General features: G+C 44.5%; 2 protein-coding genes, 1 long non-coding RNA gene and 1 pseudogene across 3 annotated transcripts; 1 reads left to right on the top strand and 3 right to left on the bottom strand.

Moving 5' to 3' along the window:
- Positions 1-16,422: 16,422 nt before the first annotated feature.
- LOC141918744 (ral guanine nucleotide dissociation stimulator-like 1) lies at positions 16,423-63,740 on the top strand. Its single transcript, XM_074813610.1, has 17 exons — positions 16,423-16,511; positions 16,578-16,605; positions 17,689-17,799; positions 33,040-33,245; positions 41,127-41,204; positions 44,914-45,098; positions 48,373-48,497; positions 49,208-49,423; positions 53,288-53,391; positions 54,540-54,624; positions 57,024-57,113; positions 60,179-60,211; positions 61,704-61,825; positions 62,723-62,808; positions 63,131-63,242; positions 63,420-63,560; positions 63,635-63,740. The coding sequence occupies exons 1-17, from the start codon at positions 16,423-16,425 to the stop codon at positions 63,738-63,740; spliced, it is 1,917 nt and encodes a 638-aa protein (XP_074669711.1).
- A 1,148-nt stretch (positions 63,741-64,888) lies between these two features.
- On the bottom strand, positions 64,889-65,889 carry LOC141918743 (putative C->U-editing enzyme APOBEC-4; annotated as a pseudogene).
- Positions 65,890-75,366: 9,477 nt separating this feature from the next.
- On the bottom strand, positions 75,367-79,530 carry LOC141918742 (T-cell activation Rho GTPase-activating protein-like). The gene is made up of 10 exons (XM_074813609.1): positions 79,498-79,530; positions 78,633-78,817; positions 78,273-78,434; positions 78,079-78,188; positions 77,728-77,923; positions 77,386-77,504; positions 76,947-76,986; positions 76,416-76,507; positions 76,200-76,329; positions 75,367-75,477 (listed from the first exon to the last, which is right to left on the bottom strand). The coding sequence occupies exons 1-10, from the start codon at positions 79,511-79,513 to the stop codon at positions 75,367-75,369; spliced, it is 1,161 nt and encodes a 386-aa protein (XP_074669710.1). The 5' UTR covers positions 79,514-79,530.
- A 109-nt stretch (positions 79,531-79,639) lies between these two features.
- LOC141918686 (uncharacterized) lies at positions 79,640-80,795 on the bottom strand. The gene is made up of 3 exons (XR_012621770.1): positions 80,726-80,795; positions 80,353-80,523; positions 79,640-79,790 (listed from the first exon to the last, which is right to left on the bottom strand). It is a non-coding gene; the product is annotated as an uncharacterized LOC141918686 (long non-coding RNA).
- Between the last annotated feature and the right edge of the window lie 24,644 nt (positions 80,796-105,439).

Genomic DNA, 105,439 nt, shown 5'->3' with positions numbered 1-105,439 from the left:
ACCACTGGGGCAGAAATCTCAGCTCCTGAGCCTCTCATACAAATTCAGCTAAATTTACTGGAGGGTACGCGTGCAGTATCACACGCTCTCTTAGCTTAGTTACCTAAGGAAGACAAGCTTGTAAGTCCATTTGACTTGAATTTGAAATTGAAATTTGAATTTGAAAATGATTTCTAGAGTAATTATATACAGATGCTCCCATCTGGTTTTCTGTGTTCCTTGTAGAAGATTTAGAGAAGCAATGCTCCTACATATTTGGGCTGTAGTTGGTGTGCATTTTCAAAACACTTAACAAGCCACACTTACCTTTGTTTTGCATGTAAAGATTTGTGCTATTATTTATTGGTAGCTGGTGCTCAGCAAGCTGCTCTCTGTATTATATTGTGCCTCGTGACACCTGCCTGGATGCCTCTCAAGTTATTCTAACAGCTTGAGTAGTCTTTTAGAGCTTTCAGAGTTTTTTGAGTAGTCTTTTGAATAGTCTTTAGATTTTCAACACACATGCACACTAGTAACTGTGGTGGAGATTAAGTGGCATTTATTTAGTGAACCTGTTCATCTCTGTTTGCTCTGTTCTCTTTTCTTGTGCCACCCATAACGTATCCTTAGCATGTGTAATTTTTTTCTCAAGATTATTAAGCGCTTGTGTGAAATGTACTTTGGCTTTCCTCAGCCTGAAGAGCCTCACAGCAACTCCCCGAACCGAGGGTACGAATGTCATGAAATCTTTCCTTCTGCATTTTTGTAGCTTATCTGGGAATCTTCAGCAGTTAATTCTGTGCTGAAGTTCCCATCTCTCTGGTTTTAAGTGTATTCTCCTCCTTTATGTTTGCTCTTTGGCTTTTAACCAATGCTGGAATGAAATGTAGCAATTTCAGTATCGTTTTCTTGGGGGAGGTTTGGTTTGGTGTGTTGTTTGTTTTAACGCAGGTTATTTGTACCCCTGGTTTGTTTTATAGAACTTGGTGTAGAATCTCCTGGTTGCTATTTTTTGTTTTGCATCTCTGGATGGGAAGTTGTTGCTGTCTAATCTGAGAGCGCTGCTGCCCTGGGACTGTGGGCCAGGATATTTTGTTTGCTGTTTTGTCTACCAGAAAAAATTCTTCAAAAATCTTAAAGAATATGTGAATAACAATAGTTTTGATGTTACAGAGTGTGTGTCAGTCTCACAGTTGCTGTGTCAAGTCGCTGGGACGTGGCAGGCTGTGGGTGAGGATCTGTTGCCCCTCGGGCCGTGCACCACCAGAGAGGACAGTGTTCCCCTGTCAGAACCAGTCCCACCCTCTTGATTTCAGGTCACCGCTCTCCTAAACCAAAGCCCCTCAGAGGCAGGGGCAGAAAGCTGACAAAGCCTCTCCCAGGGAGTAAACACCAGTTTGCCTCGGGAACTGCTTCTCTGCACGGTGCTGGGATGAGATCTGTTAACAGCCCCATTCTGCATATGTGTGTCTGTGTGTGTTCTCACAGCTCCCGTGGAAGTAGCTGGGCTCCTCTGAACGCCAAGGCACGGCCGGAGGAGGCAGGAGTCTGAGTGATGAAGCAGTGCTTCGAATGCTGTTTTCTGGGAGAGAAACAATCGGGCATCTACCAAGGAGCTCGTTGCCCTGATTCCTACTGCCATGGAACGTGCCAGCTGCTGAAACCAGCAGCAGAAAGGTCAGAGCTCTCTGCACCCTCTTGTTGAAAGTTCTGCACGATGACAGTGTCACAAATCCGCAGGCCATGTGTGCAGGGAAAAGCAGCTAGCAGGTCAGATGCGAGTGCTGCAGCACTGCTGCTGTCAGCAGCTGTTGAGCACGAGCAGCATGAGAAACGGGGGAGCTCAGGGGGTTATTCAGCCCGTTCCTTGGCAGGTCACTCCCTTCCACAGCAGGCTTCTTCACTGCCTCCAGAGACGCCCGAAACTGAGCCCTGCGCAGACACACGCGAACACACAGGCACAGACACCTCCCGCAGGACAAACATCTCCCCACCTTGGAGAGGTTCCTGCTGTGTCACCCTCTGTGGGGTGCAGAGACAAGTGCTGGAGGGGGCAAGGTTACAGCTCACCCCGACCCTTGGATTGCCCAGTCGGGTCCCCATCGGACCTGCGGCAAACCAGCTTCCCCTCCTGCCCGCTCTGCCCTCGGCATCTTCTGCGTGGCGGGTGGGCGGCTGCAGCAGGATTTTCTGCAGGAGGAGGCACCACGGGCATGGCCCTGGGGCTCCGGGGGCCCATGGCCATGCCCCCCAGCAGGCGAGTGTCACCCACAGTGTGGCAGGTGGGACAGGGAGAGGCACCAGGAGAAGGGGGAGAAAGCAGTACCCAGAGATGGGGTCAGACAAACAGCGATTTATTGACTTTTCCTTGAAAAAAGACTTGCTACAGCCCTGCTAGTGCTGCCGGTGGGGCGGCCTCTTGCAGGGCTGTGGAGAGGCCTGGGGCCCGGGGGCCCTCCTCTTCGGGGGGCGCTGGGACCCCCCAGTTGAGCGGTCCCTTCCATGGCCAGGAGCAGAGGGGGCTGTGGCTGCAGCCCTGGGCAGAAGGACCTGCCACCGCCACCTGCCCCGGCTCCTCCTAGGCTGCTCCTGCTCTGCCAAGGTGGGAGCAGATGGGGGGCGGCCGGGACCCCCGCGGAGGGTGGCCTCCGAGGTGCCGGCTTCCTCCTCTCCCCGTCGGAGCCTGGAGAGCTGCTGGAGGAGGACGGGTGGGAGGGGGGAGTCCCCCACCGGGAGCTGGTGGGGCTGGGGCTGGTGGAGCTGGAGCCAGCCCTAGAGCTGTCATCCTCTTCCCACACAGAATGGTTGTGCAGCTGCCCCCGGGCGTCCTGGCTGCACTGATCCACAATGATATTGATAACGCCGTGGACCAGAGGTGCTGCACATTCCCCAAAGTCAGGCTGCAGCACCTGGACCATGGCCTCCGCAACCAGGCTGCTGATGCACAGGGTGTGCAGGATTCTGGCCTCTGCATGATGTGCCTGCCACCAGCAGGCCCCACATATTGCCTGCAGCTCCTGACACAGCCAGGGCAGCAGCACAGCTTGAAGAAGATACCCCTATCTCTGGAAGAGTTGTACCCAGACCTCAGGCAGGATGCCACCCACTGGCTCTGCCTCTGGCCCTGCAGTCCCCTTCTCATCTGGGGACAGTGTCCCCTGTGGAGAAGGTGCAGGGGACGCCACAGGGCAATGGGGGCTGTTTTGGGCTGGGCGGCTGGGAGCTGTGCCTGCCTGGCTGCTGATGTCTGGCAACTCTTCTGGGTCTCTGATGACACAGCTTAGATAGCGATTTTCTCTAAACAGATGAAAGCAGACCTTCTCTACTGGTCGACTGCAGAGTGGGCACTCTGGCTTCCTGTGTACCCAGCGCAGGATGCAGCCCAGGCAGAACCGGTGACCACAGGGCATCGCGTAAGCGTTGTTACGTGGCACATCACGGCAGATGGGGCAGATCTGCTCTGTCTCTGTGGCCATGTTCACGTGCCGCAGCAGGTTGGGGAGAGCTGAGGATGAGGAGCTGGTCCGCCTTGCTGGTGTCACACACTGCAAAATGGAGAAAGGCGCTGGTCACTTGCTGTCCCGGCAAGGGGAGGGGAAGGGAGGAAGGAGGACACCCTCCGGATCCCCGAGCCCCTTCGCCCACCCCGGCGGGACGCTTCCCCGCACAGCTCACCTCCACTGCCGCAAGCACCCAGCGGTGCCCAGCTGCCTGACGCAGGCAGGGCCGGGGAAACCCAGGGGATGGCTTCAGGACGGGCACCAAGAGCTGCCGACAGCAGCCCCCAAAGCACCACCCAGCACCGGGAGCAGCCTCGCTCGACCCTCCAGACCTCGCAGGCACGCTCGGCAGGAGTCCAGGCACGAGCCAAACTGGACCGGTTTCTGCCGGCGCCCAAATATAAGCAGTGAGGGACATGAGGTCATGGTCCATCGCTCGCTGACATCACAGTCCACCGCGCGGTGATGTCACAATGGGACATCTGCCCCCATGTCACTCGTGCCTCTGCCATTGGTCGGCTGCATGCGCAGCCCCCGGCAGGGGCGGGGCTACCCGTTGCCAGGGCGTCCGGTTGCTGCGGTTACCGCGGCAGTCCTGGACGGGCGCCGCAGGAGGTGGAGTGGCCATCGCCTTCGGGCTGCAGGCGAGCACGGTCCTGCGGAGCCCTGGCAGTGATCTGGTCCTGCGGACACGGCCACAGGGCACGATGCCGTGCGGACTCAGCCTAGGGCGTGTTTTCAGAAGGCTCTGGCCAAAGCGAGAGCCCGCCGCCCCCTCCAACAGGCCTGTGGAGGGGACACGGAGCGCGGGTGGCACAAGGTAGTGGCACTGGGGAACAGGGTTTGGTGCTGAGCTTGGAAGTCCAAGCTCAAACACCGCTTAGGTACCGCAAGAGTTAAAAAATAGCATTGGCTTTATAAATTCGAGCAAAAAAAAAAATCGCCGCGATGCTACAGCACAGGTGGCTGCTTGTGGCCATGCTCGCTAATACCTGATCAGAAAGTGTAGAGTGATTCGGTCTAATTTGAGAAAGCTTTCCTAAAAAAGCGCCTAGGCGTTGTAAAAGTAAGGGATCTGGTGGGTTTCAGCACAGTTCTGCCTCTGTGATGTTGGTTGAGGCTCAGCAGAACGTTTGGGTTTGCAAGTGGGATCACCTGTGCTGAAGTCAAGGGTGATTAAGGTCACAGGGGGAAGCAACCTCCTTTTTTTCTACTCAGATATACGTGTTTAAGTAATAGATGCCACAAAAAGAGTAAAAAAGGAGCAGCAGCACTGCCTTCACAACATTAGGCAGTGTGTTTGTTGGCAAGGGCTGTTGCCTAGGGAGGAACCCCAGTTTCCCTCGGCAACAGCATGAGCTTGACTTCAGCTGCTCCCTTCTCTAAGACCTTCAGTATAATAACAAATGTACTGGATCACGCAGTGAAAACACTGCTCTAAATGGTAGAAACTTCTTTATTCTTTTTCAAGTTACACTTGGACTGTGTAGGTCTGTTATCTATATTATCCTATTAGATACTTATTATTAATTGCAAAATTACACAGCTTTGTGAGCTTCCTCTTAATGGGAGGAACCTGAGGGGGGGAAGGGGGGGGGAAGCACACACACACAAATAAGTGTATATAAAACCCCCCTATTATGAAGGAAACAGCTGGTGGGAAAACTTTATTAATAGATCAGCCTCACCTGCAGAACCACCTTCCTGATAGAGGAGGAATTTAGGATATGTCATGTGTTCCACCAAAGTAGCCTCAGCTGGGAAGCTACAAATGCAGCTGTGGCTGTAGCGTGTGGACTGATCACATTTTTCTGGTAGCAATTGGTTTAAGGGCAACAAACAAATTAGACCCAGGAGGTAATCAGAACATACTGAGGTTTTGGTTTTACTGCTCTAGGATTATGTTTGAAAGGAACAGGAATAAAAGAAAAGTATACTATCTTCATAATCAGCTATTCGAGACCCCCAGTTATTCTGTGGGTTAACTTTTGTAGGAGGTAATTTTATTGATTTTTTTTTTTTTTCCCCATCTCTGATCTCAGTTTGATAGCCTGAAAGCAGTTCAATTTGTATCATCTTTAGAGTAGGTGTCTGCCGCTTGGAAAAATGTCAGGATTATGAGTTTCACTGAATTATTCCTTTGGCATTTTTCAATGCCTTACGATATTTTTAGGTCTGGGGTATAGATGTTCCCTCTGAAAGGGCAGAAACATGCCTGGGAAAAGCACCAAGTGGCTTTGAGACATTACCCCTCTCACAGGGCAAACAGGAGGGCTGGGTCTCACAGCAGTGTTGGGTGAGCTGGGAGAGATGGGCTGCTGATTTCCTAGTCCAGTCACCACAGTCTCAAAGGACATGTTTTTTTGGCAGTGTACCTCAAGGACGTGCAATTACTTTCTTGAAACACTAGCCAAGGGGAGGAGCTGTGTGCTTTTTCCTTTCTAAGTAGCACCCAAGTGTTCTCCTGGTTATACCCCACTCTGCTTTCAAGATTCGTGGTTGGCAGAAGCTGTGCAGAAGAGGAGTCTCTGATCTTTGCTGCCTACCTCACTGTGTCTGGCTGATACATTAGCAAACTGGATAAAAACTCGCAGGGTGGAGGACCCTGGCCTTAGCAGACATGAACTCAGGTCCCAACTTGCCATTTGGGCTTAGACCTCCCTCTGACACTGCGCTGCACAACGTACATGGCATGGTAGCCTGAAAAAGAAAATTTTAAATGAACATTCCTTCAACTGTTAGCTCCTGATTGCTGTTCGGGTAGTGCTATGAAGGTCTTACGGGGAGAGGAGTGCCGACTGAACCTAGTGGCTAGAGCAAAGAACCACAAGTCAGTATTTCTAGGATTTATTCCTGGCTCTTGCACAGAGACAGTCCCTCCCAGTATTTTAGCTGCCAGTGGTTCAGTTCCTGTCTGTAATATTCATCCTCATAACATTCCACCGTTGCCTCTTAGAGACTTCCAGAAACATGTTTAGTAGTACCCATTTTCTTAATCTAGAGGTGTCCTGGTCGAGGAAGTCTTATCACTGCACTTACATATGCAGTGTAGGGAGGGAGAAGTAGATGTGATGTCTAGGTTACTGGTTTAGGCCACTGCAATAGCGGTACTCACTCTAGTGCCACAGAAAGCAGAAATTTAAGTGAGCTAGGAGGGGGGCTTGGGTGTATGTAACCATGCCATTGGTTAGATGCACCGCACCTAATCAACATGACTGAGCATCTTCCTTACCTGTGTAATGATTTTAGTCAATTGTTGTGATTCACAAGAAAGAGAGAAACATAATGCACATTAATAGTAAATGTATTGTTATCTGCATTTCAAAACTGCCTTTCTGTTGTTTTCAAACAAGTATGAAATTTGTTCTTCAGGAATCTGTTCTGGAGATTTTGGAGAAGACACAATAGAGTTGCACCTGAGCCACAAATTACCGAAACTGAGACACAGGTGGAGCCTGCAGAAGGAGCAGAGAGCAGGCAGGAGGCAAGTCACTGGTGTACAGACTGTTATATCTGACTATGGGATATTTTAGAGATGATGTAAAAACAATCAAACAGAAAAACAACTCAAAAAAACCAAACCCCGGCCTCCCCAAAGCTGGGTTTTATTGCACTGCACTTGAAAGATACCCTGTCTAATTTAGGGATTTCTGTGTTCAAGGCTGTGGTAGTTAGTAAAGCCCTGAAATTGTACTTGTTCAAGTGGTGTGTATAATGAAAAAACATTACATGGTTACAGAGGGACTAGTATATATATATATTTCTCAAGTTAATTGTTACATATTTGTTTGCAGTTCTCTTGTTCTTTGCTCCTCCCTGCAAATCTGAACAGAGCTCAAGAGCAAGCTCTGGAGTAGGAGTCTGATTTAATGGTGCCTACTTGGCTCTGTACAGAGCTGTAAGAGGGTAATAAAATCCTTGTAGGATTTGGTGAAATCAGATAGAACGAATGGAGCATTAAACAAAACAAGTAACCCACAAATAAGCCGAATTCTTGCCTCTCTTCAGGTATTTGCCTTTTAACTGAATGAAGAGAAGAAAAAAGGTGACAACTATGTCTTACTGTTACTTGAGCACTGGGGAAAAGTTAGGGTCCCAAGCCAACTGGAAAATGAGATTCTTTCCCATGTCTTTGCTCTCAGCTGAACTGAAGCCTATGTTCTGTTTTCTGTTACACTAGTGGGAATCCTTTGTTGCCTTAGACTAACAGCATTGCGATGTGAGACCAGAGGCTTGCAGAGAGAGCCCATCTTCCATGAGCGCTTGAAAGAATTTGTCTTAGATCTGACTGAGAAATCTGACCATGGTGTTCAACAGTCTTCAGCATCCAAAAGACCTCTCTTACATGACTGGCTTCTTAAAATGGGGTCTAGGAATTTCTGAGTATTTTGAAATGTGTCCTGCAATAAAGGGGGACACAGTTTTCAAGTTTAATGTGGGTCATTTAGAATAAAAAATTGAATAGGATCAACTATGATAGTAATACATGGTTTTATGATTAATTTATCCCTGTTATTTTAATCATCTCTTAGAGGTTAAGAGTGTTGAGTTTGTGCACAACATTCAGAAATGCCAAACTTTGTTTTGGGGTTCACAGTTCCCAAGATCGCTTTGTGCAGATTTTCCTCATGTTTTAAGTCTAAGCCATGGAGTTCCTTTTGGACATTTTAATTGTGACCTCTAACGTACATAATGCCACTGAAAACATGTGATTACTAGGATTTGTTGTAGGAACAGCATTTAAACTGAAACTTTAAAGCCAGAGTCCTCTGGGGAGTGCTTGGATTAAAGGATACCGGAGTGATACAGTCTTCTAGGGAAGGAAATATTTCTTTTTTAAGAGGAAAAATGGAAAAGACTCTAGAGTGAAAGTGAAGGAGACGAAAATCCTCATAGTCAACAGAGATTTCTGCTGTTTAAGCACACAGCAACAGGGCCATAAAAGGCATATGTGCAGTATATCTGTAACCAAAGCAAACTGAAACAGAGCAGAAGGGAAAAAGAAAGTTATGTTTGTAAATGGGAAGTTCTGAGAGCTCATTTAATCAAATAGTTACATTTCTTGTTCTGGAGACTGAAGCTTGCTAGAAAAGAACATGACCTATGGCAAGTAATTTGGGAATGAGGGGGAGGATTGAGTACCAACTAGCCAACAATATAAATAACAAATTTGTAAATGTGTTGAAAGTAAGAAGCTTCTTATGGACAGTGAGGCTGTTCATGGAGATGAGAGAGCAATTAGGGAAAATGAGAATTTTGCTAAATCAACCCAATAGCTGTTTGTGCAAAAAAGAAGATCTGAAATACAGAGAAGGCAATCTTTTGAGTGACACTTGTATATGAGAGGCATTTGATTCACAAATCAGGAAAGGGGTTTTCTTTTCCTTAATTCAGCTGATGCAAACAAAATGACCTCTTTGTATCACAGTGTCCATAGGAATTTTTTTTCTTGTGTTTGTTGGACTTATTTTGTGATGCTGTCTAGGAGCTGTGGCAGAAAACTCTGTGGTTACAACAGTGATGATACTAAATGGAAGTGGGTGTGTATGTGTGTGTAAAAGATGGGAAAATCAGTCCTTTCCTTGAAAAAGGAAGAAATTGGTGATCTCCATCTCCCTGTCTTCTCCTTTACAACAACACTTGCTTATTCCTCTGTGAAGCAGTAATAAGATAAAGAAGCATGGTCCCATTGTTTACAAAGAGAAAGATCTCAACAACACAGGCAACTTTCGCTTTTTTAATACCCCGCTATCCCCCAGGATAGCCTTGTTTCAAGCACTGTGCCGTGTCTGAACGCTTCAGTCAATTCCTCTTCGGGCCTGAACCCTTGACCTGTTATACCTAGTTTGTACCATCTTATTTACAAAGAAATTACTGAGAGACATTACCATGTGACATTGCATTTAGGTTTTCTTTGTGGGGTTTTTTTGAGATATTATTGAATTATCATGAAAGGGTAGTAAACTCATGCAACCCATAGGCAGTTCAGGTATAACTCCATGCCTAAACTATCAGCTGAGCAAGATGTGGGCTGTGCTGCTGCAGAGTCTGCCGCAGAATCCAAATCTCTATCTGGCTGAAGTCACCAGGTTGTCCTGGAACTCTGCTGTGTGCCAAAGACCAGCTCTGTTAAACCTTGGCCGGGGAGGACTGATGAGGAGCCACCGTCCGCTTCAACCTTAAATGCTTCCGGAGATCTCCCTCTCCACCGCTTTTCATGTATCTTGTGACATGAAGATTTTGGTATGAAGCTTAGAGGTTTAGGCATTTTGGTCTGCTCTTTTATGGTGCTGTTCTTACAGGTATATAACGCTTGCTGGGTATGTTAGCCTTCGCTTTTCAGTCTTCCATAACTTTTTGTTGGAGAAGGGAGTAATAATTTTTAATAGTTCTGCGTAGGCACTGGGGTTGATTGTGGTCTCGTGACAATGTAAATTGGGAGAAATGGAATTGACGTCAGAAGAACTACCCACAGTCAAATTTGTTATTGAGCAATGCTTTCTTATACGATTAAAGTATTTATTCTTTGCAGGAAGTTTTTAAATTGTTCAAATGAGGCCCTTGGACTCTGCTCAAAGGTGAATTTTTTGGAAAGTTTGAGTGAAAACATTTCATCTATGTGTGAGTATGAGGAGAGTGGAAAACTATTTTTCCCTCCATAAAGACTTTTTGCTGCCTTCTTTTGAACAGCTCTGCAGCGTGACTGGCTGAGCTCTGTGTGCTAGAATTTGGCATTGAAATAGCCATAACTATGAAGTGTCTTAGTTGTGGCTTTGATTTGACTGAGTTACCAGCCTTAGAAAACCATGTACTCAGCATGCACTTCAGGGTTTTGTTTCTTCCTTCAAAGCTTGTGAAGGGGGCAGTCAAGAGGATTTGCTGCGAACACCCGAGTAGCTATAGAGCACAAAACTAGAGAAAGATACTGCTTTGAAGCGGCAGGGACACGTGTGGCTGGAAGAAGAACAGAAGACCTGGTAAAGCGCTTATGGCCTAAGAAAAGTTTCCGGGTGTTTTGCGATATATGCGACTGAGACTCCAGTTCCTAGGACCTGCTGTCTCTGCTCCTCCAGGTCGTTTCCAAAGAAGCAAGAGAGGTTTCTGCAGGCTGAGCAGGGGGCAGGTATAAGACCAGACTCTGAGGTACGCTGGCACTACTTACACTCCTCTTGAGTGAAAAGGCTCAGGGGACAGGGAGTAAAACACGCTGTTGTTTCTCCATAGGATGTTGCAGCTGGTGCAGTTTACCAGTGATGTGACCATGGTTTTGCAAGCAGCATTGCTTTGGAGTCTTAACAAATGGAAGGCTAAGGACTTGCTGTTCCTGAAGGAGATATGCCACCTAGATCTGAGATTATACAAAAGCATGCCGTATCCCCGTGGACTGCACAGTTTGGGAAACAGTGCATGCCTATCTAATTGCAATCACATGTGAAATGAGAGGTCAAGGGAAGGCTGGATGTGCTTCCTTAACTACATAATTTTTTGAATTAGCATTGTTAATTATGCAGCCTTATGAATCATTAATTTAGTTTTATGTATGGGAGCTCTGTTGCATTTCCTCTGGCATTTTACAGTGAAGCTGGTTAATGCTTCCACTTACTTGAAGGCATCTATTTAGTTCTGGTGTCAGCGAAGACAGATTATGATGAACTTGTGTATCTGGTTCTTTACTGAGCTGCTACGGCATTGTCACATCTTTCAACGCTGTTCAGAGTGAGCGGGGAGCATGGCTTTTCCCTTTTTGCACAGGAATAAGGATTGCAAAGGTTGCAGACAGTGGAAGATCAGACATGCAGTGTGTAATGTAACCTTTCTTGTGCTTTGGTTAGTTAGTGGTTTGAAATTCAAATTTAATTTTTGATCCCAACAATTTTTCTTACTGGCTGACATGCAGTGACAGGGCACTCATTCATTTAAAGAATATAAATATCCAAGTTAATTTATTTCCAAATGAGGAACATGGAGGACCTGGCTCCCCTCGGTTACCCTCTACATCAGCACGCAGCATGTAAAAGTATTGCCCCTGTGCTGATGGAAATGACTGCATGAGGTGTGTGCCTGTGAGGCGCTTTGTGCTGTAAAGGACCTTCAGTGTAGGTGAGATTGCAGCACGCTGAATGTTAAGCAGGTCTAAAGCACTCTCTGACAAACTAACTGTGTAACTGAGTGGAAAGCAGGAACTCAGGTGTGCACAATGTAAAGGAGTACTACCAGGTGATTTTCATACAGTAACTGTGGCAAAGAGCTCTCTGCAGCCAAGCTACAGGCCAGAGTCCACAGTCAGTAAAACACAATATAAAACTGATACGTGTTTGCCTTTCTATAGTCCGCATTCTGCAGCTTTTGTGGCTTATCTGTGTGTGATTTTTTTTTAATAGTTTCAATCTCAAGAACTGTAGTCTGCAGCACCTGTTAGTTATCAAATTGATGGCATATGCCATAAAGCAAGAACTAAATGTGGTTATAAAGAAACCAGACAAATAATAATTAATGAGACAGCATTTATTTCCTTTTGTAAGCATGCACTTCTAATGCCTCATCCATTGCAGGGGTGTCTCTTTGGACAGGCTTTATTCTATATGATAGATTCTCATATTTTCTACAGGATGAACAGACAGACTGTCTCGTGGAATCCTCTCTTCCAGTTAACAGTTGCACATGTATAGGTAGTGCCCTACAGAAACGCCAAAACAGAAAAAAAAAGAAAAATATGTAATATTGTAAAACCGTTTAAGGCAAAGGCAGGGTTACCACGAAATGTCTGGCATTTCCAACATGCAAACAGTTCTAGCCCCTGGCACAATCAAGCACCAGACAGTGGAAACTGCTTGAGCTGGCACTGCCATTGAAAGGAACGTCTTGAAACCATGGCCTAACTTATGGTTTTTGTAATGCAAGGAGTGTTCTCCCTTTTTTGGAAAAAAAATAAGGAGGCAGTTGTGTGTTTCTCTTATCTCCCACTGAGCATCCTTTCCCAGTAAGGCTCATTTGCATGCAGCTCTCTGGTACCTGGCTTCTTTCCTTTTAGGCTGCTCGATGCCTTTCTCTGGTAGCGAAGCTGTCTGGGACGATTCTTACATCACCTGGTTACTTTGTCCTTTTCCTTTGCTGTCCCAAATATTTGCCTTATTTGGGTATCTCTGGCTTCTGTTTCCTCTTCTCCTTCTGCTAGGCCCCTAGCAGAGGCAGTAAGACTGGCAGTTCTTCATTTCCAGCTGGTTTGTAGGTCTTTTGCTTTGTCTTCTCATGAAAGTGTCTGCATGCCAGCTGTAGCAACAGCTGAAAACAAGGAAAAATCATCACTCTGTGACTAACTTATTTCTCCGTGGACAGTCAGCAAGTTCTCGTTGGGCTTAAGTGGTCAATGATATGCAGTTTGAGAACTTTCCAGACCTCAAAGTATTTTCTTAGATAACATTTCACTGTGGGAAGTGTAAGGTTGCATTCACAAGTGGATTTGTATTTCTTTCTTGTTGCAAGGTGGAGGGAATACATGCTCAGATGTATTAGAGGAACAATTCTGATTCAGTAGAAAGGGCAGGCACAGAGCTTGATTATGGCAGGAATGTAGCTATTGCATGTGAACACGATTTGGAAAGAACCAAATATTTAACACAACGTTAACCAGGAGTGTGGTTCATTGGTGTAGATCGATGTCATGATTAAAGTCTGTTAAAAGAGCAAAGCAGCAGTTCTACTAAACCGAGTTGCAGACTGTTCTAATTCTTTTTCATGCTGTTTTGGGTCCTTGAAATCTTTACAGAACATCTTTCAGATGAAGACAAAGCAGGCTCTGATTAATGTTTTCCTGTGCATTCTGATCCTGTCTCTTGGTCTCAAATAAGGGGTTGAACACTACATAATGGTCTTAGAATGCAACTAAATGGAAGTTAAATGTTACATATGCTCTTCCTCCTTTTCAGTATTAAATAATCAGTATTTGGCTATAAGTCAGATTTTTAGGAGCCTGGACTGAGCATAATCCTTTCTCTCTGAAAGATCAAATAAACACATACATGTGATGTATACATACACAGACCTGCATGTTTTGGTAAAAGTTAATGACAGGAGTTGGAGTCAAAATGGGTCCTTCTGTTAAATTTGGAGTCAGGACAGTATGTTTCATTCACTTTGAAAGATTCTACCAGTCTGAGAGAAATTTCTTGTATTCCATGTAACAACATTGTTGTAGCTATGAGATCTGATGATATCAATATGGACAAGGTCTGTTGAAAGAGGTAGTATATTTAAATTGACCTCTTTGTTTAGCTGGAAAGCAAGCAAATACTTGTGGCATAAGAAAGGCACACTCTGTTGGAAAACACTATCCCATCCCCTGTCAGCTGCTTTAATGAACAAACCACCCCAACCTACAACTCTCCCTTTCCCAAGTGAGACAGTTATCAATAGAATCCAGACTTCCAAGGAACTAGAAAACTGCAAATATTAGAATCGGCACAGGATTTGGATAAACAGTTTTTCACTGAAAATGTGTTGCAAACGTGATTGCTGGGCTCTTGGCAATGCAATGTTTGATGTAATTCTTGTGGGGAGAAGACTCAGTCCCATGGAGGTTTGAACCTGCAACTCATTTTGATTTCAGGGTCTAGGCTCCAGTTCATCAAAGAATCTTAATAATTTAGTTTCTTTGATGTGAATGTTTTAAGCTCATGCTAAAGTAAAGCTACTGCTTACGTGCTTTTCTGAACTAGCATACTAGTTAGGGGCTAAAGAAAGATGAAATTAATTTTCAGGCTAGGTTGCCCTGTGTATTGTCCTGGCCATCTTGCAGTTTTCCTCTTGCAGCTAAACTAGTTAATGGAAACAGTTTCTAGAAGCTTAATCATGTAAACTAATTTAAGGGATAAGTAAACAAAATAACTAGATTAGGATTTCAATCAAGTGAATACTGAAGGTTTCTACAAAACACAGACTATTTAATATTGGGTTGGGTTTTTTTTGCCTCATCCTTAAAGAGCAGTAACTCTCAGCACAGACAATGAGTTTTTTCCTTCAGGCTAATCCTGATACTTCCCTCCCGGACCAGCTGACTGACGACAGTACGGAACCAAATATCCCATTGTAAATGTATCATCTTCAAGGCTCCCTCAGAAATCTCTTGAGCTGGGAAATAGCTGCCTCTGAAGTAAATCTGCCTTCACAAGTGCATTTAGCACCCATGACAGCAGAGGGGGGATGATGCTGGCAAAACCCAGATAACAACAATTTGCCATCTCAGGTGCATGTTGGCAGAGCTGAGATCTAGGGGTAAAGATTAGCATGTGTGTGATTTAGACTGTTGAAAGCTCCACTTCAGATCTGGAAGAGCGTAGGTAGCTCTTTGTTCTTGTAAAATACGTGTATCTGCTGCCATATAGACCTCATCACCTTGGCCAAAGTTTCTGCCTCCCCTTACCGCCCTGCGTGCCACTGTGCGTGTTGCAGGTTCTTGTTCAGCAGCCCAGGTGTGACCACACGCCCGGGGTGCAGTTTATACAGTATCTTGTTTGTGCAGTCCTTGCAGTCTGTTAGGGTGAAAGACAACGTGTAAATTCAAAATACTGTTACAGAAGTACGATGCAGTTTAATATACTACAGAATCGTACTCCTGATTACTGTCCCTCCTGTAACCTTTCACTGTGATTTTGATTTTTTTTTCTTTTAGAAAGCTGTATTTGTGTGTAATGTTACAAAGGCTAGGCACCACATCTCACTAAAAATTATCTGGAAAATAGCCTAACTCTCAGCAGGACTAATGGCAAATGTAATTAATAAAAAGGGTAGCTTTTCGTTGCTTGCTAAACTGGATGAGTTCATCTGGCACTCCTTCCTGACAGAGCTTCTCTCTGTCACTTGTCAGTGACCAAGAGGCTTCAGAAACATCATCCACGAGAGGGCTTGTGCCCTGCCTGGAATGAAAAGTCCTGAGCCTGTCTCTCCATAAGGCGTTCCCTAAGGATCCAGTCTGAAATGTGTGATTCAGCAGAAGCTAAATGTGCTCCTCCCCACTGTACTAATTCACTGCCATTTTCTTCTGTTTGAAGAAATAGTTAGAAATAATTGTCATTTTTTTGGTGACTGCCATCCAAAGTAATGGTAGCGGCACAAGTGCACTTACTGCGGCAGCAGAACGTCATATCACGATAAAGCTTTTATTTCAGTACAAAAGAATTATTTGGCTTTGGTGTTACATTCCTTGTAGCTGGATATCCACTTTCGTATGTTTGTCCTTTCAATAGCAATTTGTTCTGAAACTGCTTGCACACCTGCTGGGCCAGCTACATGAATTCAATGCAGATTCCGTTTTTTGCACCTAAAAATTACGATGTGGAAAACTGGTTTGCAAAATCTAAAGCATTCAAAATGCTCTGTGGGGGTTTACAAGAGAAGCCAAGGGACTTTGGAAAATCTAGACTTTGATATGTATTCTACAATACGTTTTGGTCAGATGAATAAAGCTTGTATCTGCCTCAGCATATTCTGGATCACTTCAGTGTTACACAAATAAAGTAAATGCACAGCCTGGCAAATAATCAGATCAGTTCAACCGTGACAACACAATGCAATCTTGGTTTCATAGCTTAAAATAACGTTCCTTGCTTTCATATGCTTCCTCATGTTAACAGCTGCAAGTGATAATAGTCTCTCTGAACCAGCACTGCTCCTGAGATAATTGGTAGTAACACTTGTGTATAAATACGTTAATATACTGGCTGTCAGTGCGGAGGTTCAGGAGGTCTGAACTTTCTGGTTCAAGTCTTACTGCTTTCATTGACTTGCACAGTAATTTGTGCATTCGACTCCTCTGCTTTCCTTTGTAAGTCCAAAACACCAGGTAACTAGAGACAGCTCAACAGGCAACTTAAGTCAGTGTTTTTAAGGTGGTTTGAGATCCTCGTGTTAGCATGCTGATGTCTGCAGCTAGTGCTTGTATAAGAGGATGGTCACGGTTCAGACAGGCTTGTGTGTGAGCAAGGGGCTCCCACAGATGAAAATTAAGGACATTGTGGGTTTAGTCTATGTAAAGAGGTAGGTGGGAAATGTGATAATCTATGGGTTACAGAATCAGTATGAGAAACTTTTCTTCTTCAATAGGAAGAGTCATTCTCTTGAGGTGAGACAGGTGAGAAGTCAAGGTTTGTTTCCCAGTGCCAGCTGTACAGGTCCAACGGGTAGGAATACTTTCCCCATGCCTCCTGTTTCCCATCACCCTAAACCTTATCTCCCCAGAGCAGGAGCTCCGCCCCGTGCCCCTCCACATCTCGACCTGCACAGCCCCCGTCTCCGCTCCTCATGGCTCCCCTGGTTTTCTTGGGTTTCTTATCTGCTGCCGCACGTCTGCACATCCCCTGTCCCTGCTCTTGCATCTCCCTGGCAGGGGGAGGAGGTTTTCTGCTGACGGTCCCAGGGGTGCAGAGAGCCGCGGGGGGCCCCGGCTGCCCCCCAGCCAGCATGGCGGGGGCTGCCTGCCCTGGCACGGCCTGCCTGGGGTGGGCAGGAGGAGGAGGAGGAGGAGAAAGGCCCTTGCTCTGCTCCTGTCTGAGCCCCCTGAACTGCCCGGTGGGCGAGGGCAGAGCAGAACCACGACAACCCCAGCGGGGGGGCCGGGCAGGGGCGGCTGAACCCACCGTCCCTTCTCAGCCGGCGGTAAACAGGAAGCCCCTCAGCGGGGCCGAGGCCGAGGTCGAGGCGGGGCCTGGCGCGGCCGCCCGCCCTCCCACCTCCCGTCCCTCGGAGCCGAGGGGCCGCATGGCGTTTAAAGGCTGCCTGCCTAAGTAATTCTACAGTTTTTTAAAAAGTGCAATTCCTTCCATAAATGAAAGGCCAAAGAGATTAATTGCTTTAGGAAAGGGAGGAGGGGGAGGGAGAGGGAAGAGAACACTGCTAATCAAAACCAAACTATTTCCTTAGAAGAGACTTTATACAACTATTTAAAATATGTGCTAGTCTAGAAAAAATAGTTAAATGGAAAGTCAGGGTATCTTGATACCACAGGAAAGGACAGTTTGCCAAGAATATCTCCAGTGTTCCCTCAATCTAGAAGTGTCCTGTATCGCTTGGATTGTTGTATTTACTTTGTGCAGCCCATCTTCTGCCCTCAGCTCTGTGTGAAGCAGCACAGCACCTGGTATAGATTGTGGTTACAGAGGAGTGAAAATGTTCTTTTCTCTCTCTTTTTTGTTTTCCTTTCCCCTTTTCCTGGCAGAGCACAATTCAGGACGGAGGTGAAGAGGTAGAAGAGGGAGCTGTTTACCATGTGACCCTGAAAAGAGTACAGATTCAACAGGCTGCCAACAAAGGAGAGAGACGGCTAGGCGTAAGTAAAGCTGGCGCGGTGGCATTTTGGAAGGCTGCTCATGGACTTTGGAGCCTGCTCCAGGGAGCTGAATTCCACACAAATCGTTATGATATTAACTTTTAGCACTGACTGCTCTCACTCTTCAAAAAAACCCAAACACTGAAGTTGTCTGCCTGGGTCATCTGAAATAACTCTCTCCTTGTGTTGACTCTTCCTCTTTTCTTGACATGTAAAAAAGATTTGACCAGTTGTGGTGAGGGGTCAGATGATACTTAGTGCAGGAATAAGGATCTTAGCTTATGGCCTGAGCAGTTGAACATTTAACAGTTGTTTCAGACTGGGCTGTGGCTTGTTTCTGCTGTTAGGAACCTATCTCAGGTCTCCCAAATAGGTAGTGATAGTATTTTGACTAATGAAGATCTGTCAAAAGTTAGCAGAAACTTCCTGAAAAGTTAAGTGAATATAGGTTTGGGTCTTATTTTTGTAGTGCTTTCTCAGCCAGATGAGAAATTAATTGTCTGCATTTCTGCAAGAATTACAGCTCTCTACTGTTTTTCAGACGTATATTTCAAAGCACGAAGGCTTTAGTGGTAAGTAAAATGAGCTTAAATGCACACGCACTCAATTTGGCATGCTGCTGAGTGCTTCACCTTTGTCAGGCCAAGTCCCCAGCTGATATAAAATGTCCTCACTTCATTGGAATCAGTGCAGCTGTGGCAGTTTGAGCCAGATCTTCAGGAGGTGGCTATAACTTTCATATTATTTTGTTATGTTTATATGTTTTCTTCAGGATCAAAGGCAATGATGGAAGAACTTGGTTTGATGTAGTATCCAGATTGGTATTTTAAAGGCTTTTAAAACTGCCCTGAGATTTATATCAAATCATGTTCTTGTGAAGTTCCATGACATAAAGCAGTGCAGCAGCGCTGAAACCACAGTCAAGAAAGATAAGCAAATTCTGTCCTGCATGCAGATAGTGCTTAGAATCTCCCCTTCCCATGTTTCCAAGAAGTACACAGAGTTCCAGTCAGAACAGATAATTTCAGATGTGCTTCCTTCGAGTGGTAGATTTCCCATCTCTGCCTCCTGTTTTTCCCAGGAAAAATATTCAAAAGTATTTTTGAGCTCCTGTGAATTTCCCAGCTGGTGGTTTTGTGTAAGAGGTAGAGATGATTTTGAAGATGTCTGTGTCCCATAAACATTCTTTAGAAAAGTAGAATTTTTTTCCTGTGTCGGCTATGTTGTTCCGAGTCTGTAGAAGGAATTTGCCAGGTCTTGGTGATATTCTCAAAGGAAGAGTGCATCTATGTTCCTGAGATCATCACCACAGCTGATGGTGCCAATCTTAATAGGAGGGCAAGGGACTTACAAGGTCACGAATGTGACTTTTAGCTTTCTGTGGTTAGCATTAGTTTTTTCAGGTCAGAAGTGAACCCTGTTTGTGGGGAAGGACGCAGCGTGTCAGAAGTCTGCACCTGTTCTGGCCATAAATTGGTGACTTCAGCTTCCAGGCTGGTGTCTTTCATGAGCAAAAAATCTCATGCATATTACTTAAACATATTTTTAAACATATGGGCTGTTTGTTTCCTTAAGCTCTTCAGAACATAAAGTAGTTCAAGCTTTTTTTGTGATCTTGTTTTATTAATGGCTTTACTGTGGTCCTAAAGTTAATAAATAGCCTCTAACCCAGAGCATTATTTATGAATAGCCATTCCTGCCCCCAGCAGTTTTGCCTTGAAAAGCCTAATTGTCTCTTTTATAATTATCATCAGGTGACTTTTTTGGTTTTTAATCTGGAGTTTATGGGGTTTTAGGATGTTATTTTTTTTTTTCTATGCTTTGAAATCCACAGCACTGAATTCGTAAAGTATTGGGTTTATCTATGTTGGCCTTATTTTTTTGATGGTGCTCTAAGTCACGCTTAGGTTGAAGATGCAAATTCAGCTGAAGAGTGTGGGAACAACCAATTTGTACATCAGCAAGTATTGAGCCTTTCTTGTAACAAATGTAGTACCTCTGTTCCTGATTATATGCGTGCCTGGATTTACTTTTTAAAAAGTTACTTTCTCAATGTCAGTTGGTGTTCTGTAGAGGTCTACTTAACAGCTTGACCTTCACAGAGGCACTGAGCTTTTCGTCCTTTCTTGGTTCAGGTCAAGTTCCTTGTGACTTGGGAAGCCCAGGTCTTTTAAAACCTTGATGTTGCATGTGGCTTTTAAATACTGTGTGGTGTCAGAGCAGGAGCTTGATCCAGCGGTTCCAGAGTGCTTAGTTCTTAGTGATGCTGCGTTCGTAAAGTGATTTGGAGGCTTTTCAGTTGAAAAGCGTTAGATGGTAAATTACTTGATGTGTCTGAGAGAAATGCAGATCTAACTGAAAACTTACAGAACCTGTGTTGAAAGGAATATAACACGTCTTACTTACTCTGAGTGTGTTGGGATTTATTACCAATTCCTTTAATTACTGAGAAGCTTGAAATCTTGCTCAAATATGTTTGTGTACAGGTACCCGTAAGTGAATGAACCTCTATCTTTTATGTCTCGAAGTCTAATAAACATTTCTTAAAATTCTCTATCCTAGGAACCCATCCAGGGTTCTTGAATGGTTGGCCCTGTTAGGAGAGAATGGTCTGTTGAAAAGCCAATCATAAGATTACAGCTTAAGCACTGTAAACACTTGCTTATTTACATACAGAAGTGTCTTCCTTGTGTTTCAAACTGCTACAGTTAATAAAAGAAAAAGACAAACAGGCTGTGACATATGCAGTCATCAGCAGTCCTATAACTTTCAAAAGTGTGAAGCTTTTGTATAAACACCAAATTTCTTAGCTTTAAATTTAATCTTAGACATCAAAGGATGCCAATAATAGCTACTGGTTTTGTCACTAAATACTTAGTCACAAAATATTTAGCGAAGCTTAAGACTTTAGGCACTACAGTATTATGAAATATTAAAAGCTCTAGTGGTAGCTCAGTGTTGTGACAGATGCTGCACAAAAGCAGTATCCTGACTAAAAAGAACTTACAGCCTAAATATCAAGGCTTGTCTGTACACATGTGTTGTCTCAGCTGATGATTTACACCCAAGGCATTGGCTTTAAAAATAAGGCAGCTAGAACAGAGTATGGTACTCTACATGTGGTCTCATCAGACCTTTTATGCAGTGGAAGAATAATGTCCTTTGACTTGCTTCAGTACCCTTTATTTATACTTTGCAGAATTGTTTGCTTTTTGTTGCTGCTTCCAAGCGTTGTGCTGAAAGATTGAATGTTCTGCCTACTCTAACCCTTCAGCTCTTTTCCCTGATCTGTGTGCCACAGTGTGACCTTTGAGGGTAGTACTTTCAACAGACTTTTTTGCTGGCCTCTTACATTTCTCTACATTTAGTTGCATAAGCCATCTGTTGCCCATCAGAGTGCTTTAACAGCTTTGGCAATCAAAATTAAACTTTGGCAGCCTCCACGTTAGGTGTGAAGCTTTCTGCCATTTTGCATGGTAGCACTCAATAACCTTCTGTTCTGTCAGGTTACTGGGTTACAGTCTGGTGGAGATTGTACTTGTTCCTCTTTGCCACCAATTTGTGTCCAAATACCAATTCATGTCCAAATTTTTTGCAGTCATCTCTGTAGCTCAGCCCTGCATCAGTGCAGAAGTTATTGCATACTGCAAAAACCACTGAAATTTGTGGTGGTGGTCCTGCTGCTGCTGCTGCTCCACTTGTCTCCCATGGCTCAGAAATAACGTGAAGTCTTCACTGAGAATAAACTGTTTGCTGCGTATGGTATTGAGCACGTGAATTATTATGTATAATGGCCCTGTCATAGCAATTTGAGCATAATCGTGATACTGGATTTAGAGAGGTACTGCAAGTCAGGAGTGCTGTGCCCAGTATTCATTTGTTAATGACTCGCCCTGGGGCTTGAACTGACCAACTTAACTTCTGAGGGTTTAATTTTCTCACCTGTAATATTGTCAGAATTTGTTTTCAGATCTAGTGATCTGAGGAGTGTAGAGGCAAACTCTTGTGCTTTAATATGAATGTATAACATTCAAAGCTATGAGAGCGAAAATTATCCTACCCTGCTGGACATGCAAGAAAAGTTCCGTAGCAGAGCACGATCCTCCTGATATGCCCTATGATTCTGTTGTCCAGTCTTTACTGTTGACATTTTGGAGAGCAATATACTCTGCTGCTTACAGATGCAGGGGCCTGGCACTTCTAATCCCTTCTGTGAAGAGAAAGGGTGTTGGGTGAGACACTGGAGTTTACCTCCTTCTTCTTAAAACCTTCCAGCAGGACCCCAGGAGTGTGCCACGCAGCACGTGGAGGAGTGGGTTGCTGTATCGGAGTGGGTTGCAGTGGCTTCGAGTGCTGCGTGGGTCTCCAGCACACGGCCTGTGGGCTACAGCCAGTGATGCTGCCACTGGGCCACAATGGCACTACTAAGGTGTAGGCATTTTAAATGCTTTTGCAGAGTGATCCTGTTATTATATTCTTTTCTTTCCTCTATTTTCCTCTTAAGTTCTTCCTACCTTTGTGTTGTGAAAGCAGTTTGAAGGGTTGTTTTCTTTTCCTCTCCTACCCCCTCAGCTGCTTTGAACAGTTGCCTTTCTCCTTATGAAGGCTCAACCTTTCTCCCAGTCAATAGCTGTTTCTTCCTTTCTAGGGAGTCCATGGACTCTTTGTGCAAGTAAAACAACATGTTTTTATTATAAAGTGTCATTTTCTGTTGAAAGGTCTCAGAATTATTGAACAATATGGAATGAATGAATGCTTTGAGATGTGTTCAAATTATCACAGCTATTGGGCTTCAGACTGAAGACTTGTGATATATCTCATGCGGTAGCTTAGACTTCCTGATCTCAGTGGCTCCTTCTGACTCTTAAAAATCAATAAACTTCTGAGTGTCTATATATCCTAAAGCAGAGATAGACCATCGCATATTACAGAGCTATCTAGGATTTTATTTCCTCCTATATACGGTTTATGCCCCGCATAAAATCTTGCATGCGTTGAATCGTATTGAGTTTCTGTTCTGAGTTGAGTCAAGTGCAGAATGTCCTTCAGTTGTTTATAGTATTCATGTGGATAGAACTTATTAGATGAGGTTGGTAACGTTTCAAGGCTTTGTTGGTGTTGGGATGCAAATGACAAGTCAGTACACCCTTCAGGATTAAGTGTTGTCTTCAGTGCAAAAGAGATTAGTTAACTAAATGCTCCTGAGGTGCATTTGGAAGCTAGTTTAAATATTACATGCAAATACAACAAGTAAACGATGATGAAGATATGCCTACGCATCCTTTTGTCTGTTTGCTTGGTTTGTAGTAATCTCTGGCTCTACCTGCGGTGCATTTTGTATTTTTAGAGTAGAAACCCTTTAGGGCAGGGATGGTGCCTTAATGTTTTGACATGGCAGCCATTGTGCTGCTGTTGGAAATGTTTCATAAGTAACAATAATGTATTTCCTTTGGAAGTCAGATCTTACGCTTTTGCATTCCTCCCATTGAGTGCTTCAGACTGATTCTGGCTGTGCTTTCGGTCTGCTGGCTCCCTGTAGCATACAGAATGTGAATGAACTCTTGCACACTTATTAAATCATGAGACTTGCATTCTTTGTGCGAAAACAGTCATTTTGTTCAGAAAACATCAGGTGGTTATAAAGTTAGAACAGGACAGAGAAGAACAGAGCTATGCTGTTAACTCCCGATGGGTAATTAAACAACATGCACACACGCACACACAAAACCAAACCCCCAAAACCTCCCGAACCAAAACCAGACAGTAAACATGAACGACTTCTGTTTTATCTTACAGCCTGACATTTTTTTGCTCTTTCTTTCCCCCTTACTTTTAAGCTATACTTATTTTGCATTGTGACTCAATACTTCCACATAATTGTGTGTGTTTCGATTTGTGTCCATTGTCTGAGGATTTAAGTTCAGCTGCCACATAGCATTCTTAAACTGAAATATACAAATGTCTGCAGCGTGTTCAGTGCCAGCTCGTGCAACCCGTGCTGCTTTCTGCTGTGTCAAAAGAGGTGGGTTAGTGGCCAGGTGCTGTAGTTACAAGAATGCAGTAAGTTGTGTAGGTATGCAGTATGTTTATGCCATCTGCTTATACAGTTTGTCATACAAAATGCAGAATTTGACATAGAGAAGATACCTATAGAATCGGCACAAGGATGTTGCCATCACAGGTACAGTACATACAGACACACATGTAGTCATACATAGACACTCTTTATATGTGTGTGTGTATGTGTACAAGAGAAGAATCCGAAGAGATTCCGTATCGGGTCCCCTGTGATGTCTAGATAATATAGTAAAAATTAGTTTGGCCTGAACTAATGATTGCACTAATTCTTTTGGTCTCTTTCTGCTCTTAAATAGATGTTCAAGCTGGTAACTCTTAATATTAGGTAACATTAGCTTATTATTACTGTTTTTTCTAATCTGACCCCACCCTGGAGAGGTCTCTTAGTTTCAAAACACAGGGCAGTAAAAAGCATAGCCATTGAAATGAAGTTTATAATGCAGTTAGGTATGTATTCGTGCTGTGGCCGTAAAAATGGTTACTTACTGCTAACCTATTCTTTTAATAAAAGATTAAAGAAGCTTGGCAATAGAGATTGCTCACAGTAATTATTATGAAACATGTAACAGCATTTCCTGGATATTTTTTCTTTCACAAAAATACTTTATGTTTCAAGTTCAGTTTATTTTAAAATCTGAATTAGTCTTCTGCTAATTATTTTCTCCTCTGTCAGAATGTATTTAATCTCCCCGCACCTACCGTTTCGTTCTCCAGCTATTCACGCTATTAAAATCTCTCACTCTTGCCTTGTTGTTTACACTGAGTGCGGTAGCAGTTTACACTGGTTTCCTGAGTCAGTATAATTTTAATTTCTGTGTGCTGTTTGAGCAAGCTTTGCAGTGTGAAAGGAGAGCCAACAATACAATCAGGATGAATCAAACCAGTTTGGGTTATATAATGTGCATTCATGCTACTGTTATGCAACAGAACTATTACTTGTGGCATTCTAAAATACATTTTGAGTTCAACAGTGTTGCCTGCTGTCTCATACAGAATGTTCTTTGTTTCTAATGACTGAGCAGAAAGTGATGATGAGCTCCACAATTAAATTAAATTACATTCCTGGAAAGGGAAAAGTAGTGTGACTTTTCCCAGGTACTGGTGAAAAATGGTCCTTATGGTTCTGAATGGTCAAAATACAATTTGTTCATGTTGATCTATAATTTTCATAAAATGGTATGACTCTTGCATGTTAAATCTGTCTGACTGTGTTAGTGGTAATATCAATCATCCCTTCTCTTTGCTATACCTGGCACTTATTAGAAAATGACAGCATCTTTTAGTTTAGCATTTTTCATGAAAGAAGCATGGCAGATGACTTTACTGATGAGTGTTTCACAAACAAAATTTGTATAATAGCTTTCCTCTGATATTTCTTAGGATAGACATAGAGTAGTTGTCATCTTTAACATCCAGACATCTTATAAATATGAGCATAATTGAGAATTTTCAAGTTCTGTGTGGTGGTGATGTCACTGGGCTGATATAATAGCAGTATGAAGTGGCATCAAAATTCAGTTGTACTGGAAATACTCCTGTGATGTCTAGTCTTGTGTCAGAATAATCAAAGGTCATACAACGATAAAATAAGGAATTAGGGAGATGGGAGGGGATGCAACATTAAAATTGCAGTTATGCAGTAACTGTAGCATAAGCATTAAGGTGTATGAGATGAGTCTTGGGAAAGGGTTACATAGAAACACATGAAGGACAAGGTTTTCTATTTCAAGGTAGACTATAAGTTATTTATGAGCTTGGACGATGACTTTAGCAGCTGTATTTTTTTATATCTGGGAGGATATTGATGTGGGTGACATGGGGAGAAAGGTCCAATTTTGTAGGCCTTCAAAATCTAGATTAGTTTACAATAGGAGAAAGTATTCTGTGTAGAGGCCACAGTGTTCTTACATGTCACTGAATCAGGTAACCTGACTTTTTCTAGCTTATACAGTCTGCCTTGTTGTATAAAGTTCTTTACTATTTGCGTACAAAAGGAGTCCTGGAAGGACAAAAAGGGACTAATATGTGCTTTTATGTCAGTAATTTAGCTTAAGATGCCTAGCTTATTAGGGTGAGGACGGTTATTACCTGTACGTATTCGTGTTTGTTAGAAATGCTCTTAAAGTTGGGAAGTTGACATGGCCTTAGCCATTTATGCAACATTTTCAGAGTCTAGTTAGCTCTTCTGTAGGAGATTTACACACTGATAAGGGAATTCCATTGTCTGTATTCAACCTGGCTACTTACAATGCATATCAGCGTGTCATGTTATTTAACAAAAATATCACAATGATTTTTGACAGTATTCTTTATTCAAAGTATTTGTTCATACCTGGGTTTGTCCTACTCCTTGCTTGCTGTGCCCTTAGTTGTTGGCTCGTGACAGTATTCTGCAATCACCCGGTAACAATGCAAAAGCTAAAGCCATGTGAAGGTCTCTTCTGGTGAACACTCTGGTGTCTCAACCCTCTATTAAGATCTAGACTGACTGGTATTGCATGACACCAGCAGGTGACTCTTCCAAAGGTGGTAAAATGTGTGAGGTGGAACTGGGGAGAAGTTTTCATTTTGGTAAGAGATGGTTTGTTTTCAAGTTCCCAGTAGACCTTACAAAGAACTGAGCTGGGATCTGGCCTTTTGAGCCGAATATATGAATTTGTCATGTTTTCAGTTGCCATTTTTAGCTTCCCTCATCTGCTTGTTGCAACAAAACTGGGTTGGTTTGGTGGTCTTTTACATCTTTAGTGTAGAAATTAGACTGCTTAGTTTTATAGAGTACTTGTCCATCTACGGACTCTGAAGTACTCTACAGAGGAGGTTGGTGTTAACTTGCCCTTCCATAGCTGGGAAAACTGACGCACACATAGGTCTTGCATAAGGCTCTACCCAGGGCTAATGTTACCATGGTGTGAATTTTCAGAGTTCTGAGACTCTCTTGAGCCACCTTTGAGGGCCTCCCAGGAGGGGCTCTTCTTCCTGCAAAACTGTCAACTGAAGAGCCAAACTCCCAACCATCTGTAGTTAACAGATGTTCTGCTTTGTGCAGGTAAAATTTTTGAAATTAGTTAAAATCTCTAAGCAGAGCAAATAGTTGCACTTCTTGCAAAGGTTGACCGGTAGTTCTGGCTAAACTTAGTGGTGGCCAAATGCATATTTGGCTGCATAATCTGATTTGTCTAATGTTTTATAGATATGGATGATGTTAACTTCCAGAGTGGTGAAGAGTAGAAACATCCTGCTTGATTATGCTGTGTTTTCAGATAATCATAATTAAGGCTTGCATTCTGTATGTAAATACAGTATTTCCTCTTCTGTGAGCTTGAACCTCTAAGTATTCCTCCTATGGAAGGTGCAGTATACCAGTCGTTGTAATCTATAGTCAGGATTACGGAAAGCTGTTTCAGAGTCAAGTGAAGTTTTTGAGTTGTCTGCCACCTTTTTGTACTATTTTTCCCGGCTCAACTCCTCTTCCTTTCTCCTTTTGGTTCCTAATAAGTAACTCAGCCTGGAAACTATAAGCAGGCTTTGGCACCCAAATTTCCAGGCCAGACTGGAAGCAGTGAGAATATGGGGAGGTAGGAAGAGAAGTTAAGATAAGGGTTGTTAGCAGAAACAGTAATTATCATATATCATAAATTTGCATAACTTCAGAAGGCGTGAGAACGCATAGCTCAGCACCATGGTATGCATGTTGTTTCTTATTTTCCCCAGAGTGGCTTTAAGTAGCTGCAAGGTGCCTGAGTGAAAGGGTTCTGAGCAACAGCATTTGTGTAAGAAGCTTTTTTTCTTTTTTTTTTTTTTTAACCTCTAAATCTGACCCACATCTTTTGTTACTGTTTGCCAGCTCTTCAGACAGATACCAGCCAGGCTGTGAGCTCTAAGGATACAAGAAAACGAGAATGCTTTTTGTATAATGATCATGGAATTAATTGGTCCTGGAAACTCTGGGCTGCTGCCAAGAAAGGTTATTTATGTGTTAAGAAAGCAAAGGAAAAGGGTGGAGCTTTGGAAATCCAGGAATACCCCTAGCTGTTGGATCGTAGGAAAGAGCTCATAAAGTTATTTTGGCTTCTGAGATTGGTGCAGTCAACATGCAGAATTGTGATTTTCAGCAGCATCCAACATGAGGAAATGGGAGTTAGCGAGGTGGAGGAGCTCTGCAGAGAGCTCCATTGTCTTTTTATTTCCAAGTGCACTGTACGATACAAACAGACGCTCTTGCAAAGGCAAGCATCTGCGCTGCCTGAAGTCTGCAGGCTGCAAGAGATCCTACCTCTGATCACCCAAATCCTGCATTTCAAGCCACGGTTTCCTAGACTGGAAATTCTGCTTCCAATCCAGAGTCTTATCTCATGCAAGCTGTTTTCCAGGCTGACAGTTCTGCAGAGTGGAGGGCAAGGACAGAGAGGAGAGTGGTGGGATGCAGGGCTCTTAAATACTGCCAGCATTGCAGAACCCATTGCAAGTGGAAGCATGGATGTGTACACCCAAATGACACTTGAAATAGTTGTGACTAATTTGATAATCTCAGTCCTGTCACTGCTTTTTCTAATGTGCACTGTTAATGTGGTATTGTTAGTGCAAAATTACCACTTTTTCATTTTTTTTTGTGGTTTGTTTTTTTTTTTTCTTGCTCATGTGCTGTGGACAGGGGGAGTCAGCACAATGTGTGCAAGCTTGAGTCAGTTCAGCATGATTGTCAGCTGCTGTGGATTTTAGCTGTCAATATACACAGGAGGCAATCTTGCTTTCTTTTAAGGGGAGCAGGCTCAATTATAAAGTTCATTAAGATCTTTGTTGGAAGGAAACTGTCAAATAAGTTAATATCTTTGCAGTTATTTAAAAAGAGAGTAGGAGGCTTACGTAGCATCTTGAAGACATTAAGTTTGGTGGTTTTGCCAAAGAATCCAGTTGTTCTTCAAACTTCTCTGTTTCAGCTGTCTTGCTACTTTAAGTGATGTATGACTGCATGTTTAATGAAGGATACCTTAGCTTTTTCTTCTCTCAGGCTGGTGTTACGGATGCTTGTATTTCTGCAGTTTTTGAAGCTTAATCTTTTCATGATTTGATGATTATTCCCCCCCCCCCCCCCCCCAGTCAAAGATGAGTGTAGATATTAAAGGCTTGTGCTGGAGAGCCTGTGTGTAAGAATGCAATATCCACAAAATAAAGGCAAAAGCATCTTACTCCTGTGTTCACAAGGTTAAAGCTGATTCAGGCAAACAGTGAAATGAAACACTCTTGATTAGAGTGCCCTATTTTTAGTTAACTTATAAGTTACTGCACTTCAGACATCTCAGGCAGTTTTATTCCAGCATAAAGTGTCTGTCCAGTAAGTTAATAAAAAAAAAGGTAGAGTGGAAAACTCCCCATCTGGAAAAGCTATAGGTTTCAAGAAAAGTCAAAAGCATTTAAAAATCCATCAGAATCGGTTAAAATGGAGTCTGAGACACTAGCTAGGTGCTCTTGAAAATAATTTTGCAGAATTTCTAAATAAAGCAAGTCTTTAGTGAAGTGGTGATGTTTTAAATGACTAAGCCTGAAGAATATTTGATATCTCATTTACTTATTGTTCATCCCAGTTGTTTTCTTCTGGTATTTTTTTCCAGCCTGCCTAATGAAAAACAATTATACTGATTTCATTCCACAGTTCTCGCTTTCAGAATCTCAACAGATAATATTTGCGCTGGAAAAAAACTGCAGACCAGTGGTTTTTTGGGTAAAAGCGATTGCTTCCAGTGCTATTTCTGAAATAATGACTACAATTCTGTATGTCGTTATTTATGTAACAGCCTATTTTCGTACTGTTCAGAATTTGAATTATTTTTTTACGTTGAGTGTCTACTCCCTCTTGCTAGGGTGTATCATTAATTTAGGAGATGGTGGAGTTTATAATTGATTGATAATCCCATTGAAGGTTAACAGGTAGCATTTGTACCTTTGGCCCATGAGTCTGTGGGATCTAGATCTGTATTTTAGCTGTCAAACTGAGTGAAATACCTGGCAACTTTGGGGCATGTGGAGGTTTTGCTTTATTTTCCTGTCACTGGTAGGCAAAATGGCAAGAGATCAGCGTATCTTGGCCCGTTCTTGCAGAGAAGGACTGATAGGAAATGGAGACTGTGGTATCGAAGGTTGCACATGGTGTCTCAGCAGATTCATAAAGGAGTGTTGCTTTGACACAGCCAGTAACAAGCTGTGCTGGTAACGAGGTGCTTGTAACTGAGGTCCTGCTTACTCAAGCGCTGTATTGGTGGCTGTAGCAGAGAGAAGAGGTCTGTTGGATATTCTGCCGATACTCGTATCTTTTCCTCATCCTGCAGTTGTGCACGTGGCTGTCTTGCACTTTCACAATGCCTTGGTGAGTCAGTGAGATTGTGTGTGGGTTCAGGAGCCAGCCTGCGTGGGGCAAGGTCAGGACCTTAATTGTAACCAGCTTGGAACCGAATTACAGCTCCTTCATCACCAGGGCATCTGCAGCCGGTTTTGCAGTCGGTTTGTGTTTGAAGGAACTTTTTAGCCTGAATGTTTTTAGTCTGCATGGATTGTTTCAACAAGAAGTGTATATGCGGGTAATGTTTTGTGCTGTATAGCAGTAAGACGATCACCTTAAAAGAGAGTGGGCCCCTCTGAAGGTACAGCATTGCAGAGGATTAGTAAGGATGTTAGAATTACACTAGATCAGTACCTGCACAACCTCAAAAAATAAGGACTTGCAAGAATATACCTCAGTTCAGTCTTTCTACATTTGCTTTTGAAAGATGCTGTCTACCTGGTAGGAAGCTATGTGCTCATCAGTTACATTTGCAGATTGTCAAGGCCATAATCCATTGCCTGAAAAAATCAAAGTAAGACTGTTGAAAAACCATAAAATAAGTCAGACTATAAAATGCCGTATTTCTTTACTTTTAGCCTTGTAGAGGACCAAGAAAATCTTACTGAAGCCCCCAGATGTTAGGGTCTAGCATCTTTGTTAGACAGCTGGACACATTGCTGGAGGAGATGAACAGAAGGAGCCGGAGAGCCCTTTTTGTCTTTTTGATGCACAAAACAGTGCAAAAGTTCTGGTGGCTGTAATTGGTACCACGTAACAGTGATCACCACGTGCTGCTGTCAGAACTTGTGAACAGCTTTAGGAACATCTTTTAATAGCAGTAGATACAGTATTCCTCTGATCAGACAAAGCAAAAGCAAACATGAAAACTCTTTGCCTTTGGGTAGCCTGGTTATGTCAGTGAAGAGACTGAGCAGTTTCCTGTTAGCATGCTCACTCAGCCCACAATGTCTTATTCTGAAAGTCTGTTATTGAGCGGGTCTGCCAAGTCCTTTCTCCTTTTAAACTTACAGGCAGCATTGCTAAAATAATACAAACACAGACAATCCCTAAAAGTCTCTTAAAATGTTTTCTAGCAGTTTAATGTTTTGCTGACAAACTCAGTTTTAGATTTTCAGTGTTTGGTGGGGTTTTTTTGTTTTGCTTTGGTTTTTGGTGTGGGGTTTTTTTTGTTTGTTTTTGTTTTTGTGTTGGGTTTTTTTTTTTAACATTCTCCCAAAATTATAATCTTGGGGAAGTTGCAGTGTTGCAATTAGCAGAAAAATTTGTGCATGTATCAGACTTGGAAGCAGATTCTGCCCTTGTTTGGTACACATTCACATTAGTGAATGAGATGTTTTTACACACACTGAGTAGAATATGGCCATAAATCAATACATCATGGGTTGGACAATCTGCTGGATAGAAAATTAATAGTTAAATACAGTGGTGCAGACGTTCTTCCCTGTTTGAAAGTGGTTGTATTGTGTAACTAGTTATTTTCAAAAGTATATTTTAATTGTAAGATGAAAAGTCAGCAAGAAAATTAAGTATTTTTTCTTCTCCTGAGCAAGTTTTGCTTAGGGAAAATTTGAATGGAGGAGATATATAGCACTAGTAACAGTATTCTTATAGTGTTTCTGTAATGGTGATGTCATATATAATTCTATATATACCTTTAAGTCAGGTATATAACAAATTATACACCTTTAAAACAGCCGTAAGATCCATGGAACAAAATTTTGCAAGTTCTTCTGGTGTAATTTCACTCATTCCCTGTGGGGCTGCTTTGGGGTAACGGTGGGCTTTGGTGCAGTAGTACTGTGCATTGCCTTCTCTGTTTATAAAAGGCATTAATGGGTTCATGACACAAGCCCAAGTTACCAGTCTGTTTGAACAGATGTAAACCCACGGTGCTTCCAGAAATTGTCTTACAGCGTGCACCCAAGCTTGTGTTCCCTGCGTCAGCCTGCGTGTTTCTGCAGCCGTGGGGTGCGCTTGTGTGGGTTAAACCTTCTGTTTGGTTGCTCTTGTTGATGGTTTTTATTTATAATCCCATTTTAAAGTTTTTATCACACATGCTTAACAAGTAAGTATTTAAAGTAGTCCCAAAAATAATTTTCCGAACCGTCCTCTAAATAATGGCAGAATTTAAGGGAATGTTTCTAGTTATTTCAGACTTAAACCAGTCTGTAAGCATTAAAACCAAATGCTGTTTAAAAAACACACACACCCCCAACACCAAACCCTAAATCTGTTGACAAATATTGTGCCAAACGAAAACCGTAAGAGAAAATTGAAATGTTAGAATGGCAAGTTTGCAAGATGACGTTGACATCCTCCTTGCAAAAGTATCATGGAATGTTTCACATCCAATGTGTTCATGACCTTGGGTTCTGTGTGGCAACCCAAAGTTGGTATTTTCGGAAAGGGAATCGCAAGTGCTGATGCTAAAGTTGTGGTCAGTTTTCATGTTTATTCAGAAGTTAATGGGGCACTGAGTTATCACTATTGTTCCTTCCAGTAATATTATTATTTGTGGGATAATGGATTTTCTTTTAGATACTAATATATGATGGGATCATAAGATAACTTAATAGCAGTCGGACTATAAAATATTTTGTGGAGCGTGTCAGAGAAGTATCTGAAAGATAAACTTACTGAAAACCTCCGTTATTTGGTACAGCATTTGGTGTTCAGATAGCCAAAATTGACAAAATCATTTAGTAAGTAAAGGTGGAGTATTCATGTGAAAAGATGGAATTTAATCTGTGTTTCATTGTGAAAGCTGTGTCAGGGATCTGGCTTCTGTCTGATTTTTGTGATTTGTTTTTGTTTCAACTTTGTAGGCTGAAGGGGACGAGTTACCTCCTGAACATACTGTCAGCCAGTATGAAACACAGAAGATAAGGTCAATAAAAGCTGGCACTGTGGAAAAACTTGTGGAGACCCTTGTCACAGCTTTTGGGGACAACGATTTCACATATATCAGTATCTTTCTATCAACGTACCGTGCCTTTACTTCTGCTAAGGAAGTACTGGAGCTTCTTGAGAGGTAAGAGCCAGTATGTAATGGAAACTGAGCCATCATTTACGTGATAGGGGGATGTGGTCAGCAATTTCTTCCATTACTTTTAGTGGACATGGACTTAATAACCCAATGGACAGATGTCAAGAGTACTGCAAAATTCAGAATTTCAGCATAAACATAAAATATGTAAATACATGCTGCCCACATCCCAGCTGTCATTAAAGCATAGTCATCAGGCAGTAAAAGTGTGCCAGTCTGACTGCTAGGGAGCCAAACACAAGCAAATGAATATAGCTTCCCTCCACCCACCCCCCACAAAAAAAAAGAATGCACGGGCTGCAAAGTCATACCTAGAATAGATTACTATGTTTTTCGGGATACTGATATTTTCGGACCTTACTCTCCTGTTTGGGGGCTGCTGATTTGAGACAGGGATTGTACAAAGATAAGAAAGAATTCACTATCCCCTTCTAGTACTTCACATGAGCATGCAGTCATAAGTTTTTGCAGACAGCACAAGAACTGGATAATGTTACAAGAATAGCTTATGGTAAGACTGTTAAATCACATCTGCTATGTCTGTATAAATGCTTAGAACCCACAACATTAGTTTTCTCACCCTAAACTCTAATTGAGACATGACTGGGTCAGAGATGATCTTATTTTGGGAGGACTGTATTTATTGCGTTTTCAAAATCAAGTGATGTACAGAAACAGTTATTCTGGCATATAGTAATTAGAACAGAGGAGTAGCATAAGAACTCCTAGCTTTTAATTTTGGCTCTCCCACCAGGTAGATAAGGAACAAGGCATGGATAAGCTATCTGTGCTTTTCTTTTGTATCTGGAAAGGAGTATAATACTGCTTGCTTTGTAGGGATGTTGTTATGTGGCTCAATTAATAATGATGTTGAAATGCCTAACTGCCAGTCCTGCTGTGATTGTAGTAATAGCTGTGGTTGCTCAAGTGCAGTAACTTCACAGCCAGGTAAGAAGTCAGACGAGGAAAGAGCAGCCACCCTGGGGAGCAGACTGTACAGTTAGATTTACTACTGTGAGGTCACCACTTCCTTCCCCTCTCACAAATCTGAGGAGTGTAGTGCTTAAGAATCCATAGATGTTTCTCTTGGCTTTTCGAATATCATGGATAATCTAGAATTTTATGGCTTGGGACAAAACACAGATGAAATTTAAGCTCTAAAAGTTAGCATGATTTACATGCAGCTGCGGAGTGTGGACTTGTGAAGAAAAGCAGATGTTATAAGGAAAAATAAAAGAAATGAATAGTAATAAGAGAAATGGATAGTAATTTAATTTAACCAGCTTAGTTTTCATTGGTGTAGCATAAGTAGCAAAGAGAGTGCATTTTTGCAACTTTCTTGGTAGTGATACTTGTTAATAGTAACAGTACAGAGACTAAAGTAGGTGTCAGTGCATAATCTGTGTTTTATGAGTACTTGTATTTTGTTTTCCAGTGAAGTAAAAAAGTAATGAAAAGGGCGCTCTTAAAAAAGCAATAAGATTTTGGCATTGGTTGTCAATTTTAGTTTCATGTGAAGAGCTTGAACCCTGTTTCTTATTCCTGGTGATAGAGCAGGATCGTAGAGTAAGGGAACAATCATGAATGGCAGTGCTGAGCTCTTGTTTGGCTCTTGTTTGGTCCAAGGGAGAACAGTGACGTGGTCAGATCAAAAAAGGCCCTTTCATCTTTTTCCAGGTGAGCAGCCCCTTGACATAGAGTAGGAGAAAACAGCATCTCCATCTCCCAGTTGTAGGATGCGCTTTTTTGTAGGAAAGTACACATTGACAAACTTGCTTCAAAATTTCTGTGTGTGGAAGCTGGGTTGCCCCCAGTGTATTCAGTTTATGTTGGATTTGCTTTGGATACACCCCTCACTGTGAGTGCTGCAGAACTGTCTGATGTATGCAAACACAAATTCAGATTAGACAAAGAGAGTCCGGGACTCTGGAAAAGTGTCCTTGGAAATCTGGATGTATTGTAGTCTAAGTGTGGGGGGATACCTGTTGGTCAGTTGATGTGGTCTGCAGAGTATCCTGTCCAAGCAGTGCAAGCATTAACTAAATTTGGGACATGAAACATTTATTCCATCCAAAAAAGGTGAGATGCTTTTCCCTGAGTGACAGAGGCAAATAAAGAGGCAGATGCTGTACTTAAGAGAAACTGAAGTGTTAGGGCGGGGAAAAAAAAGAACTTTATATAGGTGTGAATAATTCAGAATAATGCGTGCTTTTGTTAAATCAGTTCACATTGCGGTGAGGTGTTGTGAAATCTTCTGGGCAAAACCTTTTTCCTTGCTTGGACCTTACTCTGTTAAAATAAGCTGTGATCTGCCCTGTGAACATGTGAGGCCCTGCAGCCATCGGTAGCTCCAAAGAGCCTTTTCTGGGCTGCACACTCTAATCTTCATTTCCTGCATGGCTGTGGAGGAGTTGGTAGTTTTCTCTCTCGTGGTGTGGCAGGATGGACCAAAGGGACACGGGTGTTGCTTACACTGCCTTTACTCCTCTTCACGTGACGTCGGGAAGCAGGAGGAAGTCCTGCCAAAGCCAAACACCCATGGCTGTGGTCATGTCACAGCAGGAATCGCACGTTTCACGGCGCTAGTCCTTGCTTTGTTTTTGACTCCCACAGCCCGGGCTGGTATTGTCGTCACAGCAATGCCCAAACCAGCGGGGCAGAGAGGAACAGGCCTAAAGGTGGTTTCTGCCCTATCATCTAGTGCAGTGAGTGGACTTACAGAAAGTGTCGAACGAGGCATGTGTAAAGGTTTAAATTGTTAATGTACAATTCAGAATATTTTAAGACCGATGTAGTTCCCTGTGGTTCAGTCGGAAGATACTCAGCGGATTTTGAGTGCTATGCTACTTATTGGAACGGACTTTAAATTGGGACCTTTGATAACTTGTGTCTTCAGTAAAATCAGAGATATGCTATTTGCTCTCTGAGTAACTTTTAACACTTCTTGGAGATTGTGAATAAATCTGTTCTTCCCCCCCTCCCCCGACTTCAAATTAAGCTTTTGCTTTTTTTTAAAATTGAGACTGGAGCCCTATTCATTCTTGTGGTGGTTTAGCCCCTGCCAGGGTCTGAGACCACGCGGCCGCTGCCCCTCCCCCACAAAGGGAGTGAAATACAAAGCCCCGGGGCTGAGATAAGGAGACGTTTAATACAGCAGTGCAACAGCAACACAACAAACAACAACAATAACAATAACAGTAACAGTGATAACAGTGAACAGAGCAAGGTATCTACCAATACAGCAGTGAGAGGACCGGTTGTACAAAACCACACGCTCCGCGCTCTCGCGCCAGGATGTGACGTCCGCATGGTATCTGAATAACCCGGCTAGAGCTTCCCCCCTGCTGCTGGGGAAATATAACCCTATCCTGGCTAAACCAGGACAATTCTTTTGGCTGGATTCAGCCTATAAAGGTTTTCTTTTAACACAGAGTAAATGTCAAACTAAACAAAATCTTGGGCATAAGCTGGTATGTTGAAAAGTGAGGGGGATGACTTGTATTCTCAAAGCTATGTAAGAGTGATTGGACATCCGTATCCCTTTAGTATTCATGGAGGTTTGGCGTCTAAACGCAGCAGACAGCTTTGAAAACCTGCCAAGTCTTTAACACTGTATGTTCTGATATTTTCTCTTTGTTTGGTAGAAGTGGGTAATGAGATTTAAAAGAAAAAATCTTGTTGGCATTTTGATGTGAAAACACTTGATGGAAGTTCTTGGAGAGAGGAAGAAGAGACCAGCTCCTTCTGCCCCTGGGTGTGAGATACAGCATGGTGCCTCCTTGGAGATCCTTCGGTATCCCCAGTGTCGCTGGGTGCACGCTGGAATTAACCGCTCACAAGCGTGATGGAAGCCAAAGATGTTTATCTGTCCCTATGAGAGCAGAAGCAGGCCGATTTCCTCTCTTACATATTTTATTTTGCCCTGGTAATCACATTCCTTGCAATGGCACTTAAAAGTGGGGCCGTGCTGTGCTCAGAACAGTTACATGTAAAGTAGCAACCGGTCCCTATCTCGAGGAGTACAGAGAAGGGAATTGATACTGTTGGATGGGAGAGCTAGAGCTGGATAATGACTAAATAGCAAAGTTAGTTTTACATTTTCAGTTCATGCCTTTTGCTGGAGAATGGCTTGATAGGGGGTAAATGGACAGGAAAATGAAGGTAGAGAGGGGACATTGAAGGAATGGGTCCTTTGGCAGCAGAGCCACGTGTCCTGGGACAGCAGCTTTATATGGCATCTGGCTCACTGTTGTTGCTGTAGCATCTATTCTTTCCTCAGTTGTTTTCCTCTATACCAGGTGGTTTGTCTACATAACCACAGAAGCAATTTCATTTCCATGATTCTGTGTGTGTATAATTCAGAACACCTTATGGTTCTTGCTGAGTATCTGTGCTGCCAAGTTGCTTGTTTCAATGCTTACAAGCCTTATTTAGGGCTTTGTTTGGGGCTTTTGCAGAGAACCACCTTTCCTTATTATTTCCGAGTTATTCAGAGTATTTTCCTCCCTCTTCTTCCCTTCCGTTCTTAACAGAGATGCAGGGGTGCATTTTCTACTCTATTTTTCAGTATTTAAATATTCAGTACTACCCATTGCGTTCTGGTCTCTTTTGCTTAGTCAGACCCTTTGAGTGGAGTTTATAACTTCCCAAACGCCAAGCAAGGCTGAAAAGTTCTGTGGGCTACAGGATCCTTTTGTTTCTCATGTCTCTTTTTGTATGCAAAGCATTCATACAAGGCTGGGTAGTGAATGGCTCTTTGTCCAGGAGCTGGTGAGAACAGAGCAGTGGAAGTCTGCAGCAATGCTGTTCTTTACATCAGATGTATCATTAACTCCTCCTAACCTGTATTTAATGACCTGTTGTTCATGCAGAGGTTTACATCCGGCAATATAACGAAGTGTTATATACTTACCCAATTTTGTACAGAAAATTTGCCTGCTCTTTATTACTGTTATGCATTTATGTTATAAGGATCAGCGTGTATCTCTCTAGTGGGATTTAAATGCAAATGCCTAATGTTCTTCAAATACATATTTTATATTTCATACAATACTAGGACAATGACACTGAGTCATCTCAACAAATTTTGCTCTAAGAATTAATGGCAAGTTTTGAAAAATGAATATAAAACTGTAATTGTTATTCAAAAACTGAAGCTTTCTTTGCAGATTTCTCCCAGCAGGGGAAAAAAATGTCTTTTGTCTATTGGCTAAGAAGTACTTGAGTCATCTTACCTAGCAGATGGCAGTGGAGAGTGAAATCACTAGCAACAGGACAGGGGCAGCCATCATAGCATGTAATGTACGTCCTGTCAGCAGCATGTCCCGATTCTGTCCTGGGCAATCTCCACTGAGGAGGCGTCAGCATAGTTCTCTAAATATCCCTCTTTTGCTCTTTTTGTATCTTCTAGGTAAAATGATATGTTACCCAGTGTTATCATATTTAGAAGTGCCAGACAATCTACAGGTCTGCAAGAGCAAATGTTGAAACCAATAGAATTAAATCTAGTAAAATTAGGCTGAACTTTACACTTCAGCTTAGCAAAGGGTTGGAAGCATTGTTCTTAAGGCTCTTCTCATGTATTCCATCCTTGCAGTAAAGCAGTGGGAAGTATCTCCAATAGTTAATTGCATTCACTTTGAATTGCAAACGCTAGTAATGAGCGTTTAGGGTATGACTGAGAGCTGAGAGAGGCCAGGTAGGATCAAGTGGTGAATTTGGGCATAGCTGAGAGTTGGAAAGAAGGTATCTACTCAGATTTACAGCTTCGGTAGTGCTGATCCCAATAAAAAAGAAGTACAGACAGGGTGTGAAATTCCTTGGGAGAATATAGGAGAAAGCACAGAGGCCATTGATGCACCAAAAAAATTTCAGAAGATTGACAGCCATTCTTGTACCAAGCAGTGGTGGTTCCTCTGTGAATGCTCCTGTTGTGATTCACTGTGACCACCGAGGGATCGAGGTGTTGTTCAGCATGTTTGGAAGTGGATTCTTACCCCACTGTCAGTTTAGCTAAGCATATTTTTCTTTAGATGTTTGGATTAACTCTGTGAAACGGCAACGGCAAAATGGGTTATCCTGTATGTACCTCTAAGGACCCTTTCTGTTAAGTCCTTAAAATCTACTCTCGTACTTCTGCTGTCTTATAGGACTAGAAGGACTGTTTCAGAATAACTGAGAATGTGGGCCCTTTAAAACATAAGTTTGCAAGTTCTTATGCATGAGCTATGACTTTTTTTTTTTTTTTCTGAACAGATAAAATGCTGAGATTTCTTAAGTCTTCACCACTGATGTGGGAACTTGGGTTGAACGAGAGACAATGTATTGGTCAGACTAAGCTACTGGGGTCAAGCAGTCATATTTGTCACAGATATGTGGTAACAACTGAAGCAAATAATTTTTTGTTATGTCTACCTGCAGTTTAGTTGGAGATGCAAGATCTGGTTTTAAATGAGCTGTTTCAGAGTGGTCTTAGCGCAGTATTCTCAAGGCTAAGTAAGCCCAAGCTGACCTCATCATGACTGTGGCTGTGCTGCTCCTATCAGAGGGATTACTTGTTTGCCTTCATTAGTTTGGGTTTACTTTGCAGTGCAGTGGAATGTATGCAAACCGTTGATCTCGCTCTGCCTCAGCTTCCCCACCCACAGTGGAATTGTCCGGCATTAAGCCCTTGTCATAAGATTGTTGAAATTTAAGTTCTTTTTTTTAAAGTATTGTGGAGTTCTGAGATTTTGAGCCATCGTAGGGTAGAATATCAGTATGAGGGTGATAGATGGCGGTGCAAAAACCTTTTATTTATAATCTAGCAGATCTGGTGCGAGCAAGCTTGAATTCAGTTACACTAGTTGACTTTCTGTACAGATCTGGGATTCTTGCATATGAAGCCTTGGACTGATACTTCAGCGGAGCATAAAACTACCACCTCTTATTTTTGTCCTTTGAAACATCTTGGATGAATTTGTTACAGTTCTGACATGAACCTCCTGGACACAAACTGACAGCCTGCTCCATGTTCTCTGTCTGATGTTACCAGGATGTTGTAGCACAAACACTTAAAGATGCACTTATTCTCCTAACTATTCAGATTAAATTCAGGTGCCTGACACAATTAGTTGAGCACAGAATGTGTAAAATCAGCTTGCCTTATTCTGGACTGTGAGTAATTGTCCGCCTTCATTAAAGCTGGCTGGAAGGAACCATGAAATTCTTTATGGAGCTGTATATCTGAGGCAGTGGGCACTCCCATTGAAAGTGAAGTGCATAATCCTGCCTTCAAGGCACATGCGCTGCCTGTGTAGGTAAGAGATTTTGCTTTGCACTTTTGGAGTTGTGCCCATGGTTTCCTCTTTCCCAGTGGTAATTTTCACAGTGCCGTGGGCCATTGCCACTCGTGACAACTGTGTCAGTAGTTTTGGCACAAGTGGGCACTTGCCACCTAGAAAACTTTGTGTGAAATCACTCTTGGAGTTAGAAGAAGTGACAAATACTAGAGAAACAGAAGCTGTGTTGGAGAAAGTGGTTGTGTTACAGCCTCATTGCACACTGGAATATTGCTCCGGGAAAGGATGGAGTGCAAACAGGCAGAAAGGGTCTTGGAGCTGTGAGCAAAGAACTGTTGATTCCTCCTGTGTGCAGGCTGCTTCATATAAATTAACAAATTAGGTTGGAAGATACCGTCTGTCTCTTTAGGATTTTTTTCCTCCTAAGTGAAATAATCTTCAAGCCCCTTAATTTCACCCAAGTGTTAGATTCTGTATTTGTAGTTTGAGCTTTTTAGTTGTTTATGAGAACTGTATATGACTTATGCTATTTAGGATTTGCTTTTATTCAGCAGGGGTTCCTCTAAACACCCATCTCATTTTTCAGGCACGGAAACCTGGAGACCCCAAGCTGTGAAGAAGATGGAAGCCAGAATTGCTCCGAATCCAAAACAGTACTCAGGACGTAAGTGTGGTTTTGCACTGTTATTTTGCACAACAAGCCCCAGTCAGGATTCGGTACTGGGGGAGGATGTGGGCAGCATAGATGTTGTTTCCTTTGAAATTTCACAGGTCTGCTTGCTTAAACAGGCTTGTGTAAAGGCCAGCTCTCAACTGTCTGGTAACATATCCAATCATATAACCCAGAGATCTTTCTGTCAGGGAAATTGTCTCAGAATTAAACATGAGATGAACACATCTAGGCCAACAGTTTGCTGATTAAACACGGGAGGAGTGTTTGTTTCCCCTGCTTTATCTATAGTGGTAAATGATTATTGCTTATGACTGATTTCATTCTGCATAGCAACAGTGTCTGCAGACCAAAGCTGAGGTTGTTTCAGGCAATGTGTGTATGCATGTATCTTTGCCATTAGTGCCCCTATGATTTACAGTGTTGCTTTTAAGAGTGAGATTTAAATTCTGAAGTCATCCCATTTGCAAGAAAATAGCAAAGCTGTTTTGAAGTGCAGTTAAAGGGGGAAAAAGTGGTTAGGTTATCCTCCTAGCATCATGTGAAAGTGCATTTTATCTTTAGACATCGGGTGTAAAATGTGCCTTAGGTCATCAGGATTTGTTCTTTGACATCCACATTCCTTGCGCCTTGGGCTGTGGAGCTGAGCTGGCGCTGTTAGCTTCGCGGTGGTGGTCGTGGAGCACTGGCTGTTGTGTGACACCTGTCCTGACTGAGAAAAATAGTCCTGAAGCTCCAGATAAAAAGTTTGGCCACCACTGACCTAAACTATGAAGGCTGTGCTTGTTGCTTGTATGGTGGAAGCTTGTCTGAGCAGAGTTGTGAAAATTCGGTCCAAAATGGGTTTCAGATGTGAAGAGAGTCTTCCAAGCTACACAATCTGTGTTTCATGTTTGCAATGAAACCTGAAATCCAGAACATGTTTGCATGTTAATTTTTGGTTGTAAATACTTTTTGTACAACTGTAATTCCAGACTTTCTCCTGAGAGCAAGCCTAACCAAACAGTATTACTGACGGATTTTCAAATACTCTAATTAGAAATTCTAAGTTGCCACAATATCAGGGAAAGAAACAGAAGAAGCAAGAGACTAGAGTGGATAGGACTTCTAAAGTGATATCTATATGGGATTGAAAGTTAATTGAGTTTTGAGGAAAAACCAATACAGCTAAGATGAGACAAGGAGAGTGGAAGAAACTATCTTTACTCTTTCTTAACTATTGGTTTATTTTGAATGCCACTGAGCAGCTGAGTTAACCACATATTACTGTGGTTTCCCTACTTGCAGAACAAACGTGCCAGTATTTGTTTGCCACTCTGATATGGAATTTTGTGGGTTGGCTTTTGGGTTCCTCGTTGTCTACGTGTGAAATCTATGTTCATATTTGAACTCCTCTCATGATCTCATAAATTGAGGAAGGAGAGGTCCTCCTGGTATGCTTGTCCATGTGCAGCTCTTAACACGATAGACTTGAGCCACTCTATCTGTCTTTTTGAGGATTTGAACTGCCTGATTGTCAGGAGCACAGAGCACAGATGTTCTTTGAGCTGACACATCAGTGTGTCTGACTGGATACTCGTGGTTAGAGGTTTTTACTGAGAGCGTGGCCCTTCTCTTCATGGAATATCATTGGGAGTATGGGATACTGTTCTTGCACGAGGGTCTTGTGAAATGGGGTTGTTGGAACAGGTATCGGGGAAGGTTTCTGTAGGTGTGAAAAATACGGTCATTGGAGGGCTGAGCTCTCACAGCTAACTACACATCACGGCCCTAAGCATTTGTAGAAGTGAATAGGACCTGCTGCAAACCGGGGCTGTTGTCACTTGGTCATCTCAGCTGTTTTTCTGGTGGCAGTGGAGCTCATGAGATCTGCTTCTCTATAAACCTGTTTCTTCTCTCCTAAACATCTTCCCCGCTTTCCACGACAGCAATACCTGTAAGTCACCTCTCGTGCCTGCAGCAGCATTTACGGCTACTGGCTGGAAGAGCTTTGAAATACAGGGATGGTTTCAGTGTCACAGGGGAAATCGTCAGGACTTCCTTTTCTCAGGAAGTTTAGAGGTTTATTGTGCCTTTTATTCTGGAACAAGGGGCTTTTTCCCTTCCACTTTATGTCCTACTCTGTCACAGTAGGTGATTAAGAGACTGTGGCCGTGGCCAGTGTGTCATGTTATGTGACTGCACACAAAAGTCCTTTTCCCTAATCTCTCTGTCAGCTCAGGTGAACAAAATTCTCTTTAAAAAGTTTTTTGACATGCTCTTTTCCCAGCCTGTAATATGTGCTGTGGCCAGTGCTCATAGTGCACCAAAATATACATGCTGATTTACCGGCACATTGCTATGAAGAACCAAAGATCTCACAGAAAATGCAGCAGGGAAAAAAAAAAAAAAGTTGATTGTTACTTTTTTTTATCCAGGCTTGAAGTTTCTTAAAACTTGAAGAAATTTGGTTATTTTTGCAGACTTTGTCCAGTTTTTTTCACACTCAGTTGAAATTTGTCAACAACATTGTGAGTTATTTCTGGAAAACCATGTTACGCATTTCATCCTGAGATTAGCAAGGCCAATCTGTCTTCTGGGTTCAGCTATCTTGGCGCTTCAAGCTTGATACTGGGCACTGGCAGCACAGTGCTGCCCATGCTGCACGTGTCACGATTAGGGTTTTATCTTCACAGATGAGGCAATCTCACTGTGTGTGTTCACAGGGGTTAGGTTCAGGCTTAGACTGCTTTTTCACAGAACCCAAGGTTTCATTTAGTCTTTCTACTAAGACAGCAGATCATGAGTAGTACGGTGTGGAGGACGACACAGCTTCAGTTTGGTCCCTAGACCTGGCACCAGCAATTGATGGGAGGAAGGGCAGCAAAGGAAGCGTTTGATTTAGCGCTTCCACGGGGAAGCTGCTGCCCTGAATGTGTCCAGAGGAGGGCAACCAAGGTGGTGGCAGGGCTGGAGGCATGTCCTGTGAGGAGCGGCTGAAGACTTTGGGCTTGTCTGGTTTGGAGAAAAGGAGGCTGAGGGGCGACCTCATGGCTCTCTGCAGCTTCCTGAGGAGGGGACGTGGAGAGGGAGGTGCTGAGCTCTTCTCCCTGTGATCCAGGGACAGGACGCGTGGGAATGGTTCAAGGCTGTGCCAGGGGAGGTTCAGGCTGGGCATTAGGAAGCATTTCTTTACTGAGAGGGTGGTCAGACCCTGGAACAGGCTTCCCAGAGAGGTGGTCGATGCCCCAAGGCTGTCAGTGTTTGAGAGGAATTTGGACAATGCCCTTAACAACATGCTGTAACTTTTGGTCAGCCCTGAAGTGGTCAGGCAGTCGGACTAGATGATCGTTGTAGGTCCCTTCCAACTGAAATAATCTGTTCTATTCTATCATTATTTGATGTCCTGAATTTAATAGAAGAGTCTCAGTATAGCATAAGTGGACTTGATTCTTTATTAGTTTTCATTTGGGGACTATAATGGGATCCACTTGGAGGAGGGCAAATCAGGAGCAGCTTCACTGAAGTCCCTGGCAAAATCTGAGTGACATCTTAATAAGATTCCATGCATAAAAATTAAATTCCTTGCTCAAAAAAGTCTTCATACTGCCTTCACGTGGGGTATGAATGTCTGTGTTTTTATTATTGTATTAGATACCGATACATGCGATTGCATCAATACATGCTGTTTACAACCCATGTGTTCTTGTGTATTTGCTCTTAGTGCAGTAACATCAATCTTGCAAGCCTGGCTTGATCAGTGCCCAGAGGATTTCAGAGAGCCACCTGACTACCTGTGCTTGATCAAGTTGCTGGATTACCTGAAAAGGAATATACCTGACTCTGACCTGGAGAAGAGGGCGCAGAACCTCTTGGAGGAGTTCCAGAGCCAAGAAGTTGAAAATGACAGTAAGTTACCTTTCCCTTCTGCCTTCCTGTTCTCCCGGACTGTATGGTGACACAGGGATTTGTGTGGAGTACATTAACTTGTATGCTAATTGATTGTATCGTGAGGCTCACCAGTGACTTTTTTCTGGTTTCTTTTTTTAAAAAAAATATCTCTGTGAGGCTGCAGGTTCTGTGCGGGATGAAATAGTCCTATAGTGTAGGTGCCTATGCCTGTTTATTGTGGGGTGGATTGGGAAATCCAGCACTTCTCTAATAATTAGCCAAAACTTTGAGATTGCTGCAACAATTAAGTCGTTAATTATCAGCGCACTTCCCATGTCGTGGAATTAAAACACACAGCTGGTCTGTAGCTGGTCTTTTCATTTCACCCCCCCCACACATACACCAAGAAAAGCCCAAACCAACAAAAAGAAAAATACAGAGCTGCGACAAAATACAGCTTGAGTCACAAACCTTGTTATCGTGAAGCTTTTCTTCCTAGTTACCATCATGACAAAGGAAGTGTCTGTGGCTGTTTTTTCCTATTTGAGTGGTCGGCTGCTGGTATGCAAGGACAGAGGAAAAACTTACGTTACTGGGGGTCACAGACTGCTGAAACAATAGTGAACTATAGTAACACAAATACGCTGCATGCAGCGTCAAGCTTGACACGTACCCTTATCCTGGTCAGAAAGCTTCCTGTGGCATAAGCTGAAAAATCATAGGAGCTCACGTAGTGTGTGAATGAGAACTAGACCAACTTCCAGCTTTGGTAGAGGGGCAAGAGGGAATAATTCATGTAATAAAGGATAAAGGGAATGACAGCGAAAAAAACCATTTCATCCCATAAAAATCATGTCTGACGGATGTTCCAGAAATACCATGTCAATGCATAATGCTGTGAAATGCCAAATTAACTCGGTCATTAACACATACATGAAAAGAAGTACTGCAGAGAGCCCAGGCATTTTCCTTATTGAACATGGGTAAGTGAACAGGATTGCTGATATGTGCCTATTTGTGTCGTTTCCTGGGTTTGATTCCCCCAGGTCAAACAAGGAAAGCTCATGAGAGCTATACTTGAGTTCATCTGTTGTTCAAAGTGAACAGAAGTTCGCAGCAGCCCTGCTTCTGCATTTGTTTCCTCACGTAACAGTTGAAAAGGTTCTTTTCTGAGTTATAGATGGGTCAGTTTGAATGATAACAGTTTCCAAATTGTGGCAGAAGAGAGGCTGTTAATTATAGAATAAAATAAAGAGGAGGAGAATGCAAGTAACCTGTGGGGTTAGAAGAGTTTTAGAATTGTCACTTACTGTATCAGAGCTCCATCTTTGCTCATTTCAGAGATTTCTTTCAAAACTCTTAATGTGTTGTCTGCCATCAAGACTTGCTGATAATTATTGTTCCAAAGCACTCATATTGTGCTATGAATTTACAAATTTGGGTCCTAATCCTACAGTTTGATTTGTGTAATCAGACCTCCATTCAGTGCTGCTGTCAGCCATGCCAGTAGATTAGACTGCAGTACCAGATACGTAGGTAAAAGCTGTTTCTGGCCTCAATTCTTGCTGCTTGAGCAATACAAATCAAGGTGAGTCAGAGATTGCAAATCCAAAAGGGGCACGTGGTTGCTCTCAGTGAAGTCAAGAGGGCAGCTGGGCTTTGATGGGAACCTAAATGGATCAGCAATTTGAAGATGATGAGATACTTGAGTACAAGAGAATTCCAGCTTCTCGGAGAGTAGGGAAAAGACTGGTTACACATTTATGAAGGTGAGGGAGAAAAGAGGAACAAGAGGCATGAAAAAAGAAAAGGAAAATCTTGTGTAGCCTCCAGGACCTGATTTTAAAGGCACTGTGAGATTTTGAGTAAGGTTGCAACTTGGTGATGAGGATTTTCAGCTGAATTTCAAGGCTGAAGGGAAAATGAGGAGTTACATAGCCAAAAAGAGAGAGAAAAAAGCGTAACTCTTGTAACAGTTTGGTAGAAATCCATTTAATTATGCGCATTGTTACAAAACAGGCACAGAAAAATAATGCTGGAACAGAGGTCTCCATTTATTCCATTTAGCTCTGTCAATACATTGTGCAATTGGCATGTACAGATGAAAATCTGGATACAGCCTCTGGTTATAATTTGTTGCATCAGGACTGTAGCAATTTACATTATGATTAGGTTTTGCTAATTAACAAAGAAAGGAAACCCAAAGTATTTCAAAAAACAATGATAAAATATCACAGTCTGCTTTTGTCGCTTTAATGTCTGTTCTGCTTTAACTGGCTATGAAGTATTGCATAACATACTCTGAAATGCACTGGTGGTTTTTGTTAATGAAATCTCACTAGTAGTAAACTCAGTTCTTTCATTGTTAGTCTTCAACAAGTCCAGGTTTTTTTCTGCCTTCTTACGGAGTTACTGTCGCCTTACAGTAAAAGGGATTAGGAAGAGGATTTATTTTCAGAGATTTTCTGTTTGACTTTCTCCTCTACCATGGGAAACAAGGGCATATTTCTTTGTGGTTTAATGTGGCTCTGTTCTCAACCTGTGGGAGCCAAAAGGTGACATGGGAAATTCTGTGAAATCCTTTCCCTTCTGCACGGGATCTGGTCCCTTGATGAGGACAACTCTCCTCTCTCACCTCTTCATTGCTGCCCAGTGCAAATTTAGAAGAAGCATTCAGCTGAATGCTGTAGGTGCTCACTGTTCTCCCTTTTCTGGGAAAAAATCCCAGAGAGGGAAGGTGAGGGATGCTGGAATAAACTCTCTTCAACAGAGTTCATGTAACCACAAATGGTGCCAAGAAATCTGATATCTCCTTTTAGTTCCACACATGGGGGATGAAATCTGGCTATAAGAGCACTCCTAATGCGGTATTTTGGGGATATAACTGCAGTCTTGTCCCTTTTCAGTTCGATTTATTTTTGTTTTTTCAGATTATAAAATGCATAAATACTAAGAAGTAGATTAACAAAATTCTGCAATGTTAATAAGGAATTTTTGTTGGGGCATTCTTTCAGAAGAATGGTTAGTGAATGGGTTAAGCCACTTCTCTGCTAAGAGACCCTGAACAGCTCAGTTCTCTCTATTTCTTTTTCTTCCACCTTTTCTTTGCCAATTTAATCTTCTGGTCATCATCTTTCTCACTAAAATATGCAGCACAGTGGGGCCATTAGGTCAGGCAGGACTCTTCGGGCGTTGTGCTATAATATATACAGTGGTGGTTTAAAATAAACATCTGCTTTGATTCACTCTTTGCTGTATAAATTTACTAAGTGGTGTTTTTCATCCTGGACAGATGGGTTCTATATCACTTCCCTCTGTAACCTGTGTGATGAAGAGGAAATGGAGATCAGCAGTCTAGAAGAATTCTCTTTTTTCCAAGCAGACCGTGTGGCAGAACAGTTGACATACATTGATGCAGTATGTAGAGTATATATACTACTTGAAATGCTAGGGTAAATGGTGCTGGGCTTCTAAAAATTTTTTTTAAAGATATGTCAATGTAAGTATAGTGTTCCAGAAAGGGTCTGTGTTGGGACACAGAACACAGCTCTGCCTGGTTATCTAAACTTGCTTCATTCATTGGGCTTTTTCCTTCAGTCATTCCAAAGAATTTTTTTTTTTTTTTTTTTAATTAAAAGAAGTTTGAATGTATACTGTGTAGCCTTTTTTGCAGAGTTCAATATTTGACACCTGAGAAATAACACATTTTTAGGATATTGCTACCTGGCCTAAAGATGTATAGGTACTATTAAATGCAGTGCTCTGATTTGATTTGTCTGTATCAATCTCCTTCAAAATATCATTATATAAAAAATTTTCCCCTTGGTTATGCAACTGATATAATGGTGTCTCTTATTTTCCCAGGACTGTTTAGCTGACAGTTCTTTTAGGGCATCAAGCCTTTTATAAAGTGTATATTTCTGCCAAATATATATTAAAGTATATACACTTTATATATAAAAAATATAAAGTGTATATACTGCCAAAGTGTATATTTCAAACAGAAAACAAATATTTACCTTTTAATACCATATTAGATTTAGATCCATGTAAACATGCATTTCTTCTTGTGAATAGTAGTGATTTAGGTGAACCCTGCTGACCTAGACACCTCTATTTCCCTCTAGAAACTCTTCAAGAAAGTTGTGCCCTACCACTGCTTGGGATGCATCTGGTCTCAAAGGGATAAGAAAGAAAATAAGCACCTGGCGCTGACCATCAGGGCTACCATCTCTCAGTTCAATGCAGTTACCAATTGTGTTGTCAGCACTATCCTGAAGGACAAGAAACTCAAAACACGACAAAGAGCCAAGATCATCGAGAAGTGGATTCATACTGCACATGTAAAACATTTATTCTAGACTGTTTAATGTTTCTTGTATGGGTGCCTTGGAGTGAGGGAGTTGGAAGGGGAGGAAGGGGTTGTATGCATTGGTCCCAGGCCAGTGAACATCTTAGCTCTAATTCTATTTTTGACTGACTTTCTTTGTAAGAGCAGATGAAGTATTGCCCTTCCTCTCCTTAGTTGCTTCCCCACCATGGAAATGGGGTTGCTGCTTGTCTCTTCACAGGTTTGGGAGTGCTAATTAATGGGTGAGGCAGATACTGTGTCTTGCAGCTGGGGAGTGCCATATACTTGATAATGCAACATTTATGGTAAGATAGGGATCAATTCAACCAGTTCACTTCCCTAGAACTAAACACTGCTCATATCAGGGAAAGAAGAGAAGTGATGGTTGATATCATCCAAAGGTTAGACTTGTTTGCAGAAGAAAGTTTAACAAAAAAGGAGTAGGACTGGCAGTGGTGCAAGCAGCAGGCACAGTCAGAATAAGCTTTGCACTTGCCTGCCTTTGGCCATTCACGTTCAGTCAATGAGCATCATGCTCCCTCTCCTGCGTCGATGAACGCCATGGGACTTGAAATCAGATGTGGTGGAAGACAGCACAACTGTTTGTGTTTTATACATTTATGTATGTGTGTGGACATATGAAAGTAAAGTAAAGACGAGGTTTTAAGTAAGTGCAGACAAAGCTAACTTACTTCTAGGAAGCAGTAGCCTCTTTAACATGGAAAAAATGAAATTATTGTTTGTACTCTTTTGTTTTGAAAAATTCTTGAGGCTGAAAGGTCGTTTGCCTACTGAGTTATTCATGGTTCACATCATGTATGCAAACCAGCTGAGTTGGGAGGGGGTGAGAGGTGCAAGCAGTGACCAGAAAAAACAAGTAGTTACACTATGGTACCAGACTCCTCATCATCTTACCTTTCTGCTTTATCATTGTCGCACGTGTTTCTCTAACACATTTTTACTCTTGGCTTCAATTCCTTTGTCTTGTAGCAGATTGTGTGCTTCTTAATCTTTGTGCGAAAGGGTTTTTCATGACTTCTTTACATAACTCTAGTTTGCTAATTTCTTAGATTTTATCTTTAATATTTTACTGTAACCTTTTTAACTCCCCTCAGAGCACTGGGCAGCTGGCAGCAAACTAGATCTCTCTTTTGAAGAGAACGTTTAAAGCACTTTCATATGGCTGTGTGTTGACTTTTAAGAATCACATGGATTCTTTCCGAGCTATACAAAGTAAGCAGTCATAAAAAGCTCAAGCCAAGCAGAGGCTTTCCAGCCTTGACAATGCACTTCTATGCTTCCAGCGGCAGCATTGCTAGTCCTGGCACCTAAGCTTTGGCAGCTGCATGGTTCAGGAAACTGGTATGGGGAAGAAGTCTTTCACCTCTCTTTTGGCACTTACATTGACTCGTTTTTGTTATCATCTGATGGCTGCTTTATAGCCCCTGTGAATGGATTAGGAAGTTGGATTCCTATTTTCTGTGTGCAGACCTTTAAGTTGCAGAGGGTACGAGCTGAAGGGGCCTTTATGGGGCAGCCTGGGCTGCAGCCTGGGCGAGCAAGTATGAAGCAGCTTCCTGCTCGTCCCAGGGAGCAGGGAGGCCCAGGAAGACAGGACAGGGACTGCTCTCATCATACTTGTTGTGTGGATGGAGAACTTTGTTCTCCACCTCTGTTGATTCAGTGCTTCTCCCTTTACTTAGTTCATACACACAATTAAATACTCCAGTCTTAGCTAAGCACATGAAAAATGCATGTGCACGCTCTACAAAATAATTGCACATGTAGAACAGCTAGTTGCATATATACTTAGCTGCCCACTTCTGAAGAAAGTTGCTTGCTTTGTGCATGCAAATGAATGTTTTGAGTAGTTAGATGCCTCAATTAGAAAATAATCCACTCATTAAAGTGCAGTTATTCACTGACTGCTCACTCTGTAACTAAGCAGCATGGAGTTCCACGTTTGTTATTTGTTCGTGACTTTTGGATCCAGTTTCTTGGTTTACAAGATAAACTGAATACTTTTCCTAACTGCCAGCCCTCTCTGCTCCGCCTAGATCTGGGGTTCCTGAGCAGGAGCAGCCAATTTTACTCACACAATATTTTCTTTAAAAATAGAAAGTAAAATTGAAATCGTTAATACCCTGTTATGCTTAATCTTTTAAAATCAAAGTTGCTTCTGCAACGGATTCTTTCTGGCTTTCCTCTTGTGAAGGACACAGCATGAAACAATGTTATTCAGAGCAGTCTTAAAAATTCTTCTTATATATAAATGAAAGCTTGCTAAAGTTTAGTCTGCAATCAGTTAAATCATTGAGAACACAAAATCCAATATTGAATTCCTAATGTGCTTTAAATTATGCAACGTGCAATTAAGTCAAGATGGTTCCAAACTGGATCTTCCAGTACAAACTCCTGTTGTATTTGAAAAAACTAAATGCTGAGAATTTGTGCCTCTCTAATCCATGTTCTCCCCAGTCTGAATTTCAAGTTGAATTTAAAGAAAGAAGGGTCGTGTTCTTAAATGTGTCAATCTCTGAAGAAGAGCTGTTACGTGGTTCCTTTGGCTCCAAAGTGTGCAAGAATAGCTTTCAGGTCTTGCATGTCCTGCCGTGTGATCTTGAACTTGGTCTTTATCTAGCCTAACTGTTAACCTGCTTCAAGTGCTGTGTGCTTAGTCAGTCTTCTTAAGCCACACTTTGTTAAATGTAGCCTCCTAAATTGCCCAAAGATTTTTTTTTTTTTAGGTAAAGAAATGGGAGTAAATGTACTTGCCTTAGTTGTTCAGTCAATTTTAACGCAACTCACGGAGTTGCTGATATACTAAGGTCTGACTTTTGTTTATGTTAACGTTGCTTTACGTCGGTTCAGTCCTACAAAGGAAATAAATTATGTCTATTTTCACTGTAAGGATCCTTTACATAATCAGCATTAATAGTGTAATAATCAGTCCCATAAAAATTTGCAAGGTGGAATTGTAGTTTGAATATATTCTCATCTACATGCAACAGTCAAATTGGCACGTGTTTTGTCTGTTAATGTTTTGTTTGCGTGTACAGACACCTGTTAGTGAGAGCTTGTATTTGCAAGAGTGTAAGTCTGTGGTGCCCGGGCTCTAGTTCATGAGCCACCAACAGATTTACAGGAGTTCCCTTGAAGAGTCACAGGCCAGACTTTCCCTCTCCTCCTTGCTTCCATTTGCTTTACCAGGACTCTGTGCTATTTTTTTGAGAATTAAGTTTTTCAGTATCCTTTTCCACCAAACCTTTTGCCCCAGAGAAGCTGTGTAAGAAATGTCTATGAACCAGTCCCTCTGTTAGGATTTGATCCTGACTCTGGAAAAGCTGGGAAGGTTTTTCTCTTTACCAGTGTGCACGTACTTGAATAACAGGTTATTCCTTTGCATGTCTTTATTTTTAATTGACACTTAGATGATTGAGGGTTTACATTTTAAATACCACACATAAAGAGGCAAAGCCTGTTTTTTCCCCTAAAGGGTAAAAGGGATTGGTAACTATAAAGAACTTTTTAAGAAGTGTAATATTTGTGCTTCTTAGCCTGGCTTCATGGACTCAGTTCCACTTTTATTTTTACTGGGACAACTGGAAGCTGTAACACTGCAACATCACCACAAATACATGAAAATGAGGAAAACAAGATATAAATGCCAAAGCCCATAAAGTGTTTGTTGGCTGGTGGGGGGGGGAGTGATATTTTTGATGCTCAATATTTGTACAGCTGCCTGCTTAGCAGTGAGAATGTGTAGCAAGCATGACACCAGTCAAACAGAAGAGCACTAACATATTCGTAATGCTGACATTTAATGCTCCTGTATTTCTAACCGCTCCTTTCACAGGAATGTAGGATCCTGAAGAATTTTTCCTCCTTGAGGGCCATCATTTCAGCACTGCAGTCCAACTCCATCTATCGGCTAAAGAAGACCTGGGTGTGTGTTTCAAAGTAAGCATCCCCCTCTGCTCCTGTGGCTAGCCCCAAACACAGACAAAAAGCTCAGTGCTCTTTCTTTTCATCTTGTTCTTCTCAGTCTTCCTATTCTGCTCCTTCATGGACAAGTGTTATCTTAGAAGATAACTCTCATTCCTGTGAGGCTCAGACCTCTGACTGCTGTGAGCTCCTCTTTCATATTGACAGGACAACCTGCCCTCAGGGGTACTGGGTCTCTTCTGTCCTTTATAGCATATTGGATCTTCCAGAACCTACTTTGAAGAACTATGGGACTAGCTACTCACCCAGCACAAGCACACGGTTCTTGGAAGGTCAGCAAAAGGGCACCATGATACTTGACAGTTGTCTACTCTACCGTGAAGTTGGAGGAGGTCCAGGCTGCTACAAACCCTCACTAATCCTCTCTTGGTCCTGACATTTCCTTAAAATATATCCCCAAACTACAAAATCCAAGCCTGTATTGAAGATGGTATTTCTTACAGGGGAATACCTTTTTGTGCAACTGGTATATTTACCGCATGCCAAACAGACACCAGAAATCTGTGGAGGAAAGATGGTGTTCTGCTCATTCAGTTTGTGAAGAATAGATTTTTTCCATTGTCTTTGATAAACGAAGAAAAACGTCACTCTGCCACACAGTATACTTCTGCATTTCCACTAGGAGAAGTGGGTCTTTGCTTCTGCTGCCCCGTGTTCCTGTTCCTGATCAAGATGTTGCCATCTTGTGTTTGTAGTGTTGGGTAATAGAAAGGGGCTCGTACACTTAAAGGCTTCTAGCTTTCCAGAGTGCATGGCACAGGGCAAAAACGTACTACTTAGGATACCTCTCACAGCTATTTTTCTGGGTTTTTGTATCCATTTACCCACTTTCTTACAACAATCTGATACCCCTCAGTGTGACTGAAAACCCTGCCCAGGATCTGCGTACCTGTGGCATTCCTTGTGATGCTGGTGTTACCGGGGAGCACCAGAAGATCCCAGGAAAGTTCCTAGTTGATGTGCAGCATCTCACTGGATGCGTTTTGGTGGTGGTATCTTTTATATGCCCAACTATTAATGATTCATGAGGAAAAAAAACAGTAATCTGATCTGAATTAGAGTGCTTACTGATAACCTAAATGATTTAATCTTTTCCTGTACAGGGACATGATGCTGATGTTCGAAGAGCTGTCTGATATCTTCTCAAACCATGACAATTATTTGACAAGCAGGGAGCTGCTAATGAAGGTGAGAATTAGCTTGAGTTGCAAGGCTTGTGTTCTCAATCAAAGCTGAGGTTAGCCCTTTTTCTAATGAGCTGTCAAAGCTCGTCTCTCCCTGAGCTACTGTATGCAGTGCTTCAGGGATGAGAGGTCTGTAAAACCTGTGCTTTCCTGCTGGGATGAGAGGTGATTCTGTTGCTCCTGAAAGCACCTACGCTTGTGTTAGCCTGCTGAGCTTGGATACCCACATACAGCAGGGTGCAGCAGCACAGTTTCTGTGTGGACTTGTTCACAGGACAGCAGGTCAGGAGCCTTGGAGCCCCCACTGCTGTAGTTAGACATCTCTTGTGCAGGGTGATGTCTAGCTCAAGAATAGCTGTGATCGTACCTGTGGTAGTGGGATTTTACTGAGATGAGTTACAAGTTAGCCCTTTGGCTTTGCGCTGGTCTGTACAGAGAGATGAACTGCTAGCTCGTGCACCCTCTGAGCAGACCTGGAAAGGCTCTGGTTTGCACTGGTGAGTGCCGAGCAGCTCCGAATGAGATTCTCAAGCGGGCTGCACCGCTGTAGTGATTTTGACTTCACTGGAACAATGCCACTCGGCTTCAGCTGAGGAATTAAACCAAGATGTTTATCCGACTATCCCGTACCTTTCTTGGAACTAGAAAACAGGGCTGGGAATTTCGAAGGAACAGGCTTCCTGCTCTGTGTGTGGCCAGATGGACAACAAAGCAGTCTCTGTCTGAAACAGTTTGACTTGTGCACTCTCCTGGGCGAACCCCAACAAGCTCAGGATCTTGACAGGGGTGAGGAAGAATAGCAGGGAAAGGTTATATTCTGTAGAAACTATGGAATGTTTGTGGCAGTTTTTTCTGTCTGCATAAAAATGTTTCTATAAACTGCCTGACCAGTTTATTTTTTGGCAGTTCTATCCAGTCAGTCCGGCATTTGTACCTTACCCCCTTGCCTTGGTATTTGACACAGTGTTTTGCTCAGGAATGATGGGTGAACACATTCAAACCTGTCAATCTGTTTTGTTTATCATCCATTTATCAACATCTGTAGCTAAATTTTAAAGCAGGTGAGACAATAATAAGTATAGAGGGAAAATGTGTGTTCACAACAGCTTATTAAACTAAAAATTAAAAAGACAAAACAACAACTCAATCTGAGCCCAGACCTTCTGGCTCCCAGCAAATGACCCTCTCCAGCTGCCGTAAGTAGATTTGCAAAATATTCTGAAAGCAGAGGAGAAAGATTCCACATAATAGCTAGAACCTCTCTCCTACTTCTCCTTTTGGACTGTTTTGTAACAACTGGAGGATTAATGTCCTCTGAATCCCTAAAGTCTTTGTTTTCTTTCACTATAAATAGTGTCTCTAGGGAAGCCGTGTTTGACCTTGCCTATCCATCCTACAAATTTAAGTGTAAAGCAGACAAAATGCCATATGAAACAGGTTGGTTGGCACGGAGAGGGAGCACTGTGTTCTCTCCTCCCCGAACAATGGCTCTGCTGCAGGCTGCAGTTTTAGCTCCTGTGCCTGCCCGCCAGCTGCTGTTAGAGGATCTCCAGTTTATCTTTCAGTATCTTGAAGACATTGAGACAACACTCGTTTTTCATTTGCTCCCGTTTTCCAGCCGAGGAAGGAAATACAATTTGAGTTTGATCTGTTCCTTAACTGTGACTGAGAGAAGTAAATGTTGTGATGAAAGGATCTTTACAAGTGCAGGCTGTTGTCTTGTGCCTCTTAAAAAGACTGATAATGATTCATGCCCCATCTGTCCAACCACTGGAGAAAATAACAGTAACTCCCAGCATCCCGTATGGATCCAGGGAAATAAAGGCTACAGATCTATTGTGAAATAGCTCATCCATTCACAGGAAAGCTTGAATTGTGGAGACGAAAACCTATTCCTTTAATTTCCTGCGTGTTTTTGGATTAGTCAGTAAGGCACAGAGGGTAGTTGCTGGATCTCTGTTGCGGCATAAGAAAAACAACAAAGCATTACATAAGATAGAGATGTTTACTTGTAGCAGCCCTGATTAGGAAGTTAAACAGAAATCCTGAGGTCAAGAGTGTCAGGATAGAGTTCAGAGAAGCATCTGGCCACCTGAAGGTACATCTAAGCTTCTCTGATTTAAACTCTCAGGAGATTTTCAACAGCGCTTAGCTTTGACCAGAGTAGAGGCACTTTGCTGAAAAAACTGCCTTATAGTAATTTTGTGGGATTTTGTCCACAATTCCCAATCAGTGTACAAGTCCCAGAAGTTTAGCACGTGTATGTACACGTGCATGTACCTATACAGCAAATATTTTTGCTTGCCCCATTAAATGTATTTGCAATTATTTTACACAAACATAGTTGCCAGCTTATCACTTAGATCCTTTGTTAATTGCCTTTAATTCTCTTTTAACTCACAGGAAGGAACATCCAAATTTGCCAATCTGGACAGCAGTGTGAAAGAAAATCAGAAAAGGACACAGAGGCAGCTGCAACTTCAAAAAGATATGGTGCGTTTGGGGTCCTTTTCCTCCCCGTTTTGAACTGATAACATGATTAACCCTAACTGGTGAATTATATAAGGAGCAAAAACTGGAAAGGTATTTAACAAAGAGAGTGTGCAGTAGGTAAAGCTCTTGAGTGTGCCTCTGTCAAGAAAAACAATCACGTCAATGCTATTGATTAGCTGATGCAAAGCAAGTGAAGCGAAAGGTTTAGACTGAACAGGCAGTCGGAATGTTTGTTCCTGTAAATATATGTCCAAAGCTGTATTTCACTTATGCTGTGCATCATAGTAAGCAGGTAATACCCTGCGTGTGTGTATATAAAGTGCATATATATGTAGATGATCCCCCCCCCCCACATACATCTGTATATAAAGACAGCTCCAAAGCTGGATTCGTGCTGCACCCCGCTCAAGCTGTATGGCCGACACTGAGCTGCCACGCTGTAACAGCGATGGTTTTTAGTGCAACCCAGCTGGCTTTCTACTCCAGTAACACCCGCCTGTGTACTGAAAGGCCGGAGGAAACAGGTATGCAAAGCATCAGCATAGCCAGTGTGTTCAGAGATCTGATGCTGGGAACGCTCGGAGATTTCAGGATTGGGTGGTTGTACACAGGGGCCACGTTATGTTCCCTGGCACCAATCTTCCCCTGTCCCCTGCAAGGGGGTAACTGTGTGGACAGGTTTGCTGCTCCCGCTTGCGTTTGCTTCCCATCCCAATCAGCTGTTGGGGGTGGACACTGAGACAAGGGTTTGGCCTCAGTTTCAGGTCTTCCAGAAATGTACTAAATCTGTCATATAGAAGAGTGATAAATGATTGATGAATATAAACCTGTGTTCTTTGTTTTCAACTGTCTTGTTTCTGTCCTGCAAGAAAGAATTCCATTAACTACTCCTGCTACCCTTTAGAGAGAAATACAGGGAAACTTTTTCATGTAGTAAAATGCATAATATAAATACTGGAATTCTTGTGATAAAGAAAATTGGCTCTGGCAGAGCAGAAATCTCATTTACTTTTAAGCAAGCTCATGAAGCTTCTGACATACCAGCTTGAAAATTGCACAGACTTTTACAGAGATTGCTTTGTAAAATGTGTCCAGTTTCCAGTCTGCTGGTGCAAATGCCTTTTGTCTCAAAGTTGGCAAAGATTTAAAAGGACAGGGGGAGAGAAATCTGGGATAGGGAGGCAAAAGTGCTGAATATGGTTTTTTGTCTATTTGTTTGACTGGAAAAAGTACAGATCCTTTTGGATGGTAGAAACAAGCGTTTCCTTCACAAGTGTAGAAACAGCCTGAATTCTACAACTTCTAGCAGCCTAGAAAGATTAAAATTTGAATAACTAGTATTAAAATGAAAGGAATGGCTGAGGAAGATGGTCACTTCTTAGAGGAGAACAAGTGTGACTTGATTTGACTTGACTGTCACATGGCATAACACCGTTAAGTAAAAATCCACTGGAATGAGGCAGAGAGAGAAACTGCTTACACAGGCTAGCCGGGACCATTCCCCGGCTGCTCCTCTTGTAGCAGAGATCGTCCCTGCTGCTCAATGCGTCTTCCACAAGCGGGGTTTCCTGGTGACCCACTGTTAGAAACCAGGGTGTGGTGGCAGTATTGTAATATAAAACCACTTGGCAATATCTGTGAGAGCATCCCACTCTCATTAGAATTTGATTTGAATTCTAGATTAGATACTGAGAGGATGCAATGAAAGAAAACATAAGACCACTGTTTGGTTAAGCAGACTGCTTTTATTTCATTTTCCTATACAGGTGTATTCTAGCATTCTAATTATTACCATTTCTCAGTCATTTAATCCAACGTTGCTCTGATCATTTGCAGGGAGTAATGCAAGGCACGGTACCTTATCTTGGTACCTTTCTCACTGATCTCATCATGATTGACACAGCACTTCAGGACTATATCGAGGTAATTTGAGGCAATTTTTTGAATCCTAAATATCCTCCCTGCCTTCCCAGCACCGAGTGTGTCTGTTCCTGTATCTTCTACCGGGTTCTTCTGCAGTTCTTAAAAATGGAGGAATCTGTTTTCAAAAAAAAGGAAGCAATATGCAGTTTTATCAGCAACAAGAATCTTGTGTGAATTCGAGTGCTGTTATCTGAAGGGACAAGCTTAGCATTGTGTTTTGTCTTGTTTTCTTAGGTTAGAAAATGTGAAGAGAGTAGTCTTTCCATTATTCTGTTTTATTTTTCTGAAAACAACATATTAGGCATGAAGATTTATGTGAATAATTGGTAAAATACACAGAATCACCAATTCAGCACTTCAGACTGATCACTGAAGTGCTTCCGTATTGAGTCAGGTGTGTCTGAGCCCTAAGGTGATTGAAGACTTGGTTTTTTTCATTTGTCTTTAGCTGAACAAACAGGGGGAACCAATTTAGCATAGGAAGGGGAAAAGGACTGCGAGAGAGTCTGGTTGTTTAACAGAGACTGAGGATGGGGCCACTTTTCAAAGGTGTTTGAAACCATTGATAGAGAGACTGCAGCCTTCATTGTGCTGGTGTTGGTATTTATGATAAGAATGGGCAAATACAGGTCTCCCTGGGCTGGCAATGGTTGCTGGGGTCTTTAGTGGTGGTTTGTTTTGCAGAACTGCACTGAAGCAGGCCTGCGTAAGGTTGCTGTACATCCATTTTCTTTTTGGCAGTTTCTCTCCTGTCCATGCTTTGTGTTCACTTGGTGTTTCTGAGACTCGCTGGGAACACTGCTAAACTCACAGCACAGGCAAGAGCCAAGTTTGTTTCTTGCATGCAAAATCCCACTAGCATTCTTCAGACCTGATCTCAACACAGCTTTTATGAGCATTCTTGTATTGGGCTTTTTTTCTCGGGCAGATTGTCATATAGGCCGTGAGGACAGATGTCCCTTGGAGACTCAGATATATGAGTGCTGGGGTTTATACCAGATCTGGAAACAGGTATTTTTAGAAGGTCCTTGCTCAGAGCAGGTCTGCGCTTTACATTAGCCTTGCGACTTCATCCTGTTCATGTTTAAGTTCAACTAAGCATGTGTTCCACTATTCTGATCCCTTCTCTTTCCTTCCAACAGGGTGGCCTGATCAATTTTGAGAAGAGACGAAGGGTAAGTTGAATGTTCTGTGATTTTTAGTTTACTGATACCCTCTTCTAGAGCGTTCTCTTGGTGAGGCCATTTGTCATTGCTCAGGCGTATATAACAGCTGTGAATTTTAATACAAGTTCATGAGGAAAGAACAGATCCCTGAAATGCTGTGGGCTTCTGCCAAACTGTGAACAAACTGTAGAACGAGAACCTACTTTTTAGATGTGTGCAATAGGGGAAGAGGAGCTGCAGGCCACTTACTTCCATGGGAATTACATCCGGGGCATGCACACTCCCTCCATTTGGTGTTCATGGGAATACGATACATGCGTGTGACCTGTGTGTTGAAACAGAGCTGGTGGCATGAGACCTTTGCTTTCCAGAAGATAGAGTTCGTAAATATCTTCCTTCTGCTGCAGTAAACTATTTCTAGGTGAAAGGCTGCAGATGAGACAGAGAAATAAAAGCTATCAGTCTTCCCTTTCAGCCTGATCCTTGTTGGTCAGAGATAAGTAATGTTATGTAGGAGTCAAGGTTCTAGGGTTTCATCTGTCTGAATGAAGTCATGCCAAATCTCCCTTCTGGGATCTGAAAGCAGACTTGGAGTTGGCTGGGATGGAGCCATTTCCTTCCCTTAACTGCTCCCAGCTCTACAAACCACCTCTTGGACTTGCCTTGCATGTACAACTGCAAGGCTCGGGATACTAATAATGGGATACCGGAGCTTCTGGTTGGTCATCAGTCCAGCTTCATACAAACCAGTGGCAAAGCTGCCCTCTGAACCATGCCGAGTACTCAGCTCCATTCCCACATCCTGATTCTATACCCTGCTCTAACACGAGGGGGTATTAAGAATTATTGTGGCAAAGCATGTGTGCAAGTGGAGTTAGAGAAGAGCTGCAATTCCAGTCACACGTATTATGGGTAGCATTTTATGTTCCTCTGGTGCAAGTGTGAGTGCACAACGTGAAAAGCTGGGGAGAATCAGACTCTCTGCTTTCATCGCAGGCCCCCCTAATTATTACCCTCGCTTGCTGTCTGAGAACCACCTAAGCACAGAGCATGATTTTTCTCTCACAGCTGGTCTGGCCAGAGCAGGGGTCAGCAGGTAGTAATCTGAAGACTTTATGGCCCTTTGCTACCCTCGTTCCTAGAGGAACAACCAGCAGTGCTGCCCCCAGTTCGGTGGGTTTGCACTGGCATTGCACTTCAGTTAGTACTTGGGAAAAGTGCTGTGGTGAAGTATGATTCCTTGTGTTTGTCTTCTGATTTGTGCTTGTCTGAAAATGTTCACATTTCAATAAATATTTCGGATGCTGAGGGGGAAAAAAAAAAAAAAGACTTCATTGATTGAAAAACTGGTTCCTGAAATAGTCACTCAAATGAAACTGAACTTCAGGTCAAATGAAGTTTGTCCTGGATCTGTTGTTGCATGTGTTTAGTATATGAATGAATGAATTTGACTTTATGTTGTTTTCTAATTAGAATTCCCATTTGATTCTTTTTTTTGTAGGAATTTGAAGTAATTTCCCAAATTATGCTCTTGCAGTCTACATGTGACAGCTACTGCCTGACACCAGACCCAAAATTCATCTGGTGGTTCAGGAGACAAGAGCATTTAACTGAGGAGGAGAGGTAGGTTCTCAGTCCAGCTGGCAAAGCAGGCTTTTCTTACCCCACACCCACCTGCAGGTGGGTTATGTCAGCCTTCAGCTGTCCTCTTACAGGAACTTACATGTACTGCTGTTCCAGGAGGGTGGAAATACCTCTGTCTTCTGCTAAACAGCTGTAGAAACCCTGTTGAACATTTAGCAGGGTTGTTTTGAGACTGGGTTTGGTTTGGTTTTTTTTTTTTTTGAGATTGGAAATCAGGCTTCTGACTTTGAAATCTGATAGTCTGTTGTGTCTGGGCTGTCTGTATGCCCAGACACACGCTCAGAGGTCGATCCTAGGGGCCGTCAAGATGCAGGCACTGAGCGTTCGGCTGGTGGATGCGGGCAGCAGGTAGCCAAGGCAACACAGAGCTCGCTGAGCGCTCACCAGATAGACGTCTCCCGGGTGTTTGGGGTGGGTTTTGCAGCCCTGCTGAGTTCTGTGCTACGGCACATGCTGCTAGACCAACCCAAGACAATTTATTTACAGCATTTTAATATTTCCACTAGGTATCTCAATACCACTCTGCTGCACTAAGAGTGTAAGCATAGACACATACTGCATTGTACTGAGTCATAGTAAAAAAAAGTCAGCTTATCCAAGATTCACATGCTAAGTATTTTCTTGACTAATTTTTTAAAATGAAATGATGAATGTCATCCAAAAAAGCACTGATTTTAAAAATTATTATAAAGAAGTGAAATATCTCCTTCATCAGGGTAAAATGTAGACAGAGCTATGTTCCTCTTTGTGGGGTTGCAACCTTCGGTGAAGTGGGAATAACTGAAGGTTTCTCAAATTTCTTGAATATTACTGCTTTGAGATACATAACTAATAGTATTGTCTGTAAAAATTAACCCAGTGCCCTCTGTTCTGCAGTTACAGCCTTTCATGTGAGATTGAAGCAGCTGCTGACACCAGCACCACACCGCTGAAATCTTGGAAAAGTGTGGTGAAGAGGTTGAGTCAGTGAATAGGATGGGACAAAGGCTATCTGCTGTGTTAATATGAACCTGAATAAATCAAACAAGCAGTGTTCGTTTTACCAGCTTGTGAAGAGTATGGTGGTGATTCGTGTTAAGAAAGTATAATGACTTTAATGTATTTTGCAATGTATATATGTTAAGGGAGATTTGTTGTGGGTTTATGGTTAAAAGGGTTTGGAGGTTTTTTTTCCTCCAGTGACTGTTGTTATGTAAGTGGAAAATTACTGGAGGGACCCCTGTCAGAAGTCCCCAGCAACACCGGACTGCGCAGGTGGAAAATGATTGGAGGGACCCCTGTCAGGAGCCCGAGCAACACCAGAAAGCTCGGGAAAGTTTGAGGGGCCCTGCTGTGCTTGTGAAGCCCAGGATGGGGCTATAGAAGGGAGTGACGCAGCACCACCTGGTGTCCGTCGGTGCGGAGCAGAAACCCCCCTGCCCCCCAGCGTACCGAGCTTGTTCTTATTGCAATCAATTTATAAATTTTATTTTTGGCTCTGCCTCTGCATTTATAACAATTTGGTGACTCCGACGTGATACTGCGAAACCCGTGGAGTATTGGATTTTTTCAGGGGAGGCGTCCCACCTTTTAGGTGGCCCCTGGACTCCGGTGCTCTCTCGGACCGGCAGTATCACGAACAAAAAGGCAATAAGAACAAGCAAAAGAAAAGGGAGATCCCAGGAGAAGCTCCCAGAGATTTCCCCGTAAAAGATCCAGGCGAAGACCTCGGACTGTGAGTGCTGCTTGATGGGGGAGGGTATCTGCTTGAGTGTGCCTGAGTATGCCTGAGTGAGCGTGGTGTGACAGAGACGTGACAGTGTCACGAAGCGAGTGCGGAGCCCTTCTAGCCGCGGTTCCAGAGTTCCGCGAGGAGCCTGGCCGGCGAAGGGGCGAAGCGAGAGGAAAAGTTTGAAAGGACTCAGGCAGGTTTTGGACTCAGGAGGTACTCGGGATAGGTTAGATCCCAGGACAGGGTACTTGGGATAGGTTTTATCCCAGGGACTCAAGCAGAAATACAAGGACTTGAGCCTAGGCAAGTCTTGATTATGGGCCAGAAGGGGAGTAAGTCCCGCGGCTCGGGGAACCCACGGAGAGGTTCCGAGAAAGGGAGCGATTTATCCGATATTCCCCAGGACAGTCCCCTGGGTTCCATGTTAAGAAATTGGGCTAATTGGTCAGAAACAAAAGGAAAAAGTAAAGAAAAAATGATTCAATATTGTATGGTCGAATGGACCAAAGAACCTATTAAATCTAATGATTTATTTTGGCCAAAATTTGGAGCTTCTGACAACTGGGCTGCTCCCTTCTCTAAGACCTTCAGTATAATAACAAATGTACTGGATCACACAGTGAAAACACTGCTCTAAATGGTAGAAACTTTTTTTTTTCTTTTTCAAGTTACACTTGGACTGTGTAGGTCTGTTATCTATATTATCCTATTAGATACTTATTATTAATTACAAAATTACACAGCTTTGTGAGCTTCCTCTTAATGGGAGGAACCTGGGGAGCGGGGGGGGGGGGGGGGGGAAGCACACACACACAAATAAGTGTATATAAAACCCCCCTATTATGAAGGAAACAGCTGGTGGGAAAACTTTATTAATAGATCAGCCTCACCTGCAGAACCACCTTCCTGATAGAGGAGGAATTTAGGATATGTCATGTGTTCCACCAAAGTAGCCTCAGCTGGGAAGCTACAAATGCAGCTGTGGCTGTAGCGTGTGGACTGATCACATTTTTCTGGTAGCAATTGGCTTAAGGGCAACAAACAAATTAGACCCAGGAGGTAATCAGAACATACTGAGGTTTTGGTTTTACTGCTCTAGGATTATGTTTGAAAGGAACAGGAATAAAACAAAAGTATACTATCTTCATAATCAGCTATTCGAGACCCCCAGTTATTCTGTGGGTTAACTTTTGTAGGAGGTAATTTTATTGATTTTTTTTTTTCCCCATCTCTGATCTCAGTTTGATAGCCTGAAAGCAGTTCAATTTGTATCATCTTTAGAGTAGGTGTCTGCCGCTTGGAAAAATGTCAGGATTATGAGTTTCACTGAATTATTCCTTTGGCATTTTTCAATGCCTTATGATATTTTTAGGTCTGGGGTATAGATGTTCCCTCTGAAAGGGCAGAAACATGCCTGGGAAAAGTGGCTTTGAGACATTGGAGGTAGCAGTCTGCCTTTCATCGCTTGGAAAGGCTGTTGGGAGGCCGGACTAGGAGAAGAAAAAGCCTTTAATTTCTGCTGCACAGCAGGGTTTCCCTGCATCGCCTGTGGAAAGGCTTTCCTAAAATATGGTTTAATTCCTGTGAAGTTGTTAACTGGATGCAGATTTTGTTGATCTGCTAGGGTTCTTGATGGTGGAGTTGAGTGATAAAGGGCTGACCCTGGGATGCCACACACAAAATTGCAGAGGAGGTAACACCGTGCCCCCCCAGGCAGTCTCTGCAGAGTCACCCGAGGCCACAGGCTGGAGAGGCTCTGCAAAGCTTCGCGGTTCCACACAGCGGTGTGGAAACCGTCCTCAGTGTGATAAAGCCGAGAGAAATAGATGCAGAGCGTGATTTCTGGATACTTCCACAAAAAGTTGTAGATTTTACTTACGCAGCAGTGGTAAGCCTCGTTACAAGGAGAGTAATTTGAACAGAAGACGATGCAGCCGATGTTTCCATAGGCATCTGTAACTGCATCCAGATAACCACCCACCCCAAACAGCATAGGTTCGGCATGGTAGCCTCGGTCAGTACAGTTTGTAGCACGGCCTTTCTGGACTATGCTGCCTGAGAAACTCCTCAGTTCATAGAAGAGGAGGTGTTTGTTTCGGAGAGCTGCTGTTGATCTGTATGGGAAGCCAAAGACCCTGTCAAATTCTGTGTAAGGGACTCTTGCTTCTTCACCAGTCCGTATGTGGTAGGGACACTTAGCGCAGATGTGGTTCTGTCTCTGCCAGCAATAGGGCTTTACCACAGTCCCCTGATTTGTCAGATATTCCTGGAAAATCGTTTTCTCTCCTGGATTCGTGTTCTGTTGAAGAATCTCCCTGTTTATGTGATACATAGTTGACAGTCCTGAATGAAAAAGGGAAGTAATATCTTAAGTCAACCCTTCGATTTCTTTTGCACTTGAACTGCAAAAATAGTAGGGGACAGTCTCTTCAAAAATGTCCTGAAACTTGTAGCAGCATATAGAAACTTAGGGACACACAGAACACAGCTCTCTTGCAGCCTAGGAACATTTCTACTTTTCACAAACTAGCCTTTTTGCTAAAAACATAAGTAGAAAATATTTCTCTGGCTCTGCTCTCTTACCCTAGACAGGACAAACTGCATAATAAAACCAGCCATGATTTTCAGGAACTGATTAGTGGATGAGCCTTATGAAATCTGGCAAAGCAAACAAGAAAACACCACCAAAACCCAAAAGGTATAATTACCATCTCAGCAGCTCCAGCTCAGTAAATATTCATCTGATTTCCTTCACGGGCCTTATAGGACTGGTTCAGAGTTTCCACTCCAATGATATTGCAAGCTTTCTTTTCAAAATCATATGATGAAGAAGAAAGTTGCTATTGCCTCCCAGGTTTTGTCAGCTGAGCTGTGGCAGGATCTTTCCCAAGTGCCGTAACATTGCTCCAGCTGTAATGCGATGGCAGGCAGGCTGCTTTAGGTGTTTACAGGTGCCAAGTGCTAGGAGACGAGAATACAAACAGGATTTTGTTCTGTATGGCCAGCCACCTGTGGTAGTTAGGCTTCTGTTCTTTGCCTGTCAATATTTGTTTGCTATGTTAAGTGATTAAGGTTCCTTCGCTTCTTCAGCGCTGTTTTGATACAAGGTTTTTACAGCCGAAAGATGGATGTTGTTCTACCGAATCTAGTACTGAATTTGTTTCCGGGTCTTTGTTATTTCTGTGTGTTGCCGTCTGTTGTGCCAGCGGGGCAGAAAGCTCCTGTTGTGCTTCTGCTCTCCTCCGCAGGCAACAAGGTTGTCCCTTCTTTAAGAAGTTTATGTGTCCCCCTCACTGCTGCAATTCAAGCAAGCAGCGGGCCATTTCATGAGTAAGCTAAATCACAGAATCACAGAATCACAGAATCATCAAGGTTGGAAAAGACCTTGAGGATCATCTAGTCCAACCAAATCGTGCCTGCTTTGCTTGGGCAGGGTTCCAGATGAGGGCAAACAGGTTGCCAAAATTAGTAAAGAATATTTGAAAAGCTGCAAATCTGGAGCAAGGTTCCCATTCCGTCCCTCCTGGTATTTTTGCAGAGGTGGAGCGGCTGCATGAGGGCAATGTTGCACACCAGAGGTGTTTCCCATTTTGTGCTGCCTGATCCGAGGCAACGGCTTGAACTCTGCTGCAGTGTGTTTAAAGGGATGCCAGCAGAGATGCTTACAATGTTAGATCTCCCTCTAAAAGCTGCCTTTTTTTGTTTGCTTGTTCGGTGGTTTGACCTGATCAAAACCCAGCAAATACTCAGCCTTCTCAATTGATAGCGTCACATCCTTGCAGGATGGGAGTCAAATCCCAAACTACCCAGTTGGAAGGATTAATTGGAAGAGCGTTCCCACAGCCCGAGCGCATTTCTGTGTGTGCCGCGCCAGCCTTTGGCTCCTCTGCCAGCGCCGTCCCCGGGAGCCGGCTGGGGCTCCCAGTGACAAGGGCAGCTCGCTCGGCCTCCAGCCTTGCCAGCCCTCTGCCAGCTCTGGCGAGCAGAGAGGGCCGGGGAGCAAGGATCCCAGTGGGGCTGGGAAGAGAAATGGCAGAGGCTTCTCACTTGCCCTGTACGTCAGTCTCACAACCGATCATTTTGGGGGTGCAAAGAGGGAGGATGTTTACAAAAAGTGCAAGACGAGCAAACTGGAAGAAAGCTGACCGCTCATTATGTTCTCTGAATGGACCCATTTCTGGTTTATGAGAAAGCAGAAAGTTGGTTTTTCTTCCTTTTAGTGCATGATCTTTTCTAAAGTAGAAAAATGGTGCAGATGTGTTACACAGAATCTCTTAAACTGATGTATGCGTGCACCTACACATGGATGCGTGTGGATTGAGCAGCTAATAGGCCCACTCATCATTCATCTCTCTTGCAGAAAAAAGTTTGTTCCCAGGCACGATTTTATTTAGTAATACTGAACAACTTGGTAGCATTTGTCATCTTCAGAGTAGTTTATAAATCTGATCAAGTGGTTAAAATACAGAGTGGTCTAAATGGCTCTCTCGCTGGTATTTCTGCTGCATAGCATCACTTAGCTGCCCTGCAGGGAAATTGTTAAAGGGGCTTCTGACTTTCAGGGGGCCTCATTTGTCACAGTGATCCCGATGCATCTGCAGAGGTGGGAAATGCTGCAGATTTTAGCTGAAGTTAATAGTTTATATAAGTTGGAAATGTGGAATTCAGACGGTTCCAGGCTGGGAAGTGAAAAAAGAAGGTACTCAAAATGACTTCTCCCTTTTGCTAATTTTCCTCTTCATTTCAGTGTTTGCAATCCTGATTGGGAGGGAGGAAGAATTTTACCTGATCAGGTGCCTAGTTTGGTTCTGTAGTTTGTTGTAAGGTGGCTCTCCTAATGCCTGTCTCCAGTACCTCCTATTGGCACTAACCAGTCATAAAGTGCTTTGAGATCTTCGAGACACACTGTGGACTGTGGTGTATAGCTCATTCTGTTTCATTTTCTTTATCCTTTAAACACAACACACCAATCAAAATAGTCAATGCCCTGGTATAAAAGCAAGGTATCCAAACTGTTCTTTTGCTTTGTCAGCTTGTCCCATGTTTCTGGGCAGAAAGCCTGCCCACATCTTCTCTAATATTAACCTTTTTCCACACACAGCCCTTCGTGAGCTCATAGGCCGTTCCACATCTTCAGCAGAAATGCTTGGTTTTAAATATGCTGCATGAACCCAAGGGTAGGTTTTTTAACACTTGAAGTTGTTAGGAAAAATACCATCTTCATCTACCAATTTCACTGCATGAAAGCATCATCCTGATACAGAAGATCATGTCTAATGGATACGATGAGGGGCTCAAAGCACACGTGAATGGATCCATGTCCCCCCCAGTTATATTTAAAATTATATCCCCATCCCTCCCAACTATCTTTGGAGGGACGGGGATATAATTATAAGTTTAAGAACTTGTTTCACTTATTACTAATATGCAGCCATCTTTGGGGCAAAGGGCAGTAGCTGTTTAATAGTGCTCCACAACACGGTATAAATGTTCACAGGAGGAACTGGAGAGGAATGCTTTATCCAGTTAAAACCGCAGGGGAAACTTATGTGGTCAGTAGGTAGTTACTCAGGTTGGAAGTTAGCCAGGATACAAGCCATATGTTCTGCTCCTAGGGAAAAAAATTGTAATGATCAGGGCTGTGAATTTTTTTAATCCAAATATTAGCTAAAAGCTGGTATCTCTTCAGTCTAAAAAACACACAGAAATTCTGATACATCCCAATGTGGCCAGTTTGGACCTGACACTGATTTTACTAATTTAAACTTGGGATACTGTGATTTATGAAGATGTCCTCATTAGGCAAAAGCTGTTTTTTCTGACATGTGATTATATGGAAGTGTGATGATTTTTTTATTCCCCGAACTAAAACATGATCTACTTGCACAGTCTAGTACAAGTGTAGTTCTGTTTACGTGAGGGGATCCGGTGCTTCTCCCCAAAGCGCTGCACTCAGTACAAGAATGGTTCCCCTTATTCATATCAATGTTGCATTTGTGTGTGAAGCTTTCTGGTCCTGCTTCTTGCAGCTTTGCCTTTGAATGGAGTCAAACTGTATAGGTGAAAACAAGATAGATTTTTTCCCTGTATATATATACTTCCGTGTGTTTGCTTTTAATGAACCTATTTCTTTACATTACACAGTTTATTATATTTGGGTGTTTGGGGGTTTTCATTTTCTGTTGCTGCTTATGTACAAAATAACAGGCTAATTCTTTCCAGATATTGCTCTGCTGACTCCTGACAGCATGTTTACAATGCCCTGCAAGATGATACAGAGGAATCCCTCTGTCCTATACAACAGCTGTGTATGTGTCTGATTGCTGAGTGTGTGGTGAAAAGGCAGTCAACGTGGTGTAAACACATTACCCCTCTCACAGGGCAAACAGGAGGGCTGGGTCTCATGGCAGTGTTGGGTGAGCTGGGAGAGATGGGCTGCTGATTTCCTAGTCCAGTCACCACAGTCTCAAAGGACATGGTTTTTTGGCAGTGTACCTCAAGGACGTGCAATTACTTTCTTGAAACACTGGCTAAGGGGAGGAGCTGTGTGCTTTTTCCTTTCTAAGTAGCACCCAAGTGTTCTCCTGGTTATACCCCACTCTGCTTTCAAGATTCGTGGTTGGCAGAAGCTGTGCAGAAGAGGAGTCTCTGATCTTTGCTGCCTACCTCACTGTGTCTGGCTGATACATTAGCAAAGTGGATAAAAACTCGCAGGGTGGAGGACCCTGGCCTTAGCAGACATGAACTCAGGTCCCAACTTGCCATTTGGGCTTAGACCTCCCTCTGACACTGCGCTGCACAACGTACATGGCATGGTAGCCTGAAAAAGAAAATTTTAAATGAACATTCCTTCAACTGTTAGCTCCTGATTGCTGTTCGGGTAGTGCTATGAAGGTCTTACGGGGAGAGGAGTGCCGACTGAACCTAGTGGCTAGAGCAAAGAACCACAAGTCAGTATTTCTAGGATTTATTCCTGGCTCTTGCACAGAGACAGTCCCTCCCAGTATTTTAGCTGCCAGTGGTTCAGTTCCTGTCTGTAATATTCATCCTCATAACATTCCACCGTTGCCTCTTAGAGACTTCCAGAAACATGTTTAGTAGTACCCATTTTCTTAATCTAGAGGTGTCCTGGTCGAGGAAGTATTATCACTGCACTTACATATGCAGTGTAGAGAGGGAGAAGTAGATGTGATGTCTAGGTTACTGGTTTAGGCCACTGCAATAGCGGTACTCACTCTAGTGCCACAGAAAGCAGAAATTTAAGTGAGCTAGGAGGGGGGCTTGGGTGTATGTAACCATGCCATTGGTTAGATGCACCGCACCTAATCAACATGACTGAGCATCTTCCTTACCTGTCAATTGTTGTGATTCACAAGAAAGAGAGAAACATAATGGACATTAATAGTAAATGTATTGTTATCTGCATTTCAAAACTGCCTTTCTGTTGTTTTCAAACAAGTATGAAATTTGTTCTTCAGGAATCTGTTCCGGAGATTTTGGAGAAGACACAATAGAGTTGCACCTGAGCCACAAATTACCGAAACTGAGACACAGGTGGAGCCTGCAGAAGGAGCAGAGAGCAGGCAGGAGGCAAGTCACTGGTGTACAGACTGTTATATCTGACTATGGGATATTTTAGAGATGATGTAAAAACAATCAAACAGAAAAACAACTCAAAAAAACCAAACCCCGGCCTCCCCAAAGCTGGGTTTTATTGCACTGCACTTGAAAGATACCCTGTCTAATTTAGGGATTTCTGTGTTCAAGGCTGTGGTAGTTAGTAAAGCCCTGAAATTGTACTTGTTCAAGTGGTGTGTATAATGAAAAAACATTACATGGTTACAGAGGGACTAGTATATATATATATTTCTCAAGTTAATTGTTACATATTTGTTTGCAGTTCTCTTGTTCTTTGCTCCTCCCTGCAAATCTGAACAGAGCTCAAGAGCAAGCTCTGGAGTAGGAGTCTGATTTAATGGTGCCTACTTGGCTCTGTACAGAGCTGTAAGAGGGTAATGAAATCCTTGTAGGATTTGGTGAAATCAGATAGAATGAATGGAGCATTAAACAAAACAAGTAACCCACAGATAAGCCGAATTCTTGCTTCTCTTCAGGTATTTGCCTTTTAACTGAATGAAGAGAAGAAAAAAGATGACAACTATGTCTTACTGTTACTTGAGCACTGGGGAAAAGTTAGGGTCCCAAGCCAACTGGAAAATGAGATTCTTTCCCATGTCTTTGCTCTCAGCTGAATTGAAGCCTATGTTCTGTTTTCTGTTACACTAGTGGGAATCCTTTGTTGCCTTAGACTAACAGCATTGCGATGTGAGACCAGAGGCTTGCAGAGAGAGCCCATCTTCCATGAGCGCTTGAAAGAATTTGTCTTAGATCTGACTGAGAAATCTGACCATGGTGTTCAACAGTCTTCAGCATCCAAAAGACCTCTCTTACATGACTGGCTTCTTAAAATGGGGTCTAGGAATTTCTGAGTATTTTGAAATGTGTCCTGCAATAAAGGGGGACACAGTTTTCAAGTTTAATGTGGGTCATTTAGAATAAAAAATTGAATAGGATCAACTATGATAGTAATACATGGTTTTATGATTAATTTATCCCTGTTATTTTAATCATCTCTTAGAGGTTAAGAGTGTTGAGTTTGTGCACAACATTCAGAAATGCCAAACTTTGTTTTGGGGTTCACAGTTCCCAAGATTGCTTTGTGCAGATTTTCCTCATGTTTTAAGTCTAAGCCATGGAGTTACTTTTGGACATTTTAATTGTGACCTCTAACGTACATAATGCCACTGAAAACATGTGATTACTAGGATTTGTTGTAGGAACAGCATTTAAACTGAAACTTTAAAGCCAGAGTCCTCTGGGGAGTGCTTGGATTAAAGGATACCAGAGTGATATAGTCTTCTAGGGAAGGAAATATTTCTTTTTTAAGAGGAAAAATGGAAAAGACTCTAGAGTGAAAGTGAAGGAGATGAAAATCCTCATAGTCAACAGAGATTTCTGCTGTTTAAGCACACAGCAACAGGGCCATAAAAGGCATATGTGCAGTATATCTGTAACCAAAGCAAACTGAAACAGAGCAGAAGGGAAAAAGAAAGTTATGTTTGTAAATGGGAAGTTCTGAGAGCTCATTTAATCAAATAGTTACATTTCTTGTTCTGGAGACTGAAGCTTGCTAGAAAAGAACATGACCTATGGCAAGTAATTTGGGAATGAGGGGGAGGATTGAGTACCAACTAGCCAACAATATAAATAACAAATTTGTAAATGTGTTGAAAGTAAGAAGCTTCTTATGGACAGTGAGGCTGTTCATGGAGATGAGAGAGCAATTAGGGAAAATGAGCATTTTGCTAAATCAACCCAATAGCTGTTTGTGCAAAAAAGAAGATCTGAAATACAGAGAAGGCAATCTTTTGAGTGACACTTGTATATGAGAGGCATTTGATTCACAAATCAGGAAAGGGGTTTTCTTTTCCTTAATTCAGCTGATGCAAACAAAATGACCTCTTTGTATCACAGTGTCCATAGGAATTTTTTTTCTTGTGTTTGTTGGACTTATTTTGTGATGCTGTCTAGGAGCTGTGGCAGAAAACTCTGTGGTTACAACAGTGATGATACTAAATGGAAGTGGGTGTGTATGTGTGTGTAAAAGATGGGAAAATCAGTCCTTTCCTTGAAAAAGGAAGAAATTGGTGATCTCCATCTCCCTGTCTTCTCCTTTACATCAACACTTGCTTATTCCTCTGTGAAGCAGTAATAAGATAAAGAAGCATTTCCCATTGTTTACAAACTAAACTTGAAGATAAGTCAGTTTTTCAACTTAAACAATGATCTTGTATTTCTGTACAGATGTCTTCTACAAAGTTGTTTAGAAACGTATACCCCTTAAGAAAGCAAGAATCTACTTCAAGTAAGAAGTCAGCTAAAAAGAAAGATGGAACACTACAAAAAACTGGAGATTTTTTCCAAAGTTCTCCTGTTATTATTCGCTCTGAAGGTTTGTACAGAATAAATAAGGCTTATTCCATGTTATCTGGGTATTGCTCCAGCTCTCTGTGGTCTCTCTGATATGGGGGGGGTTTGTGGGATATGGGGGTGTGATTTGAGGGTTGATGGGGGGTTTAATGTGATTTGCTGGAATATGGGGGTGTTTGGGGGGGAAATGTGGGGGTCATTTGGGGGGATCAGGGGGGTTTGGGGGGATATGGGGGATATAAGGGTATTTTGGAAGGATATGGGGGTTTGGGGGTGATATGGGGAGGTTTTGAGGTGATTTGTGGGGATTTGGGGAGATATGTAAGGGTTTGGGAGGGTTTGGGGGCATATGGAGTGTTTGGGGGGATATAGGGAGGTTTTGGGAGTGATTTAGGGGATATGGCGGGGTTTAGGGGTGATTTGGGGGATATAGAGGAGGTTTGGGGGGTATAGTTGGTTTGGGGGTGATGTGGGGGGTTTGAGGGGATATGGGGGTGTTTTGGGATGATTTGGGAGGTTATGGACTGTTTTGGGGTGATTTGGGGGGTTATGGGCTGTTTTGGGGTGATTTGGTGGGATATGGGAGGTTTTGGGGTAATATGGGGATATGGGGGACTATAGGGAAGTTTTGGGGTGATTTGAGGGGATATGGGGAGGTTGTGGTGATATGGGGGTTGTCTGAGGTGATTTGGGGGTGCTAAGGTCTGTGGGGAGCACTGTGGGGGCGCGGTTTGGGGGCAGCTGTAGTGCACTTTGGGGTCGCAGCCCCCCCCTTTCCGCCCCCTCTTCTCCCGCAGCCGCCCTGACGCACTTTGGGCAGCGTCTATGCGTGGTGGTGTACCCCTCCCCCCCCCGGCCCCCAAAGTGACACTCCCCCCCCACCAGCGACCCCCCCATCTCCGCCGGTCACCCCCGCCAGCCCCTCACTTCCCTGCCCCTCCCCGAGCCCGTGGGTTGCTCTCCCCCCACCCCACAAGTGCCTTAAACCTGCCGGGGGCGGGGGGGGGAGGAGCGGGGAGGGGTGTGGCTTGTGGAAGTCCCACCCCCATTTCATTTTTGGTGTATTTTGGGGGGTTTTCTGTCGGGGGGGGTGGGTGTGTGTCCTAAGGGAATAAAGGACCTTGCAGTGAAGGTGTGGGGTGGAGTTGGTGTATATGGGGGGGGGGGGTGGTTGTAGGTCCTACAGAAATATTTGGGGGGGCCTGTGAGCCTTCAGGGGATTGGGGAGTGGGGCTGGGGGGGCTGTGAGCCTCCAGCTGCCTTGTCAGCAAACCAGGCTGCCTCGGCGGGCCCCGGCACGGCCGTCTTCTCCAGCTGAAGCTTTGTTTTGGCTATTTACAGCATTTTTTATTTGTTTATTTACTTGTTTATTGATTTAAAAAATCAAAGGCAAGCTGAGGTCTTGCTCAGTACCGTGCCTGCGGGACATCTAAAAGGCATTTGTAGCCCCTGGGGCTGGCGGGGAGACCCAGCGCTACGGCTGCCCCCTTCACCCACCAGAAACCCCCGGCCGGCTCCTTACTTTGGGAGCGTTTAGTATTTCCCTGTGCAGAGGAAAATTCTGTTGGGGGAAACCCCCTGGCAAAGCTGCGCCTGGCGCTGCTGCAGGACTCCAACCCAGGAGCGGGTGCAGCATTTGAGGGGAGCGTTTCTACCGCCCAGAGGGGACGTCTGGTTTGTACCTTTGCCATGATTTCGGGGGCTCTGAGGAAACTGCCTGACAAACTGTGTGCAGGGATGAGGACCCCGGGGGACAGCGAGCTGCCGGGGACGGTGGCCCCATAAGGACCTTCAGCCCTTCCTGGCCACCGTGCCCTGCCTATGTCTCGCCCTCGCCCTGAGCTGATGGCGCGGCTCCTGGGAGAAACCCCAAACTCCCCAGGACGTGGTGCTGGGCAGCCTGCTTGAGCTGAGCCTGCTCGAGCTGAGCCTGCTTGAGCCCAGCTTGGACCAGATGACCTGGACGGGCTCCGCCCAACCTCCACCCTCCCACGTGACTCTGGGCTTGGGTTTCCCTCCTACAGCACCTTGACTCAGCCCTGACGCCCACTGGGAAGGGTGCTGGGACAAGGGACCATCCCAAACTCCTCCCCCAGGATCCATCACAGAACAACAGCCCCCACTCCAGAATGTCTTGTGGCAGACTCGGTCACAAGAGAGAAAACACCTTTTTATTGCAAACAGCAACGCTGGGGGCCCCAAAGTCAGCGGATCAGGCGGTGACAATGAATCGGCACCTGCAAGGACAGAGTCAGAAAGCTCTGGTGAGTCCCTGGTGGCAGGAAGAGGCAGGGTTGTGCTGCCCTCTCTGGGGAACACTGTGTGTGAGGAATTGCTGACGGCCCAGAGCAGAGAGCTGTTGCTGGCGCTGGCTATGGGGTGGCTCTTGCGCCTCATCCCCCGGGCAATGCCCTTCGAGCCCCGAGCGCACAGAGACGCGCAGTGCCCCTGTGCCACGCCGCAGGGCTCGGCCGGGAGCCCCTGGGCCCTGCCAGGGAGTTATTTCCAGACCCCGCGCAGCACCGTCCCTCGCTGTCCCTCGCCAGCGCGTTGGGCTGACGCAGAGGAGTGTGGAGAGGTGTGAAAGATGGGCAGAGAGCCCGGCACGCACCTGGGCTGCCCGACCTGCTGCGCCTTCCTGCGTCTTTTCACTGGTCCGTCGCCAGAAGCACCTTCTCTCTTCCTCCTCTTCTTTTCCACGCAGCTTTCGCTCTCTTCTCCCCAGGTCTCTCTTCTCTTCCGGCTCCTCTTCTTCTCCTCGTCCTGGGCAGAGCCTGCAAATCTTTCCATCCCACAGTGGGATTAGATAGGGAAAGCCACGACCCACTGGAGTCAGTTCTGATTTTAACCAAAGCGACCTCATTTTACCTTCTTTCCTCTGGAAACCTGGCCAGTTGTTCTGGGCGCCCCAGGGAGTCTGCCATGTTCTCGGGGGTGGCTGGAGGCAAAGCTGGCGGTGCCTAAACCAGAAATGTCACAGTTGGCATGTGGCAAGGGGTGACCTGGAGTGGTAAGCGACTCTTTGCTAAATTGGTACCTGAGATCTCCAGAGGAGATGCCTTGGGCTGGTTTGCATCAGCCACAGTTCACACAGTCCCCCTGCTGACCCCCAAATAGACCTGAGGAAGCTCTGATGAAGTAGGGCCTGAGCAAAACCCCCCTGAAGTTGACAGCTGCTCCCCTCTGCCTCTTTGTGGGCATTTTGTGGGCCTTTGGTTTGATTAAGCACCTGCCGAGTGCATTTGAGACACAACCTTGCTGATTTCCCTTGCTATGTATCATCCCAAGGGGTGGAGGAATAACCCAAACCCACACCAGCTCTACTGCCAGGCAGAGGTACAGCAGCGACTCCCCTCCTACACCAGACACGCTGTCACCGTGTTTGGGGAGCTGACGTACCTCTCCCACTTCAGACTCCACCGCCGTATCTCCCCCAGCTTCCGTGAGGACACCGAGCAGAGAGGGGGGTGCATGCAGCAAAGCTTCTGCCCGGTGCTCAGTGTCCACTCTGCCTGCAGGGACACTTTTCTCTTCCAAACTCAGGTCTAGAAAGCAAAAGCATGTGCAACATGGTGACTTCTTGGAAGCAAACAGAGCTAAAGCAACCCCCACCCAAAGCCCTACACTTCTGTGGTCAGCCCTCCGATGCCCTGTCTGCAGGCTTCAGCTCATCCTGCAGAGGAAAACATTCATGTTTGGAGAGCAGTGGCCAAAGAGAGGCCACAGGACAAGCGAGGCTGAGAGGACAACACTCGATGCCCAGCCCTGTCAGAAGCAACACAGAGGTTTCTGGTGTCCCAAGCCCCAGCCGGTGCCAACCCTCAGTCCCCCCCTCTCACCTCTGAATCTCTCCAGGGGGGCTGGCAGCTCCTTGTCTGCTGGGCTGGAAAGGCTGCCCGCTTCCTCCTCAAAGAGCTCCCTGCAGTTCTCCACCAGAAACTCCACCAGCACATTCACCTGCACACATCAAACGGTGGGTCTCAATCCCGCTGCCTGACAAGGGACCAAGCAGCCTTTCCCACCCCTGCCCCCTGCTCCTGCCCAGAGCCTGTGGCTGTGGGGCTGCTCCTCCAGGCAGCCATCCCGACAGCATTTGCTGGTGGGAGGAGGCCTGCAGAGCCCTCTGCGCAGCCAAGCGCTGGTGGGCCGGGAAGGCTGCCCCGGCGGGTGGGATGTGTACCTTGTGGGTGACCTCCAGCATGGCCTCCAGCGGGAGCAGGTCCGCGTGGGCTGGGCTCAGTAGGTTTGGCCCAACGCAGACAGCCAGGTTGCTGCAGCCCATCCTGCTGGTGGCTGCGTGGTGGCTGATGTGCTGGAGGAGGGATAGCAGTCGCTTCAGAAGGAGGAGGTTGGCTGCAGGCAACTTCTCGGCCACCCTGGGGGAACAGGAACACGGCGCTAATAAAGCAGATGTTGCCCACAGCGTTCCCCAGACTCGCCCGAGGCCGGTGGGAGCCAGCGCAGCTTTCCAGGTGCTCTGGGCCAGCGGTCAGGGCTCCTGCTCAACAGGCAGGCTGCTGCCCACACTTACGCTCTCAGCTCCCACATCTTCTCCTCCCTGCTGGCCTTCTGCATCGCCGCCATCCAGTCCTCGTAGAGGTCGGTCACGAGGAGCTTGCAGGGGATGCTCCGGAGGAAGTCCTGCAAGGCCCAGGGCTCCAGGTGAGCCTTTGAACACTCGGGGCCAGCCAGGAGCTCCTCCAGCCGCAGGGCAGAAGCGCTCACCTTCAGGATGGCGGCCAGCAGCAGCGCAGGCTGGCTTCCCAGGTCGACGTCTGCGCCGCAGTCCAAGGCCTCCCGCAGCTCCCGAAGCTCTGTCCCACCGGCGGCTCTGCGGAATATCCCCTCCGTTGACGGTCCTTCCTGCTGCAGCACAGCCAGCAGCTCCTACAGGACAGGCAGGAGGACAGTTGCGTGGCTGAGGAGCCGCCTTCCAGCGGCAGTGGCCAGAGCACTGCCCCAGAGCTGGCTCCGTGCTGGGGGTGAAGAGCCCAGTGCCCCATCCCCGGAGCACTTGGGGACACCCGCTGCCCCTCCGGAGCCTGTGGAGGGAGGGCTGGGGACCCCCTGGACAGGCTGGCTGACCTGGATGGGCCAGGGCAGTGTGCCATCCTCCCCGCAGAGGGCTGCCAGGGGCTGCCCAAAGAGCGCCCTGCTGCAGCCAGAGCCCGCCTGCCCTGGCGCCGGGGCAGCGGCCGGGCTCCGCCGCAGACCAAAGGGCCAGGGCAGCCCCCGCCTCCTCCTCCTGCTGCTGCTGCTGATGATCCCTCCTGTTGCAAAGGAAAAGAGAGAAGAGCCCGTCAGTGGATGCCGCCAGGCCAGTGCTCCCGGAGCCTGCCCTGCCCTGCCCTGCCCTGCCTGCAGCACGATGCTGAGCTGTGTGGCAGGACAGGCAGGGAGCCGGCAGCTGGAACCATGGCTCCAGCTCAACAGCTCCGGCTCAGGGGCTCCTGGGAGCCTGGGACAGCCTGGCCCAGTCCTGGCCCTGTCCTCTTCCAGGCTGTGGGCAGCACCAGAGGCTGTGTGTCCCTGCAGAGCCACGTCCATCGGCCGCTGCCCAGCGCTGTCCTTCCTTCTCCGGCTGACGTCCTCCCTCGGGCTGCCCAACCTGCATGGGGACACTCAAGGGACACGTGAGCACAGCCCAGCCACTTGCAGGAGGGGCTTTTTTTTCCCAAACTAACCTGGTGAGCGGCAAAGTCCCCCTTCACTGCTAGACGGGACCGTTGGAGGCCCTTGCTTGAGATCAGCCTGCAAGAACCCGGCACCAGCAGCCTGAGCACTGCGGAGTGGGGAACCTCTGCCCTCCCGGGCCCTCTGCCCCATGTGGCAGGTTTCCTCCCAGTGCCACCAGCGAGGATATGCCGGCATTCCTGGTGGCTCCTCAACCCTCCCCACTCCCTGAATTGCACCGAGGGACCCTCCCTCTCTCCCTCCCTCCCAAGCTCACCCCACTGCACGCCCATCCCTGCACCCCAGCACAGCCAGACAGCCGTTCTCACCTCTGCCTGGCCCTCCACCAGCCTCTCCAGGCTCCTGGTGCTGAACAGCCTCCCCTGGCAAGAGAGAAGCAGTGGCAGAAGGTGAGCAGTGATGCCTGTGCTGCTCAGCTGGAGGAGCAGTGCTGGGGACAGCGCCCAGGCCAGAGAGACACTCACGGCATGGCGGCGGCTCAGTTCCTTCTCCAGGAGCTTGAGTGACGGGACAAGGTTTACTCGGGGCTTCTTGGCTCCGTCGGGTGTCCTGTGCACCAGGAAGGGACAGGGAGAGAGCTGGGTGAGCCCCAAGCCGCCTCTTCTCTCTCATCAGGCAGCTCTCCCCGAGAGCTGCCTGCAGCCGCGGAGGCACCTCTCCCCAGCTGGGGAGCTGTGTTCCCCCATCTGCCTGTGCCTGCAGCACCCCCCAGCTTACCCCAGCAATGTATGCACCCACAGCTCCTTCTGCGCCTGGGAGCTGCAGCAAGAGGAGAAACAGCGTCAGGCCCCGCTGCCCCCCAGCCCGTGGGCAGAGGCGGATGCCTGCACAGCCCTGCCCCGTGGGGAAGGACACAGGGGCAGGACGAAGCCCCGTGGGGCAGGACAGAGCCGCTGCCCAGACCCTGGCTCCCTCTGTCCTGCCACAGCACCTGCTTTGGCCCTTCCCTTCTGGGGATCAAAAGGTGACCAGGGGATGCAGGATGCAGAAATGCCCCCCATCCCTCCCTGCCGGTGTGCTGCCCGCTCCCTGCCCAGGCTCTGCACGGAGGGCAGAGGCCCTTCACAGGAACCTCTCCTGCCCGGCCGTGGGATGTGGCACCACGACTCACCCGAAAGTGGCAGTGCAGGAGCCCCTGGGCCAGAGGAAGATGAGGGAGCTCCTCTCCTCGCGGCTGCCGACACCCTCCACCTCTTCCTCCCATGCCGCCTCCTTCCCGTCACTCAGCACCCACAGCTGGTCCAGGGCCAGGCGGAGCTGTGGGCGCAGGGTGGTGCCACCTCTGCAGAGAGCAGAGGCAGGCAGTGAGCTGGAGGTGGCCTCCTTGGGGTGCCCCCCCCGGGCAGAGCCCTGCTTCCCCCCCTACCCTTGGGACGGGCATTGGTGCATCCAGCACACAGGTCCTGGGGCCGGGGGCCATGGTGTCCCAGCCCTTCAGCCAGGGCCAGGGATGGGGCAAGGGCAGCTGGGTTGGAGGGTCTTACCGCAGCTTGGTGACCACCAGTTCCTCCTGGAGGAGGAGAAGGCGCCTCTCGCTCCTCTTGCAGCCCCGGGTCAGCTGCACATCTGCGCTCAGCACCAGCTCTGCATCGGCGAGAGCGTCCCTGCGGAGCAGAGCACGGCAGGCATCAGAAAGGCCGCTGCTGTGGGGCGCGGCCGTGCCCCTCTGTCCCCGAGCCACGGGGGGAGCTCACCTGGAGCCACAGCAGCCGTTGGCCTGGCCCATCCTGCCCGGGACAGGAGGACCCTCGCTGTGCACCAAGGATGCGGCCCAGACGGTGACAGCGAGGATGGGAAGCGGGTTGCCGGAGCCTGGTCAGCACTGCTCGGCCAGACCCTGCCTCCTCCCAGTGCCGCTCTGTGCCAGCACAGCTCCGTGCTGCTGGAGCTGGGGGCTGTTGGCTCCAACTGACTGACAGCCCGACCCCAACGGACAGTGGGAGGGACCACGGGCTGGGCGTTCTCTCCAGCATGGCCCCGCCTCTCTAGCATGGCCCCGCCTCTCTTGCCCTGGGGAGCCCAGCGCAGGACAGAGCAGAGGGAAGGACCCCCCCTCCCTCCACCTGCTGGCAATGCCTCTTGCCTTGGGCTTCCCCGCTGGCTCCGGGGCTCCAGCTGCACTTGGTGCCGCTGCTCACCACCCTCTGGCCTTGGCTGGTCAGCCATTTTCTACCCACCTCCCCCTCTCCTCAGCCAGCCCACGCTGCTTCAGCGTCTCCACGGGGCTATTCTGGCAGACGCTGCGGAAAGCCTTCCTCACGTCTGGGTGGACAGTGGCCACCGCACTCCTCTCGTCTCCCCAGCCAGTCATTTCACCACAGAAGGTTATTAGGTGGGGCCAGCAGGGTTTCTCCTGCTGACTCCATGCTGATGCCTAGTTCCAATGACCTTTGCTCCTTCATGTTTCCAGGACGTGCTGCGGCATTCCCAGCACCTCCATGAACACAGGAGCCCCTTTTCTCATCCAATATAATAATACGTTCAGGGTACCTGGTCCTATCTAAAACTGCTATGGAAATACTTGTGTGCTTGGCCTTAATCCAGGCGTGGTTTTTTCAAGCCTCTCCAAGGACGTGACTGTGAACACTATAGTAACTATTGAACAAGATGTGCGGGCTTTGTCCTCATGAGTCTACACGAGAGGGGAGAAGCAGCTGTGGTGGGGCAATTCCCTCCCTGCTTGCGGGGCCGCTTGGTGCTTGGTGTGATTCCAACCCCTCTCCCGGGCCACACACCAGCCGAGGGTGGTGTGGATTGTACATGGCAGGGGACTAAAGCCTGCAGCTCGTCGAGCCTGAACTGGAGTTCAACTGCCCATTGGCCAGGATCCTGCAGCCCTCGTCATGATGGTGCCTGGGGGACACACGGGGACGGACGGACGGACGGACGGACACACACACACACACACACACACACACACACGACAGAGAGGGGTGTCTTGGGAGGAACCAGGCACCTGGGGAGTCCCCAGCCCCACTCTGAGGGAACCCAGGTGTCCAGGGGGTACCCTGGTATGTGTTGGGGTCACTGGAGTGGAGGTTGGTCACGGGGGTGTTTGGGGAAGTTTTGGGGTGATTTGGGGTACATGGGCTGATTTGGGATGATATGGGGGGCTTGGGGGCATATGGGGAGGTTTTGGGGGTGATTTAGGGTATATGGGGGTTTTTGGGGTGGTTTGGGGGGTATGGTGGTTTGAGGGGATGGGGGGTGATTTGGGGTATATATGGGCATTTGGGGGGATATGGGCAGGTTTTGAGGTGATTTGGGGGTATTTGGGGAGATATGGGGGATTTAGGGGGGATTTGGGGGGTTTGGCGGGTATGGGGAGGTTTTGGGGGTGATTTAGGGGATATGGGGAATTTTGGGGTGATTTGTTGGGATACGGGTGCTTTTGGGGTCATATGGGGGATATGGGGGAATATGGGGGTGTTTTAGGTTTATTTGGGGGGTTATGGGGGTTTGGGGGGATGTGGGGTTGATTTGGGGGGATATGGGGTTTTTTGGGGGTGATTTGCTGGGATATGTGGGGGTTTGGGGGGATATGGGGGATATAAGGGGGACTTTAGAAGGATATGGGGGTTTTGGGGTGTAATGGGCAGTATTTGTGGGGATATGGGGAGATACGGAGGGTTTTGGGGGGGTTGGGTGGATATGGGGGAATTCTGGGGACATATGGGGAGGTTTTGGGGGTGATTTAGGGGATATGGGGAGGTTTTGGGGTGATTTGGAGGATATAGAGGAGGTTTGGGGGGTATAGTGTGTTTGGTGGTGATATGGGGGTGTTATGAGAAATGGAGGGTTTTTGGGGTGATCTGGGGGGTTATGGAGTGCTTTGCGGTGATCTGGTGGATATGGGGCAATATGGGAAAGTTTTGGAGTGATTTGGGGGGATATGGGGGGTTTGGTGTGATTTTGGGGGATATGGGAGCAGTTGAGGGAGTTATGGGGTGATTTGGGGGATATGGGGAATTTTGGGGTGATTTGTTGGGATATGGGTGGCTTTAGGGTCATATGGGGATATGGGGGGATATGGGGGTGTTGTAGAGTTATTTGGGGGTTTGGGGGGGTTGGGGGATATGGGAGGGGTGGTTTGGGGGGATACGGTTTATTTGGGGGTGATTTGGTGGGATATGTAGGGGTTTGGGGGGATATGGGGGATATAAGGGGGACTTTGGAAGTGTATGGGGGTTTTGGGGTGTAATGGCAGGTTTTGAGATGATTTGTGGGGATATGGGGAGATATGGGGGGTTTTGGGGGGGTTGGGTGGATATGGGGGTTTTGGGGGCATATGGGGAGGTTTTGGTGGTGATTTAGGGGATGTGGGGAGGTTTTGGCATGATCTGGGGATATACGGGATGTTTGGGGGTAATATGGGGGATATGGGGAAGTTTTGGGGTGATTTGGGGGCTATGGGTGGGTTTTGGGATGATTTGGTGGGATATGGGGGGTTTTGGAGATATGGTGTGATTTGGGGGCATAAGGGGGGTTTAGGGGTGATTTGGGGGGATATGGGGGCTTGGGGGGATATTGTGGGGTGATTTGGGGGGATATGGGTAGTTTTGGGGGTGAGTTGGGGGGATATGGGTGGGTTTGGGGCCATATGGGGAGGTTTTGGGGTTGATTCGGGATATATGGGGGATTGGGGGGATATGGGGGATATGAGAGGGGTTGGGGGGATATGGCAGGTGATTTGGGGGGATATGGGTGGTTTTGGGGGTGATTTGGTGGGATATGGGGAGGTTTGGGTGGATATCGGGTGGTGATTTGGGGGTGATATGGCGGTGTTTGTGGGTATATGGGGGATAGAAGTGGTATTTTGGAAGGATATGGGGGGGTTTGGGGTGATATGGGAAGGTTTTGAGGTGATTTGGGTGTATTTGGGGAGATATGGGGAATTAAGGGGGATTTGGTGAGATATGGGGAGGTTTGGGGGCATATGGGGAGGTTTGGGGGGTGGTTTAGGGGATATGGGGGGGTTGTGTGTTGATTTGGGAATATAGAGGAGGTTTAGCGGGTATAGTAAGTTTGGGGGTGATATGGGGTTGGTTGAGGGGATATGGGGGTGATTTGGGGTTTATGGGGGTTTGGGGGGATATGGGGGTGTACGGGGAATTTTAGGGGTGATTTTGGGATATATGGGGGGTTTGCAGTGATATGGGGGTATATGGTGGGGTTGGGGGTATATGGGGGTGATTTGGGAGCATATGGGTGGTTTTGGGGGTGATTTGGTGGTATATGGGGGGTTTGGATGGGATATGTGGGGGAGACTTGGGGGATATGGGGGTGTTTGGGGGATATGGGGGATATAAGGGTTAATTTGGAAGGATATGGGGACTTTTGAGGTGATCTGGGCAGATTTAGTGAGATATGGGGTTTGGGGGGTTATGGGGAGTTTTGGGGGTTGATTTAGGGGATATGGGGTGTTTGGGGGTGATCTGGTGGGATATGGGGTGGTTTGGGGGGATATGGGGGATATAAGAGTTATTTTGAAATGTTATGGGGGGGTTTATCCCCCACAAGATCCCTCCCAGTACCCCAGTAGCCCCCACTGGACCCTTCTTGCACCCCATTACTGTCCCCCAGGACCCCAATATCTCCCCCAGAAACCACCCCCAGGAGACCATTAGACACTCCCCCCCCCCCCCCAGACACTAATAACCCCCTGAACTCCCCCATGACCCCAATAACACCCCCCAAGCACCAAGACCCTCCACCAATACCTCCCTTATGACACACCCAGGACCCCAGTACCTCCCCCAGAACCCCCTCCAGGATGTCCCCAATCCCCCCACCTCAGACACCAATATCTCCCTCAAAACTCCCCCAAGGACCCCAATAATCCTCCCAAACCCCTCCAGGACACCCCCCCCCTCCGCCCCGACTCCATTACACTCCTTCTAGGATACAAATACCCCCCCAGGGCCCCAATAACCCCCACATCTCCCACAGAACCCCAATAACACCCCCCCCAATAATCCCCCCGGGTCCCAAATCCCCGCTCACGGCACAGGCAGGAGTGTGGGCAGGTGCTGTGGAGGGACAACGTGCTGGAGCCCCCCCGGGGGTCCCCCTGGCCCCCACAGGGCCTACTTCCTGCTGACAGTCTGCGAGGGCTTATGGTCTGCAGTGAGGCGGCCTAGGCAGGAGGTCCTCCAGCTCTCTGTGGTCTGCACTGAGGGATGTTCCAGGAAGAGAGTTTGGTTCACCCAGCAAGTGGGAATTCCTCCTTTTAAAACACTCGCTTTGTTCTGGATGGCTGAATGAATTTTTCTCCTTCAAAGGTGGCACCAGCACCAGCACCAGCAGCACCAGCACCAGCAGCACCAGCACCAGTGGTGGTGGCTCCGGCCTAGCAGTGGGTGAGTGCAGGGGCTGGGGCCGATTTCCCTGGAGGGGGTGGTGGGATCGCCGGGGAAGGGGAAGCTTTGGTCTAAAAACCCAAATTTTTTCATGGTTCTGGTTTTTTTTTAAAAAATGGTTTGTTGTCAGAATTTGGGCTGTTCAGACGTTCTGATGTATGACTGTGCTTGTCCTTTTACCTTGCACTTGTTGGGTCTTTGCTGTCTGTAAGGGTCTGTTGTGTCTGCGGGGTTTATCTGTCAGGTTACCCCAGGGAAAGTGAATTTTAGTCCTTTATTTTTACTTCAAGTGTGAAAGAAGTGACGCATTTAATATTTTCTGCTCTCTGTGGTGATTTGGGTTGGGTGGGTTCAATCTGATGAAACACCTCAGAGTGGTGCTTCAGAGGGTGCCAGTCACCAGAGCCAAGAGGTGCTGATCAGAAACCGGCATTAAGCCCGAGGGCGAGAGCTGGCCCAGGCGGGCTCTTGCCTTCTGGCTGTGGGACAGTTTTTCCCAGCTCTGAGGTGCTGGGAGAGATGGGGGGCGGGGGGGTGAGCAGGGGTGTGTGCTGGAGCCCAGCCCCTTCGCAGAGCCCTGCTGCTCCTCTGGCTTTCTGGACAAAGCTCAGTTTCTGTGCTGAGCTTCTAATTTGCACCTTTCCCAAAAGACAAATCCTGTTTTGTTTCAAGTTGGAACGACCCTGCTCTGCTTTCAGAAAAGAATCTCTTGACATCTGCAGGCAGAGCAGAAGTCTCACACAATGAAGGTACAAGAAGTAATTGAAAAGTAATTAAAGGACAAGTTTCTGTGTGCTGGGATCCTGGGAGTGCTTCTGGTTGCGAAATCCGGCAGCACCACTTGCTCTGAGACTGCAAACAGCCGGCAGAGCTCCTGCCGTGGGTGGCACTGCTTCAGCCTCCCCCGGTCAGCTGCTCCTTCACCTCCACCTCTCTGCTCTGCACCAGCTCTGCATTAAATAGTCGCTTTTCACTGCATGTGCCTGTGGATTGCTGTAAACGTGATGTAACTGGTTGCCACCGTTCTTCTTTGCAAGCTTGTCCCGCCCGATGTGCTGTCGGTCTGCAGATCGTCACCTCGTTCCTAGGTGAGTGTTGGGGCTTCTCCTGGGGTCTCCTGTGCATCTTCTTAAATGTTGACAAAATGCCTGTGTGGAAATAGAATTAATCATGAGAATAATTGATAAGGAAGAATTAATCAAGATTTAAACAAAACCAGGCTCCTGTCCAGAACACCGGTGTAGTTCATCTTGCCTGTTTTTTCTTCCCGTCGCTTTCAAGCTCCTGTTCAGTTCTGCTCTGCCCTGCATCTCTGCTTGTTCTCATCCCAATTTCATGTAGCCAGGCAGACCGACTTCCTCCTCCTCCTTTTCTCTGGTTTTTTCCCTGTGAAATCTGTTTTCTGTAATTGCCTGGTCTTCGTGAAAACACATTTAAAAACTGCTCTCGCAGGTTCCCTCCTTTCAGGAGGTGCCTGTGGCTGCAGGGATGCCGTGTGAAGCAAGTGGGACAGGGCTGGTGTCTGCTCTGGGTCAGGGTTTGCACCCCTCGGGTGCTGCGGAGAGGCAGGGTGCTGTGGGCTCGCGGCGGTAGCTCGGGCTCGGAGCAGAACCTGGTCATGGGGGAAAACGTGAGTTTTCCTGGAGTGACTCCCTGTCCCTAAGGCTGGCTGGCGGCCTGCAGCCGGCGTGTGCCCTGTGCCGGGGAGCTGGCTGGGGGGCTGTCAGGGGAGCGGAGAGGTCTGACAGCACCTTCCTGGGGCGCTGGCTGGGACAGGCTGGGGAGGTCTTGAGCTTTGTGAGTGGTAGTCAGGGGAGGTGATGCAGCAGGTGGAGCCGGCTCGTCTCTGATCGACCTTTTGAGGCAATTCCTGTTGGGGATTTAGGTTTTAGGACAGTTAACTGAAATCTTGCTTTATAAGTTCTTGCTGATCGATATGAAAAATGCAACACCTCAGAATGGCAGTAGTCAGAGGTGGGCTGCATCTGGATCCAGGTGATGCTCCTCTGTCCTTAGAACTTAAGGAAGGAAGCTTGCAGGTGTCAGTAGTGCTGCTGCTGAGGGGATTGGGTTTTCCAGAGCTGGGGAGCAGATTCTTACCCTGTCTATACTGCGTCTGCACTGTGAAAGCTTGTGCACAGTAATGCCTTGCTGTCTGTCCCTTGTGTTTCAGAGCTCTGCTGTCAGTTATTTAATACCCTACCCTGGTTACTGCTGTCATGGTCCTGTTTTCCTTCATCCTTCACTGACCATGGTGAGCAGCAGGCATCTGAAGGTGGTGATGAAAATGTGATGGATCAGGAGAGGCAGCAGGACCACTGGCAGTGAAAGAGTTGTCAGGTGTTCAGTGTCACAGGAGAAGCAGCTGAGAGGTTTCAGAATGGTGATTTGTTTGAAGATGGGTCACACGGGGTCACCAGGACATCATGAAGATTAATTTTGTGTTACAAAGGGATTTTCCACTCTAAAGCTCAGGCAAGTAGCAGTTGTTTCTTGGTATATTAAAAGCAGTTAGAATTTCCTCTACTACTTCTGTCATTACCAGGTGTTGAACTGGCAGCTGACAACCCCAGAGGTCTCACTTCTGTCTCACCATCTTCCACATCACACCAGCTGTTCCTGTGTGGTTCGGCTGTGTGCATTGCTGAGGCACCTGCACACATTCCTCTCTATCCCATTGTTTCCTACGGGAAAAATGGAATTGGGAACAGTCGCACTCTGGGGATTCCATCCTGGGCAGGCGATGGGATGTGCCTGAAACTGTAGTTTGACTGTATGGGGAATTATTGCAGAACCAGAGAGTAGGGTTGGGGAGTCAAAATGTTTCAGCAGCAATGAAGAGAGAAGTATGGGAAGGTTTCAGCTGCAAGCCTGCGCACACTGGGTGTGCATGTACTCGAATGCACGGCTGCATTGCCCCAGGCTGCAGAGGTTATTGTGTAGAAAAGCCCTTGGTTAGTGGAATAATTGTCTGTTGTTGAGGATTTCTGGAAAGTAAATGGCAGATGCGTTATGCTTCTGTCTGACTTGTTTATTCCATCGCTACAGCCAGGATCTATCTGACTGTTTTAGTGTGTCCCTTTCTAGCCTTGGCCTGTTGTCTGAAGTTGGTCTGCTCAATTTTTGTGATCCTTAAGGATAAAGTAGTTCATGGAGAAAACTGAGTCTTCATCTGAGTTCATGCTGATAACACAGTTCATGATTATTCTGGGTCAGGGATTGTCTCTTTTATGCTACTACGGTGCTTGTGGCTGAGTCTGATACTTGGTCAGGGCAACCACAGCTCTGGAAATTGGTGACACCCTCTGCTGCTGACCCATCCGTGAGCCCCAGTGGGACATCCCGTACAATAAACCTGGCACCAGGTATGTGTCTCCCCCTGCCCCCCGCCTTGTTTCTGTGTTTTTACCAGTGTCTGTGGCAATTACTGCTCTGCCATCGCAGCGTTAGGGCTTTTGTTTGGGAAAATGTGCGTTCTGTAAGACAGTCTCTTGTACCTTTGGTTTATTTACAGAACTCGTGGGGAAATGCACAGGTTCACGCATTCCTATTGTGATGAAGAGGGATAAATTGTTGGAATGCTTCTAGGATTTGATGGCTTTGTCAGTCTCCTTTGGTGGGAATGTTTAAGGCTGTCGGCTTTATGCTTTGGCTTAATTCCCACATTGCTTTTGAGAGGTTTGAGTGCACTGACTAGAACCTTTTTGTAGGGATCAGTTGTATTATTCTGATATTTTGATTTTACAGATAAAGTTACTGTTCAGTATGAAATGAAAACAAACATTTTGCCTTTAAAACTCCGGGCCTTATTTTCCTTGAAACTGGATTTTCAGATGTGGCGTTAGAAGGCATTGCAGAATTCTAATGGTTATTTCTGCATCTTGTTGCTGTTTAATGTTTGGTGGCCTGAGGAACAGTACTGTGTAAGATCTATAAGCAAAGTGGGTTTGTATTTTAGGAATACTTGCCAGCTGAATAGTTTAAACCTTGGACTTAAACTCTAGAGGGTGATCTATGCAGGACAGCCATGTCATAGAGTAGCTGGTGCATGATTTATACTTGTAATCAGATTCCTAATTTGCAGCCTTAATTTTGCCTGGGTTGTGGAACTTTCGAGGAGTTTGTTTACTTTTCCATTTCCTTGAGGCCCAAGCAAAGATTTTAAAAGTTTGCAGACTTAAGGATAAGTATTTATTACTTTGTCATGCTCTGTTGCTACTCAAAACCTGTTTTGAGCATTGGTGGTATTCAAGAAATTGACAGACTTAGAGGGTGAATCTGTATCTTTATGTACTGAGCAGAAAACTACAATGGATGTTTTTAGTTGCCGGGCAGTTTTCTTTGCCCAGGGGGTCAATTTATCAGGATTATGCAGCAGTGTAGCTAATTTATTTGTTAGTTCCAACAACTGCCATCTTAATGCAGAGATTTAGGTCAGTTCTGTAATCAAAACTGGACTCGCTGTCCCTGCTTTTGTGTTCTTACTTACTTTTTTCTAATGCTGCTTCAGTGAGATTACACCTGAGGGCAGAAGAATCACAAAGCTGGACCAGACTTTGCTGAACGGAAATAACGTAACCGTGGTAAGTCATTGTTGTTAAAAGGCTGCAGGCATTTATTTTCTGTACGTGTAAGTTGATCAGTAATTGAATTCAGCTACTTTAAGCTGAGCTTTCCAGACAGTTCCATTACATGAGGTACTTTCAAGTAGCTTCCGGGGCGTATGTGTGTATGAACAATGCTGGAAAAGTGATCTTATTGCCTTACCTGGTATGTGTTACAGTTTAAAAAATGTAAAATGAAAAGAGCGTGGCCCTAATTTTATTTTGGTGAATGTTTCCCTGGCCTTCAGGTGTGTATGGGAATCACTGGCTTTGTTACCCACTCTGTAGGCTGATTCATACAGTGGCTTTTAACTCATGAGTGTTTGCGTGCATACACATGCAGGTGGAATACATCTACATTTAATCCATTATTGTCTGTATAAATGCGTTTGCAGCAGTTTGGATGCTTAGAAGCTCATCGAGTCATTTGGCGATTGTGATACCCTGTGGTGCCCGGAGAGCTGTACCTTTATGTGCTCTGAAAAAAACCCTGGAAGTCTGTTGGATTATAGCAAGCCAGAAGCACTGTGACTTTCAGTTTATCATGCGCTGATGTCTGCAGATGAGTCACGAAATACTGTGATTAAGCATCCCTAAGCTGCCTTCTGCAACTTCCTGAATACCACAAAAGCAGACCCATGGTGGTTTTTTGCTCATCTGCATGGATGGCTGCAAAGTCTGGCCTTCCTACAGAAGGGCATTCCGAATTTTGTGGGGACAGAAGAGGAAGACTGACTTGAGTCAAAGTTGGCTCTGTGTGAATGGGGAGTAATCATTTTGCTGTCTTAGCTACCTTGCACCTCCTCGCTGTGTCTGAACAAGTGTTGTCTTGACTGAACCAAAGCAGAAAAAGGCTTAGAAATTATTGTGCTGCATCCTTGAAGGGCAGTGCATGTTCTGACTTCTTGTATGGGGTAAAATTGCTACCGTCCAGTGAAGCTGGTGGTATGCTGCCCTTGAAGCAGAAGCTGGTGATTCTTAGAGTGCAAATTTTCGGCAAGACATAGAGACTGCAGAGGGCTGCTGACTTACTCCCTGCTGCCTGTAGAGGGGTTCAGACTCTTTCTTAGGTTTTGGGCCCTGCTTACCAGTAGAAGTTGGAAAGAGGAAACCAACTTCCCAGTGTAGTGAGAGTCTGGGGAAGAATCAGCAACTGGAGAAATTTTTCGTGAAAGGAAGCGTCTTCTTTGTCCTTTTAAAAACAAGCTGTAGTGTTTCTAGACAGAATCATCTCCTTGAGGTGAATAGCACAGACAAAAACCAGGATGTGTGTTACCTAGGAACTCCTTTGTGTTTTGTTAAACATTCTTTGTGAGATTCTTTTTGGCATGTTCTTCTCTGACGGTAACTGACTTCTTCTGTTGGGAGAGGAAGATAATACTGAATCTAAAAACCACTTTTGTGATCTACCATGAAGTCTCCATCTGCTAAAACGTTGTAAAGCAAGAACTGTCACACATGGGTTTGTAAAACTCAAGTCCATGGCACTAACACAAAACTATCTTATTCTTTTCTAGCTGATTGCAGGAGGAGAAGGACCTGAAGTATAAATTGATGCAGTTGTCATCTATGAAGTTGTGTCATATATATAAGTATAATGTAAGTAGAGCTCTTGGGGTGTGGGTGGGCTTTGGTGTGGGTTGTTTGTTTATTTGTTTTGTTTACACACTCTTGCAGTTGACATTTGGTAAAAGACAAGGATTTCCTCTTCAGGAAAGGTGCATTGCTAATGATAACGCTGACTTTGTTAAGTTGAAATCGTTGAAATCACTTTCTTGTGAAGACACACTGATCTGTTCTGAACAGAAGGCCTTCTTTTTGTTAGTTCCTGTGTTCCGTTATGTAAGCGCAGAAGTTATTTTTCTAACTGGTTGATGGAAAAGTAATAGTTCTGTTTCAGTTGCTGTCAGTCTTCAGTTTTTCTCCATCTGTTGCATTTGTTTATGGCCCAAGTCTATGTAAAATACGGGTCATGAGGCAAGAGATTGCTGTTCTTCAGAGCAGGGGCAGGTGCTAAGATGGATCATTTGTTTAAACACTGCTTCAGGCTGTGTCACCAGAAACCAGGGGGTAGAGCGCTGAAGAGTTCTGAAAGCTTCTGTTTGGTACTCAGCAGCCTTTGGTTCTGCTGGCCTTGAGGTTCAGCTCCCTTGGACTTCTTTTGCCTGGTCGATACGTTTTCTCACAGTAAAGGCACTGTAATGGTATTTGGCAAACAAGGACAGGCAGACCAGACCTACTCATGTGCAGGGAGTAAAACGCCAAAAACCCAAACTAAAGAAAAGGCTGGTGTTAAACTTCTCCTTGGTGTCAGCAGTGACTCCGCTCGCTTTCACCACCGAGTGGTGCTGCGGGCACTGACATCGTGCGCTGCCCATGCCTGCCTGTGGAGTGCAGCATTGTCCTTTTAGAGTCGACACTCTCTTTGGCTGCATCAATTCTCTGTGATATAAAAACTTGAGAGAAATTGGGAGAGACTGTTTGGGACAACTTCTGTAAAGTAAGGAATTGCTGGTTTTATTTTGTCATGATGGGCAAAAAATAACTGATTCTAAGTCATGTCCGCTGCAGCTTATGCTTCCACAATACACTGCTCAACTGATTCCTGTGTGTAAATGGCTTTGAAGAGGAATCCCAGGTGCCTGCTGTTCCCACAGGGACAGGCAGGGGACAGCACGGCTTCACAGGGACAGGACATGCTTTGCCTTCCCGTCACCAGAAGAAGAAAGAAGAGTTGAGGAAGGTGGTCAGGATTAACAAGGAGGTTGCTGTACTAGATCCTTTTGTTGCCTTGCTTTGTCTGACAGAAAAGCTGCCTTCTGCTAGCTGGGTCTTAGCTCAAATCACTTCTTGTGAGAGCTTCTTGCTGTGACAGAGGAGAAGGACGCCCTCTCCTCTGTCAGGGCGTGTGTGACTTTTGACTCGCTTGTTCTGAATATATGATCTGCAGTTGTCATGTTTAGATTGCGTGGTGACAGTCTATCCATTGACTCCCTGAATGGGTTTCCATTTCTGTCCTTGTTTCCTTCTCCAGCTTTTTTTAATACATCAATTAAAAAAAAAATTTTTTTTAAACATACATTTGATTAGAACATCATTTGTTGGTTTTGGCCACAAACACTTTAATTGCTAGAAATAAGTCCCCTTTTCATCAAAACACTTAAAGGATTTCTAGCCAGTGTGGTATGATTGTGTTGGGGTTTTTTTGAATAAGATTCTGTACATGTTCCAGTGTGTGCACTTAACTTCTACTTCGCTCAGTATTTTGAAAACAGTCTTAAATGGAAGAGACGTTTCACGCTTGGGAGAGAAAATGAGCAGATCTTGACTCCAAAGAAACTTCTCAAAGGGAAAGGTAAACTATTTTGTTTCCTTTTGGATTTTTATTCTGACAGTACAAACATCTTGTTCTCTCAGGATTGTGTTCTCTCTGGGAAAAAACCCTTGGTATTGTCTGACTTCCTCCTTCTCTGGTTGGCTTGTTTGTTGGTTTTGTTTTGTTTTTTTTTTTTTTCCACTCCCTCCAGAGGAAGGGCTAAGACTTATCTTTTAGGAATCTAATTTTTATATTTTAATTCATGACTCGGAGCTCTGCAGTCATCACTCTAAAAACAGTTTCTCTGCATCCAAACGCTGCTAATCCTTTATAACATGAAAGGAAAGATTTTTAACTTTCAGCTGTGGGCCAGGGCAGGCATCCATCCCCAAGCGTTTGGCAGAGCAGCAAACCCTCAAACCCTCCTTCAAACCAGGTTTTGACAGGCACAGCCTCTCCTTCTTCATACTGAGTCTAAAATAATGAAGTACACTATGACTGGTTCAGTATGTCACGAGAGAATTATACTTACTGAATCATTTTACTGAAAAATGAAATGCATTTTTAAAGTATCTAGTAGTGCTTTGCACCTTCTCTGCTTTTCTGGACTTCTGAAGAAAAGAAGAAGCATTTTCAATAAAGTGTTGTTTCTTTGCACTGAGGCCAGTGTGTTTGGCTTGCACTCAATGTAGATTGCAGCTAAGTTTTAATTACTGACGTTATAAATAAGAGAAAGCATCATACATAAAGACTTATAGAAACATCACTCTTAATAAAAGCACCTAAAGTGATATAGCTGCTTAAATAAATGTAATAATGTGTGTGTAACATAATATGTAATAAATAAGTGTGCCTGGGTAGGCACAGGGGCTACCAGAGGTGTTGCGGGAGCTGAGCTGTTGCTCCTGGGAGCCAGGCAGAGCAAAGCCCCACGGCAGCGGGACGGGGAAAGGTGCAGGGTTGATCTGCTCCTTGCTGTGCTGTGCTGAGCATGTGATGGCTCGGGATAATCTACGTAAAGTTGTAAGGAAAAGACACATTTCTCTGAACGTTCTCAGATATGTATGGTGCACTTGAGCTTGTAAATTTATTTCAGCAAGGCCCTTGTTCTTGTCAGTGACATGGAAAATGAAGCCTTGAGTCCTAGAGCCTCAGCATGTGTGCTGCCTCCTCATGCAAAATTTAGCACAGGCTTTGTTTGAAAGTACTCCTCTGAACATAATTTGAACATGCTTATTTTTTTGGTTGGGATCCTAACCATCTGCAACCATCTGCTAGCAGGTGTTTCATTTTGTCATGGATTTTGTTTTACTACCTTTATCATCTTATCTTTGCTCTCTTTCTGTGCAATGTTGTATGGATCCTCACATCCCATCTGGTTTATGCAGTGGATGGAAAAATCTGCTGATCAGGACTGTTTCACACGGTCTAGTATTTTTATTTTTAATTACTTCGCCCTGACATCTTATCTGCCATAACACAGATAGGGCAGTCGTCATCTTCCGAGCATGCCCACTTGCTGAGCCTTTTTCTTCCTAGAGAAGATTAAAAAGAGTGTGTGATCAGTTGCTTTCACTATAATCCCAATTCTTTTATTAGAGGTTGATTTTTAGTGCTCTTTATGTTGAAAAATGAAATTTCTGAACCAGAAATTCTGGTCTTACAGCACAAAATCGGTTATTGTTCCAAGAGTATTTTTCAGAGAATAGGATGTGCGTGTCTGATGTAAAATTATGTAGTAAAAATGTGACATCATAGCCTCTGGCAAAACTGTCTTTGAAAAATGTGAACTGCTATCCCGTTGTGATACACCAGGATGGGGCAATCTGAAGGTCTGCTACAAACATAATGGAGAATTGGGCATTGGGCAATTGGGCATTGACATTGGCGGGGGGGGGGGGGGCGGGGGACGGGATGACACGACACGGGACAAAAAGAGAATGAAATTAAACAGTGACTTACTGTGGTGACACAATCTCTGTTCCAGTGGTGACCTGCAGTTAAAAGATACAGGTTTGAGTTAGCAACAAGCAACTCTTCAAAAGTGCAAGCAGCGGATTGTCAGTCTTCAGCTAAATGAATGGTAGGCATGGGGTGGTGTTTTCTTAATGGGGTAATGTGATCTCTACTCTCAGAATTCCCCTCTGGGGCTATTTTCTCTGAATGGGTCAGAAACACACAAACCAGAGGGGTCTGGTTTTGTCCTGCCCTTCCCTGCAGGAGTGGGAGAGCAGCTACTGGAAAACAAGTAGCTGTTACACTTGTGTGTTGGATCACTTGAGGGAGTTTAATGATTTATGAGCTCACCAAAAGACAAATTGTGCCATCCTGGTTTATTATTAGAGTATCTCAGCAGAGCACAGATGTACAGCTGTAATCAAAATACAAGAGATACTGAAGAAGGCAGAAGAGTACAGGAAAAAGTGATCAATATAAGCCCGACAGAGGCAGTGCCGGTGGTGGTAGTAATACCAACCCTTTGTGCGGACTTGTTACAAATTTTGCAAGCGCTTCTGTCCGTGGTGTGGCCATGGTCTAGTTGTGGCTTACTGGCAGCTGGGTAGGTGGTGAGGGAGTGGAGGTAAGGCGCTAGTAAGGACAACAGATCAGCACTGGGCCAGGGAGGCTTTTAAGGCCATGCTGCTACCTGTGGAAATGTTCATACAACTTAGGTCTCACAGGCACAGTGTTGAGGACAGCCCAGTGTGGTGGAAGTTGGTATGTTGATGTGTTAGAAGAAAAAATAATACTGGAGTTGAATTATGTGTTGCGATCCCAGCACCTGACAGTGGAAATAACCAGTGCTGGGCCAGGATGCTCCATCAGTCAAAAAAATGTTCTGATGTGCAGTTACGTCAGTCATGGCTTGTACTGGCAAACAGAAGAACTATTACAATTTTTCCTTATTTTCAGAGCCATGCACGTTGGCTCCCTCTTTTTGGAGGCACAGGATTGCTCTCCCTTCACACGTGCTTATTTCCCCTGTGTAGTCTGTGGGTTACTTGTTCAAAAAAGCAAAGAATCCTCAAAGTTTTATGATTCAGAAGCATTCAAAGTTAAACATGTACTGGAGTGATACAAGTAGAAGCTTGTCTGCAAATCATAGTGTTTGCAGTGCTTCTTTCTGATGGATTTGTGTTTCTGTTAGACTAGCCCAGGCCAAATAAACATTGTGGTTGTCAAGTGAATTCAATTTAGTTCATCAAACTGCTACTTGAACATTAATTTTTAAGACAACGAAAATAGAACAAAAGCTTTGCATTTAAAATTCAGTCATAATTACAATGAAATTAATGAAAAAAGTTTCCAGGGCATGAGCTCTGTGTATGTGTGAATAATGGGCAGAATTAAATTTTATTTGTAATAAAAAACTGAATTGAAGGCAATAGGAATCACATGCAAAGTTGCAAGTGATTGTTATTGCCCAGGTTTTCACAACCCTAAATAATTGATTATAATTCTATATACTGGGGTGTTACATTGTACAACCACCCTTCTTTCCAGCTCCTTCTTTCCTTCTGAAAACTAGAGGGGAGCTTGTTCCAATGGATTGTTTGTTTCTGTAAAATTCAGCAACTGGTTGCAAAATGGAGCCTCATTTGAAATGAGAATTTGTGTTACTGTGAGGATGCTGTTACCTTATTTTCAAGAAATCTGAATTTATAAAGCAGATGCACATTTTGTGTCCGAAAGTCAAATCTAATATCATACTTTCAATTGTATCCAAATGTCTAGTATTTCTTTAAGTGTCTTGATATGAGTTGGTTGATATAATCAGACACTCAGAAATCTGTTTTTTTGTTAATTAATTACATATACATACTGTTAATGACACTGCAGCCCAGGCTGCATTGCCCAGAACTTTGGACATACAGCTTTCCATCTCACATTTGGTGGGTGTAACTCTGGTACATCCATACTTGTTACTTTTTGCTAGAATGATGTAGGCTTATTTTCTTCAGCAATGAGATATACCATTAATTGCCCTCTAACTTTACAGACACGGTATTCTGACGATATTACAGGGTGTTAAGGTAAATGGAATAGCTTCATGCAGAGATTATCAGGTGTGTTTGTATTTGGACTCCTGTGCATATAGAAGTTAGATGACACAAGCTTGCTCACATCGTTGTGTGCATAACTTCTGAAATCGGATCTAGTTTGCCAGAGTGATACACACTCCAGGATTAGTTTTGTTTTGTTTTGTTTCATAGAAATGTTTGCCATAAAATCTGCTCTGGATGTTTTGCATGCTTGAACAGCCATAAAAGTGTAACTGCAGTTCTGTATGAAGTCATATGTCTTAGAAGAGCAAAGTCAACATAGTCTGTGAGTCTTCAGCAGAACACCCATGTATTTGCTTAGTGCTTATGTACTTGACTAAATTGAAGCATTAGCAGTTACCAATTACTTACGTACTGAGAGACTTAGGGTATGTGGCAGGATGGTCCCCTACAAAGACAAGTACAGCTAAAAGCAAGGTGCAAATTTATTCAAATCTCAATGAGAGATTTGAGTGTGATACCACTGGGATCAGAGACTTTGCTAACAGAAGCTGTAGGTTTTGTATTTTAGGTTACCAGAAAGTGTTTTAACTCATTACTTCTGCAAGTTGATTTTGGACACCTCTACAAGGCATTTCTGTTAATAATTTGCAGGCATTAGAGTATGTCATTGAAGGATAAAGATAACAAAATCCTTTTTTTCCTAGTAAACTGACTGGCTTTTAAAGGCTTCAGCTCAAAAGCACTGAAATACAGGAGGGAATTTTATGTGAAATACACGTCTTGGTGATTAGCAACAGCATATACATCTATTTGCTGAACTCTGCTTTCTCCCAATGCATTGGGTGTTGATTATTTTTAAAACTGACTTTTTAATTGTAAGCCTCAAGGGCCACTTCGTCAGCTCCCTGAGATGACCCTCTACTGAACAGTGAACGTAGTCATCTCATTTTGATTAATTAACCTGTTATTACATTCATGCACACAGCCACTGGGCCACCTTGGTTCATTCATTTAACATGCACAGGCTGTAGTTTTTTGGAGGTTACAGACAGTGCTTCAGGGAGCTGATAATTTATGCCAGCTGAGTCATGTGCGTTCACAATCCAGTGTCTGTTCAGTATATTGACTTCTCGAAAGTACTCTGTAATTTTTCCGTTAAAAAAAAAAATCTTTGACGTGTTTTGGGGTTATTTAACTGCAATGCCAGAATTGTACAGAATTACAGTGATTTTAGTCTAATAAATTATGTTATTTATCAGTGGAGTTTCTTCTTATTCATCAGTACTGAAGCTGTGAGCATTGTTTAATTCATTGGCGTGTAAATTTTTGTTTTACTGCTGAAAACAGCACAATCTCTTTGGTCAGTTACATCCTTGGTAAAGAGCCTTTTTTCCCTACTTCAATCTGACTCAGGTGATCCATGAATCATCTTGTTCCCTGGCTGATGAGCTCCACTTGCTCATCAACCTTCTGAACTAACCTGAATTTGTCTGGCTGATGAAACGAGGTTGCAATAAAGAGGCTGCATCAACAAAAATAACTAAGTGAATTGTGTTGCTGTTAGTGCTGTAATTCAGCAGAAACACTTCTGAGTTGTTTGAAACAATGTGTCAGATTTGATTTGTGTGGAAAAAATTAGTATTTCAAAACACTTCTAACCCTCTCCCAACTGCTGCTCAGATGCAAAATACAGTTGTCCCTCTCTGTCTCTGCACTCCCCTTACAGGAGCTGCATCCAGTAACTTCTGACTTCGTGTTGCACCACACACATCTTCAGTGGGTCCTGGGAGTTACACACTGGGTATATGGAAGTTAGCATATTATCCTCAAGTTTTCATAATCTAATACATCTCTGAGATCAAAGACACGAGCTACTTTCAAATGGAAAGTTAGAAGAAGGTGTTAATGGAAGCACCATTTAGAAACTGTTCCATTCTCTGCAAACACACCCTGCCACTCATTCGTGAAAGCTGACCTATGCCTAGCTAAAGGTTTAACAGGATGAGGTACTGGAAGCAAAATGAACTACTTTTTTTTTTCCCCTCTTCATTTTGTTTTCTCCTTTCAGTGAGCGGGTTTGAGAGTGGTGCCCTTCTGGTACCAGACAAGTGCAAGTTCCTTCACCAGGAAAGGATGGATGTGTGTGAAACTCACCTGCACTGGTATACTGTTGCTAAAGAGGTATATTCATCTGTCTTAAAATTTCCTGCCTCACTTCTTTAGAGCTGTATCACTCTTCTGAGGATGAGTTTAAATATAACAGTGACATGGAAAACAAAAAGCAGTAGTTATGAATATTTGAGTGAATGGCTTTTTGTTCTGTTTTGTAAGGTAGGAAATAGGAATCACTCTGTTGAGCACATCAGAGTCCACCTTAGAACACTGACCCTGTTTCATAGCACTTTGTCTTTTTTTCTTCACATCCACTTACACACCCACCATGTTTTCTGCCTCTTCCAGCTTCCTGTGTTAGTGCTGCTCTGGAACTAAAGACTGATCACTAATGCCTAGGCTTTGCTTTTATCATCATCCTCAATATGGACATTGGTATGCCAGGTGCTTCACAACAATCAAACAGGCCTCAAAGAATGCAGTATATAAAGTTTGGCATAAAAGGGTAGGAGAGCTGATGGGACACAGGACTAGCCAAAGACATTTTGCAGTCAAGCACAGAGTTTTAATAATTTACCAGTGCTTTACTGAAAACAGAAGTAAACCTAACATTATAATTGCTAATGCCTTTTGGACATTTTTGTCCTTATGTAGAGAGGTTCTAGGAATAAAAACCAAGATGAGCTTCAAGAAGCTTTCTGGCTGCTATTTGTTTTGGAAGCTCTTAGCTTGTATGTTATCCCACCTTCTGGAGATCAAAATCGAAATGTGCTCAGCAGATTTTCAAATTTTCAGTGCTTGCTTGAATCATACTGTTGCCCCTCAAATGAAGTGTTTAAGGCAGCAACCTTCATGCAGGCAAATTTTAGTCTATTTTAAGTACTTGCAAGCTTGGAACGGCATAGCCGAGAACAACATCGTCGCTGTGCACCAATGAACTATTTTCCTTTTTTCATCTGCCTACATCACTATATCTTTCTGTCCTACATCACTATATCTTCAAGGTATAATTATGCACAACTGACTGTTTTCCCAACAAGGCTAGAAGGTGCTGTACTGGCAGAGGTGTCAGACCAGATATAGTGTGTTTCCAGTATAACAGGTATTTTAAATGTTAATCTATCTTGCAATGAACTTTTCAATAGCATTAGTACATCAGGATCAGGATTAATGCATCACATTACTGTTCTGTCTTAAGGTTTTCTGCTTATGAGGCAGAGCCTGTGAGGATCTTAGACAGGAGGATATGGAGTTGTCACATATATGGGAGAGAGAAGTGTTTGTATGCTGGGAAAGATCAAGGGCAGGGGAAGGGAGAGCTTGCCACTTACAGTGGTCATGCAGACACAGATAGGGAGCTGCCTACAATGCAGACAGTGAATGCACACTTGACCACTCTAAATCATGTTTCAAAATTCAGAGATCATGCAGTTCACCAGCTTCAACCTCCTAAGGCAGTATGCAGCCCATTATGTTTTTTCAAGGTCTGTGATTTTTGTTTGTTTGTTTGTTTCCTCCATGGCAATATTGTTACTGCTTTCTTTCTATTTTCTGTAGTCCTGTAGTGAGAAGAGTATGAATTTGCACGACTACGGCATGCTGCTGCCCTGTGGAATCGACGAATTTCATGGTGTGGAGTTTGTTTGCTGCCCGTTAGCGGAGGAAAGTGACAATCTTGACTCAGCTGATGCTGAAGATGATGATTCAGATGTCTGATGGGGAGGTGCAGATGCAGACTATGCAGATGGAAGGTAAGAGTGACTTTTTACCCTTCAACTTGTTATTATCATTTTAAAGATGCCAAAAATCTATCTAAAAGACGTCAGTGTGGAAGAGTCACTGCTCCTTATAAGTGAACTTGCACATACAGTGGTTGAAAACATGTTCTACTCATTTATTTTTAACTTTCAATAGAAAAGCTTATTGTTAGTACAGTTATTTTGCTTTTGATACCTTCATCTTTTCTTCAATGAGGAGTATTGCCGTATTTATTACAAAAATGCTTAAATACATACTTTTTGACAACTAAATTATAAATACTGTACTCTAAGATGCTCAATGTTCAGTTTGGGGTACTGCAGCAGATACTCAGCCGACATAACCATTGGAGGTTTTGAAATGTCTTCATTCATAATAGGCATTAGCTGTATGCCATTATCACTGTAAGAATATTTTTCTGGTGACAATTAGTTTCTAAATGTGATCTAAAAGAAAATCTGTTTTAATATCTAGCCTTTGACAGATTTGTTAATATGCTGCTGCTAAGATGGAGTACTGAGGTTTCATCTGCAAGACAGCAGTGGATGGGAAAATACCATGCTTGTCTTGACCCCTTAACATCCCCTGTGCATGTAGGCTAATTCTGAGCCAAATACGGGTTATGACTGTTGCAACTGAGAGGTCTGGTTCAGTCAAAGCCCTTTCATATCCCTCTCTTGAGTGTGCTAGCAGCCCTGAGAACAGAGTACAATGTTGCATCCTTGCAACTGAATTGAAACAACCCTCTAAGATGGCTTTCTCCATAAAACACTGAGATCTGTGTTCGAATTCTGTTTGTGCTCCCTAGTCTTCCATCACTTCATACTGTGCAAATGCAGTCTTTCTACTTCTTAGATGATGATACTGCATCTTTTACAAATGCTATACAAAATCCAATTGGGGCAGATTACAAGTGGTTTCAAGGAGAACCCTGAAAATAAATGGGGACCGAACAAAGTGAATAATGCTGGAAGTTAATAGTTCTGAGTTGCGTTATGTCTGGGCTTTTTAATAATCCAAATGGAAACAAGTTCAGGAACAGTGCCGAGATGAAGGACAGAGATTGAATTGCTGTAATGTGGTGCAAAGAGATGCATTAAGACAATGGAAAATTAGAAATCATGGTGGGCATCTAAATCTTTCCCAACAAAGCATCAGTAAGTGTTGAAGGGAGGAGTTATTTTGTGAATAATGGAATAAACTTAATTAAAATAAACACTTTCCCGCTGTGGTTTCCAGTTTTCTCTCATAAATGGGAATCAATGGTCACGACTGTTTGATGCAAGAAACCTGCATCAAGCAACATTGCATCTTCCACCTTGATACCTTCAGGCTTTTTTCTGACTTGTACTTCCAACAGCTGTCGAAGTTCACAACTTATAACCCTTTCAGTGGGATTTGTAAACCAGTCTTTGGACTGTTGCTGTGTTCACTTCTGTATATTTCTTTTAGGTTTGATTGGAATATGTTCTCTTAGAATAAGAAATTAGTGTAGACCTTGTTCCAGTTGAGACAAATTTGCTTTTTTTCATCATATATATGTATATACACACACAAGATATACATAGATCTATCTTGCATACCTATTACCTGTCTTATCTATATATCTTACATTTATTATATATATGAAATACATAGCTATAAAACTTTTCTTTCATATATCTGATCAGAGATTCCTAAAATATTTTAAATAAAAGAGTTCACAGGGGTATACACAGTTCTGTTTGTAAATCAGATATCCCATTTATTTCTGTCTTTTTCATGTTTGTCACTGAACATTTAATTTTCTAGTCTGTTTTGTTCCTCATAAAGCAGTTTACTATCTGAAGAGATGAGTTCAAGAATAACTTCATAAATTTTGTATCCTCTAGGAATAGGAGCTGTAACTGCATTTGGATCCATTTCTGAAGTTCCAAGCAAGTACTGATAGGTATTTTCCTCCCCTCCCATAGAAGTGCATGGAAAAGGACAATGAAAGGGTCCTTTTATGGGGCACTTGCACTTCAGCTGCAGATGAAGAGACAAGCAATTTGTAGTTCTTTTACACTGACTCACTCATTTCTTGCTACTTCTTCATCTTCCCGAGTGCGTTTAAACCATGTGTACTGGAGCCAGAAATACTCTTGAAATTTAGTCATATTAAAAAAAAAAATACATTACTTGGTTCATATGCAGCAGTAGGTGGTAGTTCAAATTTTTTGTGTGTGATTTCATACATATATCAACATATGTTTGTATGCATATAAATATATATATATATCTTAGTCCTAAACTGATTGTGAGGGAGGAAGGAGGAGAAGGGAAGTGAAATATAGGGGGACACTTTTCTAATGCTAAATTCCCAATATTCTCTGCTGTTAAAGCATCTCTGAAGTGCTTACTAAAGTCTATGTTTTTCACCTTACATGAGTGATCTCACTGGCAATGTTTGCTTCATCTTGAAGCCTTCCAAAGAGTTTAACATCCCCTTGTGTGTAAGTCCATCTTCGGTGTGACACTGTGTGTAAGGAACAGAAAGCGCTGGTAGCTCGTGCACCAGCTAACACCAACCCCACTGCTCAGCAGCTCTGAAGCAAAGCCCTGTGTCAGAGGAGTTTTAGGTTCATGGAGCCCCGCTCTGGGCAGGGAGGGAGTATGGTGTTGGGAAAAGTGTCCATCAAAGTATTTTGATCTGGAATCATGATAGCTTTTACTTGGGTCAGGTCGACTGAGTGCAAGTTGTTGGTGTCTTCCAGTTGATGGCTTTTAATGCACACAAGGTGCACTCCAGATCATGAGACACATGCTGTTCTTTTCAAGGCGGGGCACTTGCTCGTTCTGGAGAATTCCTGTGTTTGGTTTGCCAGTTGTTTTTGAGCCCACTGCAGCTTGGGCTGCAGTGCTGTCACAGATGGATGTTCTGCCTACCCAGCATCTGACCACCACCTGGGTCTGGGCATAAAAGGATGTGGCTTGCCTCGTGGTGTGGCTTGTTGGCAGTATGTGGGGAAAGGAGGAAGGCTGTATTTTGGTGACGGGTGTGATATACTGTCGCGGATTAAAGTATTGACACGGTAATATTTAGTAAGAAATCTACGTTTATTAATAACTAACAGCAATTTATTATTATAAAATAATTCAGAAATACTAAAAGAAAGAAAAGCGACTTATTCAGATTCTAAAATGACAAGATTCACACTAACTTACTTAACGGTACCTATATATATATATACACATGCATGCACATAACAAAATGGACAAACATACAGAAACAAAGGTGTTTGGATTCAGTAGAATCAACACAGAACGGACACACACACAGAAACAAGGGTACGTACACACACACACACACACACACACCCCACCCCCCCACCCCCCCTTCCCCTCTCGAGTTTAGAGCAATACTCACAATGCCTTGGCATTCCTCAACGGGCGATAATTGAGAACGACACCTTAAGGGTTTGGTACCTGAGAGGCGTCCCAGCTCAGGGGAGATGCTGGTCACAGGCCCACTGCGATCCAGGAGAGCTCAAAGGGTCTCCCTGGTGGTCGCAGTTTATAGGGTCCAAGATAACTGACTTTTGTCAAATACCTTCTGGTGCCTTCCAGCAGTTACAAAGGAATTTGATTAATGTGCGACTCTGTTATTGTTCCCATTTGACCACATCCCAGGCACAGGTGTGCCAGGCCCTTAGGAGTTGATGGGCCGTTATAGCTGTTTCCAAGCAATCGGGAGGAGCAGGAGCCAGGCTCGTTAACATTGTCAGTCCTTATCTCCACAGATTGCTGTATAGCTCGGTGGAATCGCACCTAGCACCAAGCAGCTCAACAAAGAAGGGGGGGGGTGTGTGTGTAAGAATTGCACCACCACATATACCCTCTTTTGTTCATGAGGCCAAGAGGCAGGATCCACCTATGCTTTTGAAAGTGCGTCGTGTCATGCTCGTCTTGAAATAGCATATAACTCTTATTAAGAATTCACAAGCATTTTTTCAGCAGTGGCGCTCCTTGCTGTTATCCACATCTTTAATTAAAGTTTACCTTGAAGACTGCCTGAGGGACA

This window comes from Strix aluco, chromosome Z, assembly GCF_031877795.1.
Source record: "Strix aluco isolate bStrAlu1 chromosome Z, bStrAlu1.hap1, whole genome shotgun sequence".
NCBI lineage: Eukaryota > Metazoa > Chordata > Aves > Strigiformes > Strigidae > Strix > Strix aluco.
The sequence above is the reverse complement of the archived record's forward strand: the minus strand, read 5'-3'. Positions and strand labels throughout refer to the sequence as shown.

Coding starts and splice junctions, on each gene's coding strand:
- LOC141918744 (XM_074813610.1), top strand. CDS start 16,423: ATGGTCACGGTTCAGACAGGCTTGTGTGTGAGCAAGGGGCTCCCACAG. Junction 33,246..41,126: donor GTACTGGAGCTTCTTGAGAG/GTAAGAGCCAGT, acceptor CTCATTTTTCAG/GCACGGAAACCTGGAGACCC. Junction 48,498..49,207: donor AGTTGACATACATTGATGCA/GTATGTAGAGTA, acceptor ATTTCCCTCTAG/AAACTCTTCAAGAAAGTTGT.
- LOC141918742 (XM_074813609.1), bottom strand. Junction 78,435..78,632: donor CACTGCCCTGGCCCATCCAG/GTCAGCCAGCCT, acceptor CCTGTCCTGTAG/GAGCTGCTGGCTGTGCTGCA. Junction 77,924..78,078: donor AAGATGTGGGAGCTGAGAGC/GTAAGTGTGGGC, acceptor CTGTTCCCCCAG/GGTGGCCGAGAAGTTGCCTG.